This window comes from Delphinus delphis, chromosome 14 (genome assembly GCF_949987515.2).
Source record: "Delphinus delphis chromosome 14, mDelDel1.2, whole genome shotgun sequence".
In the NCBI taxonomy this organism is placed as follows: Eukaryota; Metazoa; Chordata; class Mammalia; order Artiodactyla; family Delphinidae; genus Delphinus; species Delphinus delphis.
In genome coordinates, this window is record NC_082696.1 from 2,489,741 (window position 1) to 2,633,088 (window position 143,348).

General features: G+C 47.0%; 2 protein-coding genes and 1 pseudogene across 6 annotated transcripts; 2 read left to right on the plus strand and 1 right to left on the minus strand.

The window, feature by feature from the left end:
* Positions 1 to 13,135: 13,135 nt before the first annotated feature.
* On the plus strand, positions 13,136 to 14,200 carry LOC132437203 (methionine adenosyltransferase 2 subunit beta-like; annotated as a pseudogene).
* A 3,963-nt stretch (positions 14,201 to 18,163) lies between these two features.
* On the minus strand, positions 18,164 to 46,832 carry CEP43 (centrosomal protein 43). Of its 4 annotated transcripts, XR_009521887.1 has the most exons (14): positions 46,700 to 46,832; positions 45,935 to 45,988; positions 43,702 to 43,756; positions 43,138 to 43,226; positions 42,548 to 42,685; positions 40,141 to 40,221; positions 29,700 to 29,926; positions 27,580 to 27,692; positions 26,106 to 26,174; positions 24,674 to 24,713; positions 23,678 to 23,774; positions 21,363 to 22,113; positions 20,784 to 20,854; positions 19,740 to 20,067 (listed from the first exon to the last, which is right to left on the minus strand). XR_009521887.1 is itself a non-coding variant. In XM_060029650.1 (13 exons), the coding sequence occupies exons 1-13, from the start codon at positions 46,799 to 46,801 to the stop codon at positions 22,039 to 22,041; spliced, it is 1,200 nt and encodes a 399-aa protein (XP_059885633.1). In that variant the 5' UTR covers positions 46,802 to 46,832; the 3' UTR covers positions 19,740 to 22,038. The 4 variants fall into 4 exon arrangements, 2 of the variants coding, with proteins under 2 accessions (XP_059885633.1, XP_059885632.1); XR_009521886.1 differs by lacking the exon at positions 19,740 to 20,067 and adding an exon at positions 18,164 to 19,702 and having other exon boundaries at positions 20,784 to 22,113; XM_060029650.1 differs by adding an exon at positions 37,664 to 37,723 and having other exon boundaries at positions 19,740 to 22,113.
* Positions 46,833 to 75,267: 28,435 nt separating this feature from the next.
* Positions 75,268 to 98,063, plus strand: RNASET2 (ribonuclease T2). 2 transcript variants are annotated; one of them, XM_060029651.1, is made up of 10 exons: positions 75,268 to 75,404; positions 75,567 to 75,734; positions 78,674 to 78,734; positions 81,897 to 81,952; positions 83,246 to 83,303; positions 86,695 to 86,768; positions 90,885 to 90,998; positions 94,605 to 94,647; positions 96,040 to 96,111; positions 96,897 to 98,063. In XM_060029651.1, the coding sequence occupies exons 2-10, from the start codon at positions 75,658 to 75,660 to the stop codon at positions 97,086 to 97,088; spliced, it is 747 nt and encodes a 248-aa protein (XP_059885634.1). In that variant the 5' UTR covers positions 75,268 to 75,404; positions 75,567 to 75,657; the 3' UTR covers positions 97,089 to 98,063. The 2 variants fall into 2 exon arrangements, with proteins under 2 accessions (XP_059885634.1, XP_059885635.1); XM_060029652.2 differs by lacking the exon at positions 75,268 to 75,404 and adding an exon at positions 76,100 to 76,199 and having other exon boundaries at positions 75,583 to 75,734.
* The last annotated feature ends 45,285 nt before the right edge of the window (positions 98,064 to 143,348 follow it).

Here is a 143,348-nt window from a genome sequence, read left to right on the forward strand (position 1 = left end):
TATCTCAGCTTGTTTGTCTGAAAAAGTTTAATTTTTGCCTTCAGTTTTGAAAAATATTTTGACTGGATTAATAGATTGTTTTTTCCTTTGGGTACTTTAAAGGTGCCACCACACTATTACCTTCTAGTGTGCTGAACATCTGACCAAGAAATCTATTGTAATTGTTTTTCTTCTTTTTGTAATGTTCCCCACCCCCATCCCCACCCCCGGATGCATTCCATATTTTCTCCATGTCTTTGGTTTTTAACAGTTTAGTTATGATATGTTTAGGCAGGTTTTTGTGCTTTTTGAGTTTAGGAGTCTACTTATTTATTTTTGTATTTCTACTGTCAGGGTTCTCTGAACGTCATGGATCTGGAGTTTGTTATCTTGCACTATTTTTCGAAAATTCTTAGCCACTATCTCTTTAAATGTTTCTTCTGCTCTATTCTTTCCCTTTTATTTATTATGCGGGGGCTCCAACTGAATGTGTTAGATTATTTGATATTGTCCCAGAGCTCTTGCTGGCCCTGTTATAGTTTTTTTCTTCAGTCTTTTCTTCTTTTCGTGTATCACTTTTTACAATTTCTGTGGACCTATCTGCAAGTTCATTCACCTTTCCTCAGCTGAGACTAGTCTGCTGGTAAGCCTGCCGAAAGAATTCTTTGTTTTATATCATTTCTTTTTCATTTGTAGCATTCCTATTTGTCTCTCATAGTTTCTGTCTCTCTGTTGAAATTTCCCATCTGTTCATGCACACTATATATCTTTTTCTCTAGATAACTTAACATATTTATCTTGGTTATTTTATTTTTATTTATTTATTGGCTGCCCTGTGCAGCTTGTGGGATCTTAGTTCCCTGACAAGGGATCGAATCTGGGCCCACGGCAGTGACAGCTGAGTCCTAACTCCCAGGCTAACCAGGGAATTCCCTATCCTGGTTATTTTAAAGTCCCTATCTTAGACTTCCGACATCTGGGTCATCGCTAGTTCTGGCTCTGTTGGTTGCTTTATCTGTTGGCAATGATTTGCTTGGTTTGGTTTTGCTTTGCTTGTTAAAGTATCAACTTTGGATTGACTGCTGAAAACCATGCATAAAGAAACAGTAGAGACCAAAGTAAGTAGTTTTTATGCTCATAACAGATCATTGTATGTGTGGTTCCAGGGGTGAAGAGGTTGTCTATCTAGTCAGGAGTCGGGCTGGATTTGAGATTTTTGGGTCTTTAATCATTACTTCCAGTGCACTACAGGCTGCCTTCCCTTACAGTGGGTAACGTGCTGGTGGGTTTCTCTCAGTGTCCCTGCTCCATCCCCCCCCCTCAGCCATTCCTGGGTCCCTGTGCCAGACCGAGGTTCTGTCTCCTGCCCCTGCCCCTCCTGCAGAAATAGACGGCTACTGTTTATGATTCGTGCTCAGCTCCTGGTGGTAGGAGGAGGGATTTTCTGTTGTCCTGAGCCTTAGGTAAGCCCTATGAATCTGGGCCTTGACATAAGGCAGGGGTCCCCAACCCCGGGGCCACCAACTGGTACCGGTCCGTGGCCTGTTAGGAACCAGGTCGCACAGCAGGAGGTGAGTGGCGGGTGAGCGAGCGAAGCTTCATCCGTATTTACGGCCGCTCGCCATTGCTCGCGTTACCGCCTGAGCTCCGCCTCCTGTCAGATCAGTGGCATTAGATTCTCATAGGGGCACAACTCGTACTGTGAACTGCGCACGCGAGAGATCTAGGCTGCGTGCTCCTTATGAGAATCTAACGCCTGATGACCTGGGGTGAAGCTGAGACGCTGATGCTAGCGCTGGGGAGCGGCTGCAAATACAGATTATCATTAGCAGCGAGTCTGACTGCACAGAGGCCATCATAAATCAATTGCTTGCAGACTCACATCAAATCTTATCAGTGAGTGGCAAGTGAAAACAAGCTCAGGGCTCCCGCTGATTCTGCATTCTGGTGAATTCTATAATTATTTCATTACATATGACAATGTGATAATAATAGAAATAAAGTGCATAATAAACAATGCGCTTGAATCATCCCCAAAGCACCCCCCACCCCCACTCTGTGGAAAAACTGTCTTCCACGAAACTGATCCCTGGTGCCAAAATGGCTGGGGACCACTGACATAAGGTTTTCAAAGCATTCCTGCCCCTCCTTCCCATGGAAGCTCCACTCTGCCTGTATTTGTGGTTGGTCTTGGGGGGGAGAAAGTTTCCTGTCCCACCCCTAGCAGCAGCAGATCATTGTCTGTCCTTGGACAAGAGATTTAACAGCTCTTCTCTCAGTAGCTCAAGGCTTTTGCTTCCTGGCAGAAAAGGGTAATGGGAAAAGGACAGAGTTTTATGTCTGTTTCCCAGGACCCTGAAGTCCTCGTGGGAAACTGTGCCACTGAGTGGACTCTCTCCAGGGCCCTGCCCCGAGCACTCCTGTGATCACCTGGAGAGGCTGAAGAAAAGAGCCTGCAAGCAAGTATGAACGTCCCTGTGTCCCAGGCCCCGCTGTTTGAACCTGATCTTCCAGCCCATCTCTGGCCTTTAAGGATCCTTTGCGATCAGCTGCTCTCTCTGCCACGGTTCAGACAGCCAGCTCTCCCTCCTTCCCGTGCCGAGCCTCGGATCCTTCATGCATCCCATCTCTCTTCTACGGGGCTCTCCCTCTCTTCGGAATTCGGCCCACATAGCTGTCCTGCACCTGAAGCTCTCTGAAGGGCTTAAGAAATGCTGTGATTTGACAGATGACCTGGAGTCGCCTTGTTGTTAGGATGGGAACAAATCTCTCCTGAGGCTTCCTTCGTCGTAAAAGGAGGTGGACGTCCAACATCCGGCATTTAATACTAAACACCTGAGTGATTCCAGGGGCTGCAACAAACAAATTCAGCCCCTTCACGGAAGAAGCTCACGTTTTAACGTGTGTCCAATTGCCCGCCTCCTGGGGTCTCGGTAGAATCCAGAAGGGCCCTGAGCAGGCTGAGGAGACGATGCACCAGGGTCAAAGCTTAGCGGGGTTGGGAGGCACCTGGAGTCACCTGGCGAGGGTGACCAGAGGCTGCAACCCAGGACGGGCAGAAGGTGAAACCAGGGGCTAGCTCTCCGGAGCAGGGCCAGATACACGAGCAGCAGCAATGAAAGCTATGAATCAAAGAAAGGAGGTGCGGTCCATATACACAATGGAATACTACTCAGCCATAAAAAAGATTGAAATCCTGCCAGTTGCAGGAACATGGATGGACTTGGAGGGTATTATGCTAAATGAAGTAAGTCAGAGAAAGACAAATATTGTATGATATCACTTACATGTGGAATCTAAAAAATACAACAAACTTGTGAATATAACAAAAAAAAAGCAGACTCACCAATATAGAGAACAAACTAATGCTCACCAGTGGGGAGAGGGAAGGGCGGAGGGGCAAAATAGGGAGAGGGGAGTAAGAGGTACAAACTGTTATGTATAAAATAAGCTACAAGGGTGTATTGTACACCATGGAGAATACAGTCAGTATTTTATAAATGGAGTAAATAACCTTTAAACACTGTGAATCGTTATACTGTACACCTGTAACATATAATATTACAACTACACTTCAGTTAAAAAACTAGATTAATGCATAAGATGAAAGGAACAACACAAAACAAGGACAGCCCACAAGCAGATAGTTAAAGGACTGGCCACGTCCTAAGATGGAAGCCCCTCTTACGCGTGCTGCTTCAGGAGGGTACGCTGTCCTCGGCTGGCTGACTTAGAGTGCTGCAAGTGCTGATATGCGGTCAAGACAGAGCCAGGGTGGCCGGAGAGGACGGGGCCCATGGACCCGTCTAAGCAGCAGAGGCAAGAACGTTCTCACGTGGTTGTCCTCCGGTCATCTGTTACGGGCTGAGCTGTGTGTCATCTCTCTGTTCCATGAGGAGTCCCGAGTGTGGTCATTAGAGATCAAAGTGTGGAAGAAAACAGAAGACATGTCTCCTCCTACCAGAAGTTTAAAATTCAGGCCTTGTGAAGCAGCCTTCTTTGATTAGCTGTGCAACAGCCCGTTCTTAGATGAGAACCCAGAAAACCATCATTTCTAATTCTGAGAGTCTCGTGCTTCTCAAATTTAAGGAGCACATAAATCCCCTGAAATCTCGTGAACGCACGGACACTGGGACCACAGCCCTGGGGTGGGCCCGAGAGTCTGCATTTCTAACAAGCCCTGGGAGACACAGTGCTGATACAGTGCAGGGCCCACTCACTGGGCAGCAAGTTTCCAGAACACAGACCGGGTGCTGATCTAGGATCCACCGAGCGCTCTTGGAAGGTCTGCAGCCCTCCCAGCTCTCCCACCACTAGATAAACCCTGGGAGGGGCAAGAATGTGTAACTAGAAACTCTGCAAGTTGACTAAAGGATGTCTCAACTTGAGGACCTGAAACTGAGGCTTTTGTGAAGGGCCTCGCTGTAGCAACCGGGACTTCCCCAGGTTTCCAGGACAGAGCTAACACACAGCAAAAGCGCTGATGGAGTTCCATCAAAGCAACTGTCAAGCACCCACTCTGAGCCAGGCACTAAGCATTTTTAGGTATGTTGCTGCCCCCCGTGTTCATTATTTACTTACTTTTCCACATTAATACACTCTACAAATGGGACAAAATACAAGCCTATTGTTTGTCAATTTCAGTTTGTCTGCACAGCTCTAATCCTTCCCCTAACCCCTGGAATCGACCCTCCCAGCAGAAGGACGTACCCTTGTCAATCCATTACTCACAATCCCCGAGTGTTTCTGCTGTGTGTCCTTCTATATTAAGTGACATCTCAATCAGTGGACACAGTTTATGCTAAAGCCAACCAGACATCTGCTGCTATCGGTGAGATCTTCTAAAATTACCACTTACTTGAAGATGTGTACACTGGGCACACATCTTAAGAAAGACCAGTTCCCAACGTAACACAGAACTCGTGGGGCCTTATTTAATAACAGATCTGTTGGCGTGAAAGTTGTCACCAAAAAAAAAGTTCCTGCTGACACTTGAAGTGGGAATATGGTCCGTATGAACCCGCTGTCTTTTCCTTAGAGGTTCTGTTATCAGCCTCTCAGTGGCAAAAATTATTGAACACTTAATTTCTATTAGGAGCAATGATATTCAGCTTTTCACTTTAGATAAAATCACAGTTCCAGGCTCCAAGTCTCTAGGTCCCAAATCCATCTTTATCCGATCATTAGTTCCTCGAAAAAGCTATTCCTAAAAATCACTGTAAATTCAGCCGTGAAATGGTGGGTCTTGTTTGGAATTTTCCTCTGGGAATCAAAGAGGACCACGTACCCTGCCATCCCCCAGTGCAGCGCTGCCAGAAATGCAGAGTCCTTCCACGGGCGAGGTGGAATTGGTGTGCTCAAATGCCCTGCTTCTGTATACATGTCCGTACACATGCACAGGGCAGATTCCAGCTCCCCACCTAGTTGGTTTCCTTCGTGAACGAGACTGGAGGAGATCCCTCGCACTTTCAGGCAAGCCCCTTAAGTAGCCACGTCCTCTCTCCTCTCGTGGTGCTCCAAACGGGGGAGCCCTGTCAGCTTGCCTCCCCAAGTGATGGCAGTGTGGGCCAGGCACGGGAGGGACACGGATCTGGGCGAGACATGAGGCTGCCACCGTAGCAGAATCTAGCCTACCCTGAGTGACCTGGTTGGTTTATCTTAAGTGACAAGTTTGGAAAACTCAAAAGGTAAACTAAGATCTCCCTAAAGAGAAATGATCTAAAATTTTCTTAACTTCTTAGAACACTTCTTCAAGAGGCGTACTTCAGTGGCTCTAAAGCAGGGTTATTTTAGTCCTTTCTGGCCCTTTGAAGAGAGTGGGCTCCACCTCCTAGAGGGTATTAGAAAAGCTGCACTCAATTCTGGGTGCCATGCCTGGGTCCCTACCTCTGCACCCCGCAGTGTGCTAATAAGCACTTTGCATGGGTAATCTGCTGTTTCCTCCACACACCTACGAGGAGGAAACATTACAGCTGAGAGCAGAGAGGAAACGTGCCCACAGTCACATGGCCAGGAAGTAATGAAACCAGGATCGGACCCCAGGACTCCGTTATGTTCTTAGTAAATGGAGTACTTACAACATACTGACTTATCTCTATACCCTCACCCTACATACAGAAGACATACCATCTGGAGAGGCTGACTTTATACTGGTGGCCCCACAGATCTTTGTTAAAATCCACACATATTGCTTAGGAATAATAAGTCTTCGAAAACAGAGGTGAGGGGGAGACGATGAATTGAGAACCCACTGTGTGCTGGGTGCTGCTTCCTTGCTTAGTATTCACAACCTTTATGCCAATGAGGTGCTATCTCCATTTTACAGATGCACAAACTGAGGCTTGGAGGGAGATTAAATAACTTGGCCCTAATACATGTACTGCATATCAGAATTAGATTTCAGTCCAAAATCTGTCCTTTATGTGTCCCATGCTCTCCCCACACGTGATGGTACAAGGTGTTTCAGAAGTGGATTACAAGAAAGCCAAGTTTTTCTGGAGGTTGCTAGAAAGATCCGGCGCCTGGCCAGCTGCATCATGAGGAATAAGGCCACGGGACACACCAGGGAGGAGAAACGCTGTAAAGGGAGCCGAAGAAAGCTCGTCTGCTTCGTCTTTCCATCCCACGGCCAGGCCCACGCCAGAGCAGAGCTGCCTTGTCTCCCTCTCCGATCTGACTGAAATCAGAGTACTTTTAAGGGGAGTACTCAAATCGGGTACTCTTAAGGAGAAATCAGAAATTTAACTGGTTTTTTTTTTTTTTTAACTGGTTTTTTTATAAACTGATGAAGTTTTATTTTGGACAGAAAAAGGCAATTTAACTGATGGCCAGTTTTCCCACTAATTCTATTCTCCCCTTCTTTCTGGACACAAGGCACTCAGCTGGGGAACAAACTTTCAAAAACTGGAGAACCAAACCTGATTTCTACCATGGTTACTTTTAACTACGAATCAAGTAATGTTAACTAAACTAAACTAACTAAACTAACTAAAACTAAACTTAAAACTAAACTTAAAATATGTAAAATAGCCTATTAATATTTTTATACTTTTTGCATGATGAAGTATATTGGGTTATATAAATATGTTTTTGTATGTTGGATCTGTTGTGTTTGAGAAAATCTATTATTAAAATTAGTTTTACCTGAAAAAATAAAAGAAGCATTATTATAGTAGCTACTTTGACGTCTTAGTCTGAACATTACGATTATTAATTAATGGATTTGCATTTTAAACATTTTCTATGTTAAAGTTTCCAAATCTTTTATTTAAAGGTAAAATTTAATTAACGAGAGCACTCCACCTATGAGTCATCTTACTAAGCAGGGCTTTACCGCATACAAGTATGGTGAATAAAGGCTGATGGACAAGGATACCTACAGTACGGTTGCTATTATGTAACAGAACACGCACTTAGCATATAAATTATTTCTAAAACCACAGAGGCCAAACCACAGTGGAAAATTCAGCTACTCTGGAGAGAAATAGCAAGATTATCTTCCGCAAAGTTTCCTATTCAGGCATGCATTCTAAGGTGGCCTATATTTCTAATGCTTCTTAAAGCCCACACGACGAGTTAGTCGCTATGAAAAAAATATGTATTTTTGGAGAGTTTGCCTCTCTGGCCCTGTATTCAATCTCACAGACAGGCTTTAAATATTGGGAGATATTTAAAATATTTCACAGCACTACAGATCTCACTCCTTTTTCAACATGCAGAGATAGACCTCAGAGAATCCTGGAGTTTTTTATCAACTCGTTTTTTGAGAATTACTTAAGGAGTAGACATCACCTATAAAAATAGCCTGATATATATATATATACCTCCCTCCCTGCCTTTCGGATTCTAGCAACCTCAGAACTGGACAAGGGAAAATCTGCTGGATTTTATATCTTGAAGCAAGTAATTTAGTAGATGATTTTGTCCACACCGCAGCAGGTTGAGAATATTTCTTCCCAGGAAGTTTCTGCGGCTAATTGATCCCGAAAAGTCAATCACTGATAGAAGTGATAAGACAACTGTGTATGGTGGGTCACTACTGTATCAGCTGATGGCCCAGTCTCCTAAGAGGAAGACAAAGACAGCTTCACATTCCTTCCCTGCAGGAATCATCGATCCCCACCCCCCACCCCCACCACCACCACCACCCCGCCCCCCGTGGTCACTCTCCTTCCTGGGGTCCAGCCCTTGCGCTTTCCTGCCCCCTCCTCCCGCCCCCCTCCTCCCGACCCATTTCTCTTTTTCACTTTCTCCCTTGTCTGTCTCCTGTGCTCTCCCTCTCCATCCTTACTTGACCATAATGAATCAACCAATATTTATTTCTTTGTTCTTATAAAGTTGGCCATTTTATAGCCTTACAGCGTTATAAACTTACAGAGTGTTTAAACACTCTATGGCCAAGTTTTTAGAGTCTTCTGTTTTCTCAGTAAAAACTTTTAAAGGTCCTCTGCTCTTTCTTAGGAGACCCATTGCCAAATGTCTGCAGAAGCCCGTGGTAATTATTCTTTTCTTTTTCAAAGAAATGGAAATAGCTGCAGATCAACTGCACCTCCTTCTCTAGTGCTAAGACTTCAGAGCGCATACTGGGTAAATGACCTAGTTTGACTCGCTCCTACTACTAGGCGTATCACGACGGATGATGTTATTTAATACCTGAACATGACACAGTTTTAGGTGGGTGGTTTTTTTTGGGGGGTGGGTGGTTTTTTTGGGGGGGAGGGTTGCTTTTAATACATTAATTTTAGTAATTACTCTCAGTAACTTTGAGCAAGACTCACTAGACAACAGTATGCACACCATGTTTTCTTAGAATATGCTGGCTGCTCGCGGAGAAGTCCCATCTGCTTTCTTTACAAAACTTGCTTTCTTCTGCGGCGGTTACACCTTCTGGGCAGCATGCTGACGCAGCAACAGAGGCACGCAGCCCAGCAGCTTCCCCCAGGGCAGCTGTTAAAGGGAAATTCTTCTTTGCAAATATGAGAACTTGATTATATGTCATGGGCAGATAAGTGGCTTTCCATTCCCCCTCCTCGGCCCCTGAGGCACCCTGAGAGGCCTGGGCTCCTACAGCCCTGTGTGAAAACACGGAACCAAGGGTCCAGCACCCTCAGCTGACTCGTGAGAGGCAAAGTCCACAGGAGGGGCCGAGCTGAGAGGTCCAGAACCCAGTTAGTTTGACTACAGCCCAGGATTCCTTCTTTCAAACAGACCACTTCCAATTTCCAATGAGCATTCGTTCCTCATTATGTTTGTTTGCTAATTCCACCTAAAGTATATATCCTACTGGGCAAAAATTGACCAGTTCTTTTTCCTGTTTGGTTTCCAGTTCTTTTTCTCTAATGATTAGAGAAATGCAAATCAAAACTACAGTGAGGTATCACCTCACACCCGTTAGAATGGGCATCATCAGAAAATCTACAAACAACAAATGCTGGAGAGGGTGTGGAGAAAAGGGAAACCCCTTGCACTGCTGGTGGGAATGTGAATTGGTACAGCCACTATGGAGAACAGTAAGGAGTTTCCTTAAAAAACTACAAATAGAACTACCATATGACCCAGCAATCCCACTACTGGGCAGATACCCTGAGGAAACCATAATTCAAAAAGAGTCATGTACCAAAATGTTCATTGCAGCTCTATTTACAATAGCCAGGACATGGAAGCAACCTAAATGCCCATCGACAGACAAATGGATAAAGAAGATGTGACACATATATACAACGGAATATTACTCAGCCATAAAAAGGAAATTGGGTCATTGTAGAGACGTGGATGGATCTAGAGACTGTCATACAGAGTGAAGTTAAGTCAGAAAGAGAAAAACAAATATTGTATATTAACACATGTATGTGGAACCTAGAAAAATGGTACAGATGAACTGGTCTGCAGGGCAGAAATAGAGACACAGATGTAGAAAACAAACGTATGGACACCAAGAGGGGAAAGTGGCGGGGAGGTGGTGGTGGTGGGATGAATTGGGAGCTTGGGATTGACATGTATACACTCATATGTATAAAATGGATAACTAATGAGAACCTGCTGTATAAAAAATAAATAAAATTCAAAACTTCAAAAATAAAATAAAATCATATCCACCTTCATCACACACACACAAATGAGTGTTGGTGAGCATGTGGGGAAACTGGAAGCTTCACAGACTTCTGGCAGGGATGTAAAATGATGCAGCTGCTGGGGAATGCAGTTCAGCAGTTCCTCGAAATACTAAACGTGGGGTTATTGTACGACTCAGAAATTCCACTTCTAGGTATGTACTCAAGAGAAAACGTTCTCCCAGAAACTTGTATGTGAATATGGTGCGAATATTCTTAGTAGTAGTATTCATAACAGCAAAAAGTGGAGACAACTCAAATGTCCATCCGCTTACGAACTGACATATCAAATATGGCATATCCATAGAGTATTACTCGGCAATGAAAAGAAATAAAGTAGCGATAGATGCCGCGACACGGATGAACCCTGAAAACATTATGCTGAGTGAAAGCAGGCAGTCACGAAGGAACACATATTATAACATATTGTATAATTCTATTTATAAAAGAGGCAACTCTCGAGAGTCAGGAAGTGGTTGTCTTGGGGGAAGGTCGGAGGGGTGGGGACAAGGGAGAATGACTGCCAATGGGTATGCGGTTCTTTTTGGTGGTGATGAAAATATTTTAAAACTGACTGTGGTGACGGTGGCACAACTCTGTGAATAGACTAAAAACTGTTGAACTGTACACTTGACATGGGTGAACTGCATGGTGTGTACATATCTCAATAAAGCTGTTCAAATTACTGGAAAGCGAGAGGAGCTGCATTACGGCATGTTCCGGCCTGCAATGCACACCCTGACCATTTTCTGGCCCCGAAGTTTGTCTCAGCTATTCCAGCTTGTTCTTTGGTGAGTTACAACCAGCAACTGGGCGTGGGACTGTAGGCTGCAGAGAAAATATTTCTATATTTCTGCATGGTTAGGGCTTACGGAACAAATTTTACTGGGACCTTGGACAAAGGGCAGGTCTTCACTGAATAGAGATTCACCTTTCTCATGATCTGTGCTTACATTTCAAAAGGGTTTGAAGCCCTGGAGCCATGGAGATATTCCAGCAATCTCTCCTCCTGGAGACACTGAATTACATTCCAAAGAGTAGGAACCCAGGAGCCGCCCCCTTTCTCCCTGAGGAGGACTTACTTATACTGGGAGAATCAAGTTGCTTTCCCTCTCTCAGGAGGAGAGAGGAACAATGTGCCTATAAGCCTGCAGATTCTTATTTCCGGGTTTCTCACCTACAGTACAGACCCCCGAAAGGGGTAAGGTGACAGCAATCTGGCCCTCACCACCTCACCACAGAAGGGGAAACACTAGAGCAAAGGAAACAAATCTGGTTATCGCTCTTAGGGATAATCAGTCCCTACCCAGGAAACCCCAGCTCGACTTTCAGGACAACACAAATAACCATGGGCGTGGAAAAATTACCAAGGTATGTCCACTCCGGCCCTCGCCACCATCAGAATCAGGTCTAGGCCACTGTACAGATTTCAACCAAAACTTCAATGCAAATCAGTACCCGATGTGTCTGCAGCGAGCAGCCCCACTCCTCAGACTCCACAACTCGCTCTCTGAACTACGTCCTGGTTCTGCTGGTGGATAGAAGCCCTGCTCATCCTGTCAGAAAATGCTGAGGTCCCACCTCTACAACTTACACAGTCTTACCGCTAAAAGAGGAATAAGTAATTCCCCCTGAGCTGTTGGGAGCATCTGTCACTGACCTAAAGGGACGGCGGTGACTGAAACAAAGTTCCTGCCTGGTGAACGCCCATCCTCCTGGGAGAGCGCTCCACCAACTGCAAAGGTTGTCTTCAGCTGTTTTTGCCTATTACTATGAATGGTGGTTATTAGTAACAGTTGCCAATGCAAATCGTTTTAAGAGGCAAGTAAAAACAAATGAGAATACATCTATCATTCCTTACATTTCTCTGGCATGTACTAAACAGTCTTGCTGGCTGAGAAACTTTCAGGGAGGGGTCTTTATAAAGGTCAAATTTAATACAGTCTGATTTCTGATGAAGGAGTAAAGGCAGTTCGGTGGAGAAGGGATAGTTTTTTCTCCACTGGTGCTCGAACAACTGAGCATCCAAGACGTATAGGGTTGGCCAAGAAGTTTGTTCGGGTTTTTCCATATGACGTTACCGAAAAAATAAAATTAAAAAATAAAAATCCTGCTGCGGTACCACCAGGCTGTTTCTTTACCCATCTTCCTAGGCTCCTGGCTGGTTTGACGCCTGATTCTCCATCCTGTATCTCTCCAAGAAACTGCATTTCTGTCTAAGTTAGGGATAGACTGAGACTGTTGTCTGCAACCAGGAAGCTTGCCATTGAACCAGAGGGTACACAACAAGCAGCTGACGGCAGCAGACTGCCGAGTGCCTCTGTGACGCTGAAACCCCTGGAGCAGGCGTGATGCCCGGGAGACGACCAGATGTGTCCCTCTGGACGGGTAGCCAGCAGGCCGCATGCCCGCTGCGTGAAGGCTTGTGAGAACGGGGAGAAGACGGGTGCCAACGGCACTGCGGACTCTCCCACCAGAGGTTCTCAGGATTCGAGTTTCATGAACAAACTTTCAATATTTCTCATTTGATCTACAGAATCTGCTCAAATTTCAGATGCCTACATATTTTCAGTGACCAACGCTCCTTGATAACAGACTTAAACTGTTTTTCCGTCTCCACTGTTTTCCGTTGGCTAGACTCCTAGCCTACTGACTAGGGCAGGGCCTCGCTTAGCAGCCCGTAACATCTGGGATTACCTTCTGCTAGAGGAGGGATACGAAATGGCCTATACAAAGCTAGCTATAAACATACACACTCTGAAGAGACACAAGAGCCCAGCAAACTATAAATTTTAAAAGTCTGACAGATCGGCCGGCCCGGACCTAGGGGAGGAGAGCCGAGGGCGCTGGAGTGAAAACGAGTCTGCGGCGACGCCAACACGGCGGCGGCGGGCGGGAGACGGAGCTCTGTAACCACCTTGTCCCCGTGAACTGCCCTTTGGTGGAGGAGGAAGTTAGCAGCCCCAACTGGCGGGTTCCGATTACTGGTGCCACCAGGCTTCTTGGCAGAGCTAAGAATTTAGCAGAATTTCAGCAGAATAATCGGCATGCCGTCGGCTGTGGTTTTAGAAGAGCAAGACCAAAATCTGAGCAGCTTAATCTCTTGGAGTCTGAAGCAGTTCATCACATCACTTATGACTTTCAGCCCCGTGTCCTAGTGCATTGTGCAGCAGAGAGAGGCCAGATGTTGTCGAAAATCAGCCGGATGCTGCTTCGCAACCTGACGTCGATGCTTCCGGGAACTCGGTGAAGAACGCAGCTGCGGTCGGAGCATTTCTAATCTACATCAGCTCCGATGATGCTTTTGCTGGAACAAGCCCACCTTAGAGAGAGGAAGACGTACCAAGTCCCCTGAATCTTTATGGCAGAACGAAACCAGAAGGAGAAAGGGCCATCCTGGAGAACAACCTAGGAGCTGCTGTTCTGAGAATTCCTGTCCTGTACGGAGAAGTCAAAAAGCTTGAGGAAAGTGCCGTGACCGTTATGTTTGATAAAGCGCAGTTCAGCAACAAGTCTGCGAACAGCGACCACCGGCAGCAGCGGTTCCCCACACACGTCAAAGATGTGGCACTGTGTGCGTCAGTTATCACAGAAGAGGATGCTGGATCCATCAGTTAACGGAACCTTTCACTGGTCCGGCAATGAACAGATGACTAAGTATGAAATGGCACGTGCAACTGCACACGCCTTCAAGCTCCCCAGCAGCCACTTGAGACTGAAAACTGACAGTCCTGTCTTAGGAGCACAACGACGTCTGAGAAACGCTCAGCCTGACTCCTCCAAATTGGAGGCCTTAGGCATTGGCCAGTGAACACCATTTCGAATTGGAATCAAAGAATCACTCTGGGGCTTCCCCGGTGGCGCAGTGGTTGGGAGTCCACCTGCCGATGCGGGGGACGCGGGTTCGTGCCCTGGTCCGGGAAGATCCCACATGCCGCAGAGCGGCTGGGCCCGTGAGCCATGGCCGCTGAGCCTGCGCGTCCAGAGCCTGTGCTCCGCGGCGGGAGAGGCCGCAGCGGTGAGAGGCCCGCGTACCGCAAAAAAAAAAAAAAAAAAAATCACTCTGGCCTTTCCTCATTGACAAGAGATGGAGACAAACGGTCTTTCATTAGCATTGTGTGTTGTTGTTGTTTAAATGAGATGTGGCACTTTTTAAAGAAAAAAGGAAGCCGTTCTGTACCAGTGCTCTTAATTGTGACTCATGATCTTTCAGGTGAATGATGCTCTTGCACTGGTGAAACTAAGGAAACCAAGGACAATAATGCCTTGTTTGAAGTCATGAGTTTTCTGTTTATCATTTTGTTCTGGCTTAACTTGCTGTTTGAATATAGTAAATTATGATTCTCAAATATTTGAGAGCCAGGATGAAACATGTCTGCTGTAGACTTTTTTTTTGGATGAAATGCATTGTTCATTCCTATAAATAACCTCTACATTTTCAGGACTTTTGCATCTGTTGGTCCTTTTCTGTTTTAAAGTGTGTTAAATAGTATAAAACTCATTGGTGTTCATTATTTGCTTTGCTTGAGCTCAGATCAAAATGTTTGAAGAAACTTTATTTTTGCAATTGAAGTGCAGTTTTTCCGCTTGAGATGTTTCAACTTGTCATGTATACTGGAACTCCTGCAGCTTGATGCTTCCTGCTTCTGGAGCGGTGAGTGGTGAGCCTTTGAGAGAACATGTGTATGTATTTTTTTAATATATATGAAACTGTCCTTTTCACTCCATGTCACCAAGTGATATTTCGTATGTGTGGTTATACTAATAGTAAGGAGCCTTGTAAGTCTTTTGACCATTCATGAACAATAATAAATAGGTACTGCTGGCATGATAAAAATATAAAGAATAAATAAATCTGACAAATACCACAAACATCGCAAAATACAGGAAAGTAAGTATTTTCCTTAACTGCTGGATTTTGTAATACGTTTTTCCTACATTGCTTTGACGGCACACTTGCTGATATCACCTCTTCATATCAGAATGACTTAAAAACATCTTCCTATGGACATAAAAAAATAATTTTACTCTAGGATGACTGATCAAAATGGTTTTTCAATTACATATTTTAAGAGTTTCATCGATGGATGAGTTCAATTACAATTCATTTTGGAAACGTCATGCATGTAAGTTTTAGAACTGTCAAATTTTGGAAAACTTTTTCGAGTTCTTTTTTCACATGGGTTTGGAATTTATAGCGTTTCAATTTTTTTTCAGTGACTAGTAACATTTTAGTAACATACATGCTCTCTTTTAATTATGTCCATTCACCAGTTTTTATTAACGTTCTTGTCATACAGCATATCATAGTGTTAATATGGTCTGCATCAATATATTGTGTCAAATCAGTAGTAAATCTAAATGTTTTTACAGTGTATTTATATGATGCACTCCTCTTCATTCATTGGGTTATCGAATAATACAAGAGCCTAGTGATTACTTCTATTCAAAATCTAACTCATGAATTACTACGTTTGGTACGACCTGAGAAAGTATCCTGTTACAATTAGCTTTTAACTCGGGATAACTTCTGATGTTCCATCATCTTCATCACACAGACCCCCAGCAGCAAGACTGAACAAAGATGCTCACCCTGTACATTCAAGCTTGAACCTCACCCTTAACAGCTCAGCCTGTAGTGCACTAAGAAGTTACTTTTTAATCCCATAATTCTCTTGTGAAAGGAACTACAACACATTTTGGGGTGTTAAAATCACAGTTGATGTAAACCTTTATGGCATACTGTGCCTTTTCAAACAGGCTGGGTGTTTTCATCCCATCACCACACCAGGTCTCCTTTCAGTGGTGTGCAGTCACAGCTAGAAACCCCCGTTGGGACACCACTGACGGGGACACAAGGAAAACCCAGACCATGAACACGTTACACTGCGGGTAGCTCGAGGTGGGGGGAAGAAGGCTTGGTGGGAAGTGGCATCTGAATCAGGCCTCGGGAGAGGAATAGAAATTCATCTGCCATTACCCAAGGCACTCTCTCTTCTCCTCCCTCCACATCCAAGTTAAACTACGTCCCGTGACTCTTACCTTCTTAGTAAAAAAAACCATTAATATTTACTGAGTATTATTTGCCAAGAACACTGCTCAACACTCTGCATACGTTACTTATGTTACACAACAACCGCCCCGTTCGGTCAGGCAGTATTCACTCCCCCTTGTACTGAGCAAACTGAGAACATTGATAATAAATAACTTGCCCGACAGCACTCAGCCAGGAAGTTAGGTGTCCAGGATCCTGATCTGTGCAGTGGTTGCAACATGTACACCCAACCCCTCTGCTACTCAACCCCCTGCACCTCTGCTGCCCCACACTTCCTTGCTGGTGACACCCTTCCTCCTCAGAAGGGCCCTTGGCTCATTCCCCGTGAGTCCGGCAACCCTGGGCAGAACCCATCAGCCCACCAGTTTCCAGGGAACCGAAGTCCAAAGATCATCTCGGGCATCATCTTTCTGGTGGTCCTGCTGTAACCTTCTCACAGGGCCCGTGAGCAGCACGCGGCGGCACAGATGTGGTATTTCCCAAGTCCCCGTTGCCGACTGTGCACAGAGCGTGCGCGCACCGGCACAGCACCTGGCACCCAGCACCTTAAACGTTTGTAAACATCGGCTGGAATTCTGGTATACTTCCCCCACAACGGGATGTGCAGGGAGTCAAAGGGACAGATGACAAGTACCTGGCACACGAAGGAGACAAAACACTTGCTTCCTCTAACCTGGGCCTTGAAAGAGGAGAAAGGGTAAGCGTAGCCCAGGTGTGTGCAATGGGGAAGAGGGGTCAGGGAAGGTGGCACCCCAGCCAAACAGCCAACGCACCTGGGGCTGCAGGAGCGCCTGCCATCGAGACCCAACACCAGACTAAGGATGGTGGGCGCAGCACAGCATTCTGTATACCAAAATTTCAACAGAAGATCAGATAAAAAATCACACATCACATGGACTGAGACAGAAAGGGGAGAGAAATGCTAAATGCCTGAAGTAAAAATGCTAAATGCCTGAAGTAAAAATGCCTGAAGTAAAAAGGGAACTCATTCATCAAAAATTTCCATTTTGGAAGAGCTACCATTCAGTTTTACAAACTATAAATGATTTAAAAGAGAGTTTAAGGTCCATATCCAATAGTCTAGTGATTTATAAAACATGCCCAAATTGGCTTTTAGCAACTAGAAGGGTTTGAAAATTAAACATTTACGGGAAAAATAATTTCATTATCAAACCGTAAGATTTCATAAATTGCCAAAACAACAAACTCACGTGAAAATATCCAAAATGACCCCTGTATATAAGGCATGGCCCAGACACCTCTATCCTGCTGCTCCCCTGTCCCTATTCCTCTCCATCCACCCTGAGATGCAGGCCCGGGAACCCCCTGCCCTCTCTTCTCCTTCCTGGTTCCGGGGAAGCAGGCCCGGCTTTACCCAGAGTTACCATTCTGCAGAGGCAAAGCCCTGGTAAAGGCCCAGTGTGCTCCAGAAGGTGGGGAGGGGTCCACAAGTCCCCTCCCACTGCCGGTAGCAGCACAGACTGCCCCGCGGAGACGTGACGTGAGCCTGATGCCACGTGAGAGGCCAGACCCATCTTACCTTGCTTTGCGATCCATTTCCGACAAGGCAGGAAGGTTGCTTTTTTTTTTTTTTCCATCAGGGTAGAAATTCTATGCTCAAAATTCATTTTCCCTCCTAACTCTGTAGTTATTGCTCTCTTACTTGTAGCAGCCGGTCAGGCAATTTCATTCTCATTCCTTTAAAATGATCACTAAGCAGGATCCACCCAGCTGTGGGCCTGGCTTTCACTCATCCAGACACTCAGGTGTCTCTGAACCTGTGCACGTTTCTGCCAATGTTTCCTGCCTCAGTTTTAACCCTGTGGATGGACACGTAGCTGCTGCAGTCCTTAGTCAATCCTCTGTCCGCATCTCCTGACCATTCTGTTTCCACCTTGGTCTTTTTGCTACACGTGCAGGGAGTTCTTTACCTTTGAGGTTACTAATTTTTTTTTTTTTTTTTTTTTTTTTTGCATTATCCCATCATTCAATCCGTCCACCGAATGACTTGGCGCAACAATTTTTTAATCAAAAATCATTTTGGGGGCTTCCCTGGTGGCACAGTGGTTAAGAATCCGCCTGCCAATGCAGGCAGGGGACACAGGTTCGAGCCCTGGTACGGGAAGATCCCACATGCCGCGGAGCAACTAAGCCCATGTGCCACAACTACTGAGCCTGCACTCTAGAACCCGTGAGGCACGACTACTGAGCCTGCGTGCTGCAACTACTGAAGCCCACACGCCTAGAGCCCGTGCTCCGCAACAAGGGAAGCCACTGCAATGAGAAGCCCGCGCACCACAGCAAAGAGTAGCCCCCGCTCACCACAGCAAAGAGTAGCCCCCACTCACCACAACTAGAGAAAGCCCGTGCGCAGCAACAAAGACCCAACGCAGCCAAAGATAATTAATTTTAAAAGATCATTTTGACTGCACCTTTTTCATAGCGGCCTTTTGTAGGTACAAACGTTCTCAAATCTCAAGTAGTTCAATTAGGTTTTTACTTTAAAATTACTTTGTTCTCTGAATCGTTTCCCCCAAGAAAAGCCATTCTGCTGGTTCATCTCAGCCTTTGTCACATGCTGTTCACTTTCCTCCTCCATCCAGCGTGGATGACCCAGGAGAGTGGCTGCCCTCATTTCCTCTGCACTTGTTTCCACCAAATACGCCCCTTCGTACAATGGGGGCTGGCAGTGTAGACCATGTCAGGAGGGCGGCGTGGGTTAGCGTGCAAGGGCAGAGACCAGGTGGGGTCCCAGGCAGCCCGAGGCCAAGTCCAGGAGGGTCTGCACCTGGGCCGTGGGGCGTGCTCTTCCCCAGGTGAGCGCTGCCCTCCAGCACATCCAACGGGGCCGTCAGTGCACAACCTCGAACCCCGCTGCTGCCCTGTGCCAGTGTCCACACTGAGCCGCAGACAGGAGGCCTGCCCACGTCCGTCAGGAGCAATGCTCTGACCAGCCTGGGGGGGGCGGGGCAGCCAGGCCCGCTGTCCCTGAGCCACTCCTCAGACTTGAAGCGGGGGCCTCCCTGGGTTCAGGGTAAGGATGGCTGTCCCCCTGAAAGCGTACCGTGTCGTCCTCGGGCGGCAGCTGCCCAGCCCCAGCCTGTGCTTCCCAGACCCCTGGATCTGTGCATGTGGTCGCCTTGGATCCTCCCCGGGCACGTACTGGGGCTGACTTCCACTCCAGGCACCAGGGATACACACTGCTTACAAAGTCCCTGCTCCAACGGAGCTTACGGATGATAACCCAGCGCATCTCAGACAGCAATGAGAGATGAAGAAAATACACAGGGCAAACGTGACAGTGACGGGAGGGAAAACGGGCACCCCCTTCCAGCTGGAGCTTCTCTGAGAACGAGACGGAAACAAGCCAGCCCGGCAGGATTCTGCGGGAAGGACGATCCACACAAGGAGAGGCAGATACACCCCAGACAGGACCCACCTTGGCAGCTCGCAGGTGCTGTGTGGCGCTGGAGCGAGGAAAGAGGGGCGAGGGGCAGAGGCAGGCGGCGGCCATCGGGGCAGGACCAAGGTCAGCACAACTGGGGCCTGGTTACTGTCACTATGAAATACAAAGGGCGTGAGCTTTCACTCACTTTAGTCGTCATCAATAAAACGAGACTTTTATTGACATCTGACACACAAAGAAACATTTGAAAAACTCCACCGTACAATACAGGTTTTACCATAAAAATGTTATTTCCTGGGTTAATGTTTCAATATGTACTTCTCAACAAAAAGGAAATGCTAATCACACTCAAAACCGTCTATCTAATCAAGGGACACATGTGGAAAGAGAGCTTTTTCACAGCTGAAGTTTAAGCTATTAAAACTATCGGATCAGATGTATGTACTGCTGATGACAAAGCGAGTCTCATAGTTGGCATTTTCTCCCCATCCTCCCAGATACCATAAAAAGATCAGATTCTGTGGGTAACAGAAAAATGACAGATTTCAGATGCTACTATTCAAAAGTTTTCTGCAAAATTAAAGCGCCACACCCCGATGATCATTCCATTGAAACAATTTCAAATCATTGCACAGAAACCTAGCTCCTATCAAATATCAAAAATAAATCACACATTTGACACAGATTCCAGAGGGCCAGAACAGAACCACAATCTTTATAGAAAATGACTTTTTACAGAGATGACATCCAAGGAAATACATTTTACAGTGAGCACACTGGGGGACTTTTAGCAACAGACTACATCTTCACGCAGCGCTATTTCCTCACGTGAAACAAAAAGCCTGACCGAGACTGAGATCACGGCCCACAGACTGAGGGCAGCTTGGCGGAGCGGCTCCCAGGCTGCCCTGGCCCACATTCTGTCCTGCTTCCTCTTGGTGTTCATGGCTCAGCTTCACTTAAATGGTATAAAATCAGATTCTAATGTCACATAACCTTGATCCATACATGATCACTTCCCTTTACATTTCGGAGCCTAGTAAATATTTCTGAAGTGTTTAGACTAGTATGCAATGAAAAACTAACATTATACAAACCACAAAGTCTGTTCACTTCTTGAGATCAGTGAATTAGGTCTAATTCGCTCCTTTTATTAATAAAGGTGACAATAAAAAGCTTTAATTTAACTGAAATTAAAAAGTACAAAATTTAACACAGTCACAGCTTTACTTACATCCACATGAACACGCATGCATCACTTCCAACTGTGCTTGTTGATACTTCAGGATCAGTAATGTCTGCAACCTACATAAACAGCAGCACAATGGGTAGAATGTAAACGAGACTGCCTGAAATGCTGTCATTGGCTCAACTTTTAAGGGTTACAATGAAACTATGTACAGTGTATAAAGCTTGTCAAACTGGATATGGTCTTAGGCCATTACTACTGTTACAGTCCAATTTGGATTTTAATATAACCAACTTATAGATCTGAAATAAAAGCACTGCTTAATGGTTTCAGATGCACTTTGGTATTTAATATGTTTCAAGGCATCTTTACAAATAATAAATTATGACTATGACAAGGAGAACCTGTGAATAAAGCTGCTTACATGGACATAGCGCGGCGACTGCAAGTGCTGTCAGAGACAATTCCATGAATCAAAAGTCATAACCACATCTGGATTTTAATCTTTAGAACAAGCAAAACTAAGTAGCACACACGAGTAGTTTAATATAACCTTAATGGTCTAACAAACCTTCCAAATGGAAGGAAATATAAAATAAAGTCAACCTATCAAATGTAACTTACAGTGATGGGCTTCAGGACTGCAGAAATCCCAGGCCACCTGCCAACTACCTGCAGAACCACCTGCTGCCGAAGTGCCTGACCCCAGGCGGCTGCCCCACAGGTGCGCACGCGGAGCTCTGGGAACCTACGGCTTTACTGGCGCCTTCGTTATGCGCTTAATACTGGCATTTCACAGACTCGCTCCTTGTAGTGAATTTGAGCGTAATCAACTTCCATAGAGAAGCACGTAGCTAAACCACATTAAAAATATTGAATCTTCCACGCATGGTCTCAAATAGGAGTATTTTGTTTAGTATAATGAAAAGTTAATTTTTTTTTTTTTTTTTTGCGGTACGCGGGCCTCTCACTGTTGTGGCCTCTCCCGTTGCAGAGCACAGGCTCCGGAAGCGCAGGTGCAGCAGCCATGGCTCACGGGCCCAGCCGCTCCGCGGCACGTGGGATCTTCCCGGACCGGGGCACGAACCCGTGTCCCCTGCATCGGCAGGTGGACTCCCAACCACTGCGCCACAAGGGAAGCCCAACAGTTAATTTTTTTTAATATCTGTAATCTTTTTGGAACACAGGCACCAACAGGGAGCAGACATTCCAGCAAAGAGAGATTGTCCAGGATAAAAAAAAAGAACTGATCGGAGTCCTTTGTCCCTTTGCCGATTAGAATACTTCCTTCTTTCATCGCCTAGGCAACATCTTCCAGATAATCCGCCACGTCACTGAGCTGGGACACAGTCAGGTCCTGTGTCAGGTCATCAAGCTTCGTTGTTCAAAAGAAAGAAAAGAACTAGTGTCAGGATGCAAGCAGAGTCTTAAATAATGTTTAACGTCTACGCTGTAGCTTAAGCGCCGTCTTATGCTCTACAAACTGCTGCACAGGCAGAAGTCCTCGCCCTCACTTTCTTCTTCCTTTTCTGAGATTTTTTTGAAAGCTGAGCTAACAGTTGAACTCTACATGAACAAGAAGACTGGCTGTTAAAATAACCCATCTGTAGCTCTTTTCATAACTTTAAAGCAACATTTTCAGGCCTCTTTAGGATGACATAAGGTAAAAAGAGAAAGACAAATTATTACAAACTTATACCGTCTCAAGAATTAGAGAAGGCACATTATATATTATCACTTAACCTTCAGAACAAGCCTGTGAGGGAGGCATTGACACCTCCTCTCACGAATAAAGAAACTAAGGATCAAAGGTTGCAGCTCGCCTGAGAAAGCACATGCATGAAAGAACAGGAACGCGGGCCCAGATTCACTATAAAACGCTGCTTCTCTCCAAGGCCTTCTCCCTGCATGACAGTCCCTGACAGTCACAAGCACTTGGAGAGTCTCTCCTCATTCTGGAAAGCAAGGTTCACCTCCAGGCTGTAGCGACCTACAACCTCAAAGGCAGACTCACCCCCAGTTCACCGTGGGCACTGATATCTGATCCTGAGATGCTGCCTTACATCGCAGATCTATCATACACCTAAGTATCTGCTCTCTGCCCAAGAAAAGGTCAAATGTGATCTCCAAAACGCACTCCTAATTTTACACCCTGACTCCCCGTTTCTGCTGTCTTGTCTCCCTGCCTGCTCACAACAGTCCACACCCCAGTCTCTGCTTCAGCTCCTGCATTCACAGGGATCTTATATACACACAAACCTTTGATACTGACGTCTCTTAAAAGGACCTCCTACCTACAGTGTCTACACCCTGAGGTGGTCGATTCTGACTCTCATCCTGACCCACCATGGCCCAGTTACACCCACAGCAATTGAAGCCCCAGTAATAACACGCCAGCATTTCACAAGCACTCAGTTAACAAAGCAGGCGACAACTGAAAACAATTTTACACATTCATTACAGACATTCTTTTTAGATTTGGACCAGGAAACTCCGTCATAAACTTTACGGAACTTTCAACTGCTTTTCTCCTAGTTAGTATAATTTTTATTTTATTGGCGTATAATTGCTTCACAACGTTGTGTTAGTTTCTGCCTCACAGCAAAGTGAATCAGCCCTACGCGTACACACACCCCTCCCCCTTAGACCTCCCTCCCCACCGCCCATCCCACCCAGCTAGGCCATCGCAGAGCACCGAGCTGAGCTCCCTGTGCTACACAGCAGGTTCCCACTAGCTATCTAGTTTACACGTGCCGGTGTATTTACGTCAAACCTAATCTCCCAGTTCATCCCGCCCTCCCCCCTTCCCCTCCTGTGTCCTGTTCTCTAAGTCTGCCCTTCTGTTCCTGCCCTGCAAGAAGTATACAGTTTCGAAGCTTTACGGCAGCTCAAGGCAACAGGCACAGACAGCACTCCACGGGAGAAGCACAGCATCATACTTGATCACTGGTATTGACGTCATCTATTTCCACAGAGAGGTCTTCCTCGATCTCTTCACCAATACTTAGCTCACTTTTTTCTGAGCGATGGCTGGTACTAATTTCAGGGGGGAAAAAAAAGAAAAATAAGAACTTTGAATATAAACATTTAGAGAGAGTAACTAGCATTCTTCAATCTTTCATGTAATTATTTTAATTCTTTAAATAAAATAGAATAAACTATTACACATCATTAATTCCACACATCTCATCTCGCTTGAGCCTTAAAATAACTCAGCAAGGGCACAGGAATAGTCCAGTCCATTTACCAGATGAGAACACTAAGCTTCATACTAGTGACTATGGTCACAATGGCATGAAAGAAGCAAACCCAGATTTTAAAAATTTCATCTCTCAAAACACTGTATGTTAGGAAGTAAACACAAATTCTAAATTGGGGGAAAAAAGCTATCAGTTACATAAAATTCTCAAACTCTGATTTAAAATTTCTAATCATATCTACAACATATGTTACTTCCAAATTAATTATTAGCCAAGTCATAGGTTATATTTTCTTTACATATATAAAAAAATTACCTAAAACAAAATATTAAGAAATGTCCCGTGAATCAGAACAACCATTTGAGGGGGCAATTTCTTTAAGCCGAATGCAGACAATTCCCCCCACTGAGATCAGAAAGGGGAGAACGAAAGCACTGGCAACCCAGTGGCCCAACTGCTTCTGCTGGCTTCTGAGTCGATCCTTCAATGTTACTTCCTTTTCTAATTCTTATCAAGTTCCCTGCACATAATACAGATGTTCTTATTCTAATGTAAAATCAAAAACACGCTTCAAAGTCCAATGTATAATTCCGGATTAACTATCTTTCATTCACCTTCAATCAATATGAACAAGAGAATCAAAGACTAAAATAAGCACCAACGTAATCCTGTCATACTTTCCTGTTCAGGAACTGTTTACAATTTACGTATTTCTTGTCCAACCATTTTTCTTACCTATTAAAATCATCAGCATAGTCATCTTCCTCTCCAGTCCCTGGTAAGTTTAAGAAAAGATATATATGTTATATTTATATAAACACACCTCACAATTTATCTACAATTAGACACACATTTCCTTCAAAAACTACACTGCTGAATTATATGGCATCATTAAAAAGAACAGCTGGGCTGTAGTTTGGATTTGGGGGAAACTAACCACCCACTCCCCCACCTTCCTCCGGCTTCTGTAGCCAATTCAAGGACAAAATAGTCACTGAAGAGTGGGCTGGAGCCTAACATTAGCCTCTGACTTCCTGGTCACACATACAAGCCTGTCCTGCAGGCCAAATCTGCCCACAACCTGTTTTTCTACAGCCTGCAAGTTAGGAATGGCTTTTACATTTTCCAATGATTGTAAAAATACAAAGAACACTCAGAGACTACGTGTGGCCCACAAAGCCTAAAATACCCATTCTGCCCTTTACAGAAAGAGTTTGCCGACTCGTGCTTTACACATGTGAAGCACCTGTCTGTGAACATGAGTGCCTTTGACTAATATTTTTGTCTCCCAAACTAAACTGTGCTCTAAAGCCTTATTCCAGAAGCGTCAAGGTTCTGAAGGCGGTACGGTGCCCACAAGTGGCCCAGGGCACTCGGAGGCTTCTCCTGCTGCAGGAGTACTGCTCCCGCTGCTGCTCCAGGCCACAGGACAGGGCACAACACCCCAGAGTTCCTGTTACACGTCCATCCCCATCAGACTGACTCCCTGGGGCCCGGACCACGTTCCGCCAGCCCCAGGGAAGCGCCTCTGCCTCGGGACGCACTATGCTCGCGGTCCGAACAGCAGGCTCTCCCCTCTGCCTGCCCCAGCAGGTCTCGCAGAGCAGTCACTTCCTGGGAGAGGCTCCCCCATCGCCAAGGCTACGCTAAGTCAAACTACTCCCCGCTTCCGTAAGGTTGCGGCCTGACTCTTCTAACACTCAAAGTACCCGTAAGGCACCTGTTTAACACCCATCTTCCTGCTAGGTTTAAACCCCACGAGGACAGAATCCGCTGTGGTTACTACTCCCTCCACCCCCGGCCGACACAGTAACCCTGGATACATAAAAACCGTTCAACCATCTGTGCATGAGGTGCTCACGGTAGGCTGACTGACACTTCATTTAAGATTTTATTCTAAAAAATAATCGCCTTAGGGCCTCCCTGGTGGCGCAGTGGTTGAGGGTCCGCCTGCCGATGCAGGGGACACGGGTTCGTGCCCCAGTCCGGGAGGATCCCACGTGCGGCGGAGCGGCTGGGCCCGTGAGCCATGGCCGCTGAGCCTGCGCGTCCGGAGCCTGCGCTCCGCAACGGGAGAGGCCACAACAGTGAGAGGCCCGTGTACCGCAAAAAATAATAATAATAATCGCCTTAAAGCAGTCCATACTGCAACTGGAAATCTACTGACCTAAACCAAGTGATCCGATTTTATCATTGACCAATTTAAGATCTTTCAGAATTGTGTTTCCCCTTTTACCTGTGAACAGGAAAAAACAGTCACATTAAATTGACTTTTAGAATATAATAGTCTCTAAACCATGTCAACTTTTTTTTGCAGTACAGGGTTTGTTGATACATCATAACCAAAAACTAAGAAGAAAATTACAAACTGTGATTAATTGCACTGCATTATGCATTATTATGCATTACACAATAGAGTGCGCTTACACTATGTATCACACAGCCCTTTTTTAACCACACTATTACATATCCTTTTTGTAGCCATACTACTTTTTATTGGAACCTGACCATCAAAATCATTTTCTACCCAACTATCAGATATCAGCCTTCTATAAGAAGCCCTACTGGGTATGAATTCATGGACTACAGTTAATTATTCTCATCAGTTTTATTTTTCCTTTGAACTTCTAAATTTTGCTTCAATTTAATCGCTATTTCATTTACCAAACTTATCTCCTCATTGGTTTTTATTTCTTCAGTGCCCAGTTCTCAAGGCCCTCTCTAAATCATTATTTCCTAGTCAGTATTAAGAGTGACATGATCATGACACTCTGGATTCCTTCACTGAAGGTGACAATACCATGGGAAAGGAGAAGAAGAGGGAAACTGGGCCGAATTAACAGACTCATGGCTAGTTTACTTTATGTGCCCCGAGAAATCCTACTACAGTGGTATCACATAACACAAAATGGTTAGTAAGTACTACAAGATTATGCAAAACCCCACAGCAATTTCCTAATAAAGATCTACTCAAAGAGGCACATTTATACTCTAAACACTCTGCCAATTAAATCCTATATTTACTATGATATAGTGTACAAAGCTCATCTGCATGATTACATGTTTAAGGCTTTGCTTTTGAAATCCTTGGTCTTGTCACCATCTGTGTGCAGTAGGAGAGCCATTCCACGTCTAGCTAACAATCCCTACCTCTGCTGCGTATAAAAAATACATCTGATCCAAATCCCTAAAGGGAGAATAGCATTTTAACATTCTTACGATGATTACTGTGCTATCTACGGAGTCTATGAAACAAAGTTTTAAAAATTAATTGTAAGTAAATCCTACATAAGTCAATTTAAATGTCCAAAAAAGAGATGGCTTAAAAATTATAATGTCTATTTATTATAGAAGACGGTTAAAAAGTCAATTTCCTAAAAACATTTCCATGGCATAGGCAAAGCAGAATACAAAACAATATAGAGAATATGACCATGCTCAAAAGAAATTTTAAAAATAAAATATTAACAGAAAATATCACTGAGTAGTAAAATTATGGGCTATATTTATGATTTGACATATATTTTCCTGAAAAAATAAACAATGATCATACACTACTTAATTAATTAGAGAAAAAAATATCATCAGCATTCAAAGTCCACGTCTTCAGTCAGCAAACCTAGGGACTTCCAGACACTCACTTTCAGAGTCTTTCAATGAGGGAGCTCCAGTAAGGGAGCTGAGTCCACTTTTTAAGGGGGGGGCGTCCGAGAGCGATGCAAGGCTTCCTACTTGCTTACTAGGTTCACTTCTCCTAGCAAGAAACAAGTGTACAGTTAAATGGGATTCTTACATTCTGCCATTTAAACACAAGCAGCTTGAATATATCTTGTAGGCAACACAGGAGCTGGGCAATGAAGAACGTACATTTCACAGATTCAAAATCATGAAGTACACCCGGCAAGGCAAAACAGACTAAGAATCACTGCAGGTTCGCGCAGGAAGGTCCCCCTCTCTAGAACTGCGTGTGATGTCTCACAAATTAAACCGCTCCGCTTCATGGGCTTCACTGTCGGGGATTTTATCCGAAGTCCCTTCCGTGGCCCAGAGATGCAGGCAAGGGACAGCGCAGAAGCTGACGAGCACAGCATGACAGCCCAGACGTGCCCCGGAGAGCGGGCCGCAAATGACGCCACCAGCTGACCTCAGCACACAGTCCTGACCGCCAGCCTGCAGCGGACGCGGGGCAGTGCCCAGCAGCCCGCAGGCTCGCCCTCCGGCCCGGCGCCCTCTCACCTCCACCGGCGCCGGCACGGAGGTGCAGCATTCCAGGAATTCCCCTCTCCCGCTCTTACTTCGTTCATCTTTCCTCTTTAAAACCGGATCATTCTCATCAACACACGTATGTGCTACTGTTCTTCGCCGTTTAACATTTCTAGCCCCATGCCCGCTCTCCAGCCACCGCGCATCCCTCTGCACCCTGTACAGGAAAACTCATCAGAAAATCATTCTGCCACATACAGTCCTCTCGCCTCAGGCTTTCCTGAACCCACGCTAACCCTTTAACGCTGCCCCAGGGCCGCCCGCGAGGGGCATCGGGGCTAAGTGCAGAGGGCGACTTTCAGCAGAACTTAACTCGGCTGCTCACTTGGGGCCTCCTCCTCCAAGGACGCCTCTCCCTCCGGTTCTCTGGGTCCCCTTCCCGCTGCAGTGCCCCTTCCTTGGTGACCTCTTCCAGACTGATGACTCCCTAACTGTCACCTCTAGCCCAGACCTCTCCCTGAATGCCCACACCCACACCCGAAAACAGGCTTCACCTTTCCACTGACAACCTTCTCGAACTCGCTGGTCGAGTGAGCTCTGGACCGCCACGCGGCTCACCTGCGCGATCCAGCCTCGCTCCCCCTGCTCTTCACCTCGATCAGTTGGAAAAACTCCTAGTTACTCAGCCTGGGAAGAACCCTGGAGCTGCCCTTGATATTGCTTTTCCTCTCGCACACTTACCAGCAAATCCTTTTGGATCCAAACTCAAAATACATCCCGTACCGCCTATTGCTCACCACTTCCGCCATCACCCCTCACCTGGAAAACCCTAAGAGCTTCCCGCCTGGAGACCCAGCACCCAGGGGGCCCTGTCACTGCGCACGTCGGAGCAGTCACGCTGCTGCTCACAGCCCGGGGCTTCCGGGCCCCTCGGGTTCAAGCCAAGCCCTGCGGTGGCCCCGGCCCCTGGCCCGACTCCACCTCCTGCGAGCTCCTCTGCTGCAGGTCCTCGGACCCGCCGCACCACTCACCTCTGCCTGTGCAGGGCTCCGGCAGCCCAGCTCAACGCCTGGCCTGCTCTCCCCTCCATAAGCTCGCCCTTGAGGTGAGGCCTTCTCCAACAGCTACTGAGAACCGGCCGCCCTCCACAGCCACACTCCCGCCCTCCGCCGTTCCGTTCTCTCAGTTCCTGTAACACGGGCTGCATCTACACGACACAGCACCTGGGGACTCTTAACTTATTGCTGCTGCCGTCCAGAGTATGAGCTCCCGGAAGCAGAGATTTTGCCTGTTTCATCACTGTTGCACCTGTACCTGAAACGGTACCTGGCATACAGCAGGCACTCAGTACAAACCTACCTGCTGAAATCATTAACATCTAGGTCCTTCAAAACTTGGAATTGTTTGACAACATAAAAGTCTTTAATGACACAAAATCAGACTTACAAATTCACTAATTACAGAACCATTGGTAGCTCATTATTTCTTAAACATAAAACGTTTAGAAATTCTATTTTTAAGCCGCTAGTCTGATAATATAAAAGCACAAGTTACTCACCAACCATAGGTTTTTTCTGGTTTAGGAATGGGATCATCAAAGAAAGAATCTCCTTCCATATCATCTTCATCTGGACAAGGACCAGCTTTGTCTTTGACATCTAGACTTTTGTTGCTTAACAAGGATCCAATTTTTGTTTCATGGGCCAGTAAGTGAAGACTACTTTTGCTCTTTGGTTCTGATGATGAGATACTGGTATCACTCTGACTAGCATCATTGCTGGCCTTCTAGAAAAAGAGAGGGAAAGAGAAAAGGTCTCCTTGGCGAAATAAAACTTTAATAAGACATCTTAAATAATAAAAAAAGTCACGTGAACATACGCAATTCTGGGTATGCACGCGCATACACACGTGGGGTCTTGCAACTGCATGAGGTGCAGTGGGACCCCCCGGACCTACCAGTTCATCCCCAGGCTTCAGAGCATAACTAACTTTTGAAGGGGAAAACGTCAAACATGTTTGTACCATTCCTCTCCTCCCTCCCTAAATGGAAATACCTTTACCCAGCCCATTTATACACAAACTTTCCCATTTCCTCTTACAAATATATCACTGCTTCATAAATTACCTTAATATGTTTTCAACTCGCAAATAAAAAGCATTACTAATAAAGGATATAAGGAAGATTAGTTCATTATCATTAGTTCATCACATAAATGAACCAAGCATTAAAACAAAGTGGTCGTCAACAAAACTAGCAGTTTTCCATCCAGTGCCAGATACAGCGGACATCAAGGTGAAAGATGCCGCCTTTACGTTCACGTTTCCAAAGGAAAGTTTTGCTAGTTTTATCACTGGTCTTTAGACTTTCAGAGTAACTCCCCATTCCACACCTCCCTTCAACGTCCATGGATGCATGTATTGATGTATATGTTTCTATATATCTGAAACCAACATACAAAATTCTCAAGCATTTTTACTCCTGTCCTACTGATCTGGTGATGTTAGCAGAAAATATACTGCACACTGTATTTTCTTGTTTTCAGGTAGCCCTAACCCTCACAACCTAATTTTATTCTATCCTTGGTCAGATTTCTTTTTGTCTTTAGACACTTCTATGTCAACAACATAAAAATAACAACAAAACCAAAATATCATGATAGTAATAATAAAAGTAGCTAACATTTATGGAAAGTCTTCAAATGCTTCCCATGTGTTACCTCATTTTAATCCTCAAAATAACCTTATGGTGTGTGGGGCAGGTTCTGTTTTCTCTGCAGAAATGGAAAAGGAGATGTAGAGACACTGCAGTCACTTGTCAAGCCGGGGAGTAAAGGCGTCTGATATCAAAGTCTGATTCCAGAGGTTAGCTCTAAAGGCTTATGCTCTGCTATTAGGTTGAGTCATATGAAACTGTAGTTTTTATGGGTTAAAAATGACAGTTTCCCAAGATTCAGCCTTCACACTACAGAGAGCAGTGCTGCGTCAGATGCCACAGTGTGTGAGATGAGCATCTCCTGAAACACGGAGTGTGTGATGTAGTCCACACTTGACTACTAACTATGTAATTTTAAGGAATTTAATGTTCTCAGGCATGAATTTCCTCAAGAATTGAACCACAGTAGTCTTTTCCAAGTCCAATTATTACCAGGAGGTAAGGAAAAAGGGACGGGCAGCTGGGGAAAAGTGGTAATAACGCCGGTTAGAAATTACTCAAGGAGACACTAAGGATGACTGCACTTTCAATCTGTGTATAGACAGAAGGTACTATGCAGTAAGATATACACTTACAGTTTTACACTAATTAGAGGCCATGATTAGTTGACAGAAGGTAAGATATATGCTGTACAATTTTTAGGGCCTTGTATAGAGCTATACATTCCATATGTTATTAATACAGATACATCAATGGTTGTAAAAAGAGATGTCTGGAGAAATAAATACCAAGTTATCACCCTTTTAGACAACATAGGATATTTTCAAAGAAGCAGACACATTTTCAAACTTCCCAACAACTTTCTTGGAGTCTTCCTATTATTATCAATCATAGAGAAGCACCACCCACCTATGTATTTCTTAAGTCCATTCATGCCCGTTATAATTTCTCATTTATAAATATTTTAAAAATTGACTTGTATCTTTTCAAAGGATATGCATTTGGAAATAAATACCCTGCATTCTTGTGCTGTTTAAACACATTTATGATTACAGATACTGAGACAGTGCAAGACTGTCTCCTTCAAAGCATCCGTGAGAAAATTGAAAAGGACACCTGACGTGAAACGGACAGATACAAATGTAAAGCGCATTACAGGAAACAATCATTATTCCAACAAAGCCTTTCCTCCCCATGAATTCACAGCAACATAATTTAAGTCCATATAATGAACTATCTGAACTTAATAACCAATACAGATCCATGATTATTTTTGACAGGTTTTAGTCTTGCTATGAAACAAAAGACTAGTTTTAGGAAGACAAGTTTCATGGAGTAGCACATTATGATGTTCAACACAATACGTATTTTTTAAAATAATAATTTGTTTTAAAATTATAGTTCTATTTATCTGTGGAGTAAAATTAAACTTTAAAAACATGCAATCTGCTTTGGAAGCGCTGTCAAAATCAATTTCTAAATCACGTAGGAATGTGTCATCACTTCGTAACTATGGCTCATTTTTTATCAAAAAGACGATTACCTAACCGGGTTAGTAATGAATTCACTAAACTTAATTCCAAATATTTTTTACTATTAAAAAAAAATGCACACTAAGAGGAGAAGCATTTATCAAAACATTCTGTAGACTGAAACAAAAGTACTACAAAACTTTAAGAGCAATTTTCCATGGAGGAAGTCCAAAGTTTTTGAGCAACAACAGATCAACTCACGATGCATATACCCTGGGATCTATTTATTTTTTTATTTTTTAGATTTTTAAATGGTAAGTTTAATAATGGAGATACACATGGGAGACACCAAATACAAACTTAAAAAAAAGGAAGCTTTAAAATGTCTTCTTGGAGGTAAAGATGTCTAAGCTGAGTTTTAAAAATAAACAGAACTTTGAAGACAGGAGTTAAGGACAGGGTATTCTAGGCAGTGGATTAGCTAGAGTAAAGGCACAAAACTGAGAAACAACGGATACGCACCAAGAAACACAAAGAGCTCAGAATCGCTAAAGTGTGAAGTTAAAGCGAGGCTCAGCAGAATAAAGCAAGACAGGTCCCAGATCACAGAGAGAGTTCACGGAGGAGCCATGTTTGCAGATTAGAAAGATCCCGTGACTACGTAAAAAACAAACTTGAAGAGCCAAAACCCTTAAAAGAGGAGAGCAGTTAGGAGGCTGTTTGAGTAAAACTCCAAAAAAAAAGGTACAAGGGATTTAAGGGATTTGTAGAAGCAGCTGGATGCTGTGTGTAAATCCCAACTCTTCTATGTAACTTTACACAAGGCCCTGATCTCCCTATGCTTCCATTTCTTTACCTGTAAAGCTGGCATAATAATGCTGACAGGAATGACACAGTATCATTCCATTTTGCCTATGAGGAAACTGACAGCTAGAATAAGGGTTAATTAGACGGGACAGTTCAGACAAGTACATACAAGTTAAGTTAGCAGGACGTGGTAATGGATTTAATATGGGAACTGCGAGCGGAGTGAGATTTCAGAATGGCTCCCTGTTTCAATTTTGGAGACTATCAACTGATATTGAGAACACAGGAAGAAGAACTGGTCTAGTGAAAATATGGTCTATTTCTTATAACTGAAATTGAAATAGACTGGGATCTGTTTAAAAAACTTTTATCATGGCTTAAGACAAGTCTCATACACAAACTTCAGTTACTTAAGTCTCTATCACCTAGATGTGGACAAATTAAGACTCAGGATAAATCTAAACAGCTAAGATTAAGAATTGTTTAAAATAAAGAAATGCAAGCAAAAAAAAAAAATTCCTATGACAATGCCTTAGAATTCATTCCCTGGACAACCTCAGAAGCCTTGGAGGTTATTATGGGTTAAACTGCATCCCCCCAAAAGGTAAGTTGAAGTCCTAACACCCAGTACTTCAGAATGTGCAGTCATTTACAAGTAGGGTCACTACAGATGTAACCAGTTAAGGGGAGGGCACAGTGGAGGCGGGCAGGCCCCTAACTCAATACGCCTGGTGTCCCAACAAGAGAGGACAGGCACACACAGGGAGAAAGCCCGGTCAACATGATGGCAGAGACTGGAGCGATGTGTCTACAAGCCAAGGAGCACCGAGGACTGCTGCGAGCTGCGAGAAGCCGGGAGGGAGGCCGGCAACAGAGTCCCAGCCTCAGAAGGAGGCAATCCCGCAGACACCTTGATCTCAGACTTCCAGCCTCCAGAGCCGTGAGACAGTAAACTTCCGCTGTTTCGAGCTACCAACTTTGTGGTGCTTTGTTACAGCTGCCCGAGGAACTAAGAGGTAATTATAATAAAACATAACAAAGTCTTGTCTTTCCAGATCAGGAGGCCTACTGCACAGCACTACAGCAGTCACTTAAGCCCTTGGATGGACCCCAGGGTTAATAAGCTTTATGGTAAATTACAGCCAAACTGTAAGGAAGTTCTAGTGCATGTTTAATTTTCTACTAGTATACTTACACATTCAAGATTTCAATCATTTCTAGATTAACAGCAAATCAGCATCATAAAGAAGTTTCACAGAGAAATAACTACCAATTTTCCAGTAGCCAAAAACTGAATTATCAGTAGAATGTCTTAAAAACCTGGAAGAAATAATTTTGTTTTTCTAAACTAAAGGCTTAATCTGTACTGTTCATAACAGAGGAACAGCAAAGCCAAAGAAACATCCCCGTTTTGCAAAAGTATTCAAAAATACTTGTGCAATTCTAATTCTCTTCCCCGCCCACACTTCAGCCTGCAGCTCCCCTCCCCGACTCCGTCAAAGACAGTTTGTGACCCATGACTTACTAATGAATTCTTTACAAAAGTAGTTTTACTACCATTGTATATGTGTGTAAAACACACATATATTTAAAGGTTTAATTTACTTATCTAGAAAGTAAACACTGTGGAATTTGAAAACCACAAAACAGACATACAAGCCCCTCTTTCTAAAAACTCAGTTTTTCTGTACATCCCGTATAAACAATCTGTAATTCCCACAGATGCACATGAGAACCAATGTCTGGCTGTGAAATCGGCCTGAAGATTACCCTCTGTCCAGCGGCTCTGCTCTCTTACCCTGTGCAGCCAGCTCGCAGGTTCAGCGGACAAGAAGTCTGGGATCTGAAGCAGAAGGCCAGGCACAATTATGGGTTATGGGCCAAGTGCTGGCATCTTGTTCACCCACGTGCATCCCTTCATTGAGGGGGTGGTGGGTGTGGGGGGGTGTGTGTGCGCGCGCGTGTGTGTACCGAGTAATACTGTTTTGTTCATCTAGAAAACCCTAAGGTGAGACTATACTTTCGGGGATCATTTCTACAGCTCGAAAACCCGAAGGCAGCCGCAAAAGATGCGGAAACACACGCTCCCAAACGTACACAACACGTGATCCCCATCAATGCCCTAAATCAACATAAAGCTGGGCTTATCCCAGAATTTTGAAAACAAGGAACAAATTTAGAAATGTCATTTATTAAGAACTTGAAGCAAAAAAACACCTCAACACAAATCAGTTTTAAAACACCTAAAAATCGATTATGAAAAGAAAGGATAACCTTCCATGCTACATTTAATGTGATGATTAAAACAGCTTCATGTTAAAAACAAACGAAAACATCAAATACCTTATTTAGTTTTTTCAACTGAATGGTAAAAACCTTAGTGGAGCCTACCAAAAGTCTGTTGTAATAAATAAAATGCATTTATTTTTTTCAGACAACTAGCACCATGCTTGGTACAACAAAACGGTTCGCACCAAAATAGATTATTACGGATGATACCCTGGAAGTGTTAATGCACATTTAAAATGTTTAACTCATTAAAGAAATGCCCTCCCATCTAATATTTATGCATCTTGTATTCTAACTCTTCTAGCATCCTTTATTGTCCTACAACAATAACAAAAAGAAACGTAACTTTTATTTTTACTCAAATTAAATTAGTTCAAAACCCTTAGATTTTGCTTTGCATATTAACGGGCTTACAATACTAAGTACAAACCAGTTAAACATGTAACTGATTTTTTAAAGTTTATTTCTGATATGAATATAGCTTCTCTGAAAACAGCCAGAAGTCTCTGAATGAGCAGTTAATACTTGTGCCTCCCCGCAGGCAAAAGAAACAGTAAGACACAGACACTTCCTACTGGGCGCCCTGGGCTACCACTCCCAGCTCTGCCCACCCGAAGGTGCCACTACCTACCCTGTGAACGGCTCCCCCTGGAGCCTGGCTGTGGACAACCCCCATGACCAGATGCAGCTCAGGATTTGGATTATTAAGATGTTAAGAAAGTTAGGATACTAAGGGTACTGGGACCCTGCTGCATGCACAGGGCAAAAGGTGAAGGCAGAGGGAGGGAGAGCTAACGGCTCCTCTGCTGGGCTGGAAACAGGCAACGCTGGGTACAACACGGACTTCTTATAGACGCAATTTGGAAACAAGAACAGGGAAATAGAATGGAAAAGGTTTCCAAGTTGCTGAGGAAGTGTTTTGGGCTCAGGAATATAATCGTGAAATAAAAGGGGCCTGACGTGCAGCCTGCAGCTCCAGAATAAGGCCTGTGCAGCCTCTTCAGTCACCCGCAGAGCACGTGAGAGGGAGGCGCCGAGGGGGGACGATGTCTGCGCCCTCGCCCCTGCGTCCAGCACACAAAGCGAAATGTGTCTCCTAGTGGCTTTGGTTCTACGTATCAACTTCTTTCAAACGTTTTAACTTCTTTAAAACTCATGACACCAACAAGATTTTTAAAATTTAATATTACGAAATATACTTTAAAATAGTACAAGAAACTGACTTAAAACATCTATAAAAAAGCATGCTAGTTTATATGCTTAATTATTTTTCTTAAGGTCTGTCTCACGTCTCCAGTTTGACCATAAACTGCTTAAGTGAGGACCCATGTTAAATCTGTCTTGCCCCCAGCACTTAACAAAGACTTTCACTATGTAAATGTTCAAACATACTCGAATACATTTAAAAACATCTTCGCATGTAGTAGTGCATAAAGAATAGTGTGAACAAATATAGTAACAGGAACTTACCATTGAAACCACTAGAACTAAAGCCAGCTAACACAGCAAATACAATTGTTCAAAAGCCTTTAATTTTGGAAGCCCTCAACTTAGTGAAAAAATCTACACATAAACCTACAGGCTCAACAAGGACTAGTGATATTCTCACACAGTTGAACGTTAAATAACTTGATCTTATTCGAAATAAGTGTAAGAACTATACAGATAATTAATGCTTCTGAGAACTCCAATACTTAAATTTTATAAGCAGCTCATCTACTAGCTTAGTCGAATTCTCAGATCTTTTGGGAAGGAGAAAAAGCAGCCAAGGCGGTGACACAGCGGCGCCCCCGTGAGTCTGCTGTGGGGCAGCGCTCAGAAAGGCTAACACGTGCAGGGGCTGACGAGCTGCTCAACACAAACAGAAGTGTCTTGAAAGAAACCAGGGCTGGTCTTTACTCATCGACTGGAACTTATCCAAAAAGTAGTCTGATGTTCTAGTTACCTCAGATAAAAATCTTAACGTTAAGAATACATAGGTGACCATCCATTCAAGAGGAAAGTAAGTATCTTCAACTTGTTTTTGTTGCCAAAAAAACAAGGAATTCTCAAAGCAAAACCGAGAGCAGGGTTTTAAAATACAGCACTATGATTTTCACCTGGATAAAAACTGAAAGTCAGACTACTTTTTCTTTTACGTCACCATGACTTTGGCATGTTCTGATCACAGATAAAAGAAAGTGACATTTCGAAGGAAAACGTAACCCTAGGCCAGTGGGAACTCAGCGCCCGAGGAGGCCCGCGTGAGGCCAGCGGTCGGCCCAGCCCAGGCCGCTCTCCTCCTCGGCCACCCCGCGTTACCTTGGCACCAGACTTCCGCCTGCTTGGCTTCTTCTTACCTTGTCCTTTATACCTTGGTATCTGAGCATGAGAATAAAATGACATTTTACCACAAAGTATAAATCTTTAAAAATAAACTAATTCATACCAAACCAATACAGATTCCTATTAGAAAATTTCTTAAAAATGGAAAATCTAACTAATATGCTTCATTTTGAAATCCACTGTTTTAGTCTTTTCTTCACACTCTTCCTAAAGTGGTTCAGCTCACGTTTAATTTCTCCCTCCGACAGTCCCAGGGTTCAACGTAGGGACCAGAGCCCCTGCTCAGCTCCTGTGGGTGGGGACTCAGTCCTGTCGCGCTCCGTCCAGCAGCGCGCTAAGAAAGCCAGCCGCACGCCTCAGCAGCTTCCTCTGGGGCCGCCCTGGCCTCACCTCTCCTTCCCCGGGAGGACACAAAGCGCGCTTCTAAGGGCCTGGCTGGACCCCTGCTTGGCCCCAACTTCCCGGAACTCTTAGTGCTCTCCAGACCGATGAGGTGCCCTGTAGGCCCTTCGTAGAGCCCCCAAACCACTCAAAGACCTCAGAGAGAGAAGAAAGCGGGCAAGAAAAGGGTGGGGCAAGGGCTGGAATCCCAAATCCAGACCCTGTAGGACGACAGGGGAATTGCGGTCTAACTGCCAAAAGAATGCCTTGTCTTAAAACAGACCCCATCCAGCCCCACTAGAGACGGGCCACGGTGTCCGGAAGTGCTCACTGCGCCCGCGGGCCGATGATGCGACTGACAGCCCAGGCAAGGCTGAAAACCATCGGAAGGTGGCAGAAGCAGGGACCACCTGGAGACACCTTAAAAATTACCATCACTTCTCTGTATTTAGAGCAACATTTCCTGACTTAAAACTTAAGATTCTCTTGATAATTCTCATGATAGAGCTTAAAACTCTTTTTATGTAGAGAGCATACGGATATGTAAAACAGGCATTAACATTTTATCTTGAAGACACACAATATGTGGAAAATTAGTACTGCCAATATGCTTTAGAAAATAATATGCTAAAAAGAGAACTTCCAAATAACTCAATACTATAGGTGTTAATACGTGTTTTGGAATATGGTTAATTTTAATCCCTCTAAAGCCAGATATTTTCACAGAAAGCAAACCTTTCTTTTTACTAAGGCTCTTATATCTGGCACTTAATTTGAAGTGAATTTTAGATTCACTCACGACCTCGTTCTCCCTGTACAGCAGGTTCCAGCCTCCAATGAGCATCACGGGAAAATGCTTCCAAGACCAACCGACCCTATTAGGAAAGGCTAACTAGGCCTCGGGAAAAAGAACAGCTACCAGCAGCGTGAGAGCCTCGTTCCCAAGGCACAGCATTCCTCTGATTTCTAAATCTAAAAAATAAAAAGGAGCAACAAAATCAAAGAACCAGCAATAAACAGCAACAGGAACCATTCACTGGTGTCTACGCCCAGGCATCTGGAAAAGCAAGGAACCTAGCAGCACAATTGCTGCCCTCCAGACGTTCACCTAATTTAAAAAGACACAACTTGTATCTACGAATAACACAGCACCAGGAGCCACCTTGGGGATGTACTCCACGGCACCTCTCCAAACAGAAGTCAGAGGAAGTCACACAACACAATCAGACCCAAGCCCGCCCTGGGGTAAGATGGGCTGGTTCATCCACCGTGCTGTGCTCAGCCAGGCACAGGAAGATGCCTTTCCAGACCACCACCTTTCTATCCATTCCTACTATTACAGAGAGCCTTGATTTTAAATTCAAAGGTTCCACACAATTGTTTTCTCCGTTAATCCAAACCCCTGAAATCAGAAGGCCTTAACTTTAACAGCTCATACAAATATAACCAGAGTGCATAGACTTTTTATAAATCCTTAAAATATCTCATTAGTATAAAAAAATCATGGTCATTTACAATTCCAAATCTGGGCCCCTGTCTACAGTATTCAACATAACAATTCTATATGTTGGAGCCTGGTATTCTCAAATTACAGCAATTTATAAATGAAAAGTAAATTTCCTTGTTAATTGAAGGACAAAACGCTCAAAGCACCAAATGAATCCAAACATCCTACAATTCTGTTATTTAACAGCATATTTCTTTCTACGATACAATATTCAAAACAATATCAAAGCAAAAGAATTTTCAAAAATTAAAAAAATTTTTTTAATAAATTCAGTATTTTAAAAATGGAAAGTGTATACTGAGATCAAAATCTCACGTGGCTCAACATATAAATTGTCGACAAAAAATTTAAGAGCATATTTACGTGGCATTTTTAAAAACCTATTGTCTTGCAATAATGGTCCCAAAGGAGCTTATTAAAGTTTTAGAAGACTCTCTAAATAAATAAATAAATAAATATTAAAATATATACTTCATCAAAGACAAGAAAGCACTTTAACAACAACAAAACTTGTAACAAGAGTAGAGACAGAAAGCAGAGCCCCGTGGAGCCTTAGCCCACTCACCTTACTGGGAGGGGTGTGTGCACTTGCTTTTCCTTCTGGTGACTTTGGTGGAGAATGTACATCAGATAGATCTAGTGCACCCTGAAATATTTCACAGTTTAAAATTAAAACATTTAAAAATAAAGCATGAACATACCAATTATACCTCAACAGAATATCAGCATTTAAAACCACTATACAATATTGGCACTTTTATTTCTTCCTATTAATATAAATATCCTCATTAGATTTTCTTCAAATTTTACCAAAACACAAAGCAAACAGATTTGTGATTCTAATTACCTGCTGAGTATTTCACCCAAACACCTTGAACAGGCTATACTCAGGCCACATTTAAACATGCCCCCAAGCTTCCTTTCCAGAGTTATTTAACCTTCTCACTTTGCTTTCCCAACTCGCCACACTAACACTGTCCTGTGATTCTCAAAGATCTACTCTTTCTACCTTCCCTTGACTTGCTTCCTTACTTCACTGTCTCAAAAAAAATCAACTAGCAACTCTCATAAAAACAGGAGTACATTCCAAAAGCGGCTCCTGGTGCTGCGTTATTCATAGATATAAGCGACTCCCATAAAAACAGGTAACTGAGTGGGGGGGGTGGGATGAACTGGGAGATTAGGATTGACATGTACACACTAATATGTATAAAATGGATAACTAATATGAACCTGCTGTCTAAAAGAAATAATAATAAAATTAAATTTTTTAAAAAAAACAGGTAACTATTACAACTATGCGGGATGAGGCACTAAATTACAGGGGCTGCCAAGAGGGAGTGAGTAAAAACAAGAGAAAACGTCCCCGAAGTCAGAGTCAAGAGAACATGGATGGTGGGGCTTCCCTGGTGGTGCAGTGGTTAAGAATCTACCTGCCAATGCAGGGGACACGGGTTCGAGCCCCAGTCCAGGAAGATCCCACATGCTGTGGAGCAACTAAGCCCGTGAGCCACAACTACTGAGCCTGCGCTCTAGAGCCCGCAAGCCACAACTACTGAGCCCGCAAGCCACAACTACTGAAGCCCGTGTGCCTAGAGCCCGTGCTCCGCAACAAAAGAAGCCTCCACAATGAGCAGCCCGCGAACCGCAACAAAGAATATCCCCCACTCGCTGCAAGTAGAGAAAGCCTGCACGCAGCAAAGAAGACCCAACACAGCCAAAAAATAAAATAAATATACTAAAAAAAAAAAAAAAAGAGAGACCGTGGGTGGTAACATTGCACAGCTAGGTATGGGGGAGGATGTACCATTTCAGGTGCAGAATAGATGAGAAAAGGGGGAAGGCAAGAAAGCAAAAGCCATTTCACAGGTAAGCTCCACCTGGCCTACGCACAAGGTTGCACATTTCAAAAAAAGGCGTAAGGCTAGAAAGCCAGGTTCGTGCCACATCATGCAGGATCTTCAAGTTGAGGAACCTGGAGACTATTCAGTTGCCATTACATAGTCACTGTAACGTTTAAAGAGGGAAGAAATAGAGGAAGAGTTGAATTAATTCAGCAATCATGAATAGAAAAGACTGAAAAGATGTGGGCATAGCAACCTGGTTTTTAAGGGGGGGCTAAAATGCACTTCTGGTACAAGCTTCACTGAGTTCAGTGGGCTAATCCACACCTAGTGTTCTTCTCCAGCATCACAAGTCCAAAGCCCATTACCTTCCACATTCCTACAGACCAACCTGACCTAAAAGCACACATTCAACCAGGTATCTGGAACAGTCACGATGTTGTCTACATCCATGAAACAGTATCTTTATGTAACACTAATGTTTGTAAAGGAAGTCAGACCATTAATCTCATTAGCACGATTTCTAAAAAGAAAGGATAAGAAAGACAATGGCTAATCAAAAAAACGAAGTATGAAAATGTTTAGAAACTGCAAAATCAATAGCTTAGAGTTTTAAGCCTAGTTTAAAAAAGCCTTTAAGTTCAAAAAATTGTTAACTAGTCTATAATTCAGCCCTTCTACGTTTAAAAATAGTAGTAAAAGTAACAACCAACAATTGAGTGTTCTCAGCATTTCACATGCACTAACTCACGCGTGGACTAACTCACGCTTGTAAGCCCCACGACGCCTGCAACGAAGGCTACCATCCTATCCACAAAGGAGGACCAAGGCCGGAGGCTAGTTAGTGGAGGAGCTGGGACTGGCTCCACACAGCCCAGCCCCTGAACTCCCTGATCTGAGCATCACTCCCCAGGACAGGTGCGGCAGCAGCCTCAGAGCTACCGCATCTCCAATTATCATCAAAATGTGCATTTATACAACCTCTGAGTATGTCTTCTTTTGTTTTGAAGGAATAACCTCTTTTTATTTAAATCCGACTCATTACGTATGCACTAATCTGCGTGGCCGCACTAGACAGGCAATGACTGGAAAACAGAAACAGGTAACAAAGGGCAGGACTGTACTTACTTCCCCACTGGTTGGCCCTTTTTCTTTCTGTTGACAGCGTCTGATCACTTCTAATAATAAGGGTCCACCCACCGTACCTTCTGCTTCAATAATTCCTAAATCTCGGGCTAAATTCTCTCGACCTTCGAGACCTTGAAACTGGGAAAGAAATAAGATATAAAGAAGTATAAATGCACCAAAATATAGAAAAGTTATTTTCAGAGATTAAAGAAAAATATTTTCAGAACTTAAAGACATCTCTAAACTCAAAGAGGCCATTTTTCTAAGGAATGAAACATCCATTTTTAAGAATTATATATTTCTTTTACCAAGTCTCTGCATTCAAAGTCTCCATTACCAGGTATAGGCTTAGAGCAGAACAAGTTAACTCTATAACAACACTTCTGTCAAGTTATGTGAAGCAGGGACACTGATGCCAGCTATCTGACAGCTCAGATGGCTTTTGAGAAAAAGATAATCAACTATAAAATATAATCTTTATGCAAGATTAAACTAAGTAAGTTGTCAAATTTTGTTAACTTTCAGCTTGTAATGAACCCATCTGTATCAAAGGCAGTTTCAGAGACAGACGTAAAAAGCATCATTCTTACTGTGCTAGTTTCAGGTTGAAAAACAGCCAAGGTAAAATCAAGATTGAAAAACTGAAGAAATTCGGCAACGAGACTAGCCACCAGCCGGCCTGCAAAGAGCAAAAGAGAAGGTGGGAGAGGGTCTTTAGGAGCCCGAGGCCTCCTCACTGACACGGAAGTAAGATAACTACAGTAAAGGGAGAAAAGAAGTTTCTCAATGTTTCAAAGTGCAAATTTCTTCTCTTGAATAATACAATGAAGTGATGAACATCTCAGTTCCGCCATTTCTGCATTAGGACCATTGGTCTGGAACTATCAGTAACACAATGTGACATTTCATAAATGGATGAGTGTTTTGCTTTTCACAGGAAAATCAGCTTTTTACAATAAAATTGGCTGTAACCAACAATTTCCCATGACCACTGATATTTAATGGCAACTCAGTTGTACAATAATATACAATTTAAAATGAGCACCTAGAAGAATCAGATACTTCAAAAACTCATCTGAAATTCCTCATTTCTCCCAAATGGAGTCAAGATTTGAAAATTCAGAGACAGACAAAATAAACAACAAACATCTTACCATCTTTCGTATTTAAAAACTTTTTCAGGCTCTCATTGACTAAAGGAGTTTTGTTCTGTTAAAAAATGAAATATTTTAAGTGTTATACATTTATCCCCAAACGACTACAAAATGTAGACTAAAGTTTAATTTTTTGGCAAAGATATTAAGTTAAATACTGTCACCCACAAAATGATGGCTAAACCCATTCTATAACTACTGATTACTACAGGAACTACTTTTTGCTAAGGTAAGGACTGAGACAGGTAAGGACTGAGATACACTCAATTAGGAGATTCTTCTTGACAGCAACAAAAGAAATTACTTAGGTGTAGTAGTGATGGATTTAAGATGTTAATGAATTAGAGGGTGCCTGGAGCACAAGGAAAGGTATAAGACAGACACAGTCTTTCAAAACTGAGGAAAAAAGTTGCAGAGGTATTAAAAAGCAGAACGTGAGTCAAGGGAATCAGCTTTCTCCTCGAGAGAGACGTAAACATGTTTCCATGCTCAACAGAAGAGCCAGCAGAAAGGGAGAGGCCAAAGATTAACAGCGTATAGAAGAGGCACTGACCTAACACCTAGAAGGTAAAACCCAGAGAAAGTGATTATTCTTGGACAAGATAGAGTCGCCTCTACTAAAGCAGGAAGGAACGAGAAACAGATGAACACAGATGCAGGGGAGCTTTTTCTGAGATGAGTGACAGATTGTGGGGGAGGACACAAAAAATTAGGATCTGATGCTTCTATTATTTAGTGAAGGGAGAGACAAGACCGTCTGTCAACAGTGAAGGAATCAGGTGATGTAAGAGGCTAACGTGAAGGCGAAGTGGGAGCTGCTGAGCAGAGACGAGAATCAGAGTCAGCAGCTCACGGGCTCAGAGGCTGGAACCGCCAACCAGGAACATGAGCAGTCCAGCGCGGGGACCGCTCGAGCGCAGACGGACACAAACGGGGAGGGGCGTTAATCGGCTCAACTAAATGACCCTTAAGATTTTTCCCCAAATCAAGTATGGTTGGAAGGCAAGGTAGTGAGGATTTTTTTTTTTTTTTTTTTTGCGGTACGCGGGCCTCTCACTGTTGTGGCCTCTCCCGTTGCGGAGCACAGGCTCCGGACGCGCAGGCTCAGCGGCCATGGCTCACGGGCCCAGCCGCTCCGCGGCATGTGGTATCTTCCAGGACCAGGGCACGAACCGGTGTCCCCTGCATCGGCAGGCGGACTCTCAACCACTGTGCCACCAGGGAGGCCCGAGGTAGTGAGGATTTTTGAGATATGGACCATGGGGTCCAGACCAGCTAAGAACAAGAGGCACCTAAGAGAAGACATGTCTGGAAAAACACAGAAGTGAAGACCTTCATGAAGGGACAGAGGAGCAAGGCATCTAGGTCTAAAGTGAGAAGGAGAAGAGGCTGATTTGTCACAGAGGAAGCTGAAGGCCTTGATTATGGAGTAACGCTTGCTGACGGCAGGTTCCAGGATATTTACTCAAGATGGTGGCAGGACGTGCCGTAGAGAGAAAAAACTAAATACACTTATACAGAGAGAAGTGACAGGACCTTTGACATAAGAAAGACTACATGATTTTAAAATAACTGAGTGGGGCTTCCCTGGTGGCGCAGTGGTTGAGAGTCCGCCTGCCGATGCAGGGGACGCGGGTTCGTGCCCCGGTTCGGGAAGATCCCACATGCCGCGGAGCGGCTGGGCCCATGAGCCATGGCCGCTAAGCCTACGCGTCCGGAGCCTGTGCTCCGCAACGGGAGAGGCCACAACAGTGAGAGGCCCGCATACCGCAAACATACATACATACACACATACATACATAAATAAATGAAATAAAATAACTGAGTGACCGGATAACTTGGAGAAAAGCTGCATACGATATTCCTCCCACCTGGTGGGGATTCACAGTGCATATTAGCATATTAAAGGTTCTAAGGGGTCCCGCAGTAAACCCACTTACTGTGAAACCGTTTCTTCAGGTGTTCTGGATTTCCCCTAGGGAAAGAGATCTATGAGATTTACTATTGGCCTCAGAGTTGTGGTGCCTTATCTTTCTTTAGATTACTCCAAACCTCTAAAATATACATGAAAAGAGAATAATCTTGACCCTCTCCCAACAGTAAAGAAGTTTAATCCTTAGTTCAAAATTGTCCCTGGCTACACACTCCTCTAAACACTGTTTCAGAGTGGCTTTTAAGTAATTACAAATTAAACATAAACGAATACAGTCATTAAACTTTGTAGATTTCGTACCTCTACTTTTTCTTGCTCCTCTAGCGCTAAAAACACAGCTGCTCGGAGTTCAGCCTTGAAAAAAAGCGGGGGGCAGGGGTAAAGGAACAAAAGTGATCTCAGGACATTTTCAGGACAAGAAGCTCACCAGCTGAAATTTCAAAAGGCAAAGGGAAAACTAGCAAGATGATAACGCTCAGCAGGCAGGTGCAAAGAGAGACCAGAAGGCGTCCCGAGAGGTCCTGACGAAGGGGCGCAGCTCTCTGTGCCCCGTGCCCACCGTCTGTCCCCCTGGCACTGTCAGCACCCATCACTCTGGCTGCGATCCTGATTTCCGGTCCTTCATGACGCCCATCGGTCGCGTCAAGGTTGCAAAGTACACTCCGAGAAGCAGCCCGCCACCCGCTCGTCACCGCCAGCGGGAGGGGCTCGCTGCCCAGCAGCAGAGGCCAGGGGCGGGGGAGACCCAGGGGCGGGGGAGACCCAGGGGCGGGGAGCAACTCGACCACCGGGCCTGGAACGGGACCAGAGTGGGTAGCGGGCGACTCGACCACCGGACGCCGGTCGGCCTCCTCCGACGAAGGCTGGCCGGGCCCCCCCACACCCGCTCGCCGCCGCGCGGCCCGGAAGCTCCCCGGGAGAGACCCTCGACCCGAGCGCGGACCGCCCCGAGGTGGCCCGCGAGCTCGGACCTCAGCCCAGGCGGCCCGCCGGATGCGTCCCTTGCCCCTTTGTGACGCCCGCGGCCGGCCTCCCCTCCGCCGGCCCCCCGGCCTCCCGCCCAACCTTGATGCGGTTCAGGACCCCGCTGTTCTCCAGCGTCTGCACCAGCAGGTCCCGCAGCTCCGTGTCCTCCTCCGCCACCACCGCGGCCGCCGTCGCCGCCATCTTGCTTCTCCAAGACAACCGCCCAAGCCGCGCCAACTGCCGACGGTTGCCGCAGCCCGCACGGCGCGCGGCAACGCGGGTCAGCCCACGCTCCCGGCGCCGGCGCGCAGCCAGCCGTCACGTCGGGGCGGGGCCTCGAGCGGGGGCGGGGCCTCGGGCGTCTCCGGAGGCGGGGGCTTTGGGGGCGGTGGGCGAAGCGGAGGAGGTTCGGGTGGCGGGTAAAAGCCAAAGCTGACGCCAAGTCATCTCAGTGCTGACAGCTGGAGGCTGACCCGGGTGCAGAAAAGGTTCAGCTGAAAGGCATATGCGAGCTGCCTACAGACCTGCTGTACCCCTAATATCGTGAATGCTGCTGAGTGTTTTCAGTCAATTATGGGCAAAGTTTGAAAGATGTAATCATACTTGCAGAGGCGAATGCAAATTCTTGACAGTATAAAAGTAGAACTCAGACTTATAACGTTGGTGGGGGGGGGGTGAGAGAGTAAATATACTAATTTCCTCATCTCCCTTTGCAGGGAGCCAATAGGGAATATGTAAGTTTCTAAATAATGACTTAGGTAAATAAAGTCACAAAATCTTCCACCATTAGAACTAAAAGTAATGTAAGTTTTAAAATTAGGAGCTGAAAGAGAAGATAAAATTTTATCCTTTGAAAATATGCTATTTATGGTTGATGGGTCAGGATGTTATTATTTAGAGTTATAATGAAAAGAACTAGAAGAATTAAAAACAACCTTAACTGTAGCTGAGTCTAGGGTATGGTACCAGGTGGTGCGTAGGGGAACAGGGAGGACTCAGACCTTTCAGTATTTTCCCCTTGTGTTTGTAACCACTGATATGAGTAACCTCCACAGCAACAAAACAAATGCAAATGGACCGTAGTCTAGTTACAAAGCATAACTGTGAAACATCCTTACACAGAATACAGGAGTTAAAGAGAATGAGGCAGAATATATATAAATATATAGAGAGAGAGAGAGAGCGAGAGAGAGAGCGAGCGAGAGAGAGAGGGAGGGAGGGAGGGAGAGAGATGATTAGGAATTATGACGTGAAATTGGTACATTAAAAGACAGTAAGTGGGGCCTCCCTGGTGGCGCAGTGGTTGAGAGTCCGCCTGCCGGTGCAGCGGACACGGGTTCGTGCCCCGGTCCGGGAGGATCCTACATGCCGCGGGAGCGGCTGGGCCCGTGAGCCATGGCCGCTGAGCCTGCGCGTGCGGAGCCTGTGCTCCGCAAGGGGAGAGGCCACAACAGTGAGAGGCCCGCGTACCGCAAAAAAAAAAAAAAAAAAAAAAAGACGGTAAGCAAAGGATCCAAATTAGGGAAGTAGAAAAATTACTTGTGTGTTTGTAACATGTCTGTGAAAAGAAGCTGTCTGCCTGCAGGCAATGAGTGGGTAAGGAGCGCTAGCCCCTCGCCCCTGGGGTCAGGTGGCACATCTAAGTTGTGTCCACTAGCTTCCAGTGTTTCGGGTTTGAGCTCTAGTTAAACAGAAACGTGCTTGAAAACACAGCCTTTATTAGTTCCTTCCCTGCCTGGTCCCCTTTCCCTACTTCCCCACTGGTGCTTCCTGGCATCCTGTCCCAAATAAACTGCACCCAAAGCCTTATCTTAGGCTCTGCTTCTGGGGCACTCAAAGCAAGACAGTCGCCCCAGATCGGGTCATGTGAAGCAGACCTGGGAAGGGGGTTCTAGAATCGGGGTACTCACCAGCCGAATGGCCACGAGGACCCACCCTCGGTAGTAAGCGGGGTGGCCATACCCCCCGGGGTGGTGTCACAGCTCTGCAGTTGTGACTAAGCGGGAGGGGATGCACGTGGGGCGGGGGGCTCTGACTTGTGCGATCTCTCCAGCATTTGTGGAAATGGGGGCAATGGTAAATTTTAAAGACTGTGGAGTCAGGTTTTTTTTATTAATGATAGAAAAATGCTGAAGGAAGAATATGACAGCCAACTATCAACCCGAGGCATGTTCCCATGATATCACATTGGTAGCTTGAAACCCACTATGGTAGGAAACACTAAGGAAACGGACAAATACTGTAAATGAGGGCTTTAAAAAGAGAAGAAACAGAGAGCCAGGTGTTAAATGTTTACTAGCACATCTGCCTTCGCTGGGTTTCCTGGGCCTGAGGACTGGTACCGTTTGTTACTTCTCAAGGCCTCTTGGCCTTTCTCAGCCTCGGTTTCCTCAGCTGTCAAGTATTAACCTACCTCATAGAGTTTTGTAATTTAAAATAACATAAATGTGGATCTGATTTGTTGCTGATGGGGGTGAGGGGAGATGGACACGGGCAGAGGGAACTTGTGGGCAGTGAGTAGGCCACGGTGCACTTGATCTTTATTTGGCTTTTTCTAGGTCTGCAACTAGAGTTCCTCTTTCAGCTAAGCTACGGTTCTCCATCTCGATTCTTTTAGCAGCTTTGTAAGATAACTTTCGAAGTCACTAGGGTATTATTTCAATTACTACTCTATCATAAAAGTTAGTGTAACTCCTCACTCCCAGGGAGTCCTTTATACAACGGGGGAATTTGCCTTAAAACGCATGCGTTTTTCCTGTCATAAAGTCAACAAAGTAGCAGCTCTGTGCAAAAGCGTTCACTTCCTTGAGCACTTTAAGGCCGAAGACGTCACTATTTATCCTTTGTAAACATGGGATTTTTAATACTACTGCTTAAAGTTTATTTTACTAACTGAAGGAAACATACCATTCAATTTTTAAAATGTCCCAAATAAGCCTTAAATTAAGGAAGAAGAAATGGGAAATGCATTATTGTTTGAGTTGGGAGGTAAGAGAGCTATTCATTTATTAATTTCCATATCTCACCCAAACTGATGGATTAAAAGTTTAAAAAAATACTTACAATGAAATGACAGAAAAGATCCCCTTAGATGTGGTACCAGTTTATGTGCTCACATTCCGCTTGTTCTTATATTTTCTAATTTAGCCTCCGTGTTTTTTTTAAGAGAAACAGCACACAGTTGATGATTTGACATTATTGAACTCACCTCCTTATGGGAGTTATTCAGTGTATCACTCTGTCACAGCTTTGTGGAGAAATAATTCATACGTCGTACATTCGTCCATTTAAAGTGTACAAGTCAATGATTTTCATACATCTGCAAAGTTGTGCAACATCACTGCATTCTAATTTTCATCCATGTTGTGGCATTGACTCTGTACTTCATTTCGTATTACTATTAATAAGGGGTAATATTGCATTGTATGGTTATAACATTTTATTTATCTACTCATCAGTCAGTGGACATTTGGATTGCTTCCTAGTTTGGGCTATTATGAAAAACACTGCTGTGAACACTCACGTACAACTTTTTGTGTGAACATATATTTTTCAATGTATTTCTGATTGACACCTAAAAATAGACAATTTGCTTTAAAAAAAAAAAAGAAGAAGAAGGGCCTGGACTCATGCTGCAATGCTGCGGAAGTGAGGGTACAGAGAAGATGGACTGAAGAGATGTGACTATGTTACAGAAACAAACTCTTTTACTAGATTCTGATAATAAGTTCAGGAGGCTGGAGCAGGGGAAATGCCTTCTGACTTCCTACTTGCATATTCTCGGCATAGAAAGTCCCTGTTTCTTTAATATCAAGAAATTGAAAATGCATATTGACTCATGGGGCTATAGTCCCTCCATCTGCACTCAGGAGTATTAATGCTTTCTCTCTTGAGGTCAGCCGTCCTGTGCTTGAGAGGTCAGGATGGTTTAGACAGAGGTGAAGAATGAACAAAGTGCTTCATGACCTATGAGTTCTCATAAATGCTTCATAGATTGTGCGAACGACACTAACACGCTGGAAAAGAGAAGTCTGCACTTCCCCTGTTGGCATATTCATCATACATTTCTGAAATTACTTAGTTCATTATTTCAACGAAGATTTTTTGATAACGGGTTTTGTGTCGTGGTTAAAAGTATGGAGTTTTGGGGCTTCCCTAGTGGCGCAGTGGTTGAGAGTCCGCCTGCCGATGCAGGGGACAAGGGTTCGTGCCCCGGTCCGGGAAGATCCCACATGCAGCAGAGCCCGTGAGCCATGGCCGCTGAGCCTGCGCGTCCGGAGCCTGTGCTCCGCAACGGGAAAGGCCACGACAGTGAGAGACCTGCGTACCGCAAAAAAAAAGAAAAAAGTATGGACTTTTGAGCCATGTTGCTTGAGTTCAGATCCTCTTACTGGTTGTGTTGACTGTAGCAAGTTCCTTAATCTCTCTGTGCCTTGGTTTCCGATTTGTAAACGGGGTAAAATTCTCCGTGTGTGGGAATATGTATAGTTAGAAAGATTGCTAGATAGTATTGAATGTCTAAAACAGAGAGCACGATAAGAATATTAACTATTATGAGTTGGTTTTATAGACAGCCTCATCGCATTTTTTCCATGATACTCTGAGCTAATTTTTGTGTTTTCTAAGCTCTGTTTTATGGATGAGACAACTAATGCTCAGAGAAGTTAGGCAGCTTACCCACAGTCACACAGCAGCTAAGATGAACCATCCAAGTCTACTTGGTTCTCAAAATAGTTTATGGAAATACTCCTCCCAATGTTTAGATAATGTAACTTGATTAAATCAAATGGAATTAAAGAAATAGAAAAAAATGATTGGTTGAAGACATGGACTGCAGGCGATAGGAAAGGGGAGTCTACCTTCTCAAAGATGCATTCAGAGCCACCGGGGGCAGCGTGCACCAGGACAACTGGCAAGGATCACCTTTCTCACTAATTTTCATTAACTGCTCTAAGATATGATAGCTAATGCTGTCAGATAATAGATTCACCACTTAGCTAATGCCTTTAAATTAGATGTTCTTCAATGCCAAGGACAATATGAAAGTGGTTTTCTTCTACTGCACGACTTCTCTCAGGTTTTATTTATTTATTTAGCTTTACAATGTTTAGCCCTCTTTATGAATTTAATTATCTTGTTGCTAAGTACACGTCTAAGCATAAGTGGCTGGTACAAGAAGCCATCTCTATGGTACCATATCAGTGTATGGTACATTCAAACCTTGGAAATGTACGTTCTCTGTGTTTTAGAAGCTGTGTACTACTCATTCTTGAAGAATTGAGATTTTAAAAAATCACTTTGAGTTGTCGTTCCTATTTTGATCCATTGTTTTAACCCATTAGTTAAATACCCTTGACGCTGAAGTTCAGAATTTGACCAGTATGTTAGAGCTAGGATAAATTAATTAAAACCATTAACTTAATTAAATCAAACAGAATTTAATACTATTATAAGTCCAAGATAGATGTGAATTCATTCTCTAAAACATGGGTGATATAGAAAATTAGGCTCCTTTAATTGGTGAATCTAAAAAATAAACAAGAAGAATAAAATATACACAACACACAAAGATCAGGATATGTCCATTGAAAGAAACCCCAGCTACTTCAAATGTCTCATATATACGTGTATATACATATACCATCTCTTCTTTTTTTGTTGTTTTTGTTTTTGTTTTTTTGCGGTACGCGGGCCTCTCACTGCTGGGGCCCCTCCCGTTGCGGAGCACAGGCTCCAGACGCGCAGACTCAGCGGCCATGGCTCACGGGCCCAGCCGCTCGGCGGCATGTGGGATCTTCCCGGACCGGGGCACGAACCCGTGTCCCCTGCATCGGCAGGAGGACTCTCAACCACTGCGCCACCAGGGAAGCCCTATCATAAGACATTTTAAAGAAAATTTTGAATCTTTAAGAAAGGCCGCTTCAAGGTGCTATGAGAGCCTTAGACTAGAGAGCCACATCCTGTGCGACTTCCGCGAGTCAGTCATGTTTCCAGGGCTTCAGAGCCTACAGCATATTAGAGTTGGAGCTTTTTGTTTCTGTTTTTTTTTTTTTAATTTAAAACGTACAGAAAGTGACAAGAATAGTACAAAGAACTATTTACCCAGATTTACCAAAGGTCACCATTTTGTTGTATTACTGTACTATTGTCTATCCCCTGTGAATGTGTATCTACGTATGATCGATTAATTGATCTATCTTGACCTGTTTGAGAGCAAGCAGCAGACATTGGGTCCCTTTACCCTCAAATACTTCCCTGTGGACTCCCTGAGAAAAAGAAGGTCGCCCTACACAGTAGAGTGACCAAAATCAGGAAATTGAATGTTGTCACAATCCAACTGTCACGTGGCATGCTGGTGCACTGGGGGTGAGGCAGGGGGAGTCCTAATTCCTAACACTTGCCACTTCCAGGGGAAATGGCTCGCCATGGCTGACTTCGAGTTACCGACAATTTAACACCCAGTTTGCAAGATTCCTCAATATTTAACCGTAAGCTCTGGGCCACCTGGGCCCACTACCACTGGTATCTAATCTGCCATTCATAGTCAAACTTTGTTCCCATTTGTTTGTTCCCATAGCAGACGTTGTTCCCATTTCAGGATTCAGTCCACAGTCACCACTGGTCAAGTCCCCTTAGTCTCCTGTAAGCTGGAGTGGCATCAGCCTTTCTTGTCTGTCATGACATCACCGTTTTTGAAGAGTACAGGTTAGGTCTTTTGTAGAATGTCCTTTAATTAGGGTCCATATGTCCTCCCACACTGAACCGGGAGGACGTAAGTGTGCAACCAGTGGGATGCGAGGGAAATGGTGACGTCTGGCTTCGGAGGCTGGGTTCCAGAGAAGGGCGCTCTCTCCTATGTTGCTCTCTGGGATCACTGGCTCTAGGGAAGCCAGAAAGTCACACCTCCCACATAGGTGGGAACGATAATCTGATATTTTAAAATAAATTAAGGTGGAAATTATTAAAGGGAAACCTCACTAAAAGAGTGGGGTGGCCAGAAGGGGGAGCTCTCATGCACGTACCACTCAAGGTCAATACAGACGCCAACAAAAAGAGGTGCACCTTGCATCTCCCCCAGGAATGGATGCTACTTCACTATCTCCCGCAATGGGGAGAAAGATTTTTTTTCTCCTTGTCTGGAAACAGCTCAGCCAATGAACAGCCACTATACTTTAAAGTAATTTCCTCCAAGGGAATTTTGTTTGTTACAGCCTCCAACGTCCCCTTGTCCTCTAGAAAAGAGTTTTCTCTCATTTGCTTTACTGGGCTTGCATGTGGTTCACCATAGTTGCCGGTCCCAAATAGCAATTCTTTGCTGCTCCTGAATAAACCTGTTTTGCTGGTAAAATAACTGGCTGTTTTATTGTTTTAGGTTTATAGCAGACATAAAGAATGACATAAGATATGGAAAAGCAACATATGTCAGATTTAGAAAAACTCAGAAAGGAAGTGACAAACTCAGGAAAGAATTTAAATTTGTATGTGTTAAAAATAACGCATGCGGGCTTCCCTGGTGGCACAGTGGTTAAGAATCCGCCTGCCAGTGCAGGGGACACGGGTTCCAGCCCTGGTCCGGGAAGATCCCACATGCCGCGGAGCAACTAAGCCCGTGTGCCACAACTACTGAAGTCCATGCGCCACAACTACCGAAGCCCGCACATCGCAATGAAGAATAGCCCCCACTCACCGCAACTAGAGAAAGCCCTCGCGCAGCAATGAAGACCCAACACAGCCAAAAAATAAAATAAAATAAATAAATTTATAAAAAATAATAACACGAGAGCAAATTAACCAAACTGATAATGCATTAAGAGAAATAAGTGAACAAAATTAGGAAGATACAAAAGATATGTAAGGTGGCCAGAATAATGGGTACCCAAAGATATCCGCATACTAATCCCCAGAACTTGTGTATATGTTTTCTTATCTAGCAAAGCAGACATTGCAGGTGTGATTAAATTAACGCTCTCAACACATTACCCTGGATCATCCGGATGAGTTTAATCTAATCACACAGGTCCTTAAAAGCGGAGAATTTTTCCTGGCTGTGGAGATGCAAACACAGCAGAAGTGAGAAGTGAACGGAAGTCCTGGGAGGACAGGTGTACAGAAGGGTTAGGAAGAAACCTATTTCTACTGGAGCGGAGGATGATGCCAGAGAGACTAAAACAATAACTCCCCGATGTGCTGATATGCTTGGCCATTTGGAAATAGCAATTAGTTTCGTTTTGTTTTTTAACATAATTCTTTTGGCGAGCCTAAGAAGAGAAATGATAGAAGACACCTAAATTTTTAACCCTAGGAAAAGCAAACACTGTAAAAGAAAGAAATAAGAAATAGAATCATGGTATACAACTTGTCTCGCAGGAAAAAGTACTTATAGTTTCATAAAGGGTAAATTAATGTTGTTTTAATCCTTACTGCATGGCAGGAAAGGGGAAATTTTGGGAAGATGATGAGAGAAGCCATTAAGTCTTTATCTTCCATTATTGGATGACCACCAAGAATGTCTTAAACAGAGTGAAGTAAGTCAGAAAGAGAAAGACAAATACCGTATGCTAACACATATATATGGAATTAAAAAAAATGTCATGAAGAACCTAGGGATGAGACAGGAATAAAGACACAGACCTACTAGAGAATGGACTTGAGGACACAGGAAGGGGGAAGGGTAAGCTGTGACAAAGTGAGAGAGTGGCATTGACATATATACACTACCAAACGTAAGGTAGCTAGCTAGTGGGAAGCAGCCGCATAGCACAGGGAGATCAGCTTGGTGGTTTGTGACCACCTAGAGGGGTGGGATAGGGAAGGTGGGAGGCAGGGAGACGCAAGAGGGAAGAGATATGGGAACATATGTATATGTATAACTGATTCACTTTGTTATAAAACAGAAACTAACACACCATTGTAAAGCAATTATACTCCAATAAAAATAAATAAATAAATAAAAACTTCACTTAAAAGTAAAAAAATAAATAAATAAAGTGATACAGGGAGAGATGTAAGTACAAACACAGAATGAGGGAAATGAGTATCTGTGGAAACAGCAAAAGGAGTTGAAAAAGGCTGCTTCTGGGAACAGTAAGATATGACTGGAAACTATTCACGAATCAGTTGGGACATAATTTAAAATAACTTTGAAAGGATAATAAAATGAATGTTTTAATTAGAAACAAAGTATGCTCCACTTTAAGATTTTCATTTTACTTTAAGAATATTTCTTCATTAAGTGAAACTATTATGACACATGTTATAACATTAAAATGTTATACTTTTTTCATTTACTAACTTCTTGTGTTTAGTATATATTTTATAGGAAATTTCACGTGGCAGACACTGGCCTCCAAATGTTACTTAAAAAAACAAAGTATTATTCGGACTGATAATCAGTCATTTCGTGCAGCTTGAAAGATTTTAATTTGGAGGTTTGATTGAGCGTTTTTCTATATACTTCTATTCTGCTTTGAGTGAGAATTCTATGCCTGCTTTTCAGTATTGTGCCCAGTATTCTAGAACAGCTAAGACTTGTGAATTTAATTAGATTGACAAGAAACCAGATGAAGATGAAGTTTTATATTTCTAGATTTTAATTTTTTAAATTATATCTCTGTTTACGAAAGTAGCATGTGGTCATTATAAAACCTTGGAAAATAAATAAAAGAAATTTTTTCAGAGTTTTTCTCTAGGCTTTTTCTCAATACATATATATTACGTATACACATATGTGTTTACATCTATATTTAAAACATCATTATTTAAGACAAAACATTCTTAATGAGAGAACTTCTAGAATGTCATTTACATTCGGCCAACCCCGTTATAAAGGGACATAAGGTTACAAAGGAAAAAATTAGTTTGCCCAAACCTGAGTTTTATATTTAGGGCTTCTGATACCAGAACAAGGGCTACACCTAGATCCAGATGGATTTCATGGGGTCCTAAGTTTCCCCAAACCCAAAACTAATCGCCAACTGTGAGGTTTTCTTGGGATAATTGGTTATCGCAAAACTGGATTCCAAATTTCTCTCTTAGAGCCAAACCTCTATATGTTTCACTCAACAGTAACACTGCACACCCAGTTTTATGGGAATAACTGGATGACATGGCTTTCAAGGCCATGTCAAGAAAGTTTGATGAACCCACCTTCCCTTGGGCATCTCAGTTATCGCGTTCCTTTTTGTACGTGAAAAGGAAGGGAATGCCCTGTGGTTACTCACCCCAAAACATGGGGACCACCATTGACCCATAGGTTATTATCCCTCAAAACTAGACCCTCTGGCACAGAGCTACCCCCTTGCCTCAGAGCCATTATTGCCTTTGCCCTTTTGGTTAAGGCCACCGACAAAATCCTGGTGGATTCTCTGTAACCATTTTTACCCCAGGCAGCGGAAGCCCTCCTGAATTCCCACCACACTCAACATTTCTCAGCCAGCCACCTCACCTCTTAAGAAGCCCTTCTGTTAACTGCCCCCCACATACCTCTTTTACACTGTAATAACCTTACCCTGGCTACTTCTCTGCCCTCCAACAATGACAAAGTCCCTCATGACCATTTAACACTGATGGACCACATCCTGATTCCTTGTGATGGGCCACAGGCAATTCCATGGTTCACAGAGTGTTCTTACGTAAAAGATGACAGAAGAAGACATTGTGCTGGGTGTGCTATTACAACCGCTTTTGATGCCGTCTGAGGACAACAAGAACCTATGGCTTCTTCAGCCCAACAGGCTGAATTTTATACTCCCGTGCTTTAGCCAAGGACAAAACTTCCAATACTTATACTCTTAGTAGGTGTACATTTGGAGTAGCTGATGATATTGGAATCTTGTGGAAGCAACGTGGCTTCCTTACTTCCAGTGGAAGTAAAATTTAAAATGTTCCCTATGTTCAGGAATTATTAAATGCAATGCTTTAACCTGCCACTTCAGATATTAAGATTCCAGGGCATTCTAAACTTGACCCTCTAGGGATCAAGTTAATATTTGAATAATTATTAACTTATTAATAATATATTAGGAATGCCGCCCTTAAAAGGACCTACAGAAGCCAAACCTCTGTCATGGTCCAAAGGGAAATTTCCCCAAATAATAACTTAGAAAAATTACCTAGAGAAGGCCAACAACTGGCTTCAGAAAAGGAAAAACAAGATTGGAAATTCAACAACTGTTGATTTGATAGAAAGAGAAACTCTGGTTGGGACCAAATAAGCCAGTCCTACTGGAGACTCTGAAGTTCCCACTCTCCACTGCTGTACATGCATCAAAACATTGTTCTGGCAAAACGATAGCTATTATGAATCAATATTGGTGGGGAAACTTTTTTTTTTTTTTTTTGGCTGTGTTGGGTCTTCGTTGCTGCGCATGGGCTACCCTCCGTTGCGGTGCGCGGGCTTCTCATTGCGGTGGCTTCTCTTGTTGCGGAGCACGGGCTCTAGGCATGCGGGCTCAGTAGTCGGGGCACACGGGCTTAGTTGCTCTATGGCATGTGGGATCTTCCCGGACCAGGGCTCGAACCCGTGTCCCCTGCATTGGCAGGCAGATTCTTAACCACTGCGCCACCAGGGAAGTCCCTGGTGGGGAAACATTTTAAAAGGCCGCAAAACTGCCTACCTCACTTGTCCCACTTGTCCAAAGTACAACCCAGGGAAGACAACTCACACTGCCCTGGACATTTAAAACTGCCCAATAGATCATTCAAGTTCTGGCAAGTGGACTTCATACAACTCCCTTTATCTCTTGGATAGAAATATGTTTAGTCATGGTCTGTATGTTTTCACACTGGACTAAAGTCTTCCCTTGCAGACAGGCTACTGCCTCTTCGGTGGCTAAAGTCCTTTCAGAAAAGATTGTCCTCTCAAACTGTACAGTGATGGAGGAACCCACCCCTTGGCCAGGTGCTTGGATAGGTCTGTGCTGTCCAGCTGCTTTTACAATGCTGCCACTGTGCTAACCACCTTCAATCCTCTGGTTTCATAGAACGTGCTAAGGGAATTCCTAAGACTCAGTTGGCAAAACACCTTGGCCAAAAGTTTGCCACTGGTCCTTCTAAATCTCAGATGCATGTTTTTTGGAATTCACAACCTCTCACCGTTTGAGAAAGTCCCAGGGACTCAACGCACTTGGCTCCTCCTTCTTTTGACCCACAGCTGATAAAAGGAGAGATACTCCAACACTGTAAAGGCCTACTTGCTTCTATTTCAAAATAGCCATGTTTTGGTAAAGCAGTCTTCACAGTGTGCCCTCAGGAGACAAAGACTTTAAGCATCACACCTTGCAACCTGGAGCTTTGGTCTCTTGGAAAAGTCACCTCCAGAAGAACTCTCTTCCATCTCACTGGAAAGGTCCCTATCGGGTGCTGCTAACCCACCCTTGTGCCACCAAACTCCGAAGAAGAGACTCCTGGGTTCTCATGGTGCACCTAAAAACAGCACTGAACCCTGACTGGACCTGCATGTCATCTGGTGACCTGAAAGTAAAGATTTCCCAGAATTGAGGAGATAGCTTTCCCAAGATATCTAGACCGGGCCGGTTGGAAGTTTGTCTCCAAACCTTTGAAGATGACATAGTGCTTTAGATGATCTCCAGTGTCTACGATCCTGATAACATATAGAATTTTTTTTTTTTCCTGCAGTACGTGGGCCTCTCACTGTTGCGGCCTCTCCCGTTGCGGAGCACAGGCTCCAGACGCGCAGGCTCAGCGGCCATGGCTCACGGGCCCAGCCGCTCCACGGCATGTGGGATCTTCCCGGACCGGGGCACGAACCCGTGTCCCCTGCATCAGCAGGCGGGCTCTCAACCACTGAGCACCAGGGAAGCCCACATATAGACTTTGACAAAAAGTGTCTGAGAGTTCTCCCTCCCTCCTGGTCCTCCTTGCTACTCAAATGTGACCTCAATAGGTTTCCCATCTGTGCACTTTCCCTCCGACGTAGGACACTACACGCTGAAAAGTCCTTCCTGGCATTGAGGGACAAAAATCCACTGAAATATAAAACCTGACTCTTGATCAGTGATGCTTTCAGAGAAAGATCTTGATCAAAAGGGGAAATGTGAAAAATTAATACACAGAAACCTCAGTTAACCAGGGTTGGGAGACCAGAAGGAGGAGCTCTCACTCCCTGCGATGGTTGATGGCAGAGCCCAACAGGAAGAGAAAGAGGCATCTTCTTCCCGCAAGGACTCAGCCAATGAAAAGCCATGAACTCTTTGTTTACTGTAGCCCCCGCCCCCCAACTTCCTTTTCCCTCTATAAAAGCATTCATCATCCCTTGCTGTGCAGGGATTGCATGTGGCTCACACCATGGTTGCAGACCCTGAACTGCAAGTCTCTGCTGGTCCCGAATAAACCCATCTTTGCTGGAGAAATATCTGGCAGCCTGTTTGTTTTAGGTCGACAGCCCCGTTCAACCTAATTTCTCCTCACTCTCTGTATGAATTCTGCTCTCAGCCACATTGAGCCATTATTCACGTGCCCTGATCACAGCATGATCTTTCGGTATTCTTCATTCTCTCCACCCAGAACATGCTTCCTTGTGTTGTCTACCTGAAAAGTCCTCATTCTCTAAGATTTGGCTCAAATGCTGTCTACTCTGAAGAAACTTCTATGGCTCATAGGCAACTTGGCCATTTCTTTTTCTGCATCCACATAGCACTTAATCTACACTTTTATTATAACATTTACTACATTTCTACAACTATTTGTTACTCATCAATAATTTACAAATGTTTGTCTCTTAAGTAGATCATGGACCCTTTTAGGAAAGAGAGCATTTTCTTTTCGTATTTATTTCCCCATAATGGATGCCTGGCAGAGTGGGAAATAAATTTGTTGAGTGAATAGGTAAGTGAAATGACTTCAGCGTCATAATGTTTAGAAAAGGTATTTTTCAATCAACGCACACACATGGTACCTGTACATATATGTATGTGCATGTGCATATGTGCATGTATGTATATCTCACAGGCAGAGTTTTGTGAGAAAAACCGGGTAACAAATAGAAAATCTGTGCATTTTTCACTCTTAGTCATTTTTATAGCTTTCATTTCTGTTTCCATTCCAGTTTGCTGAGGCATCTGAGTGGCTTTCAGGACAGTTGCCTTGACCTTGAGCTTTCTGCACCTATGATTAATATCCATTTTATGTCATTTAAGTAATTCAAAGCTGAATTTCTGAGCTCGTAATTAGGATTTTAAAAGCTTCTATAAGGCTGTTCTTTCCAAGAGAATTACTTCTTAGATTTAGAAGCAGATATGGACAGACGCATTTAGATGCTGTCAAAAGATATTTGTGTGTGTGTGTGTGTGTGTGCATAACCTCTCATGAAGACTGACATTACTTCCAAACTAAATTACATGACTGTAGCTTCTCAAAATTTAACCAAAAAGAATGTGATAAAAACATAGAAGGATAGATGCTTTCTGTCTAGTGATTAACTTCTATAGTTAATTTCACTGGATAAAATTAAAATACTCTAAATCAAGATTGTATTTATTCATAAGTCAGTTATGGGAGAACATTCTTGTGGAAACGATTGAGCCTTTTCACCATCAATTTAATGTTTAAAAATTTGGTCAATTGCTGTTTTTCAGACTCTTGTCCATTTAAATCTTACACAGCCCATTGCTCCATACAATAAATGTTCAACATATGAGGCTGATTCACTCTATATTGCTTCACGTGCTATTCTTGTTTTAAATATGAGAAAGTTACTGGAAACAGTTGGAAATTCATAAAATATTTTCAACATTTCTAACAGTTTTAGTTTCTTCTGGTCCAAAATTCGAGCCGTCATCCTTTTGCAGAGACATAAGAAGTAACTCTCACATAGAGCTAGAATATAGATGTGATTAAGGCTGAAAGCTTTAGCAGGTGGACGCTGCCTTTTTGCGAGGAGGCTTTAGAGAAAGAGCAAAGAAGCAAATCATGCACATATTGCAACACAGTAGGACTCCTGGGGAACTTCAGATCACCCGGATCAGCCTTCAGGGTTTGTGAGAAATAAGAAGGACTCTCAGTAAAACCCCGAGGCATTATTGTCCAGGCAAATTCTTTTTCTTTCCAACTGAACACAAAAAGGCATTGCCTAGGTTCATCAACTGGGGTACTAAAGAATGCACTGCATAATCAATTACCGGAAAGAACTTGCTTCCATTGGGAATGGATGTTAGTAACATAGGAGGGTTAGAAATAACAGGGTGTCAGGGATCATAATGTAGTTTATTGTTCAGAGGTCCTGGACAAGCCTTCACCCTTGGCCCTTAGGCTTTTCTCATTGGTAAAATGGGAGTGTTTCAGGAGCTAGTACAAGGGGCGATGAGACCTTGAGCCATGTAATCTTCTATTGCAGGCTGTACGCTTTGAAGGGCTTCTTTACTTATAGGGCATTGATTAATTCTGGGGAGAGATTTTTGAGGGGTCTGTTAGAACCTCAGTGGGAGATGTGCTGTTAATTTTGCCACTTGGAGATTTTGCCCATAAGGTGGTGGTAGCTGATTTGATAGGGACAGGTGATCAGTGCTTTCAGCATCAGCTCTAGTACAATGAGAGACAGAGGAAATACAAGACGTCAAAGGGTCATTTAATTCACTTGGTGTGTTACTTGATGACTACTCCCAAATTCTAGAATTATTTCCACCTTTTGGGAGAAAGAAACTGTGGCATGATACTTCTCTAAGGAGTCTCAGCCTGATAAATGTCTGGAGAGGACGAACTAAGGAGAAAAGGCTGGGTATTTCTCAAAGGGCCTAAACAAAAGGGAATAGATTCAGAGACAGGAACCTTTTTTTTTTTTTTAATTTTTATTTATTTATTTATTTTTATTTTGGCTGTGTTGGGTCTTCGTTTCTGTGTGAGGGCTTTCTCTAGTTGCTGCGGGCGGGGGCCACTCTTCATCGCGGTGCGTGGGCCTCTCACTATCGTGGCCTCTCCCGTTGCGGAGCACAGGCTCCAGACGCGCAGGCTCAGTAGTTGTGGCTCACGGGCCTGGTTGCTCCGCGGCATGTGGGATCTTCCCAGACAAGGGCTCGAACCCGCGTCCCCTGCGTTGGCAGGCAGATTCTCAACCACTGCGACACCAGGGAAGCCCAGAGACAGGAACCTTTTGAGGTTCATTAGAGATCCCCACTATTTGAACTGTGTTAGTACTCCAAGGCAGGGACTGTTTTCCATCCATAGTAGTGGGGCTGAGCACTGAGCACGTGACTCCAGCATCAGTTAGGACTGGAAAAGGCTCATCCCCATCTGGAGAGATGTTCAGGCCAATTAAGAGGGAGGGTTGGGAAGAGCCCCTGTAGTTCCTCGGACCCCGTCACCGGGAACCGGGTGGACCCTGGAGAGGCTGCTTGGAGAGCGGAAGGCCCCTGACATGCTCAAATTTGTAACCCTCTCCGTTCCAATGTCCTGGCTCTTTGCAACAGGAGCAGGAGCTAGGAGGGTCTGGGGTTTGTTCAGGAGCCTTCATTTGCTGGAGGTGAAGGTGAAGAATTTTCGTGGTCTTCCTTGGAGGTGAGTGATCTAGAGTGTGGGAGAGCTGACTTGGCAGGGTGACCAAATCTGGAGTGGACACAGCCTCCCGTTCCAGCCTGGCCCTTATTACTAGAAAGATCCCAGTTCAGCTTATTAATAAACAGAACTAGAAGCTACCCAGGTGGAGTCAACATCTGAAGAAAGACCAGAATTTTCTTTAAAAACATTCTGAAGTCAATTTTAATAACCATGAACAGTTCATCAGATTTTTGTGTGAAGCTTGAATTTTGTTCCAGGCAACAGGCTTTGGAGAAGCCCTGGGAATTGCTTGAACCTGATCATATAATAAGTTAGAGGGCTGGTCTCCCAGTTGTGATTCTAGACACCTTTTGGGACTTTCCAAATTAGCAGTTTTCATTGAATCTGGGCCTGACCCTCGCTGATAAGCATCTGAACTGGCTGCTACGAGTCAGAGAAACCATGTTGATAAGTTTGACTGACTATATTAAACTCCTCGGCAAATCTGTGAAGATCTTCAGTCACTTTGAGAAAATCCTTGGCTACAGTTTGCAGTTCAGCTTTAGTCCAGGGAATATGAAAAATGAAGGGTTTAGTCCCTGGATTCTCAGAAGGCTTAATTTTAAAGGGACGGGTTCTGACAAGTTCAGAGGAAGAGGGAGTGAGAAAAGAGAAAGTTTGGTGGGAAAATTTGTGTGACCGGATGGAGGTTATAGCGAGGCATAGGTGGTTTAGAAGGAAAGGAGGAAGGTGGCCCTGGAGTCAGAGCCCGAGACAAAGAAGCAAAGGAGAGGAACCTGAGGCTTCCGGAACTATTTTGTCTTTTCCTTTGCTCACTTCAGTTAATCCAGCCCGAGACCCATTTTCATCTGCAAGAACCAATGAGAGACAAGCTGGTTGTTTAGATTTCAGTATTTAGGAGACATTTTTCAAGAGTGCATGAAGTTAGTCTGTCACTTCAAGGAAAACCGCTGACAGTATTTGTTGCCAAGGATAAAATTAAAGTTTTCAAGTGAAAATTTTGGATAGCTGCTGTGAGTCCTTGAAAGCTTCCTAATATTTAAAGAGTTTTCTGATGAAATCAGTGTGATATTAATGATTCTCTGAGACTGTGTAATGAACCACGTCAACACTGGGAAAATCTGCACGTAACCCAGTGAACCACTACTTTCCAAATGACCAGCTCACGACATCACAAAGTCTACATGGTGTCGGAGTTTCCCATTGCTGCTGCAACAAACCACCGCAAACTTAGCGCCTCACACAACACAGCTCTGTGATCTTGCAGTTCTGCGGTTCTGCCGTCTGACACAGGTCTCCCTGTGCTCCTTTCTGGAGGCCCCAGGGGAGAATCTGCTTCCTTGTCTTTGAAGCCAGCAATGGTGGGTTGAGTCCTTCTCCTGTTACATCTCTGTCACTCTCTTCTGTCCGTCTGTCTCCCTCTCAGTGTCCCTCACAAGCACATCAGCAAATGTCTCTTTTGCCACATCTCCCAGGTTCAGGGAAGTAGGACGGGGGTGTCTTTCGGGGCCATTATTCTGCCTACACGTGTGGATAAATGATGCCCTTCAATGTTCCAGAAAGAGCAATGGATTCCAAGGTAACAGAGTGCAAAAAGTTCACTGATAGAGCGTCAGATTCCACATTGCAGCTGAGCTTTTATCACTTTAGATTATCTGTCCAGTTTCTAAAAGGCTATTAAAATACTCCTCCCCTTTCCAACTACATACCTGCGTGGGCCTGGATTTTCTTTATCCAAGCAACCTCTTGCAGCAGACTAAAAACAGAAGCAAGTATAAGAATCCAATTTTCTTCCATTAAGCCAGACGTTAAGGACATTTGCAAAAATGTAGAAACAATGCCACTCTTCTCACTCAGTTGGTTTTGTTTTGGAACATATGTTAATTTTTATTAAAAATATGTTATCTATGTTAATCCGTGGTGGGCTTTTGCCATTATTTTAAAATTAAGTAATAAACTTTTGGACGTTCCTCAGTTTTAATTTCAAATAAGGTAAATATTGTTAATATAACACATATTACAGAAGTTCTTTGGAGCCCTCAATAATTTTTAAGGGTATAAGGGATTCTGAGACCAAAAAGCTTGAGAACTGCTGTTGCAGAGAATAAAGCATCCTTGGGGGCCTGTGAGGTGATGTTCCAGGATGACGTTCAAAGGACCTGGAAGCATCTTTTTGCGTTATCGCCAAGATTTTAGGTAACATTTCTTACACATTTTCTAGAACTATTGGGGTACAGGAGGAAGAGAAATCTGAAGGCTTACACTGGCTCTGCCGTTGGCTCACCCACCGAGGAGCTGTGTCTTCGTCAGGTGCTGGGTTTCTCAAGGCCTCACTTTCCTCCTTTTGGAAAAGGGACGTAAATTCCGGCTCTGTCCACCGTCAGGGTTGTTAGAAAACGAAGTAAGATAATGGAAGTAAAATGCTTTCTAATCCAGAAAGACTATAGAAATGTGAGTTGGGTTTGGTGGGGGTTTGGTTTGCTTGCTTTGTTTTGTTTTTTAGCACATATGGGGCATATCTTCCGACAAAGTGCGTTTGGCTGAATGGGACGAAAGCAATAAACTAGCTTATTAATAACTATTAAGCGCCTGCCCTGTCACAGCACAGCGGAGACATGCAAGGAATGAAAGACACAGCTCTGTCCCGAGGAGTTTATAATATTGTGGAAGAGAGGGATAAATCAATACACAAGAGTATATTTTCAAAGGCTTTAGCCTACAAGAGAAATTAGAATTCAGGAGCTGGGGAAATTAGGTGAAGGAGGTCAGCTTTCAGGAAAAGGATGAAACCTGAGTTGTGTTTTGAGGAATGGAGAGGGTTTGAAGGGCAGGAGGAGACAGAGCTCCCAGTAGAGATGTGAAAATGAAACGCTAGCACTGCAGGAGGGAGACGACTGGGAAAAAGCAGGATTTCTGGCGTTCTGAGCCCACGTACCACGGCTGCCTTTACGTTTGGGGCACTGCCAGGCTCTAATCCTACTGCTGGTCTAGCAGGAAGCAGCCTCTACTCTCTTCCTGGGACCCCCTTTTATCTCGTCTTCCCGTGCGGCGTTTGCTGTTGTATTAACAGACCTGGAAGGAGAGTTAACAGCAATGATGTGTCAAATGACCCCGTACTTCTTAAGGTCATGATGAAAGGCAATTGAGGATGACATTTTGCTTACTTTAAGCTAGTTAAGACAGGTTATGAGTCGGCATCTTAATCTGGTCCAGGTAAACTACTCTGTGGTTTAATCAGTTTCCCAGGCCAAAATCAGCCCCAAGGGAAAGGTAAATTACTTCAATGACTAGCTCTATTTTGAGGAAGCAAGATAGCATGTAGACTAATAGAGTCCCCTTTTTAATCTGTGGCCAAATAAATGCTGGAAAGACATTAAAGGGAGACACAAAGATACATCAAAATAAGAAAATAGCAAAGCTCTTTCATCCTGAATTTGATTCATAAATGTCAGAATGAACTCATGGTCTATTTTCTTTAAAAAACAAACAAACAAAAACCAAAGGACAAACGGAAGTTATTTCCTAGCTCTGTCCACTGGAAAGCACTAGGACCAGTGACTAACACAGTAGCAATGAGCACCAGGACTGTGGTCTCCAAATACAAACGTCCACTGAACAGAGCCAGGGTGCCTTCTAACAAAATAAGGCAGGAATAGCAATATGGATATCACTGATGTGAAATCTGAAGCAAGTGCATTATGATACAAAAGGGACTTTTTTTAATGATAAAAGGGAAATTGTATAACGAGAACCTGAGGCTATAGCACCAAATAACCTAAAAGCAAAACACACAGAAAGGTAAGACTGTGGCACGGCTGCTCCACAGGCGGTGAGGTGGGTTCTCTGCTTGTCTCTTTGTGACATCACGTGTGCTTGTCTCTGTGTGATGTCACATGTGCTTGTCTCTGTGTGAGTCGCCTGTGTTTGTCTCTGTGTGACATCACGTGTGCTTGTCTCTGTGTGATGTCACGTGTGCTTGTCTCTGTGTGATGTCACGTGTGCTTGTCTCTGTGTGACGTTAGTATTGATCGCGGCTGCTGACAACCTCGGACTGACCCATCCATTGTAAATTTCCCTCTCAGCTTTCCTCTACTGCTCTAGCTTCCATTGATGATCATACCCCGGGATTTGTTATTTTATGTGGGGTTGCAAAATGGTAATATTGTAATACTATTATTTCATCTTTTATCTGGAATTCCATACAGAACTCTTCCTCCTCAATTATTTGATTAATCTGAGTTGTGCTTCCTATGCAGGACAGGAATAAATACACAGACATAGAGAATGGACTTGAGGGCACAGGGAGGGGGAAGGGTAAACTGGGATGAAGTGAGAGAGTGGCATGGACATATATACACTACCAAATGTAAAATAGCTAGCTAGTGGGAAGCAGCCGCACAGCACAGGGAGATCAGCTCAGTGCTTTGTGACCACCTAGAGGGGTGGGATAGGGAGGGAGGGAGGGAGACGCAAGAGGGAGGAGATGTGGGGATATATGTATACATATAGCTGATTCACTTTGTTATACAGCAGAAACTAACACACCATTGTAAAGCAGTTATACTCCAATAAAGATGTTAAAAAAATTAAATTTATAAAAAATTATAAAAAATAAATAAATGAGTTATTCTTACTTTTTATTTACAAATTTTCAGAATAACGAGTTGCTTCTGTTGCCACTCAATCCCCAAGGGTGACCAAGAGGATTTGGGAGGGGAGGGGTGTCATTATGCATTCATGGATTTTAACAGATTTAATGTATTTCAACCCATTGTAGTCATTATTCTTTGCGATGCCCCCAAATCATCCCCTCAGGCCCGCCTGTGAGTTCTCTGGACAGGGCCCCAGCAGCTCCCTTGCTTTCCGATGCAACAGTGTGTTCCAGACTCGTGTCCAACCTTTCCTTCTACAGATCTGGCGGCAGCCATTTCTCAGGGAGCCCTGGTTCCTTTTGGAGACCACAGTCCTGGTGTTCCTTGGTACTGAGCTGGTCCTTGGTACCAGGACTTTTCAGTGGATAGAGCTAGGTAGTAAAGCTTTTTGTTTCTCAGCTGTTTTTTTCTCTTTTCTTTTTAAAGAAAATATATCATGAGTTCACTGACATTTACAATTCAAATTTAGCATGACACAACTTTTAATTTTCATGCATTTCTTTATTTCTTTAATCTCCCTTTTTGCACTTTCTCTCAGACTTAAAACATCCCTAGTGGCATTAATATCATGATTTATTTGCTGTGTTTATTTTATTTATTTAGTTTCACAGTAACAATACTCCCGTGCTTAGTAACAAAATGGAAACCTAAAACAGTGTAAGTTTCCTCTGCCTGAGGATATGTGCCCCTAGGAAGTACTGGGAAGTAAAATCACTGTGTTTAAAAAATACTTGAAATACCTCTTCCTGTGTGGTCAAGCAACCTACCCAATACCGACAGACACTTCTTTCACTTTGCTTTTAGTTTTGAGGGGTGGCCTTTTAAGAATTTTTATGTAAAACATTTATTCTACACTGTTCTGAAGTTAAATCTACCAGGCAATTACAGTCAAAGAATTCCGGCTTCCGTCCTGTCCCTTGGTTAGTTTCCTCCACTGGTCACCAGTTGTTCCAGTTACTGAGGCTACAGCACAAAAGGCCCCAAACCTAGTGCCGTGCACCGCCGTCCATCACACTCGCTCATTGGGGCCGCAGCTCAGACGCCCCCGCAGGGTGACTTGACTCTGCTTGCTGATGCGGGGTCTCAGCTGGAAGAGTCAGGTTGGGTGCTGGGGTCACCTGGGGCAGTGCTGCTGGCTCCGGTCCTTCCTAGGTGGCCGTCCCACGTGCCTCTCTGCCTGAGTCTGCACTTCAGCGCCTGGCAGGCTTGCTCCGGGGAGCATCCCAGGAGAGAGAGCCCAGGGAGGCTGTAAGACCTCAGAAGCCACACAGCGTCCCCTCCGCTACGTTCTCCCAGGCGAAGGGTCAGCAATCCCACCCAGGGTCACTGAAGCAGGGGCCTCCGTAACTCCACGGAGCAGGACAAGGTTCTGGAAGAGTCTCTGGGCTGGCAAGAACGCCGTGGCCACTTCGGAAAATGACACGACACTGGGATGCGGTTCGGTTTGTCCGTCCGTTTTAAATGCTTGAAGATGGGAGAAGAATGGGGACAGTTCTGCAAAGGCATTCCACGAGGCAGCGGATCCGGGTGGGGACTTGGAAGGATGGACAGTGCTGGTGGCGACGAGGACAGGGGCCCCAAGAAGGGGGAAGCGGACGCGAGCAGGAAGCCAGAGCTGCGCTGCAAGGCCAGCAGGAGGCCCACGCTTCTCATTCCTTTCAGGGAAGGAGGAATCCCATTTGAATGAGCTGGGATTTTTTTTCTTTGAAATTGACTTGTCAGTGCCTGTACATAAGGGCTAATTATTTGGGACTTATATTCACAGCAAGCACAAGCTTGCACGAGCTTTTTCTGCACGGCAGCCTCCTATATAACGCCTCTGGGCTCCCACTACCCATCTCACTCAGAGGAGGTCTTTGTAGGAAGGCAGGGCCGGTGCACTGAATGCAGGGTGCCAGGCCCTCTCCCGGGCATGCATGGGCACAGCTGGAAACCTCAGCTGCACCTGTTCAAGGTCACACAGTAGCTTTAAGGCCACTCGATGGCTGACTTCAGAGCCCTTTCCAGTATGTTTGAGCATTAGTTATATGTATTTATATCGGCTACTAAACACTATTGATCAAGACTAAATATTAATAGAATATCCACTACATTAACTGTTAATGAATATTCAACTATTATTTGTAAGGCAGAAGTGCTTATCTAAGGGAAAACAGCTCAGTCGTGTCGTAAAATCTCAGAAGTCTAAGTCTGCTTAATTTTTGGTCTTCTTCCAGTTTTATTGAGATATAATTGACACACAGCGCTGAATACAGTTGAGGCGTACAGAATAATGATTTGACTTTTGTACATCCTGAAATGATGACCGCTGTAAGTCTGGTGACCATCCATCATCCACATAGACACAAAATTAAAGAAATAGAAAAAAGATTCTTTTTCTTGTGATGAGAACTCTTAGGACTACTCTCTCAACAACTTTCATATATAACCTGCAGCAGTGGTCATTACCTTTATCATCCTGTACATGACATCCCCAGTACTTACTTATCTTATAACTGGAAGTTTGTCCCTTTTGACAGCCTTCCTCTAAACCCCCCCTCCCTCCTCCTCTGCTTATTTTTTTTTTAAGATAAGTAATTTTTTTTTTTTTTTTTTTTTTTTTGCGGTACGCGGGCCTCTCACTGTTGTGGCCTCTCCCGTTGCGGAGCGACGCGCAGGCTCAGCGGCCATGGCTCACGGGCCCAGCCGCTCCGCGGTATGTGGGATCTTCCCGGACCGGGGCACGAACCCGTGTCCTCTGCATCGGCAGGCGGACTCTCAACCACTGCACCACCAGGGAAGCCCAAGATAAGTAATTTTTTAAAAATCCAAGTAAACAGTCTCTTCTAATATCCAAGTAGGAACGTGTGTGGGATGTGTGCACAGGTGCATACGTGTGTGTCAGTGAGCTCAATTTTTTCTTTCTTTTTTCAGGAAGTGATACATTCTTTTATTTCACATTTAGAATATTATGCTGTTTGGCTTGTTGTAGTCTTATTCTCGCTTCCAAAATGTTTCTTCCCTATAGTTCCAACTATTAAAGTGACTCTTCAAGAAAAACGACACCATGAAAATCACTTGGCTGATTTTTTCTGTTCCTTTCTTGTTCCTGTTTTGTCATAACCACAGCTCAGAGTAAAGCAGCTCCGCAGAACAGCTCTCTCGGCAGCCGGGCTGGCACGGCAAGGCCACACGTATTGGTCCTATGAGAGTCGGAGAAAGGTCAGAGGGAAAACACCCAGAAAGTGTCCCAAATTTCTCAATATATAAATAATTTAGAATGCAAAAGAGTTTTTAAGGAAAGAGTCCCCAAAGTGTGACAAAGCTACCTAAAGCTTCAGAACCTAAAAAGATGCCACAGAGACTGGAGACATTCTCTCCTGTTATGGCTTTTAACACACAAGGTCTAAAACCAACGCCCACCGGCACCAGGCTCAGGGCTAAGGCAGAAACGCCGAGACCCCCAGGAGCCCCTTGCGGTCCTTCCCTCCCAGGTGAGGGTCCACAGGCTCTGTCATAAGAAACAAAGCAGCACTGGGCTCCTAATACGTGCCAGGCGCAGTGGGCTCGCACTAAGCCACTAACGACACTTTTTTGACCATCATGACAGGTCGTCAGAGCGCGTTGCTTTCCTATTTTACAAATGAGGAAGTCGAGGCTTCTTGAAGCCAGTTAGCTTACCAAGGTCACACAGGTCATAAGTGAAGAGTCTGAACTCACCCCCAGACAGGCCCGTTCCCAACCGCTGGAGACACCTGACCCAGAGCCCCCGTTCACCTGAGCCTCCCCTGGCCTGGACGGGGCGGCAAGACTGGACGACGCCAGTGAAGGTGAGCGGGACCCCAGCTGGCAAGCCCCTCCCGTGGCTCCTGCGGGTCATGCGGCCCCCAGCGCCGGGCTCTCTTCCCTGAGAGCCAATGCAGACATCAGCGCGGAGTGCACTGTTGGAAAACTTTGCTCTGACGTTCAGCACAGGTGCCTGCTCTGCAGCTGAGCGCTCAGTGTTTATCAGTTCGCATCTGACAAGTCCCCCACCAGCGGGTGCTGCGCGCCCACCCGGGGCTTTTCAGCCAAATCTGTGCTGCTCCGTGGTTCCTGTTACTCCGCCCACTGGGCATCTCTTGCGGGGGGGGGGGGGGGGGGGAAGCAGGAGCACACCCCCGGCCAGCACAGATGAGCAACCTGCGCCCACCTCCCACCCTCCGCTTGCCCACTTGGCTTTCCAAGGCCTTCTTTCCGCCTCCTCATTGACGGTGGACCATGTTACTCTTCCCAGCTATTGGCTGACGTTCCCCGTACGCTCTCAACATTTGCTCTGTGACTACAATGCCCTCCCCTGTGGGAGGTGTACACTTCCTTCCTCGTTGTCACCACATTTGGCCATGTGACATGTTCTGGCCAAAAGAATTTGAATAGAAGACCAGATGTCAGATGCTGAGGGATCGGAGCCCGGGTGTGGTTCTGCCACCGCTGGGCCGTTGGAAAGGCAGGTACCAGCTCCAGCTGTTCCTTCGGCCTGGGTCCCAGAGTGAAAAGAACCTGACCCACCGCCAGCATGGAACACGGGCAAAGATTGACCTTTGTTGGTGTAGTTGGTGAAGCCCTGAGATTTGGGAGGTGTTTGCTGTCGCAGTATAACCTGCAGAGTTTCCTGAGTTGGGAACAGGAAAGCAAAGGGAGTTAAACCAATAAGAAGTTGTGTAATAAAGGTTCCTGAGAGTCTGAGGCATCAGCACTTGTTTAAGGCCGATCTGGTCATTGAAATGGCTGTTGCCATCTCGTCCCCTGCCTCCTGTGGACATGCTTCTTCACAAGCTAACTCTATCTCTTAAACAGCATGATGTCCCTGTGACAGCTCGCCAGCTTCCAGAGCCCCAGTTTGGCCTGGACCCCAGCTGCCCTTCCCACCTTCTTTTTTTTTACATTTTTTTTGTATTGAAGTCTAGTTGATTGACAAGGTTGCGTCAATTTCTGCTGTACAGCAGTGACTCAGCCAAACATATACATACATTCTTTTTTTATATTCTTTCCCATTATGCTTTATCATAGGATATGGAATACAGTTCCCTGTGCTATACCTTCTTTCTTGTATGTTTACTGGACTCTCCCTCTGCTCTGTTTAGGATCTAGCTAGGTGGACAGTATTGAACAAGATGACATCCCAGGTCCAGATCCAGGTTTGGGGGTTGAAAACTTGTACAATTTGGAGGTCCCTCACTGAGAACCGGAACAAAAACCCATGAATACAAAATGAGGGACAGGGCCTTGGAGGCCCATGCCAGTGAGGGGCCTGAGCTGAACCCTCATCAGCTTCACGATCAATGCACCTCGGGGGGTGGGGTGAGGAAGGGGTGGAGAGGATGAACACAGAGATAACAGGAAACTCAAAGGCGATGAAGAGAGCCTTGCTGAAAATAAACAAGGTGATGCAGTGGGAAGTAGCCAGTGGTGACGATGCTGAATTTTACTTGAGCCTGTGATCCTGAACCACAGCGAAGGTTAAAAAGTCCCCCTGCCCTTTGTGTTCCAGAAAACAGCTCACTGCAAGGACTCAGATACGACTGCAAGATGCCCCTGTTTACCTGGGACAAGGCCAGACACGGACCCTCCGAATTCCCATTCCTCAACGCACTTCAGTCCCCAGTGGTCATTCGGAACATGACGCTCAGTAACCAACCTTCCGTTCAGCTTCTCTCCTTCCTCCAGGCCTAGACCTTTGGCCCAGCCTCACCCAGAGCCAGCAGGAGCCCCTCCTGAGCACACGCAGGCCAGCAGGAGCCCCTCCTGACGTCCTCTCCTAGGAAGCCACCCTCCCAGCCCATCTCCCACCCCCGGTTCTTTCTAGCTGTGTTTACCCCTCTCTGTAAAGAAAGCCCTTTTCGCCTAACCCTTGAGAAGCTCGCAGACCTTCAAGTCAGAGCTTTCTGCTGTCGCTAGAGTCCCCTCGCCCTGCAGTATCCTCGAGAATAAAATCTTTTCTAAGTCAGGTTCTGTTTTTATTTGGCTGTGGTTAGGAAAGACCTCCCCATGGAGGAGTGATTTACACAGATGGACAATGGTTCAAGGGAGAACTAGGTTTATGGGAGGTGATTTTGTTTTAAGAAATGGATATTTTTAGCCTGAAAGAAAAGAGAGGGAAGAGGACAGAATTGTGGGGTGTGCCTAGGTTGTTTAGAGGAAGTGGTTAAAGGAGCCTGAAAGAGGCAAGCAGTTGGAGAAACGGGGAAGGCAAGAAAGGCACAACGCTGCATAAGACCACGGAGGAGCTCATGCATTCCTTCCACAGGCGCTATTTTACTGAGCACCTACTACTTGCCATCCATCGTGCCAGGCAGTGGGGACTCGGTGGTGAGTAAACTAGATATGAGTGTTGACTTGCAGTCTACAGGGAAAGACAGAAGTGAAAGGAATAATCACACACATATTTCATTTCAAACAGTGGTGTGTACTATGTGGGTGAGTAACAAGGCAGAGGGCACATTGCCCGTGCACTTGGACAGTCCTGGATGGCAGAGGAACCTGAGGAAGGCATATTTTACTCAAAAGGTAAATATGAATGGGCATTAACTAGGGTAGCATGTGGGGATGGGGATGGTGTGAGGGGAGCATCTTAGCAGAGACAGTGGCTGAGGAATGACAAGGCCAGCGTTTGTGGCGTGGAGTCCACTACCGCCTGCTCTCCCCCGCCCATGGAACTGAGCATCGCTTTGACGGATCTGCACTTCCCTGGCTCTTAGACCCAGGACATTCCCTGTGTGGTTGGAGGAGGGAGCCGGCACAGGCTTGATTTGCCGTTGCCCGTTGCTCCTGGGGGCAGGCTCAGCCCCGACGGTCCTGCAGCTCTAAGTCTGTGAAGTGCTGCACACAGCGGGGCCCATGTGAATGGAGCAGAGACCAAGGGAATCGCGTGGGGTCACGGCAGGGGGGCCCTCTGCAGTCTTGGAGCTGGTCAGACATGATTGCCCGGGGATCGACGGCTGCCCCTAACACCCCTGTGGTGGGGAGGACATGGCACACGCGCCTCTCTGCCTGCTGGGTCCCGAGGGTCGCACCTCCTTGAAGACAGCATGGCCCCAAGGGAGCAGCCTCCTCCCCGCACTTTTCTGCGGCCCCAAGCCGCTGTCTCCACACACTGTCCCACTCCTCGACGGGCTGGCCACTTGGCCCTGACCGCACCGGCTCCCGGGCAGCTCAACGCCGGGAGGAGGGGCCGCGGCACCGAGGACATCAGAGAAGGTGGCTTTAAAGTCGACTTCACGGGTCCGGGCCAAAGGCGGTCGGGAACTAGACCGAAGGGGAAGCCGCGTCAAAGAGGCGAAGGGGCAGAAGGACTGACCTGGGCCGGGGGCTTGTCCTCTCGATGGGGGCGCGTCCTCCACAAGGGGCGCGTCCACCACAAGGGGCGTGTCCTCCAGAAGGGGCGTGGCGTCGGGGCCTCACGTGGCGTGTTCGCCAGCCGGGCGCGCGTCCGTCGCACAGGGGCGTGGCGTTGGGGCGCCCTGGGCGAGTCCGAGGCTGTGGGCTGGGCCCGGGCTGGGGGCGTGACGTCAGGCGCCCGGGGCGGAAACAAGCAGGGCTCGGCTTGGGCCGCGGGGTCCGGGCGAGGGTCTCGGCGAGGGTCGCGGTGCGCGCGGGCTGGGACTGCTGTGCGCCTGGAGGTCCCGGTGAGGTGGCGGGGCCCCTGGGGCTCCCGGTGGTCGGCGGGCGGGGTTCCGGCGCCTCTCGGGGGCCCGCCGCGTCCTCGGCCGTGGGCTGGGGTTGGCCGCGCTGTTCGGTGGCCGCCGGCCCGGTGCACGGTCGGCTTAAGGAAATCTGCCCCTTTTTAGGGAAGCGCAGGGCCTGGCGCTGGACAAGGCCTCGCGCCCTTGGAAGGCCGCGCCTTGGTACCCCTGCGGGGTCCTCCGCCGGGTTCGGCCGATGAAGCCCGGGGCCCGCCTGGGCGCCCTGTGCCTGGCGCTGTGCTGCCTGGGCGGCGCGCGCGGGCTCTGGAGGAGGTGAGCTGCGGAGGGGCGCGGGGGGGCGGGAGGGCCTGCAGGGGGACACGGGTGCCCGGAGCCACCGAGCGTCTCCCGGAGGCCTGGCGCGCACGCTTTCCGTCCAGGGTCCGGTATCCTGGTGAGGTGGTCGTGGTTCCTCTTTCCAGGTTTCTTTCTCTCGCCCTTCCTCCGCTCCCTCTCGTTCCCTCTTTCCATCCTTTCTGTTGCAGCTGGCAGTGTAAGGGGTAAACAGGCTGTCTGGGAGAGGAGTCTCATTTTACTAATGTAGTGGAGACCGAGATTTGAGAACCAGATTTTAATTTTCTTCTGTTTTATTTGGGTAATGCTTCAGTTAACAGAAGGATTTCATACTTACTTCGCAGGCCTGGGAAAAGGTCAGTTTTCTTTTTTTAAAAAATTGGCGTATAGCTGCTTTACAACGTTGCGTTGGTTTCTGCTGTACGACGACGAAGTGAATCAGCTGTACGTATACACACATCCCCGCCCTCTTGGGCCTCCCTCCCACCCCACCCCCCATCCCACCCATCTAGGTCAGCGCAGAACGTTGAGTAGAGTTCCCTGTGCTCTACAGCAGGTTCTCATTAGTTATCTGTTTTATACATAGTAGTGTATATATGTTAATGCCAGTCCCCCAATTCATCCCACCCTCTTCTTTCCCCCCTTGGTGTCCATACGTTTGTTCTTTGCATCTGTGTCTCTATTTCTCCTTTGCAAATAGCTTCATCTGTACCATTTTTCTAGATTCCACATATATGCATTAATATACAGTATTTGTTTTTCTCTTTCTGACTTACTTCACTCTGTATGAGTCTCTAGATCCATCCACATCTCTACAAATGACCCAACTGCGTTCCTTTTTATGGCTGAGTAATATTCCATTGTATATATGTACCACATCTTCTTTATCCATTTGTTTGTTGATGGACATTTAGGTTGCTTCCATGTCCTGGCTATTGTAAATAATGCTGCAGTGAACATCGGGGTGTGTGTGTCTTTTTGAATTAATGGTTTTCTCAGGGTATATGCCCAGTAGTGGGATTGCTGGATCATATGGTAGTTCTACTTTTAGTTTTTTAAGGGCAGTTAATACTGTTCTCCATAGTGGCTGTGTGGAGAAAAGGGAACCCTCTTGCACTGTTGGTGGGAGTGTACATTGTTTTTCTTTTTTAGTGGACCGCCGTTGCTGTTTTATCACTTTAAAAAGTACCATTAAATTTCAGTTTTCCCAGGAAGTGTTTTTTCTGAAAAAGAGCTCCATTAATTAACTAATTGTTGCTGTCAAGTTTTGCTGTCAAGTTAAGAGTGTATCATCGGAGACGTAGTGTGGTGCACGGGTTGAGTATGAACTGCTGGCTCATATCCAGCTGTAGGACCTTGGAGCTCTCCATCAAGGTCGTTCATCCTAAAGCCGAGAGAGTAACAGCAGCTGCCTCCTAGCCTTGGTGCCGGGAGACATCAGTTAAAGTACAGAATGTGCTTAGAACCATGCCTGCCCGATAGTAATCAGTACATGTCAGCGAAGACGTTAGGCTGTGGTACGTGTAGCATGTGGTCACCTCCAGCAGATTCTCGCGATTCATGCCACAGGTACAATTGGCGAGAACGTGCGGGTGATTCAGACCCTGAGGGCCTCACGGGTCAGCGGGTGTTTTCCCAGGTCCTCTTTCTCTGCTTAGTGGGCCTTTCTCTTTACAGCACAGTCAGCATCTCCGCTGCCTTGGGAGGATGTTTCTCTCTGGGTCGTAGGTGGTTATTGTGTGACAGACGTTGTGAGTCTTGGTAGTTTTATTGTAAACTGCATCCTGCTGGTCTAGTTTTCCCGGCCTCTGCCTGACCTTCCGGCCTCAGTTTCCACCTCTGTGAAATAAGGTTTTCGTACCCAGAAAAACAAGAAAACAAAAAAACCCTCTTCTAATGCTTCTCCCAGCTCTAATGCTCATGCTGCAGTTCTCTTCTCTCTTGTACTGAGCACTTGCTCATTAGTTCAGACTGAAAAAAGTTTCGAAATATCGTGAATTCTCTACTTATTCAGCAGTACTCAACTATTTACAAAACTAATGTGTAGCAACTTAATACTGTTTTGCTGTTGAGTCTTTGCTTCTAAAAATGCATTTATCCTGAATTACGTGTCTGCTCGAGTTGTATCCCCTGTTGCTGCTGCTGTTTTCCGTCTGTACAGCGAGTTTTTTCACAAGCCGGCCTTTCTGCCTCTGTCTCTGTGTGTGCTAAGCCTTGCACACCTGGCGGGAGGGAGGGTCCCCGTGTGAATGCTACTCCACGACCCCTCATAAGTCTCAGGGAGGGACGGGTGGGTTTCACGGGGACGTGGGAAGGAGCCCCTAGGATCAGACGTCACCCATCCTGCAGAGAACGAGTAAAGCTTCCCGGTGGGTGGGGTGGTGACAGCAGCCTCGCGTGCCACCCTAGTGCTGTTCTGTGGCCGTGAGCTACGAAAACCATTCTGTTTTCAGGCTTCTGGGCCTCACAAATGCTGCCGAGGGGTAAGGGGTCTGTGTCTGCACCGCGTGAACACCTGAGGGGAAGGGCGCCTTCTGGTTCATTCCCTCCCTGCCGCTCTCTGCTCCCCTTCAGCGGGGGCCCCCCCGGCTGCCTGATCCAGCATCTCCACCCTCTCCCCACCTGGCAGGCCTGCCGTCCTCCTTAGTCACAGCCCTTGGCCCTCGGCGCCGTGCGTCCCGCGCGTCCTCAGTCGGCACAGCCGTCGTCCCCCTCGCTGGCAGGTGGCAGGTGCGCTGCGGGACGGTAGGGACCCGGTCCCTCAGCCGTGTCAGGGCCGCGTGCGCAGCCGCAGCGCCGGGCCTGTGGCAGGCGCCCCGTGTTCCCCGAATGAACGCTGGAGTGAGTGGATGGATGAATTGACCTTTCTGTACCTTTTTAAAAAGCTCCTGAAAAATACGTCCCTTGTCTTTTAACAGTGACAGCCATGAGTGGCATAAACTAATTATGGTTCACCACTGGCCTGCGACAGTGTGCAAGGTGAGTTCTGCCTTGACCGGCCCCTCTGACCAGTGACTCCCCGTCCCCCCCCCCAGGTGAAGAGGAGGTTGCCCAGCAGGTTTTCTCACCGAGCGCCTCTTGCTGACCGAACCTCCCGGCCTGTCCTGCCTCACGAGGCGACGCCTTCCTGGCCGGAGACCATCCCTCGGGGAGGGCCTTGCATAAGGTTCTGGGGGCGGTGACACAGGCCCAGAGATGGCGGGGGCTGGCTCAGGCATCACGAATGTATCCTCCCAATTCTGGGGGTCAGAAGTCTGAAACCAAGGTGCGGCAGAGGCCCCTTCTGGAAGTTTCGAGGGAGAAGTGCTCCAGGTCTCTTCCTGGCTTGTGGCGGTGCCGGCGCTCCTTGGCTTATAGGCACAGCCTCTGCCCCGCCTCCGCGCCGTGGTCTCCATCCGTGTGTCTGTTTCTTTTTTTATTTTTCCATGCCTTTTTTTTTAAATTAATTAATTAATTTATTTATGGCTGTGTTGGGTCTTCGTTTCTGTGCGAGGGCTTTCTCTAGTTGTGGCAAGCGGGGGCCACTCACTATCGCGGCCTCTCTTGTTGTGGAGCACGGGCTCCAGACACACAGGCTCAGTAGTTGTGGCTCACGGGCCTAGTAGCTCCGTGGCATGTGGGATCTTCCCAGACCAGGGCCCGAACCTGTGTCCCCTGCGTTGGCAGGCAGATTCTCAACCACTGCGCCACCAGGGAAGCCCCTGTGTGTCTGTTTCTTATAGGAACCCCAGGGATTTCACTGAGGGCCTACCCTCTTCCAGTCTGACCTCCTCTTAACTTGATGACACCTGCAGAGACCCTGTTCCAGATAAAGTCACCTTCAGAAGGGCCTGGGATTAGGACTTCAGCATGCCCTCCGGGGACAGGCCTTGACCTGTCCCCTCCGTCCACTATCGCAAATCTCGTTAAAATGTCTCCGCCGGAGCCTTGCCGGCCTCCTTTGCTCCGCTCGGCACAGATGGCGCCTTCCCTCCTTCAGGGTGGCCTCCGTCTGGCCCTGCCTCGCCTGGTGCCCTTGTCCTTGTGGAGCGTGTTGCAGAGGCTCTGTCCCGAGAGCAGCCAGCTGGCGCCCCTCCTGCTGCCTGCGGGCCGTGCCCACCCCCCGTCCATCTTGGGGGCAGTTGTCGCGCCGATCCTGGTATTGGTGCCACGACTCTAAAGTCGTTTCATCATATTGCTCAGCTGGCCCTAATTTTTTTGACAGTGTTTCTGAAATTTTGACTTGAAAATTCTCAATTTTGAGGCCTTTTCTTAAGTGCTGGGAGGCGGAGACGTGTAAATGGCAAAGCCTCACCACCTTAGCGTTAGCTACCACCCGCCCATCACCCGGCCGCCACATCTTTCTTGTGGTGAGAACATTGAGGTCTGCTCTCTTTGTAGCATTCAAGTGCGTGAAACAGCATTATTCGCTGTGATCACCATGCTGTTCGTTAGATCCCCAGGCTTGTTCACCTTGTAACTGGAGGTTTTCTCTCTCCGTTTCCCCAGCCCCGCCCCTGGCAGCCACCACGCTGCCCCTGGAAACTCATTTCTGACAGGGGATCTCTTACTGTATTAGACTGCTCTGGTTTTAGTTTCCCAAACTTTACAACTTCCTGTGTCTTTCTCCCTCTGGTGCTGGTTCTTTGCTCCAGGGTGGGGAGGACAGTTGGCGGTGGGCAGAATGGAGTTGCCTGTAAGCTGTTTTCAGTTTTGTTGGGAATCTGGCTCTCACTCCTACGTAGTGAGGACGCATGGGAGCCGTGGGTTCCTTCAGGAAGGACCTGTGTGGAGCTCCTACCCTGGGTAACGCTGGGAGATTTGCCTTCAGGGCCTGGGACGAAACTTGTGGGTGTTCCCGGGTGCTGACTAAATATGCACGGAAGTGCGTTCCTGCCTCGAGGCTTCAGAAATGAGATGAAAAAATCAATTACTAGCAAAATACCATTCTTAGGGGATTCATTTCGATCCAGGGCGGCCATGACAAGGGTCCTGCTATCCCAGTCAAGTGTCATCCCGGGGACAGGGCCGTCTCTGGGCTCCTGCCCCTGTGAGCCATGTACGCGTCACAGGTGCAGGGACAGGTCTGTCCTCAGTGCTTAGCACGGCCCCTCACGAATGCTTGCTGACGCGGGAAAGGAAGCGGCACCTTGACCTCAGTTCGCCCCATAGAGGCTCATCTGAGACGCTGGGTGTAGAGCTGAGGTGGAAGATCCCCGCTGGGGCCTGTCTGCCCGTCCCCAGCCTCGCACTGTGGGAAAGGGCCCGCCTGCTTTGCGTGTGGTTTCCTAGGGGATGAGATGAAGTCCACGACCTCTCGCTCTGATCCCACACTTTGTCCTCCTGCTCTCTGCCCCCTTGTTCTGTAGCCTCACATCAGACATTTCAGGCACCTAAACCAGGCCTGCCCTCATTTCCAGACCGGCCGTAAAACACAGCAGCCTCGCTACATCAAAAGGTGATTCAAACAGGAGGGCCTTGCGCGTCGGCAGGACTCCTCAGCACTCCTCACCAGGCCCGGCATGCACTATTCATTTGCTTATTCACAGCGGGGCTACTGGGCCTGGCTTCTGACCCACTGCCTGATAGCTGAGGTGATTATTGTTTTGGAAAAGCCCCATTTTAGCTAAACAATTTGGAGGTCCCTAAAACGTGTTACACTGAGATTTTTATCTCTAGAGTTTATCTTTAATGTTAAGGATATGCTCCTATTCTCACCTTGGCATTTTTCTTGGCTCCAAATTTTCAATACTTATTGTTCCACTGTTGTATTTGGGCCTGGTGCCTGAACAAACTTGAGTTCAGCAGGATACCGTCAGCCTCTTGTTCTCATTTTTGATTGTATGACAAGAAAATTATTCATGGGTAAATATGAGTGTATCCATCAGATTGACTTAATTTTCAAGCACATAAAAAGAACAAAAGTAGCTATTAAATTCTGTTTTCCAAATCGTTGGTTCACTCATTTCCAATGAAATATCCAGCCGCCCCCCCCCCCCCGCCGTGGTATTCTCATGAATACTGCTTATGGCAAATTACCACGGAACTTATTTCGTGTTAGTCGTGTATTGGATCTCAGTGATATTTGTCAGAAGAAAGGAAGGTTGTTAAGTGTATTTAACAAACAACAAACCAGTTGTCTTCTCTGTCTTTTCTCCATAGGAAGTTAAGGACCACTGCAAAGACCCCCCAGATTACTGGACCATCCACGGATTATGGCAAGTACTTCATGCGTTTAAAACTTCAGCGGCCTCGGAAGCTGGCTGACCTGGAGATCTAGCTTGAGTCTGATCCTGATGTGTATACTTGTGATTTCTGTTAGGAGTTTACTCAATAGACCAGATCCTTATTGAAGAACATCTCTAGTCTTTCTAACATAACGCTACTTCTGTCGTACTTGAGTTCTGTTTTGATAGAACAGTAACAGTCTAGTTTAAATATGCATTTGAGGATTCTCGGTACATTTTAGATCACTGAATCTTAATTTTCTTATTTCCTTTTGGGGCCAATAAGTAAATGCATAACAATAAATGAATAAATGTGTGTCTATTACATATATATATGATGTGTGTGTATAGTATACGTACTTCACAGACACCCAAATTTATTTTTCTGGATTTGCCTGCATTTTGTTTAGTTTATTTTTTTGTTGGATGTGCGTATACTTGTGACGTTAAACTACGTGTGCTAATTTGCCCAAAGGGATCGGCCTGGTCCCCCTTCTCCCCGAGAGGAGGGACGTCCTGGCTTGTGCTGGGCTGCTCGTCCCTCAGGGACAGGGGTCAGCAGGAAGCAAATTAAACCGGGGCCTGAGGACCTGGCCTCATCCCATCTTTGGGTTTCTGGGATTTTGCTCACGTCCTCGGCTGTCCTTGAGCTGGGGGACGGCACCCAGCGCTGTGGGAGCTGGGCTGGTCTCGGGTGCTGGGCTGGCCTGCCGACCCTGGAGAAAGCAGGTTTGGTCCCTCATGATGTCAGCTGCAGGTGGAGGCTGAGAGTTGACACGTCCAGAATTAGACACATGAGGACAGCGTCACATGCGCAGGTCGGGAGGGTACACGTGCTCGGTGCTGAAAGAAACATACCAGGCACTTCTGAGCACGATACATGTGTTGTCCCATTAATCCTCGTCGCCTTTAAGGAGACGGGAACTCATGCTCTTCTCACACTGTGGCTGATGAGGGGACATTTGCAGGCTCAGAGCCCAGCCAGAAATCCCCGCCGGGCCGGCTCCGGGGCGCCCCCTACCGGCTTGTTTACTGTGCTTCCTCTGCTAGGAAGTCGGCCGGTTTGCATTGTGCCTGGGTGTTTTGAACGACTTTCCACTTTGAAAGAAACTCCAATAGTGACTGCTTGTGCCCGAGCATGACTCACGTGGCAGAAGGAATTCCCAGTTAGAAGTCACCTCCCTTTCGTTCTCTACAGACCTTAACGCAGGTGTTTTCTCATGCCGTTTGGAACCAGCCCAACCAAGACTAATTTCTCTTTATTTGTTCAATTGTAATTTCAAGGCCTGATAAAAGTGAAGGATGTAACCGATCCTGGCATTTTAATCCAGAAGAGATCAAGGTATTAACTTTTTTTTACTTTCTATTTTATATTGGAGTATAGTTGATGAACTATGTTGTGTTAGTTTCAGGTGTACAGCAAAGTGATTCGGTTATACATACACATGGGTCTACTCTTCTTCAAATTCTTTTCACATTTAGGTTGTTACGTAATATTGAGCAGAGTTCCGTGTGCTACGGTTACCCGTTTTAAATAGAGCAGCATGTACGTGTCAATCCCACTCTCCCAATAGATCCATTCCTCCTCTAAGTGTGCCCTCGAAGTCATGCTTTAAGATGTATTCACCAGCATTTACTGATATCTGAAATAGTCCCACAAGTTAAATACGATTTGCATTTAGTTAAATCCTCCTCTGCCCTGGGCCCGAAGGGCCGCAGTGACTGTGTGAGGTGACCCTGGCCCCAGCCCGCGGCCCGTCATCCCTGCTCCGGGACTCCCGGCCGCTCGGCTTGTGCTCAGGCGTGTGTGCGCGGCCCTGGCTTGCAGAGGCACTGTGGCCCCCAGGCTGTCCTTGCTGGCTGCGGGCAGGATGGGTTTCTCAGTGGGACCCGTGAGCAGCGAGGGAGCGGTGGGCCTTTCTAGGACAAAGGCTCGTGGTACAGAGGGACTCCTGGCACCGGGAGAGTTGGTAGCAGACGCTCCTTCCGCACGTGCGCACACACCCACACGCGCACACGTGCACACGCGTGTGTTCGCCTCTGCACAGGGTGCTGACAGCCCCTCGTGTGACTAGTCAGCTGTCGAGGTAACTATACCTGGATTCACAGGGCAGGGCCTGTGCGGCTACTGAGGCCTCCCTGAAAACATGGGGTAGAATTACGGACCCTTTCCAGGACTGTGTGGCCCCCAGGAGGACAAGGTAACGAGTTCCAAACCCATCACAGGTTGTAGTCCAAATGGAATTGTTTCCTCCTCTTTCCTTCTCATGAGGACCTTCAGTGCTGTGAGCCTGGAGGCCTGAGAGGCCGGAGCCCCAAAGCCTGGTGAGGTCTCTTTCCTCAGACATACTTTTCTCTTCCCGGACTGACTTCGACTCCCGCTAATGTTCCTGGTTAGAGTCTTGTGATCCTGCAGCGGCATGCAGGTTAATTTACTCGCAACAATGTTCTGCGCGCCTGCAGTGTATCGGGCGCCGGGCCAGGGGCCGGGGACACAGGGAGCAGAGCAGGACGAGGTTTCTGGCCACCTTGCCTGCAGCCGGGAGCCAGCACACACATCACAGAGTGACAAGCGGAGTGCCTGGGGGGAGAGCACTTAGAGCTTAGGACGGTGGACCTGGGCCAGGCTCCCCTGAGGAGGTGATAGAGGGCTGGAATCCGACTTAACCAGGAAATGGGAGAGGAAGGCTGGGGCAGGAGCATGTGCAAAGGCCCCGGGGTAGGACAGAGCTTTTGAGAAACTGGGGGGAAGCCAGTGTGGCTGGGGGGTGAGCCGTGGGCCAGGGCAGTGTTGAGGGCCAGGTCCTACAGAGCCTGTGTACTGGTTAAGGGTCGTTTGTCTGTGTGAAGACCCAGAGGGAAGTCGTTGGAAGCATTCAAGCTGGAGAGTGAAGGAAGCCAGTGTGGCTTTTCTGTGGTTGCCCCGGCTGCCTGCCTGTTAAGTGAGGAGGCTCTGCAGGGTCCCTGCCAGAGGCCAGGAGCCTGGAATAGACGGAGGCTGTGGGGATGGAGGGGGAGGAAGCACAGGCAGAACTGACTCCAGGTGGGGGCTTGTCTAACTAGGGGGGTGTCAGCCTCCTTCCCCGGCCCAGGGGACCGCGCCTTGGCGCATGGGATCGAGGGTCAGCTGTGGACACACTGAGTTTGAAGTGCCCTGGAAGCATCCAGGTAGGGTCAGTGTGTCAGGAGAGAGGTCTGAGCTGGAGATGAACTTCTGCATCAGCGCAGTCGGTAAGGCGTACGCGTGAGTGCGGATGGGGTAGTGTGGAGCTGGCAGGGACCAGCCTCCAGTAGCCCCGACGTTTAGAGCAGGAGGGACGAGGGCCACGCAGAGAAGCAGCCAGAGGGGAGCTTCGCGAAGGAGTGTAGCCAGGGTTCCTGAAGGGAAGGCGGGGGGCCCTTTGGATGGAGGGCTTGCGGGCCCAGGCCAGGAGGTGACGGGCAGCAACCCTTCGTTCAGAACAGTGCCGCTCTACTTGCTTTGTAGCAGAGCGTCCAATCTAGCATCTGTCCCAAACAAAAGCAGCCTAGTTTGGGCAATAAATTATATCGTCGCCCTGCTCCCCCGAGGGCTATGGGGGCAGGCGGAGGGTAGGTGGGAATGGAGACAGTCGGGGAGGGCAGCATCCGGGGAGATGTCCGGCCGTGCGGGGTCGGGGGCAGTGTGTGAAATCGGTTCATAGCTGCTGGGTTGATGGGAAGGACCCATCATGGCGGGAGTGGTGGCAGGACTGAGAAGGTGAGGTCATCCTGGGCCTGGTTACACACCTTTTTTTAATGGAACCTTTTCTGGCCTTGTGGGTGTGTGGGAATTGGAAAGTAAACTTGAACGCTGTTCAGTTTAGGGTGACTGACCAGTGTAGGGCTAAGACTGCCCAGCCCAGACAAGCTCTTCTCTAGGGAGAGCGAGAACTTGTATTTTGTGTTCGATTTCATTAGTAGACACTATTTTTTTAGAGCAGTTTTAGAAACCTAAAACGGAAAATTTAAGTGGACAGGACAGAGTTCCCATACACTTCCCCCCATGCCCCTACCCTGTACAGCGTTCCCCAGTCCAAACGTCTGCGTTAGTGAGGTACACGTGTTACAAGTGATGAGCCAGTGTTAATACTTTATTACCGACTAAAGTTTATAGTTTATGTTAGGTTCGCTCTTCGTGTTGTGTGGTTTTTATGGGTTTGGACAAATGTGTAATGACATGTATCCACCATTATGATATCACACACAGTAGTTTCACTGCCCTAAAAATCCCCTGTGCTCAGCCTGTTCATCCCTCCCCAGCCTCAACCCCTGGCAGCCCCTGACTTTCACTGTCGCCATTGTTTTGCCTTTCCTAGAAGGTCATGTAGTTGGAATCATACGGCAGGTAGCCTTTTCAGGTTGGCTTCTCTACCTCAGTGATGCGTGCTAAGGTTCCCCCATGTGTTGTCATGGCTTGATAGCTGATTTTTTAGTGCCGAATAATATTCCATTATCTGGATGGACGCAATTTGTTTATCCATTCACCTGTCAGAGCTTGTATTTTCAAATACACTTTCATGATTACCCAGATTTCACGTTTAGATGTGTCTTAAGAAACACTTCATGCCAAATAAGCCCAGACTCACCTGACTCACCTGTCATTAATCCGCAGAGCTCAGTTCTGTTTATGTATTAGCTTCTCAGGTTTGCCTCTGGGTTTTGAGTTGTTAGGCCCTACCTCGATTTATTCTCATTGCTGTCACTCTGCACAGGACCTCTTGTCAGACATGAGGATGTACTGGCCCGATCTGCTGCATTCGTCTCCTAACCGCAGCCTCCATTTGTGGTGAGTCTGAGTTCTGGGGGCCGTCACGAGCCTGAGGCACGGGTGAGAGCTTCGGGGCTGTTCTGGATGCAACTACGGGAGCACAGGTAACGTAGAACCTGTCTCCCAAGGCTCAGAAGCGGGAGTGGCCTTGCATCTGCTGTGCCATTTGTGGAGCTGGTCTTCAACGGATAAAAAAATGAGGGCAGGTAGAATTTACTTTGTAAACTTGCTTTTTAATCTGTTAGATCATTCATGACTTCGTTTTAAAAACTTCCTCTACTGAGGCTTAATATAGCCAAATACTTGCATATCTAAGATGCCAGCGCTCCAAATCAGACAGGAGAGAGTGTTCCTCAGAGCAATGGTGCTGTTGTCCTGAAATTGATGAGAAAAAAGAAGACGTCCTCACAAGACAATGACCTCTCTCTTGTGACTCAGGGCAGAGAGAAGGTGAGGTCTTCGCGGAGGCTGAGCCCTGTGCGTCCCAGTGTCCTCAGTTCAGTGGGAGCTGAGCCGAGGAGAAACGTGCTCTGTTTAATTCAACAGACCTTTTTAAATGGTTGCTTTTGGAGAAGAGAAGGTTGACATTCCTTTTATTTACATTGCGTTAACCAGAGATAATTCTTCATTTTCTCCCTCACTGCAGGGCGGCAATTTATAATTCACATGACAATGAGTCAGATTTTGTCCCAAGTGATTAATTTAACTTTGAAATATTTTTGTGTAGACTCTTCAGGAAGAGTTAAATCTGGAGAAAAGCTTTTTGAAACAAAATGGAGTGACAGTGACGTCTGGCCCCCTGGTTCACTGGTGTTCGGTTTGAGTTCACTTGAGGGTGCGTGGCAAGGAGAGGTGTTTTAGGACGCGCGGGTCTGGGTCTGGAGGCTGCCGTGCCCCCTGCATGGGAAGAGAGAAGCCCCCTTGAAAGTTCGGGAGACGAGTGGTCCAGGTCTCCAGTGCTGGCTCTGTGCGGCCTGTGTTCTAGAAAGCGGTTTCAAAGTAGATTATGGCCTTGATGAGTTGAATGTGAAAAACAATAGAAAAAATTTCAGATAGCACTTCACAGTATACTTCAGAGCAGAGTCTTTGGTGACTAAGTGAGCAAAAGAGAATAGTTCCAGTTGTTAGGATGTTCCGTGATAGAGTCAATCAGATTTTTGTCAAGTGACTTAAAAATCCATCACTAAACGTACACAAAGATGGCCTCCCGTGAGCTGAGTCCTTCAAGATTTGGTCCAATGGTGTGGGCAGGATACACATTCAACTTTGTGTTCTAATAAGGGCAAAATGATTTACCTCTTCAGGATAAATTACACACTTAAAAACTGTTGTTCTAAATGGAAGAGGTAATATTGCACTCGGGTGAATATTTATGCCTTTGGATGTGGACTCGGCCCCCGTGGCCCTGCCAGTACCGGCTCCCTGGCTATTGCACTTGGGCAGCTGTGGCCAGGTCGCCTTGGCGCGCAGGCGATAAAGCGTCCATGGAGGCACCCCGGCCTGTCCTGTCCTTAAGGGGCAGAGGCTCACGTCCGAAAACGGCGCTCTTCAATCTCAATTAAGACTCGTATGCGAAGGAGAGGGTCTTGGTATCTCTTGGTGCTCAAGGTAGTTCCCTAAGATTAAATCTATTAACACTATCAGCCATCCTGAGAAATACCATGTGCGCGGCCCTCTGCAAAGGAGGATTTTTGTTGGTTTTTTGATTCTTGTAAGAAAAAGAGCGAGAGTTTGGTCATTCCTGGCTGGCGATGCAGCCTCACTGTGGATGGTGTCCCTGGGCCTCAGCAGGAATCGTTGCCTCTCATCCCCGAGACAGGCCAGGCCAGGCCGTGGCGGAGGGTGACGTGACATCACTCAAGTGCCCGCTGGGGGTGAGAGGGCCACACCATAGTCGCGTCTGATTGGTGACAGACAATTTCGTGTTAAATGGAGAGTGTCCGATTCCAAAAGATGTGTGATTCGATGTTTTGAACGATAGTAATATCAGGACTTTAGCATCCTCTTATCTCTAACGTCTGTTGAGTTAAACTTGCTCCAGGGAGACTTCCCTGGTGGCGCAGTGGTTAAGAATCTGCCTGCTAATGCAGGGGACATGGGTTCGAGCCGTGGTGCGGGAAGATCCCACATGCTGTGGAGCACCTAAGCCCATGAGCCACAACTACTGAGCCTCCACTCTTGAGCCCACGAGCCACAACTACTGAGCTTGTGGGCCACAACTACTAAGCCCGTGTGCCTAGAGCCCGTGCTCTGCAACAGGAGAAGCCACCGCAGTGAGAAGCCTGCGCACCGCAGCAAAGAGTAGCCCCCGCTCGCCACAACTAGAGAAAGCCCACGCGCAGCAACAGACCCAACACAGCCAAAAATAAATAAACTAAAATTAATTAATTTAAAAAAACTTGCTCTAAGGACTTCCCTGGTGGTGCAGTGGTTAAGAATCCGTCTGCCAATGCAGGGGACACACGTTCTGTCCCTGGTCTGGGAAGATCCCACATGCCGCGGAGCAACTAAGCCCATGTGCCACAACTACTGAGCCTGTGCTCTAGAGCCCACGAGCCACAACTGCTGAGCCCGTGAGCCACAACTACTGAAGCCCGTGTGCCTAGAGCCCGTGCTCCACAGCAAGAGAAGCCACTGCAATGAGAAGCCCGCGCACAGCAGCGAAAACCCAACGCAGCCAAAAATAAATAAATAAAATTTAAAAACAACTTGCTCCAAGAATAACAGCAGTGGACATCTTGACTGTTATTGCAGGCTAGGAATGTTTGGGCGTGTGTGACGTGCTCTGTGGGCTTCAACCCCTCACTTCTTCAACAGCCCCTGCAGGGCGTTCTAGAATTGCTGCCCCTGTCCTACAGAAAGTGAGGCACCCATAATTCAGTTACATGTGCAGCTAGCTGGAAGGAGTCTCCTTTTTCTACTTCATAGAATTTAGAAAGTGATCAAATACATCACCCTGGAAGCTATTGTAGATGAAGAAAGTTAATTACTTATCTACTTCTATTTTTCCTCATGGCTTTCTTAGGTCTGAGAGACTTGTAACTTACAGCCATTGCAGTCGCGTAGGATCGGCACTCCGGGCGATGCTACCAAGGAATTAGCGCACATGTAGATTGTATTTCTGGGAGACTGCATGTGGGCGCCTTTTGAATGCTTGCATGAACATTTTTTGTGAACTCCTCATGAATTAATCACTGATAAAGCTGAGGAAAGCTGATGCCCGTTTTGTTTTTCCCTGCTAACCATGGTTACCATCTGAATTGACAAATTGTCAGTCATTCTAAAGTGGGTATAAATTACGTTCAGCAATTGATTGGATGGCAGCGCAAGGCAGTGGGAAGGGCCCTGAGCCTGGGGTCGGGTGCAGGTCAGGGGCTACCTGGCCGGGTGGCAGGTAAGCCAGGTTCCTAGCCAGCCCCTCTGAGCCTCGGTTTCCCCGTTTCTAAACCAGCAGTAATGTTTTCACTTTGCAGAGTTGTGAGAATCAAATGAAGACTGGGAAGACATTTTGTAGCACTTTAATCGTTGATAAGATGTGAGGAGTTACGATCAATAGCAGTGCTTTTCTTGAATACAGGCTGCTTGTTTGCAGACACTGGGCTGGGCTGTTGCTTCAGAACAGGTGTCTATGTAGACGGACGTCTGCGCCGTAAGCAGGTGCGGAACTGGCCCCAGGCAGTGTTGGTGATCAGTGAACCTGCCTTTTCTGTGCCAGTGGCTGTTCAGCCGCTCCTGTGAAATCCCCTGGCTGGCAAGCCGTGGCTTTCCGGGAGGACGCCCAGTGCCGTGTGATTCTGTGGGTGCCTGAACCATGGTGTTCTCTTTTTTCTCAGCTTGGGTTTGTTGTTGATTGTCGAAGCGAACTGGAGCAGCTGAGCAGAGGAACGCCTGGAGAGCAGTGATGAGTGCTCGTGGAGCTTGTGCTGGGTTCAGGGGTCTCGGTCCTGAGCGGGGGTGGGGGGCTTGGAGTAGCTGCCGGTGTTGAGGTGAGGAACTTCACCCCTCCCGCTTTGTGAAAGCAGCAGCGTGCCTGCCCGGGAATGCCCTGCACAGAGAGGAGCCCGTTCAGACGGTTTACTGGGAGGTAGTTTCATTACTTTTTAACCAGAGATTTTTTTAAAAACATCCTTCCAGGAAGCATGAGTGGGAGAAGCACGGGACCTGCGCCGCCCAGCTGGAAGCCCTCAATTCCCAGAAGAAATACTTCGGCAAAAGCCTGGATCTGTCTAAGGAGCTTGCCCTGAACAGGTGGGTGACTTGGTCCTGTAGCCTCGCCTTCCTCGCCCCGCTCTCCCAAGTCACCCCAATCCCGGAGCAGCGTCCCTGCCTCCGCTGCCGGGGACCCGGGGAAGCGTCCAGTGGGGTCGGCCCTGAGAAACAGCCACTCCTCCCCTGAGCCTTTCCAGATGCCTGGGGGCCCCGGCCACTCAGAGCGGGCTGAGAGCCTCGGGGGGCTCATCAGATGTACTTGAACCTGAGGCGGGCAAGACCGACGGGGGCACGCCTCTTAGCTGTGGATCCTGATAGAAGCGTGTTGCATTATCAAGACCCGCACGCCCGGAATCCTTAGGTCTTTGCTCTGGTGCCCTGCGACAAGCAGGAGGGGGTTCGGGGTGAGGTCCTTGAACCCCTAGCGACGATCAGGCCCCGGGTGAGCTCTGGGGACTCGGAAACCCAGCGAGGGCCCTGCTGAGAGCCAGGCTCGACCCGGGGAGCTGGGGCAGGCCGGCCCGCCATATAGGCAGCGTTTCTTCCTCTCCTTCATCTCGGCGCTCAGAACAAACCGGGAACTAGTGTAAAAGCCATGGTGGGGAGGTGACACAGCTCACTTGGGCCGAGCAGAGCGTGCCCAAGTCCTGTGGAGAACCTTTGCGTCTCCTTGAGACGAGGACACCCCCATCGGTTCCTTGCACCTGCCCCGACGTCCCAGCGTTGGGGGCTCCACGGGACGTGTCCCCGTCCCACACCCCGCCCCACTCACTGTGATCAGAGCGGAGTGACGGCTGGGATCTGGATGGGAAGGCTCTCAGGCCGAGGCGGGAGGGGAGCGCCCTTGGGGAGACGGGGAACCACAAGGCACACCCGAAGTCAGGCGCTCAGCGCCCCGGCTCCTGATGGGGGCCAGTCGTGCAGTCGTGTAGCTCCTCCCTCCTTGGGTCTGCTCGCTGCTGTGAGGTGCTGGGGGCCGCCCGCGGAGCCCGAGGTCGCCTCCAGCTCTGGATCTGCAGGGCTGAGTGCCCGCGCTAAGGATGTGATGGAAATGGCAGCCTCGTACACGTCCTGGGTGTCCTGCAGGGGCTTCGTGCTGGAAGCAGAAGAGCAGGCCCTGTGAACACATTTCCCCACTGCAGAGGTCCCGGGGAGAGGCAGCCCAGGGCGTGTCGGGCAGCGCCCAGCGCACGAGAGCCACGGGTGCTTCCCACCCACCAGCCCATGAGGGAAGGAAGGTGCCCTCTGTTTCCCACTACGGACCTCACGGTCCCAATTCATGAGCAGCGTGAGTCCCACTGCACAACAAAATGAATCAGCCCTACACATGCAGGTATCCCCTCCCTTTGGGACTTCCCTCCCATTTAGGTCACCACAGTGCATCGGGTGAGTTCCCTGTGCTATACAGCGTGTTCCCATCAGTTTCTATTTTATAGAGTATCAGTAGTGTATATGTGTCAATCCCAGTCTCCCACTTCCTCCCACCCCACCCCTTTCCCCTTGGTGTCCATACAGTTTTGTTCTCTACATCTGTGTCTCTATTTCTGCTTTGCAACTAAGACCACCTATACCATTTTTCTAGATTCCACATATATATGCGTTATTACACGACATTTGTTTTTCTCTTTCTGACTGACTTCACTCTGTATGACACTCTCTAGGTCCATCCATGTCTCTACAAATGACCTAGTTTCATTCCTTTTTGCAGCCCAGGTTTTATTGAATCAAACAGGAAAAGGGGAATAAACCGACATGCTGACAGTTTTAAAGTCAAATATCTGAATAATTCGTCCCTTCATCCAGCAGCTATTTATTAAGGACCTCCTGCTTAACGCTTTTTGAATGCCGGTGGCTTTACCTTTATACACACGGGTGCAAAGCTGCTGAATTCTGGAATCACTGGAGTGTGTTCACAGGGGCCCACGGAAAGGCACTCCTGGGAATACAATGTCTGTTAAAAACTATGTAGAGGGCTTCCCTGGTGGTGCAGTTGTTGAGAGTCCGCCTGCCGATGCAGGGGACACGGGTTCGTGCCCCGGTCTGGGAAGGTCCCACATGCCGCGGAGCGGCTGGGCCCGTGAGCCATGGCCGCTGAGCCTGCGCGTCCGGAGCCTGTGCTCCGCAGCGGGAGAGGCCACAACAGTGGGAGGCCTGCGTTCCGCCAAAAAAAAAAAAAAAAACTATATAGAACAACCACAGAGAAATCCTATTCTTTCCCAGTTCGTCCAAGGAAAACCTAAACTCTTAGTACTCATAAAATTAAAATTGAGTCAAAACTTAAACATCCCTTCTATTTTTCTCTAATTATAAACCATTACTACAGATTGTATTTTTCTCAAACGTAAGCCTGTCACATTATCATAAAGTAGCAGTTTTAAATTCAATTTATAATATAGAGGTAGCAAACCTGGAAAAATGTGAAATATCTTGAACCGAAGCTCTCAGATTACCCACAGATATGGACCAGGGGATTAACGCCAAACTAATCAACTCGGTAGGAAGAATTGTACTCTCTCCTGGTCTAGATTCCAGGTCTCCCCCAGTATTTCTCTCTCTCTTTGCCGTATTTCCTGGATGCCTTAACCCAGGAGGGTTCTAGAGCAGTGTTACCCCAAAGAAATAGAACTCAAGCCACATACGTGGTTTTAAATTTTCTAGTAGCCCGATTAAAAAGAGCAAAAAGAAACATTGGTTTTATAGTGTATTTCGTTTAACCCAATATATCCCAAATATCACTGCAACTGGTGATAAATACTTAAAAATCATTGAGAAGTTTTGCATTTGGGGAGCATAAAGTGTTTGAAATCTGGCATTTATCCTACAGTGACAGCACAAGGACGGGCAGTGGGTGTGTGTCTTCAAGGACCTCTTCCCGCTTGTTCTAGGACCACACGGCAAAAATCCATAGGTCACCGATGTGCAGTCTCTAGAGAAACTGTCTTGTTAATGCTTTTGCCAGAAACCATGACTGACGGAGGCAGGGCCCGGCTGGAGTCCTGTTTCCCTCAGGCAGACCCCTGTCTGACGATGTCAGCGCCTGGGGTCCCTGCATCTTCTCCACGTGGTCACAGCTGGGATGATCCAGAGCCGTGATGGGGGAGACAGAGCATTTTTGGAATTACTTAACCTGAGAATATTTTTACACCGTACTCTATCATTTAGTAAGTTAACCATATCATACTATGATTAGCATTCACTAGAGCTGGTTAAAACCACGTGCTTTAGGAAGTGATTTCAGGCTGTAGGGGGGATTGAACCTATTTTAAAGATCTGACCAAATGCAAGGTTGTTAGGATAAGGCTAGAATCCCAAATCAATTGCTAAGTATCGTTTAGGACAGGCGTGGCAGATGCGTGGTTATGCGATAGCAGCTCCAGTTGGTCGCAGCCATCCGGACCGCTGCCGAGAGGTTCCGGGGCTGGAAGGGGGGCCCAGATCAGACACGCGTGCGCCCAGGGTAAGGGGAGGTCCAGGCGGCCTGAGCACCATTTATGTGCTGCCCTTGTCAACAGATTTGTTGCCCCAGGTAATAGAAAGTACACACTTTCCTTTAAGTGTCTTCATTTTTACTGTGAAATATGGTAAGAACAAGAAAGGAAAATGGACCTTCATTATAGTTATTTTTTTTTTTACTTTAAATTTTAGCACGCTCCAAAAATTGGGGATAACACCGTCTACTTACTACCAGGTAAGTCTTGCTTTCAGCTTAATCAAATGTGTATCCGCTAACTGGGGACACCTGGCCACGTTCAAGTGTCCCATCAGCCTGTGAGCTACACTCAGGTTTTAAAGCGACCCAAACCAGACCCTTTGACCTGACTATTATGTTTCTAAATAGGTTTTATTTAAATCTTGTTTTCCTCTGTGTTTTGAGTGTAAACTAAAGGCTACTTAAACCGATGATTTTGAAGCAGATTGATGATTTCATGGTGAGAAGTGTGTTCCGGGTTCTGAAGAGGCAGGTAGAATATGTAGTTGGAAACCACCGTTTTATAATAGTTTGAGGAAGAAAGTGAAAATTTGTTTTTATGATGTAACTATGCTTTGTTGCGTGAGAAAACTAGAAGTTTAAGCATGGCAGAGCCTGTTGGCTGGTGGCCTCTACAGAAGGTCATTGTTTCCACCCAGGGTGACCCTCTGTGAGCACAGCTGTGTTTGTGCTCAGCCGGGCCACCCCTGGCATCGGTGGCCGCCAGACCGCAGGCGTGAAGCCTCTGCTCTGTGGCCCTTTGCAGATATAAAAAAGCCTGAAGCTGTGGCTATAAAAAAGCCCGATATAACATATATAAAAGCCTGACAGTCACTGATTTTCGCAATTCTGAGTTCGGTGCCATGGCTGGATGCTGAACCATCGTTCTGGTCTCGTGACAGTCGGTGGAGCTAAGTCTGCGCTTGAGTCTCGCTCTTTGTATCTGCTGTTTTCGTCCCTCCCTGGAGAGTAGGGACCAGAGGGAACAGTGCCCTTCAGGAGTGTCAGCTGCCCTTTGTCCATCCTGCCAGGAGGCCGTGAGGCCGTGTGCTTGCCGGCCCCTTGGTTTCATCTGGACTCCCGTTTAAGTACATAAAGGGAATTTTTTACATCCTTGCTCAGAACTTGACATTCAGAGAACTGATTTCGATTCTAGCAAAAGCAACAGTGACAGCACATGTTTTCTGAGCTCCTCTGTACTGGAGACATGAGGTTTGGTGTCTGAAGTAGCGTGATGCACGGCACAGGCAGGGTCCTGACCTCTGATCTCCTAGCAGGAGAGTTTGTGCTTTCAAAGGCACGCGGCCTCTAGGCCCTGGATCAGGACAGCAAGGAGAACGGAGACCCTTGTAGAGCAGCTTGTGTGGATTCCAGTCTGGAGCGGGGAGCCCAGGGGGGCAGCCTCGTCTCCTTCGGGGATGGCGGGGTGGGGCAGTTCATTCACCAGCATCTTCCAGTTCTATCTGTGAGCCAGGGGAGCTCAGGGATGACGCTGTTGTCGGTTGTTTGCGTTCGTGAGAGTAGAAACCAGTGTCACTCGTTCTGAGTAAAACGGAACTGTTCATTTTCTCTGTTGAAGTTTCATTTCTAATGCACTTTATCTAATTTCAGATTTCAGATATTAAAGATGCCCTTGTCAGTGTGTACGGAGTCGTGCCCAAAGTCCAGTGTCTTCCAAGACAGGTCAGACGTGTGCTGTTCTGTCATCCTTTCTGTTCCCATCAAGAAGACAGTTCAGCTTTTCTGAGAGCTTTGTCCTCCCCGTGAAGTTCCCGGGACAGAGTGGTATATGTGTGGGTGTGCAAACGGGCCTGTGCTGTGTGTGCGTGGGCGCGCGCGCGCGCGTGCGCACTTTGAAATAATAAACTGTCTGTTGACACCGTGCTAGGATGGGGCTCGTTTCCTGGCAGCTTCCCCCTAACAAGGCTCCCGTCCTGGAGGGGTGGTGCAGTAGGGGCGAGACAGTGTGGGTATATTTTGCAGGTAAACATTTCTCAGTGTTCGCATTGTTAGTCTTAGATGTTTCAGTTGTAGTTACCTGTCCAACTCACAGATGGATTGTACTTTCTTTTGTCAGCTGATAAAGTCTTGAATTCCTTTAGCGATAGGGTGCTGTTTACCTACTTATCAACAAAAAGCTGTGTCTTCTCCTGGGACAGTGATGCAGATGCGGTGCGTCCGGCTGTGTCTGCAGGCATCGTTACTGATGTGTAAATTTCTAAGATGAAAGTGGGGTCCCTGCCCTCACGCCGCCAGCCTGGCGCAGGGGAGTGGCTGGATGGTGACCCCAGGTGCTGCCTTGGGCCCCAGCCCCACTTCCCTGCTGGAGCTAGGCCTGCTCCTGGAACATGGATCCTGGGTCCAGAGCCACCGCTTTTGTTTTTCTTCAAGTTCTAAAACTCGCTGATCATAGAACCGTCATGATGATCCAACCTGAATTCTAAGACGTCTTTTGTTCCTCATTGCAGGGCGACGAGGAGGTGCAGCTCCTTGCGCAGATTGAGGTGTGCTTCTCCAAGGACCTGCAGCTGCAAAACTGCATGGAACCCGGGGAGCCGGCGCCCCGAGGGCCGGAAGCGAGGCCGCCGGCGAGCCTGGGGCTGGAGATCTGCAAGGACGGCGTCCTCTTTTACCCCGCACTCAACAAGACCAATCACTGATGCCCACATTTTGTAAATAGTCTTTATTTTGAAAAGCAAGAGGAATTGACAAACCACTGTTTTTTAGAAAGCAGCTCCGAAGTGAAATCTGCTGTTTACAACCTCTTTACCTAAGCCTGTTCTGTTTGTCTTGCTTTGCACTCCGTGTCTGGGAGTTGATTTTCATGGTACATGTAAAGATGGGGTGAACTTCGGGTACGTTGAAAGGGAGGAAAGTTCCCCGCCTCTTGGCTGCTTTGTGACTGCAGTAAAGCTTATGGTTTTCTTTTTCTCTCCTTTATCAATCTCTGTGACAGCCTTGGAAGATAAATCTGGGCAGATGGTACTGATTCAGGAGAACTCTCTCCTGTGTCCCTCTCAGTGAGCTGCCTTCTCGCTCTGAATACTCCTGGGGGGCCGTTGGGACCATCCCTCGAGCAGGAGCCCAGGCCGCCTCGCAGGGGGTGCACAGGAGGGCGTCTCCACTTCCGACCTCAGGGCTGCCGGCTCCTGTTCCGTGGTCACCCACCAGCGTCTCCCTCGGTGACCTGGCATGGGTGGGCATGGGCGTGTCCTCTGAGGGTGAGATGCTCTGTGGAGGGGGGGAGGGGGGGAGGCGGGGTGCTGCAGGCTTCTCTCTTCTCGCCAGAGGAAATCTGGGTGCATGACCGAGTGCCAGCCAGCACCCCCAGTCAGTGGGTACTCCTCCCTGCAGACCAGAAATGCTGTAGGTCAGTCTGTATCTGCTTTCGTTTCCTTCTGTCGGAAGGCAGCATCAAGCCTTAGAGCGCTGGGGCTGACGTGGCCCCAGGGGCGGGCTGCATCCTTGGGTAGTGATGCCGGTGACAGGGCTTGTCTCGGAGATGATGCGAGTTCCAGGCTCAGGTGGGCTGCTGCATGCATGGTCCTTACCTGCTGAATGGCATTTCACCTGTAAAGTGAGGATACCTAAAGTGGTCTGTGAAGTGGACTTCCTGTGCTTTATTAAAACTACCTTTTAACATTATTTCTCCCCAGTCTCTGTCCTTTTTTAAAATGCTTTTAGCTGTGTGGGCTAAACTGTGACGCCCAACACTGTCTTAATCAGGTTGACATTGCCCTGTTTCTTTTACTTAACAAATTAGAACTTACTATGTGCCAGGCGTTATGTTAAGCACTTAAAAATGTTATTTAATCCTAAGAACAACCATATTTTCAAAATAATCCTATCTTTAAAAAATAACCTTGGGGGCTTCCCTGGTAGCGCAGTGGTTGAGAGAGAGCCCGCCTGCTGATGCAGGGGATACGGGTTCGTGTCCCGGTCCGGGAGGATCCCACATGCCGCGGAGCGGCTGGGCCCGTGAGCCCCGGCCGCTGAACCTGTTGCTCCGCAACAAGAGAAGCCACCACAATGAGAAGCCCGCGCACCGCAACAGAGTAGCCGCTGCTCGCTGCAACTAGAGAAAGCTCGTGCGCAGCAACGAAGACCCAATGCAGCCAAAAATAAATAAACAATAATTTTTAAAAAAATTAACCTATTAAATTGAATCACTATGAAAGGTGACACTTAGGAATAAAGCCTGCTTCTTCATGTTGTATAATTATTATTAGCTAACAAGCAAGTGGGATTGATTCTAATAGCATAAAGGTTTTTTTTGAACAGTGAATTTCTCATCAGAGGAAATCCTAATTTTATTTCCATTCCGGTGAGTCTCCAAGGCTTTTTGTGTCTTCCTAGGGCTGCCATAGCAAATTGCCACAAACGGGCCATCTTGAAACAACAGAAATGGCTTCTCTCACATTTCTGGAAGCCAGACATCTGGGGACCAAGTGTCAGCCTCGCACTGAAGGCCCCAGGGGAGGATCCTTCCCCATCTCTTGTGGCTTCTGGCAACCCTCGGTTTATAGACATATTGTTCCAATCCATCTGTGTTTTCACATGGCTTCTGTGTGTGTGTGTGTGTGTCTGTCTGTCTCTGCATCTAAATCTCCCTCCTCTTTCTCTTAGAAGGACACAGTCATATGGACTAAGGTCCACCCTAACAAACTCATTCTAACTTGACTATATCTGCAGAGACCCTATTTCCAAATAAGTTCACATTCACAGGGGATTCGAATGCAGACATCTTTTGGGGACACATTCACCCACAACACCTGCAAACAAGCAGGACCCGTCGGGCTGTGCACCTTTGTACCCTTTCGAGCAGACCTTGCTCAGTGCCTTGTCTAGTTTCTCCACTGACCTATTAGCCTCATAAGAAAATGAAGAAGGAAATCTTTGAAGAAGCAACACAGGTAGAACCCCTGCAATTGAGTGGCTTGACTTGGTCAGGGCTGAAGGGGTTTCTTAGACAAGTTTAGGGTTATTCTTTGTCACTTTTGCCTTTGTCATAATGCACGAGGACTAAGATGAGACAGCAGCACCTCACATGTGTCTGTTCTCACAATGTGTACGTTCAAGATGGGAGTAGCTTAGTTACAGCCAGGTGGGCCCTCGGGTGAGCTCTATATGCATGAACTTCTGGAGGCAAAGGAGGCAGCAAACAGCCCAACCCCGGGGGCAGAAGGTGAAGGGGGGCGGGATGGTTGAGAAGGGCTGTGAAGGTGGGTTCCATGGGGCCGGTTGGCTGGGATGTGTCTCAGCGATCATTCTGGTTCAATCTCTCCTGGTACCCAGTGGGTCCTTTCAAATATGTAGGTTCATGTCTTTTATCTCTAGAATGTTTTCAAGGGTTATAGTTTTAAATGTTAGTTCTGTAATGTTTTAATTTTCTTCTTCGAGGACACCAACTGTAACAGGGAAGGACCAAATCTGACTACATGTTTGATCTGTTTCTTTTACTTCAACCTTTGCTTTCAGCCGCTTTTGTTCACTAAAAGGATACTGTCTACACATAATGGCCTGCCTCAGGGAACACTGACCCTCTGCCTGAAGGTTAAATCAAAGTGCCTTTGTTCAGGGAAACATCCGGACCCTGTCCACCTGGGGATGGCTGCAATAAAGAAGAAATTAACACATTCTCTCCCCAAGGCTGGCCATTCCACGGGATATTTGCAAAACTTATCGCCTTTATACTTTACTTCCCCATCTCCTCCCCTTCTCTGTGCTATAAAAGAAACTGGCATCCAAACCCTGATAAGATGGTTATTTTGAGACTTATTCTGCCATCTTCTTGGTCTGCAGGCCTCCCGAATAAGGTCGTATTCCTTGCTTCAACACCTCATCTCCGATTCACTGGCCTGTTGTGCAGCGGGCGAGCAGAGCGAGCTTGGACTCGGTGACACAATTACACTGTAAAGAGCCTTAATATAAAGATTATCACTAGAGTGAAAACACAAACCTTCCTAAGCACCAGAATAAATGAACAAAGTAAAAAGGCACACCACACAGGGAAACAGTAAATGAAACATAATGCACACCGTAATTGCAACGTGATATAACTCAGAATTGAGACCAAACATAGCCATGTAAATACATGTGAGTGGACTTCACTTGTGGGTTTAAAAAGAAGAGATTTTTCAAATTGGCTCAAAAGCAAAACCTAACTCTATGGTGTATGAAAGAAATACACCTGAAACTCAATGATTCTTTTTTTTTTTTTTTTTTTTTTTTGCCGTATGTGGGCCTCTCACTGCTGTGGCCTCTCCCGTTGCGTTGCGGAGCACAGGCTCCAGACGCGCAGGCTCAGCGGCCATGGCTCACGGGCCCAGCCGCTCCGCGGCATGTGGGATCTTCCCGGACCGGGGCACGAACCCGCGTCCCCTGCATCGGCAGGCGGACTCTCAACCACTGCACCACCAGGGAAGCCCTGGGTGCGCTTTTTAATAGGCTACTCTTTTTAAAAATTATTATTATACAGTCTGAGCATTTCTTGAGGGTAGACTGGGACTTCAGCAGGATGGTGTAACAGTGTGGGGGGGTGATCTGAGGAGGGAAACGCAGCACAGTGTAAAATGTCGACGGTCATGTGATTTCAGAGCTGTTTTGTGGACCACATGGGATAAATATAAGAGCAGGCTTAGCAGTTCGTAACATGCTCATGGCCCAGTAAATGCTTATGACTTTTAATCAACATTTCTGTGTGGCCTAGAGCATAGTAGCAGGTAGTGATGACATGTCTGATAACTTGGATCAAATCCAGTAAGCACCAGGCCGTAGGCGACAGGGGAGGTAGAAGTCGGTGTTCCGAGCCTGAAACCCAGGGAAGGAGCCAGGGTCATCAGGGAAGGCCTCACTGAATATAATTTTGCACAAGAACCTGAAGGAAGTGAGGCAGCCAACCATGGAGGAAGAATCTTCCAGGTGATGGAAACAGGAAGTGCAAAGGCCCGGGGGCAGCACATACCTGGTGTGTTTGAGAAAAGCAGGGAGGCCGCTGCGACTGTCCCACTGGGCTGTGAGCAGGCAGCAGTGGGGTAGGGCCTCAAAGGTCATCTCAGCCTTTAAAGGCAGGGAGTTATTTCTGTGCCCGTGGAGTCACCGAAGAGTCTGGAGGGGCATTAGCTCAACACCAATGTTGTCTAGTCATTGTGTGAATAAATGAATGAACTAATGAAGGAAGAGATGCATGTGGCAGACACGTCTGTGAAGCATGTTAGCTTACATCGTGCCCAGAGGAGGAGGGCTCACAAATTGTCTAATTGTCTGTTTTATCTTTCTGTGGTGTTTTGTGAACTTTCAATCAGGAATAAAAAGAATTTAATCCAGGGCCTAAGGCAACTGAAATTGTACTGTGTTTTTTTTCAAAATTCAGCTCTATTGGCTCTATTCATCACTGCAGAGGGCTGAAAAACCCTTAGGGGAAGATAAGAAAGCTGCTTTTCCTCACAAGATCTGGCTCAGGAAATGAAATGAGCAGGACACAATCCCCGGTTTTAAATCAGTATTTGTGCTTCTGTAAGAAGATAAATCTATTGCATCATTTATGGGATGGTCTCAGTTTCCCATAGACGGGAGGAGGGCAGTGACTAGGATTTGCTTGTCCTGAGCAAAACCTTTGACAGATAGTGAGAAATGCTGCAAGTTTACATAACTTTTGGGATGGGAATTCCATTTTTCTGAGTGACTATAGTGAGTCTTGCATTGGCTATAGTTAGAAAGGACAGGTTTAGCATCCCAGGCTCGGATGAGGTGAGGTTATTAGGAAGCTGGAGATGTCAGGGTGAGGACCTGTAAAATCCTGCAGTGACTCTGCACAGGTTTGCTTTGAACGTTTCAACCTGTGCAGCTGTCATACATTCACGGGCCCTTTTTTTCTGGAGGAGAATTATGCAATAACTTTTCCTATTCCTTTTTGATGTTGAACAGCCCACAGAGTAACACAGGCCAATTTTTACCAGCAAAGACATTGACCCAGCTTGCACAGCTGGAGTGACCCGATCCCCACCTGTGCTGCCCTCTTGGTTACTGGGGTACCTTCGGGCCCCACCACGAGATGTGAGCTCTTCCTGCTGCCTCGGTGTCCTGACAGCTGCTTGGACATGGTAGGTACTTAGTAAATGTTTACCCAGAATTGGGGAGAGACAGTCAGCAATGGATCAAAGATGACCATGTTCATCAGTGGCCACTTAGCGGCTGAAAATAGAAAATTCAGCCAATCACCAACATGTTCCCCCTATTCAGGTGTATGGTACCCCATTCATCAGAGACTTGAATGTCACCTGAATTGTTTTTCTGTTTTAGAGCAGACTAGAAACAGCCACAGCAAGAAATATTTGAGTGGCCCCATCCAGGGCGCTAGGTGTCTCCCTCCCGGGTAGGCAGCTCTATTTAAATCCATGAATATCATTTTTTTTTTTAACAAATTTATTATTTATTTATTTATTTTTGGCTGAGTTGGGTCTTCGTTGCTGCGTGCGGGCTTTCTCTGGTTGTGGTGAGCGGGGGCTACTCTTCCTCGTGGTGTGCAGGCTTCTCATTGCGGTGGCTTCTCTTATTGCGGAGCATGGGCTCTAGGCACGTGGGCTCAGTAGTTATGGCGTGTGGGCTCAGTAGTTGTGGTGCCCGGGCTTAGTTGCTCTGCAGCGTGTGGGATCTTCCCGGACCAGGGCTCGAACCCATGTCCCCTGCATTGGTAGGCAGATTCTTAACCACTGCGCTGCTAGGGTAGCCCCATGAATATAATTCAATGTTGCTATAACTGAGGGTCTAATCTATGGCAACACCTAGAAACCCAGTGGTTTTGGCGATGGGGGGGACAGTGGGGTGCCACTTACTGCTGGTGAAAGACCTGAGGTGTAGAATATTACCCGGCAGGCAGCAACGAAGGAGGATTTACTAGAATTAGGAGAATCTTCCCTTTTAAGTGTGTTAGTGATCCATGATCACATTTATAGGTATTTCTTTCACGTTCATATATCACCATCATAAATATAAACATATGCCTTCATGGAAACATGATATGCACGTATGCTTATCAGTTAGGACACTTACACTTATAAATAACCAAAAAATGGAAGCTTTCTTTAAAATGATGGGAATTAATTGGTTCAAGTAATTGAAAACGCTACCTTCAGGTACAGTTTGATCAGGGGCCCAGCTCCATTACTGCACAGTTGGCTGGGCTCTGTCCTCCTCCACATGGTGGCTTTTCCCTGAGCCTGGTTTCCATGTGGGACAAAACCGCAGCAGCTGTGCCAGGCCTCCAGCCCACCTGGCAGCAGGTTCCAGGTCATTTCCTTTGTAAAGCAAAACAACTCTCTCCTGAACCGAGTCTCCCTGAACTCCTTTTTCTCTTTCATTTCTTCTGTAGAAGACATAGAAGGACAAGTGGTCCCCTTCTTACAGGCACTATTCAGAGCTGGGGGATTCCAGCAGAGAAACCACATTTTATGTTCCGTGCTTAATTGTAATACCTAATAAGCGCCTAAAGTCACATACGAGCTATTTTACATGAATGTTCTTATTTGATTCTTGTAACAACCCTGCAGGGTGTAATCCTTGCCATTTTAACTAAGAACAGAGGGAAAAAAATGTAAATCAACTTGCTAAGCACACAGTGACGGTTACTGGCATGAAAAATGCATTGGAACTTTTAGAAATGCCAGCCGAGCACACTCCCGGTCCCAGGGCAGATTGCCCATCAAGTTTGTGAAGGGCGGAAATGGGTGACCAGCCTCTGCTCCCAGGCCAGGCTACTCCCTCGCCAGCCCTCCGGTCCTGTTCCCAGGCTGGCGCTGGGGGCACAGGCTCAGCCGGACAACCCGGGCCGATTGCTGGGGCCAGCCTGAAACAGCCTGGCAGAGGTTTGCCTGGCAAAGATGGGTTTCCTGGGCTTCCCTGGTGGCGCAGTGGTTGGGAGTCTGCCTGCCAGTGCGGGTGACGCGGGTTCGAGCCCTGGTCCGGGAGGATCCCGTGTGCCGGGGAGCAGCTGAGCCCGAGCGCCACGGCTGTTGGGCCTGCCTCTGGAGCCCGCGAGACACAACTACTGAAGCCTGTGCACCTGGAGCCTGTGCTCCGCTGCAGGTGAGGCCACCGCAATGAGAGACCCGGGCACCGCAAGGAGGAGTGGCCCCCGCTCACCACAACTAGAGAAAGCCTGTGCGCAGCAACAAAAACACAACGCAGCCAAAAATAAATAAATTAAAAAAAAAAAAAGGGTTTCCTGGGATCAGCAGAGAATCGCAATGCAGGGTCGAGGGCGCGAGCCCGTGCGAGTCCCCGAGGGGCAGCGGGCGGAGAGCGTTCGGGAGGAAGAGGAAGTGGTGGGAGGGCCGCAGTCACGGTGCGCATGGTCATTGGCCGAGTTCTTCTCTTCCCGTCGGGCTCCGCCAAGGTCACAGGGCACAAGGCTCCCCCCTCTGGCCGCCCAGCTCTATTTGGTCGGAGTTTCTGTTGAGTTTCTACAGGGGCGTCTCCAACTTTCTTTAACTGTGGGTAGAGGCCCGAGGTGTGGCCTTGCGTGTGTCCCCCTCTCCTTTGGGCCCTGCTGCGCGCAGAGAAGTTCCTGGACTTGGTGGAGGCTGCCCTGGGGCCCGGGGGTCCGCTGGCCGGGGCAGGGCCGTCCAGGTCCCCAGAGGTCGGGGCTCAGCAGAACAACCCTGCTGGGGTTCTGCGGACACAGACCCCCGGACACCTCCTCAAATGGCTCTGTGGACGTCTGGGCAGGGGCGCTCTGGCCACCTGTGTCCCCGGCGGCTCCGATGATGCAGTGACACCGGGGTCGCGTCCTGTCCGGAGACAGCAGGCTGCCCTCGGCCCCGCTGCTGGCGGGAGTGCTTTACATCCGGGGCGGCTGGTTTTGTGGTGACGCCTTTTCCCCAAGTTCTTCGCTGGAGCAGAGGATAGCGCTGACTCGGGCCTGCGACGTCTGCTCCACATGTGTCGCCTGCAGCCAGCACAGCCTCGAGGGCGCTGAGTCTCAGGAGGACTGGGTGGCCTGGGTGCCTCCTTTTTTGTGGGAAGCACGATGACAGGTTCACTGACACCTTGGGTTCCGGGGACAAGAGCCCTGAAGACGATCTGAGCCTTTTTGGAAGGAAAGCGTTTTCCAGACTGTGTCCTGTCGGCCTCACACCCCAGTCCCGGGTCTCTCACCTCTGAGTTGTACCCAGTGTGGCCAGCTTTGAGGAAGGGCAGCACGACCATGTCTGTCGATCAGAAAGTTCGAATGGTAACTTCCCAAGGTTGTGACGGCAGGCAGATGGCAGGTGAGTGTGGCTTGTTATGATAAAATTAGTTGTTGGTTCCTCTTCGCTCGGCTTTGCTGTTGGCATCGCTGTCACTTCCTGGTTTGCAGAAGCGTCTGGGTGAGCAGCCCACGATCCGTGAGCTCTCCTCTGCCTTCCTCCCTGGCTGCTGGGATTCACCAGGGACTTTCTGTGGTCGACAGTGTCTCTAGGAAAGAGTCTGCCAGCCTTGTAAATTCCACAGACGGGTCACTCATTCCGCTGAGCTCAGGACGGGTCTGCCCTTGTGTTGTCTTTAACGCTATGGGGGGCCGCTATGCTATCCGTCACACTTGGTAACGCAGGGGAACAGGGACATGGAGGTTTGAATATGTCGCCGCACTCGGGCCGTAGCCATGAAGTTCAGGCAGTTTACCCTGTATTAAAACAATGAAACTATATCATGAAAAGACAGCCTAGGAGAATTGAAAATTTATTTTGCTTTCCTTTTGGGCTTTGTGGTCAATGTCTTGATCCTCTGTGATGGTTCATTTATTGTGTCAGCTGGGCCGGGCCACAAGGCCTAGATATGTGGTCAGACATTTTTCTGGATATTTCTGCGAGGGTGTTTTTAGATGAGATTAACTTTTAAAGGGGTGGCCTTGGAGTAAAGCAGATGGTGCCCCCACTGCGGGTGGCCCTCAGCCAACTAGCTGAAGGCCTGGATAGAGCAAAGCCTGATTTCCCTGAGCAACAGGGGACTCCGCAGCAGACTTCAGACTTGGACTGCCGGTTTGGGGCTGGCCAGCTTCCATCATCATGGGAGCCAGCCCTTAAACTAAAATCTCTCTCTCTTTCTCTACACACACACGCACGCACGCACGCACGCATGCACGCGCCCGCTGGTTCTGTGTCTCTGGAGAGCCCTGGCTAATATATACACTTCGGGTTACGCGTTGCCTGTTTGACACGTGCAAGGCCCCCGCCAGCTGAGCTCCCGGGTCTCCCTCTGAGCTGGTTGTTTGCCGATGTTCTCCTTTGTGGGGCAGATGAAGAGGTCATCTCACGCTTTCCTGCCGGGCGTCCTGCAGGGTCCCCGCCTCCCAGAAAGAATGAGCGTGTGCAGATACAGACTGGGATGCTTCATGCTTCGTGTCAGCTTGACTGGGCTAAGGGTGCCCAGACTCCTGGTCATGTCTGTGAGGGGTTTCCGGAAGAGAAGAGCTTGTGATTCAGTGGCGTGAGGTGGGCCCGGATGAAACAAACAGGTTAAGAAGGGCGAATTCTTCTCCCGCTGAAGCTGGGATGGCCACCTTTTCCTGCCCTTGGGCGTGGGAGCCCCCGGTTCTCAGGCCTTCGACCTCAGCCTGAATCACACCATGGGCTTTCCTGGGTCTCCAGCTTTCTCATGGTCGACTGTGGGACTTCCGGTGTCCCTAACTGCATGAGGCGCTTCCTACAATAAATCCCCTCCTACGTGTATCTCTAGCCTATAAACCTGCAGGTTTCCCTGGGGACCCTAATACACAGATGTTACTACCAACATGAACAGAATAGGTGGAAACAGGCAAAACGTGGAACCGAAGTATGTGGTGACCAGTGGCCCTCCCTCCCGATCCTGCCCCTTAGTCACTCAGGGACACGTGGCCACCTGACACCATATCTCTTCCTCTTTTTAACGAGTTTTAAGTATTCAGGAAAGTTGCAAGAATGGTGCAAAGAACGTTTGCCCCCTGAAGGCTTTGAGAGTGAGTTGCTGCCACGACACACATCATCCCCAAATGTTTACTGTGCGTTTTCTACAAGGAAGGACATTCTCTTCCACACTCACAACCCAGCCGCCTGGATCCAGACAGCGGCCCTGATGCCCCACTGCTGCCCAATCCACAGACCTCACGCCACCTCCACTGATTGTCCCGACATCACCTTTGGAGCAAAGCATCACCCAGGACCCCCTCCCACACTTAGTGGCCACCGTCCGCTTCAGTCTGGGCCGTTCCCCGGGACTAAGGTGCCTCTCATGGTCTTGGCACCTGGGAACTCACAGGCAGGTATTTGGTAGGCTGTCCCCCGCGTGGCTTCGTCTGACGTTTCCTCGGGTCACGCGTCTTTGTCACGCCTACCGAGTCTCCGCGGGCCCCGCTCAGCGGGCGCCTGGTTCCTACGTGACCCGTCAGGCGGGTGCCTGTCAGCACCCCCGCAGGTGCCAAGTTCCTTCTTTGTAATTAAAAACTGCTTTGTGTGTGGACAGATTTGGAGTTACGTTAATATCCCGTTTCTTATCATCCTTTCAGTTTAGTAATTGAAGTCACTGTGGACTCAAGGCTCCTGTGTTCCTCCTTGAGTAGCAATCCATTACTTCTGTTATTTGTTCTAATGTGCAGACAGCCCCCAGTTTGGCTGGCGGGAGCCTGTGGGCTGGCCCTGTTCCCTCCACACGTCTTTGTTATCAGCTGAGCATTTCCTGACTTTCTGGTACAACAGTGTGTCTCAAGGTCGTGTCGTACTTTCCAGCGCTGGAACCAGCCTTCTCTCCAAAGAAAAAATACCTTTCTACCGTTAACATCTACACATATTTCTGTATTGATCCACGTCTATGGCAAACCATGAGTTCACACCAACACCTCCAATTCCAGTCGAATGCTGGAGAGCTTACGGAGGAGAGGTAGTGAGGGAAGAAGCAGGAGGACCAGGCCTGGGGCAGAAGGAGGCTGGGGCAGGGCAGAGCTGGACCCGGCACTTGAGTGAACGGTTGTCCACTGCAGGGGTTCAGAACCATTCATGGAGCTTGTGGAGTCGAAGGAGGGCGTGTGGCTGTGGCTGGGATGGGTGTCAGGGGCCGCAGCACATTCTGTTGGGAATGACTGAGAGGCTGTGCGAAAGGTCCCTCCGGAAACCCCAGACCGAGAGTCACCAGGATTCCTAGTAGCTTCCTGGACAAAAATTATTTTACCAGAGTGTCCCATCTGTCCTAAGGAAAAGAACGCATGAACTCTGGAGGGAGGAAATGTACATTGGATCCGCGTGGAGCTGTGTTTTACATTTCTGTGATGGGTGGTTTGTGGGCTCATTATTTATGGTGATGGACGTTTTCCTAGGGAGGGTCTGTCACCCTGTCCTCTGCAACTCCTGTGCTTCCCACCCAGTGTCGTCTTCACTTGTTAATTCACTTATTCAACAGCAGTTCACAGAGTGCCTGCTGGGGTGAGGGGTGGTGAGCCCCAGGCTGTGGACACATGTGAGCAGGGGAAATGCGGCCCCTCCCTCTTCCTGCCCATCAGAGAAGATGACACTTAAATGCTCCCATGTGAGGTGTGAGGTCAGGGTCGGGAGGCCCTCAGGGGACGTCCCACGTCACAGAGATCTTGCCCAAGTCCCCAAGTATCTCTCTTCTATCTGCTTCCACATTCTGTTTGGTTCCTGCCCTGTGTCTGTGGTTTCCAGAACAGAAAAAAATTCAATCTCTCTCCAAACCTCCGCAAAGACCTTCAGGAGTTTAAGACCACTGGGTGTCCTTGCCCTTCTGCTGTGGACGTTACGTAATGTGTTCTTGCAAGTGTCCAGAGCCGAGTGCTGTCAGCCGTTGCACCTCCATGGAAACCCAGCTCAGCCTTGGGGCCCCTCCCACCACAGCCAAGGCTGGAGCAGAGGGAGGAGGTGGGCCAGGACGAGGAAACACAGAGCCACAGGCTGGACTTCTTAATCTCGGTGCTGGGAATTGTGACCTGAATTTCAAAGCCCACATCTATCGAGTTGGGCTGAGGCTACAATTGCGGTATTTTGCTCCCCAGACAGTCACTGCACCGAATGGCCCTGCACCCTTCTACTGGGTCACGGTCCTGCACGTGCTGTCACTTGCTCGGAGCCACGTGACTGGGTAGACCAGAAGGCCCAGCTGACCCTGAGCTTTACTTCTCCAGCTGGGACTTGCTGGGCAAGTGTTTAGTGACTCTAACATCCTTTTAACATTATAACCCTCAAGGAGTAAGGGAGAGACCAGAAGTGACACACCTTTTCATCCTTAAATTACATCCCAGCTGAGATGCTCACCTGGGATTTACCCGGCATCCTCTTGCCCCCGGCACCGTACCAGCCGAGCTGCTGGTGTCCATCTCACCGTGTCGGGAGCTGACCAGGGCACTGTCAGCTGGGAGCCATGTCTCGTGGGTGCTTTTTTCCCCGCCGGCTCCTGCGGTCTGCATCTTTTTCTTCTGTGTGGCCTGGCGGCCAGCCGGCCCCTGCTGTCAGCCTTCTGAGCTAAGATCTCCGCTCTGGTTCCTCAGGGACTGACAGCAGGAACCCAAAAGGTCCCTCCAGCAGCAAATCACGGAGGCGTGGGCAGAGCTTTGATTTCACTGTTTCCTCCTGCTGCTACTCACCGGGTGCTCTGAGCGGCTCTCGGGAGGGAGTGGGGCAGGTGTACTCGTGCTCATCCTAAAGGATGTGAAAAACAGCTCCTAGAGGTCATGGCACTCCAGTGTGGGCCCCGGGCCAGCAGCATCGGCACCTCTGGTTAGAAATGCAGAGTCTCGGGCCCTGCCTAGCCCTGCGGGTCAGAGTCTGCATCTTCACAGGGTCCCAGGTGATGACGGTGCTTGGTGAAGGGTGAGAAGCATGGTTTCAGGCTACACACCAGCCAGGGGCCTGGAGCTGGGAGGTCTCGTGGCCTGCGTGACCCTGCCCCGTCCTTCCCACGGGAAGACGAGAAGCTTCCTCTCTGCGCCACGCTGCTTCCAGCCAGGCAGATGTAGGACTGGGCTCTAGATCTAGGGCATGGACCCATGTATATTCACAACCACTGAGACAGCAACCAGAAGGCTGAGTCAAGCCAGGAACACAGACAGGGTCGGGGGCTGGGGGCAGTGAGAACAGCAACAAAACCCATAGGCAGGGGCCTCGGATCATGAGGGTCCAGGAGGGATGCAGAGCCCTGGGTCTGCCTCCCAGCTGCCTACGGTACCTACTGGCTTCCTGACTCACTTTCCTCGCTGTGAAATGGGACGCGTTAGGGAGTGACAGGTATAAAGGGCTTAGACTGACTCTGGCACGAGCTGAGGTTTCGCAGTTATCACCCTGGTCCGGGAGGCGGCCCACCCTCCTGCGGGTGGAGGTCCCATCCTCACCCACGCCCCCAGCCTCCTGTCCTCCTGTTCCACGTTGCTGAGGATTCAGCATTCCCGCTACGTGGCTGCGTTCCAGCTTGGATGTGACTGCCCATCCCCTGTGGTGGAAAAAGAGTTGCTGGTTAAACGGCAGTCGGACACCTTTGCATGAAAGGGTGTCACTCCACCACCATTTCCAGTCTCCCACAGCCCTTGTGAAGCCAGTGGGTGACATGACCTGTGGCCTCATTTCCAAGGCCAGGGTGATAATGACCTAACATCACTGGCCTTGCGTCTCACCGAGAGAAAGTTCAGATGGGCAGAGCTCTGTGAACCTGCTGGAGGAACAGTCCATGCAGCCTGACTCGGGCTGGCCCAGAACCGCCTCTACCCCCAGGATGGCACTGTGATGCCGGGGAGGTGAACAGAGATCGCAGGGCACCAGCCATCCACACCAGTGTGCAAACCAGACTTGTTGATTTGCAGAGACCCCTGCTCCCACCCCTTGCCTGGCGTGTTCTGTACCACTTGGGCGATCTAGCTGCTGTAATAACATACCCAACGTTTCAGCGGCTCCCCACCCTGCAAATTTAGTTCTCACTCCTGGAATGTCCAGCACCCATGTTTTACTTGTTGGGCAGATTCCACACGGTGACTCGGGGTCCAGGCTCCTGGTGTGGTGGTTCCGTGGGTCCCCTTTCTCCTTATTGGTGGGCTTCATCTTTGTTTATGCCATGAACCCCGTGTGGTGGTCTCGTGAATGGGCTTTTTCTCAGAATAGTGTTTTTAAATACATTTTCAAAAGCACATAGGATAGCAAAGTATGTAATATGAAAACGTGCTTTCTGTTAATACAAAATCATTCATCCTGGTGCAGCTGCGTTTTTTGCCTGCGTTCATAACTGAAGGAGACGCTGAAGATCGGGTAGAGATTAGAAATACAAATGTCATTTTCTCCTGGCGCTCGAGTTCACAGACACCCTTGAATTCTGACCCAGGTTCAGACCTCCGGGCACGAGTCAGGGAAGAAGAGGCAGCGAAAGCACAGCCACTTCTTATGCCGGTGCTGGAAGGACACCGTCCCTCTCACACCCACCGGCCAGAGCCAGCGACAGGGCCACGTCCAGCAAGTGGGTGTGGTAAATGCTGTCTGTCTGACAGTCAGTCTCTCGTTTCAGTGTCTCGTGTCTGTCGTGTCCCGAAACACGGACGTTTAGTGAGGGATCCAGCATATGCTCTCTAAATGCTGGGAGGGAAAATTAAATTGGGGGGCCTGCTCAAGTCTGTCCGTAAACCCACCAAAAGCTGTTTCCAGTGAGTGATACCAGGCAGAGGTCCCCTCAGTTCTGCATGGGGTTCAGCCTTCAGGTGGCACCAGCCAGAGGTGCTGCGGAGTGAAAAAGCCTGCACGTCGTCTCCACCCAGGAAAGACAGACCAAGAGATGGTCCTTGTATCCCTGTTCTGAGAGCCCATGAAACACAGACCGAGGGCCCCGGGGAAGAGAAGGAACGATCGTGGGCCTTTTCAGAACGGCAGCCCCTCTGCACTCCCTCTACCACAATCTGTCCCTTCTCCCTCTGCACAGGGAGTGAGGCCGGCGCGCACCTTCCAATATTCAGGAGTCACAGGAGAAGAATCAGGTTGGTCCTCGGGGCATCAGGCCACCTTCCGCCCCTGTCACCTGCTCGATAAACCCTGTGAGACGTTCCGCTCTGCCTGCAAGGGGAGAGGCTCTTGTCAAAGCGAAGGGGATGCAGAGATGCTGCAGAAACCTGCCCGGGGCTGGGGCTCTAGCTGTTACTCCCTGGTCACTGCCTGCCGAGATGGCAGGCCTGGCAGTTAGCACAGGATAGAGGTGGAGCTAGAGTGACAGGTCTTGCTTGTCTTAATTCCCGAGGCCTGTCATAACAAACGACCACAAACGGGTGGCTGAAAATAACGGACGTTTCTTCTCTCCCAGTCCTGGAGGCCAGAAGTCGAAAACCAAGGTGTGGGCAGAGCCGTGCTCTTTCTGAGACCGTAGGGAGGATGCTTCCTCGCCTCTCCAGGCTGCTGGTTGTGTCTCACTCCAGTCTCTGCCTCTGTCTTCACGTGGCCTCTCCCCTGTGTGTCTGTGTCCAAATTTCTCTCTTCTTGTAAGGTCACCAGTCATTGGATTAGGGCTCACCCTATTCCAATATGACCTCGTCTTATTACATCTGCAAAGACCCTGTTTCCACTTCTGGCTATGAAATGTGTGGGTGCCCCCCCTCCCAGCACCAAGAGATTCTGCAACACCAGCTGGGTGGCCTACAATTCAATTCAGTTCTGACACCGTCTACCAGGAGAGAGCACAGACTCCACAGGTGAAGGGCGCAGTCCCTCAAGGCTGCCCTCACGCACCACTTCAGATCCCAGACATGCGTCCGGGCTGTCACCTGTGCTTCTGTACATCAGAGGTTTCCACAGGCTCCTCCTTGAGTTCCACTGATTTGCCTGCTCGGCTCTCAGAACTCAGGAAGGCGGTTTTCTTACTATTACGGAGTATTGGCTCATTATAAAGAATTATTCTGTCGCAGGGCCCAGCAGGTGAGAATTAGAGGAACACAAAACTGTAGCCAGCACTCAACTGACGAATCACGGTTAACTGCACACAGTGAGCGCACAACACAGGTTAGTGAGAGTAGGGAAAGGGGGAGAAGAGCCACTCCAAGGAGAAGTCGGGGACGAGGCATCTCAGGACGAGCAGTGGCTCCGGTCTGGCAAGGGTCCCATGACAAGCCTGAGGGGTACGTCCCCTCCTCTCCCCCAGGGCCTCCCGTGGAACCTGGACCAGCTCTCGGTGACTGGGGTCGGGTCCTGCAGCCAGGAGCCTCCAGGTCACTGGGCTCAGTGGTCTCCTTTTAAGGAGTGTTACCCCAGGGGAGGGGTCTTGGCTCTACCAGTGGTCTGTCTGTCCCGGTGACGTCCGTTGCCCATCAGACTTCTTGTCTAGGGTAATTTTTCTTAGAATCACTCTAAGACACTCACATCCTACAGCGGCTTTGTCAGAATAGCTAATGTGGAAATTCACGTTGGCCGCTGTGACTCCATTTTGAACTAAACATGTCTTAAACTCTCTAAGTTTCACACAAGATGAGTAGGAATTCTTAACAACGAAGAACGAAGAGCGTTTTTGCTCACCACCCACTTCTACAAGGATGGAGTCGCACCCTGTGGCAGGCTCTGACCCATGTGCCCTCTGAGACGGAGTTAAGAGGGTAACAGGATGCTCTGTGCTGTGGACGAGCAGCCCCTTAGACAGGTGCATGTCTGTCTCAGGAGGAACTCAATGAGCCCAGGTTCTTGTAGCTTCCCAAACACAGAAAAGCACTAAAATCACTAACTTGAGATGTCTCTTCTTTGTGACTAGCAGTAGTCCTTTACCAAGATGTGTGTACTTGATGTCACACATTCCCCAGACAAAAAGCACCTATAAACTGGCTTCCCCCCTCCTCTTCAGAGCAGCTGCTCAGAGCTACTGGGAGGCCGTCTCCAGGGCTGAAGTCCTCAGTAAGGTCCCCGAATAAAACTGAGACTCACAACTCCTATGTTGTGTGTTTTTCTTTAAGTTGACAGAATCAAAACACAAAAAGTCTCATCATCATAAGACTATTAAAGGCTACAAATGAGTAGCTGGTTGAGGAGGCATACAGGGTAGGGCCAGGGGCTCCCGAGCACAGGCGCTGCTGTGCCCACGGCGTGTGCCTGCGCCACCCTCCGGCACGAGGACGTGTTCTTGTTCATCAACCTGGAGGCTGCCTGAACCCCGTATCCCATTTTGTTCTTAAGGAGGTTTCAGTACGTAGGCCTGACATTAAATCCTTGGCTGTTGGTGATTAATTCAGCCTCCAGGCCCCTCCCCTCCCTGGAGAGTGGGGGTGGAGCTGAGAGTGCCAACCCTCTAATCACATGGCTGGTTCCCCTGCCAATCAGCGCCCACCCCTATCTAGGCTTTGCAAAAGTCACCTCATTAATGGGAACTCAGAGGTTTGTTACGAATAACAAAAAAACCCATTTCACCTTTATCATTCTGAAGCTATTTCAGGAAGCAAGGCCTCCGAAAACCAAATATTATGACAAAAGATGCCCCTCATGCTCTGATCACTTAGGAAATTATAAGGTGTTGGGAGCTAGGAGCCTAGAACTGTGGACAAAGACCAGGATCTATATTTATTATACGACAACATTATACCTCCCTCCTCCATCTTCAAATCCTGCCCTGGCCCATCAGGCATTCGCACTGCAGCTCCCTGATTTGTGTTTGCCTCCCTCTGGGACTTTTAAAGACTCGTGATTACACGGGGCCCACCTGGGTAATTCAGGGTACTTGCCCTGTTTAAGATGAGTTGGTTAGCAACCTGAATTCCCTTTGCCAAGGGAAGCCGAATAAGCTGGGCTAGGCACAGTTTCCGGGGATTAGCCCTTGGGTGTCTTTAGGGGGCATTTTCTGTCTGCCCGGCCACATCTGCGTAGCAATCGTGAGATTTACCGTCTTGTTCATATCAGTCGTTGCTTCCTTTTTATTGCTGAGCAGTATTTCACTGTATCAGAACAGTTTATTTCTCCATTCTGTTGATGGACAGTGGGGATTTTCCCCATTTTTGGCTACTACGAATAAAAGCCATTTTGATTATTGTTGTTCAGACCTTTTGATGGGCATATATGTTGCTTCTCTTGGGTAATTACCTAGTATTGGAACTGCTGGGTCAGAGAATAGGTATCTGTTTAATTTTTGAGAACTGCAAGCCTTTTCCCAAAGTGGTTATGTCATTTTATACTCGCGCCAACAATGTGTAAGAGTTCCGGTTGCACCACGTTCTTGCGAACATTTGGTGGCACTGCTGTTTTTATTCTTTATTTTATATATATATATATTTTTTAACATCTTTATTGGAGTATAATTGCTTTACAGTGTTATGTTAGTTTCGGCTGTATAACAAAGTGAATCCGCTATATGCATACATATATCCCGTATCCCCGCCCTCTTGCGTCTCCCTCCCACCCTCCCTATCCCACCCTTCTAGGTGGTCACAAAGCACCAAGCTGATCTCCTTGTGCTGTGCAGCTGCTTCCCACTAGCTAGCTATTTTACATTTGGTAGTGTATATATGTCCGTGCCTCTCTCTCACTTAGTCCCAGCTTACCCTTCCCCCTCCCCGTGTCCTCAAGTCCATTCTCTACATCTGTGTCTTTATTCCTGTCCTGCCCCTAGGTCCTTCAGAACCACTTGTTTTTAGATTCCGTATATATGTGTTAGCATACGGTATTTGTTTTTCTCTTTCTGACTTACTTCACTCTGTATGACAGACAGAGTCTGTCATACAGAGTCCACCTCACTACAAATAACTCAATTTCGTTTCTTTTTATGGCTGAGTAATATTCCATTGTATATATGTGCCACATCTTCTTTATCCATTCATCTGTCAATGGGCATTTAGGTTGCTTCCATGTCATGGCTACTGTAAATAGTGGTGCAGTGAACACTGTGGTACATGACTCTTTTTGAATTATGGTTTTCTCAGGGTATATGCCCTGGGATTGCTGGGTCATATGGTAGTTCTATTTTTAGTTTTTCAACGAACCTCCATACTGTTTTCCATAGTGGCTGTATCAATGGACATTACCACCAGCAGTGCAAGAGTGTTCACTTTTCTCCACACCCTCTCCAGCATTTATTGTTTGTAAATTTTTTGATGATGGCCATTCTGACTGGTGTGAGGTGATACCTCATTGTGGTTTTGATTTGCATTTCTCTAATGATTAGTGATATTGAACATCCTTTCATGTGTTTGTTGGCAATCTGTATATCTTCTTTGGAGAAATATCTGTTTAGGTCTTCTGCCCATTTTTGGATTGGGTTGTTTGTTTTTTTCATATTGAGCTACATGAGCTGCTTGTATATTTTGGAGATTAATCCTTTGTCAGTTGCTTGGTTTGCAAATATTTTCTCCCATTCTGAGGGTTGTCTTTTCACCTTGTTTGTGGTTTCCTTTGCTGTGCAAAATCTTTTAAGTTTCATTAGGTCCCGTTTGTTTATTTTTGTTTTTATTTCCATTTCTCTAGGAGGTGGGTCAAAAAGGATCTTGCTGTGATGTATGTCGAGTGTTCTGCCTATGTTTTTCTCTAAGAGTTTTATAGTGTCTGGCCGTACATTTAGGTCTTTAATCCATTTTGAGTTTGTTTTTGTGTATGATGTTAGGGAGTGTTCTAATTTCATTCTTTTACATGTAGCTGTCCAGTTTTCCCAGCACCACTTATTGAAGAGGCTGTCTTTTCTCCATTGTATATTCTTGCCTCCTTTATCAAAAATAAGGTGACCATATGTGTGTGGGTTTATCTCTGGGCTTTCTATGCTGTTCCATTGATCTATATTTCTGTTTTTGTGCCAGTACCATACTGTCTTGATTACTGAAGCTTTGTAGTATAGTCTGAAGTCTGGGAGCCTGATTCCTTCAGCTCTGTTTTTCTTTCTCAATATTGTTTTGGCTATTTGGGGTCTTTTGTGTTTCCATACAGATTGGCACTGCCCTTTTTAACTGTAGGAATTCTAGTAGGTTGGTGGTAGTACCTCGTGTGGTTTTAATTTGCGTTCCTCTGGTGACAAATCATGTTAAGCTATTTTTCATGTGCATATTGGCTATGTCTGTATCTTCTTTTGAGAAGTGTCTAATCAAATCTCATGTCCATTTCAGGGGATTGTTTGTGTTTTTATTATTGTGGTGTAGAAGTTCTTTACATGTCGTGCACACCAGTTCTTAGTCAGATATAGGTTTTGTAATTTTTTGAAGTTGTAGCTTGCCTAATTATTTCCTTGATGATACAGTTTTTGTTTTGTTTTCTGTTTTTGTTTTTTTGACAGTGCCATACAGCACGTGGGATCTTAATTCCCTGACCAGGGATTGATTCCGCGCCCCCTGCATTGGAAGCGCAGGATCTTAACCACTGGACCGCCAGGGAAGTCCCTCCTTGACGATATGTTTTGATGAGAAGTTTTTATTTGAATAAAATCTAATTTTTTCTCTCATGGTACTTCCCTCTGTGATCTATCTAAGAAATATTTGACTATTCTTAAGTCACAAAGGTTTCTTCTTACATTTTCTTCTGAAAGTTCTGTGGCTTCAACTGTGATCAAATGCAAATCCCTTTTTGTGTAGAGTGTGAGGGGTCAAGATTCCTTTTCTTACCACATGTTTATACAGTCATTCCTTTCCTCATTATTGTTTTGGCGTTTTTATTGAAAATCACGTGACTACATGAATGGGGGTCTGTTATTAGGGTCTCCATTATACTCCATCTGTTTGTCAGTACTTCTGCTGCATCATACTGTATCCTACTGGCTTCATTCCTGTAGCTTTTGACAAATCCTGAAGTCAGGTAGTTCAAGTTCTCCAACTTGGTTTTCCTCTTAAGGGATTTCTTTAGATATTCTAGGTTCTTTGAATTTCCATGTAAACTTTAGAATCCGCTTGCCAATTTTTATTTTAAAAATCTGCTGAGATTTTGATTGTGTCATTGGGTTGAATGTATAGATCAGTTTGAGAAGAGTTGACATCTTAACAGTACTGAGTGTTCCAATCAATGACTATGATGTATCTCTCCATTCCTTAGAATTTCTTTAATAGCTCTTAAAAATATTCTGTAGTTTTCAGTGTAGAGATCTTGTGCATCTTTTGTTGAATTTATTCTTAAATATTTTATTTTTTGATGGTATTTTAAATGTACTTGTTTTAAATTTAATTTTCCATTTATTTGATATTAATACATTAAAATATGAATTTTGTTTTTTAACCTGATTACCTAGCACTATTTTTTTTTTATTTTGGATAATAATTTTTTTTAACATCTTTATTGGGGTATAATTGCTTTACAATGGTGTGTTAGTTTCTGCTTTATAACAAAGTGAATCAGTTATACCTATACATATGTTCCCATATCTCTTCCCTCTTGCATCTCCCTCCCTCCCACCATCCCTATCCCACCCCTCCAGGCAGTCACAAAGCACCGAGCCCATATCCCTGTGCCATGCGGCTGCTTCCCACTAGCTATCTACCTTACGTTTGTTAGTGTATATATGTCCATGACTCTCTCTTGCCCTGTCACAGCTCACCCTTCCCCCTCCCCATATCCTCAAGTCCGTTCTCCAGTAGGTCTGTGTCTTTATTCCTGTCTTACCCCTAGGTTCTTCATGACATTTTTTTTTCTTAAATTCCATATATATGTGTTAGCATACGGTATTTGTCTTTTTCTTTCTGACTTACTTCACTCTGTATGACAGACTCTAGTTCTATCCACCTCATTACAAATAGCTCAATTTCGTTTCTTTTTGTGGCTGAGTAATATTCCATTGTATATATGTGCCACATCTTCTTTATCCATTCATCCGATGATGGGCACTTAGGTTGTTTCCATCTCCTAGCACTATTTTATATTCACTTATTAGTTATAGTAATTATTTCATAGATTCTTTAGGATTTTCTATATATAGAGCATTTTATTAATAATATCCTTTTCTGTGAGATATATCTATTTATCTATCTATCTATCTATCTATCTATATATATATACACATACATACATACATATATATATTCTTTTTCAGGTTCTTTTCCCTTATAGGTTATTACAAAATATTGAGTATAGTTCCCTGTGCTATATAATAGGTCCTTGTTGGGTGTCTGTTTTATACACAGCAGTGTGTATATGTTAATCCCAAACTCCTAATTTATCACTCCCCCCCTTCCTCTTTGGTAACCATAAGTGTGTTTTCTATGCCTGTGGGTCTATTTCTGTTTTGTAAATAAGTTCTTTTGTATCATTTTTTCAGATTCTACATATAAGTGACATCGTGTGATGTTGTTCTCTGGCTTCCTTCACTCAGTATGAGAATCTCTAGGTCCATCCATGCTGCTGCAAGTGGCATCATCTCATTCTTTTTAAAGGCTGAGTATATATATGTCCCCCACATTCATTGGTTTTATTTTATTTTGTTTATTATTTTTGGCTGTGCCATGTGGCTTGTGGGATCTTAGCTCCCCGACCAGGGATCGAACCCATTCACCTTGCAGTGAAAGCATGGAGTCCTAACCACTGGACCACCAGGGGATTCCCTTCATTGGTTTTTTTTTTTTTTTTGGCCATGTTGGGTCTTTGTTGTTGCGCGCGTGGGCTTTCTTTAGTGCGGTGAGCGGGGGCCACCCTTCGTTGCGGTGCGCGGGCTTCTCATTGCGGTGGCTTCTCTTGTTGCAGAGCATGGGCTCTAGGCGAGCAGGCTCAGTAGTTGTGTCTCGCGGGCTCTAGAGTGCAGGCTCAGTAGTTGTGGCGCACCGGCTTAGCTTCTCCGTGGCATGTCGGATCTTCCCAGACCAGGGTTCGAGCCCGTGTCCCCTGCATTGGCAGGCGGATTCTTAACCTCTGCCCCACCAGGGAAGTCCCCCCTTCATTGGTTTTAAAACCAGAAATTCTAGGTGCTGTTATCTTCCCAAATCTGTTTCCTTAATTCAGGGGGACCACCAGACTCTGTTTAGACTCTTATTTCCTGCTCTGTCGCCTGGACACTCTTCTCAGGCAGTAATGTGGGGCAGTCCTAGGCTTCACCTTATCTGTTTCTCTTCTTTCAAGCAAGTGGTCCGTGGGATCTGTGTCCTGAGCTGAAATTGAATATGTCCAGTGTCCAGTCAAAATGCTCAGCCCAGCAAAGGAGCAGAATATGATCCACATCCATTGTTTCACATATTTTGAAAAATATATTTGCCTCATATCTTTTCGTTTCAGCTCGGAGGGCAGATCCAGACCCTGTTACTTCATCCTGGCTGAAAACAGAAATTCCTGTAGGTTTTGATCAGTTTTAGCTGAACCGTACTGTGACGATGCCCAAAAAATCATCAGACAAGAAACTCACCATGTGTTATTTCTTAATTCCAAATTTTGTTTCCCTCCCAAAACCTGCTTTAGTTTATTCTCAGAGCCTTCGGGTAGTTGTTTTAATATTTTGTATACAGTCAGTGATTGTTACTTTCAGGAGGTTGGTTTGTTGAGTGATGAAAACAAAGTTTATCTTTTCTGAAAAAAAAAGAGCGTTTTACTTAATCCTTAAACACTATCCCTATCAATACTGTCAACCAATGTGAAAAATACCCTGGTGCTGTGGTTCTTTTTCGCCTGGACCCAGTGTCAGTCCAACCTGTAAACTCCCCTGATAAACCCATGCTAACTTCCTCCCCTACCATCTGGTCTATTTTCTGACCTGTGCTGGTCCTTGGACCACTTGACACGCAGCTCCAGCTGGAATGAGGTTTGATCATTCTGTGATGGAAGCAGTGTTAAAGTTATAATAATAATTCACTTTATTAATTCATTGAGCAAATTCCAAGGCATTCTGTAGGTGTTAGAGATAAAGCTGTAGAATTAAGGTCTCAAATCATTTGATTCCAGGTCAGAAGACTGAACAGGTGGGCATAAAGCATCAGGGTGTGAAAGTAAGTGCAACACACTTAGGTAATTGTTATAAAGGTCCTAACGAAATCCAGTGCGGATTTAAGAGAAGGATTGTGCAAAGCAGCCTGGGAACAGGGTCACTGCATACAGCTGTGTAGGCACAGGACAATGCTAGTGGCACCATTGACATTACAGCTCCCCTCCCGCCATGAGTTGTGCACAGTGGTTCACAGTGGCCTTGGAAGAATACAGGAAAGCCTCAAGGAGAAGGAAAGAAAGCCTCAAGGAGAAGCAAATTCTGAGGGAAGACTTGAAGTATGAATAATCAGTCACCAACAGTGATAGAACACATTAATATCTGTATAGTTGATCGTGATAGACAAAAGCCCTCCACACTTCCACAGGCATTAACATACTTGATCCCCTAACAACCTGGTGAAGTTAATAGAGGTGACAGGTTCCCGTCCTCCATGCCCAGCTGGGGCTCCCATTCAGGAGGTGGTGGCCGGCACATGGAGGAGGGAAGACCAGCCACCGAGAGCACCGCTCTCCCAACCCAGCAGGACTCACTGTCTCCACTTATTCCAGACGCTTCACTGAGCACTTAGCTCCCTCACCATCTGACCCATGGACAGCTTTCAGGGGGCAGCCCTTCCTTCCTGGGTTCTGGGTTTGCACCACTCTGTAACGTAAGTGGGAGATGCTCCTGCCTGTCTTGGAGCCGGGAAGCTCACTGATCATCCTGGGTGTGTTATGGACCAGGATTCTTGGCCTCTTTAGCTGATAAGAGAAATTGATAAGAAGCCAGACAGGAAATCCACGTGAGGCTCTATTGGGGCCCCTGCTGCAGCAGGGCAGAGTGAGGACAAGTAACAGCTTCGCTTGCTCGCTTGCTCCAAGGTGTGGGGAGGGTCAAGCTGGTTCCTTATTTGGGGTGGGGTGGGGGGGTCATTAGGTGGTCTGCCCACCCCTTAGGTGGTGGTGTGTGCAGGGGGCATGCGCAGTGCCCTGCTTCTGCTCCCAACACCCTGTTTTTGCTCCTGGCTCTTCAGAAGTGGCAGTTGGGTTTTTGGTGTTTTTGTATCTTTTTGTCCATAATTTTCCCCAGCTGCACATGCACAGTTATTTTTAGTCCCTTATAGTTTCTTTGTATTTTGTTGCTGGAGGAGACGTGTGTCCAGGTGCAAGCCCTGCAGCAAAGGCACCCAGGTCCCAGGTCCCAGCCTGTCTCTGGTGTGAGCTGTGGTGTCCAGCAGGTGCGGCTGCCATCGCTGGTGTTTGTAAGGCCGACATTCTTGTTGCTGTGGCGGAATTGAAGCCCAGAGAAGGGAAGCCATCAGCCGGGTCAGGAGATGAGTAAATACAAAGCCGGGGCATGGACTTGGGTCCTGGGCTTGGACTCTGGGGTCTTTTGAGCCCAGGCTGTGTTCTTCCCACAGTGCATTTAACACCTTCTCCTTATTCACGCTCAGGTCATGAATCATCTGCTGAGTCATCTGCTCAGGGGCTCACTCGCCACCTTCCCCCACCTTCCGGATTCTGTATTTTTTGTGGGGACTGTTCTGCACCGCTCTGCTCTCGCCCTGAATCTAGCTTTTCTGCTTTGTTTTGTTTTGTTTTGAATCCACTTGAAAGTTTTCCTCAAGGCTACACGGTGATGTACGTCCCTGTCCTTGGGAAGAGCACTCTGGACACACTTGTACATTTCACCGGCTCACCTTGAGCGGCCTGTCTGGGGTCCTGTGTCTAAACGTACAGTTGCATCCTGGTTTCTCGGAACATTTAGATCAGATGGTAACCGTTAGATCACCACCAAGAATGTAAGCAAAAAGAAGTCTATAATTTACCCAATTACTGATTTTTTAATTTTTGAAACTAATTTTTGGACAGATGGTTCGTTAAAATGTAGTAGAAAACATCAGAAGTGTTACAGACATGTAATGAAATATACGGATAATGCTTCAATTTCATGTCCCCGCAAATAGGAGAAAGGCAGAAACTTTTGTTTCTAAGCCAAAAAGGAGAGGGAAGATTTCATAAATATGTTCATATTAACAACGATGTGGATTTGTCCATCTATTTCAAATGTAATTACATGAATTATGCAAAGGTGGTCGAGACAGAGCTTTTCTGTCCACTTTGGGATTTTAAGTATAGTCTTTAAATTTTTTTACATTTTTGGTCACACTGCGCGGCACGCAGGATCTTAGTTCCTCGACCAGGGATCGAACCGGCACCCTCTGCAGTGGAAAGGCAGAGTCTTAACCACTGGACCACCAGGGAAGTCCTTAGTCTTTAAATTTTATGTAGACAAATCTGGTAGTCTATTCCTTGGTGATTTATTCCATTTTTATGTTTAAAAAGTTATTCCCCAACCAAGTCACATAAATATTCACCTATATTTTCTTTTTGTTGTTATGATTTCATGTTTTATAATAATGATTTTAATTATCCCTAATTTTGTGTATTTGGGAAGTGAGATTTAAACTACTTTTTTTTTCCAAATGGTCAGTTTCCCCGCAACGGTCTCAGATAATCTGTCGCTTGGTAATTGGTACTCAGGATTTCTTCTGTCATACTTTAAGTCCCTGTATATTTTCTGCAGCTGCTAACTGAACTGCTCTCACCCACGGTTTATGTGTATGTTTTTGTCCCATTACCACTTTGCTTTAATTAACGTGCCTTGAGAGTGTATGTTGTGTCTGATACAGCAGGGGTTGTTCTTGTTACTGTTCTTTTGTTTAAACTCTTATCTATTTTACTAAATAATAAACCACAATTGGATTTTTTACTGTAGTCACAATACAATTACAATCAGTTTTTGTAGACTATACACATGCACATTCTTCAGCTTTTCTAGTCAGGAACATGGCATAAGGCTTAATTTATTCATGTCAGTAAGTCAATCCGTTTAATGCTCCCATATCTACTTTCATGAAAGTCGGCCAGGACGGAAAGTGTGTCTGAGCTGTAGAAATCTTTCAGGACACTTCTAACATCACCCAGAGAAGCAAAGCTCGTGTCGCCTATTGTAAGACGAACCTCGCATTAAAAGCTATTTTATTGTAGCGTATAACAAGAGGCATGAAAACGTTCATAGCCATGTACCTTGCAAGGCCACATTTGGGGATTTTCTGAAGCACAGCACAAAAGCTCTGTGCACAGAGGTGTTCACTGGAGCAGAAACAGTCCTCTGTGGGGAGCGATTCCACAAATTCAAGTATGTCAAAATAATGGGATGTTACTAGATATTTCCAGTGATTTTGAGGATGTAATGGCGCTGGAAGCATTTTTAGTATGCTGTGTTTTGAAAGATGCCTGCAGGATGGTGCGTCACTTGTAAGCGTTTCTTCCTTACGTTTCCTACTTCTTCCCCTTTCGCTCCCTCTCCACCATCCAGACCGCCTCCCTGATTTTTCTCACACTTGCACATGCCGAGGTCATGGCGCCCTCAGGCCTCTGCACCTGCTGGCTCTGCTGGGATGGTCCCCCCACCGCCAGACGGCGCCTGACCGCTCCCTCGCCATCTCCAAGTCTTTGCACAGACTCTCTTCCCGTGCGGACCTCCTGGACTGTTCCATCTGGAATTTCAGCCCCTGCCTGGCTCCCCATCCACCTGCCAGTCGTCATGTGTCAGATACAGAGTGCTTAGCTATTGGTTTCTCGTCGCTCTCCTCCAGCTAAAATGTGACCTGGACAGGGAATTTTGTCTGTTTTGTTCAGGTCCTATACCCAGGCCAGATGGAAAGGCACCTGGGCACATAAACAAGCGCTGTAAGCAAAGTTGAAGTGATAGAGGGCCTGGGACCATCGTGTTATTGATTTTCTCTTATTTTAGCTACATCAGCTTGTCAGTGAGGATGGAGAAAGCTGGCTTGGCTCCTGCTAGAAGCAGCTTTGCACACCCATCCGTATTCACTACTGAGGATCTAATAGATAAGAAAAAAACTGGGAGGAGGGACAGGGGCTGACCCGAAGGGGCTACAGCCGACCAGTTTCTTGAGGGTGGTCTCAGAACAGCTGGAAGGGTGCTGCTTCCCAGGGTGAGAGTTAGGTGGGAAGGGTGTCGCCATTTCAGCAGCGGAGGAGCATATGCCCTCCCCGCGCCCCTCCCCTCCCTCACTCTGGATTGGGCTGGAAAGGCTCCCAGGTTTCAAGCAGGTGTGAGGACCCTTACCTATGAGAGTGGCCCCTGCTCAGGACACTTCCTGCCCCCCAGGGTCTGATGACTTTTGAGCCGGTCAGGGAGGGAGAAGGCAGATGCAGAGAGAGGCTCAGGGAGCGTGGCCTGCGTATCACGCTGGCCAGACTCAAGCCGACATCTCAGCCTCCTGCCCTTCTCAGAGGAAGGCATGGTTGACAGCTGGGCATCGCCTCTCACACCCCCGTCCCCCAGGCTGGTCGACCAGATCACCAGTGACACACGATCTAGACGTCCTGAAAAGCTATTCTCCCTCTCTTCCGGCTTTCCAAAAAGTTGTTTAGAAACTATTTCTTCAGAGACAGTAAAGATTTATATGGATGAGGGATCGGCATGTGACAATGCAGAGAAAATTCCATAAGCTCCAATCAGAAAACATCTATTTTTACCGAAGAAAAAAAAAGTCTAGCTGAGCCTTCTCAGCTGACAGAAATGCCACCTAAAAAGGCTGCGGTGATCAGCTGTGCGGAAGAACACGAGACCAAAGGCTGTTTTCAAAGAAAATCAAGCCAGATAACAAAAAAGCTGGCTGAGAGAAACAAATCAGAAGGCTATTTGGCTTGTTTTAAATAACCCAGACTTCAGTATTTTTATGTGAAAGGAATCCAGGATATGAAAACACGTAATGAAATCGCTGGCAGAAAGTGTGAATGTTCTGGTCCCACGGTTCGGGCTCCAGGTGGGTCCAGCAGGTCCCCAGAGAGGTGGGACATGGATTTGAATAAGCACTTTGATTTTAGCTACACTGTGGATGCGACGTGCTGGGGATCAAATATAAAAGCTGGAAAGAACAGCACAAAGTAATCTTCTTTCATTATCAAGGGTGTTCAAGCTTGCCCAGCTCCACACCTGATTTTGTCATTCAAAAGCCCAGAAGTCTGACAGCTGTGAGATCACATCCAAGGCAAGGCTGACCCCCTGTCCATCGCAGGGAGAACCTAACGCGTGTTAGAAGACCCAGCCTGTAAACACAGTTGTGCAGAAACCGTTGCATTTCTTTTCTATAAATCGAATGAATTTTGAGATTAAATCCCAGACCCCTGGGGGACCTCCGGAGGTCTCCCCCTAGTTATACGATGGCTGTATAGCACTGGGGTCCTCTCTGGTCACCTACTGCCCCTTCTCCCTGTTCCCTCCAGGTCCAGCTGCTTCCCTAGGCATCTGTGTTCATCCACGGGGAACCTGTGTGGCTGCGAGCTTGGGGTGGTTGGGAGAGGAAGGGGTGTGCTGTGGGCAAACGGAGGCCCCTGAAGCCATGGATCCTTGACGCAAACTCCTGCTAAGGCCCAGAGGGCCTCCCTCACTGGCTGGATGTCCCAGCTCAACCCAGGAGCTCTATCTGCCATCACCTTGAAGGATCGGTTTCCTGGGGACTTCAGGGGGAAGACCCGGAATTGGCCTAACCGAAGACTTCTTATCCTTGCAAGAAATGCATCCTGCTTCATTCCCTACATTAATTTGAGAATTCAAGGTTAGGTTGAACTGTTCTCAAGAAATACCTAGCAATACTAAAGGGACACTTCCATTAAAAAAAACCAATGTCCTGCTATGAAGATTCCTTTCCCAGTGTTTTCATTAATGCACTCAGTATTCATCTTAAAGAATTTGCATTTAAAACTGGGGGAAAAAATCATCACTCTTCTACCCCTATAACTTTGGCAAAATCAATGATCAACGCATGCATCCTGGGAGATAGAGCTTGCTGGGTCCCATCCATTGTTTTTATGTCCTACCCCTGCCACTCCTAACAACCAGCGCCTCAAATATCCCTTCGTCCAGCAAAGACTTGTCCAAAGACAAAATGTAGACCCAGTGCTGTGCTTGTCTGCTAAGTGAGAGTCCTGCCCTCAGGGAGGGGCCCACAGCAGAGTCACAGCCCACATTGTTTTGCTTGCAAGAGTGAAGAACCCGACAAAAGGGGTAGAGAGTGCTTGGTAATTCTGGAACTTCATTTTTTCCAGGAAGTGCATGGGTTACATGTGCACAAACACACACACTATTTTGCTGACACCTTAAAAAAATCCCCTTAGCAACTAATCAGTTATCATTTATTAAGTGCTGCCACATACTCAGCACTGCACTGGGTGCTTTGGTGAACGCAGAATAACTTGTCCTCTAGCATTTATTGGCATCTTGGCTTACGTTAATAAACATAAGCCCTGTTCCTGAAGGAGGGACAGAACTACCCCCACCAGCCTGCAGGTGAGACGGAGGCTCTTGGGCCCACACACGGGACACCTCCAGTCTTGACCAGGGGAGGACTGTCACTGCACCATGTTCTCACAGACCCCCTGACATCCCAGCCTGAAAGGGCACCTCTCTGGTTCGGAGGAATTTTAATGCGCCCTTTGAGACCCGTCAGGGTGAGAGTGAGTACGGTGTTAGGTGTGTTGGTGGTGGTGGTCCTTTGGTCTTATTAGCTTATTATCCTAAGGGTATCTTTCCATGCTTTTGCTCTGCAGAATTCTTTTCAGATCTCAAATGCCGATGCAGAAATAGCCATGGCCATTGTTTTTACTGGTCTAGTCATCCCTTAAGCTAAATGCTTCAAAGAAAACCTTTCTTCTTGTAAGACCTTGTGTCAAGGTTAGCTTGTTCACTCTGTTCTTACATTTTCCTAACAAGATAAGCAAGCGTGAATCTTTAAAAAAAAAATCAGATGTAGACAAAGTTAAGAGCATGAAGAAAAACTAGTCCACACAAGCAGAGGAGCCAGAGCTGGGGCTCCCGGCACCTAGAATTTGGGTGTGTTCTTGCAGTTGGAGAAGTGCATCTCACATTGGAAATGCTCCTGCCCTTGGGTTCCTCTCTTAAGGAGCCTAATTCAGTTGTGGTTTCAAATGGCCCATCTCATTTCCATTTTCTCCAATAAAACAGAATTCTGTACCACTACAGTCATTATTCTGTAATCGTGACTATTATCATGTACTTCAAATACTTTCACCAGGAGTAGATACTTGATTCCATAGATTATTCGGAAGATTCCTGTGTTTCTAGTGGTTGTTTATATTCTAAGAGAGTAACTGTCATGGTTCTAAGAATTTACCAAGTACCATTTGTGCATATGCTTAATTTTCTTATGTCAGTACAAATTATGACTGGTTCCAATTCCTTCCAAGGTCTAGTATAGAGTCTGGGGCAGAACGGTCTTCAAAGTTTTACTATTTATGGTCTTTAGTTATTTTTATTGTTTCTCGCCTTCTTGCATTCTTAACGTGATAACTGATGGTCATTTCTTTCTTAGTAAAGAGACTCAACTATTATTAAAACATAAGTAAAACTAGAAATAGAGCTATTATATGACCCAGCAATCCCACTCTTGGGCATATAACCAGAGAAAACTGTAATTTGAAAATATACATGCACCCCAATGTTCATCGCAGCACTATTTACAATAGCCAGGACATGGAAGCAACCTAAGTGTCCATCAACAGATGAAAGGATAAAGAAGATGTGGCACATATATACAATGGAATATTACTCGGCCATAAAGAGGAATGAAATTGAGTTATTTGTAGTGAGGTGGATGGACCTAGAGATGGTCATACTGAGTGAAGTAAGTAGACAGAGAAAGACAAATATATGATATTGCTTATATGTGGAATCTAAAAAAAGGGGGTACAAATGAACTTCTTTATATAACAGAAGTAGAGTCACAGATGTAGAAAATAAACTTATGGTCACCAGGGGATAAAAGCGGAGGGGGGAAGATAAATTGGGAGATTGGGATTGACATATACACACTACTATATATAAAACAGATAACTAAGAAGAACCTGCTGTATAGCAGAGGGAACTCTGCTCAGTACTCTGTAATGACCTATATGGGAAAAGAATCTGAAAAAAAAAAAAAAAGAGTGGATATATGTATTTGCATAACTGAGTCACTTTGCTGTCCGAATCATCGGTCTGGGCTGGTTACTGATACTCTTCACTTCTCCTCAAGTCCAGACACTGTGTCTACGGTTTCCACAGACTTCACACTGTCTTTTTAAAGAGGTATTTTATATATTCAGCTTATAGATATCAACATTAATATTTTTGTTTTCAAAAGGAACCTGAGTTGTTTCAACAGGGAGCGGTTTTTTAAAAAATCTAGACATATATTTATTTTCCTTTAACATTCTTATTTTATTTATTTATTTTTTTGCGGTACGCGGGCCTCTCACTGCTGTGACTTCTCCCGTTGCGGAGCACAGGCTCCAGACGCGCAGGCTCAGCGGCCATGGCTCACAGGCCCAGGCACTTCGCGGCATGTGGGATCTTCCCAGACCGGGGCACGAACCCGCGTCCCCTGCATCGGCAGGCGGACTCTCAACCACTGCGCCACCAGGGAAGCCCAGCATTCTTTCTTGAAGGCCATGGTTTCTCACGTGAATGCCAGCAGAAATGCCTGGTATTTGCAAGGCCAGCATCTTTCAGACGAGGACTGGCTTAGGGGAAACGGCAAAGGTCCCACATCTTTCATATGATGTTTTGTTCCTGTGGCGTTAGCTGATGTGCTGTATGATTAGCCTATGAAAGTGGAAATAAATTTTGGAACAAACATATGTGGCTCAAAGCTAAATTAAATAAATCCCTGAAAATTACTTAATTGACAATTACTGCAGAGTATACCGAACTAGAAAAGAGGACAAGCCCGGCAAGTTAGTAAGACTCCCAACCGGGAGGCTGCACATCACCAGGTGGTATTTTTTTTTTTAACATCTTTATTGGGGTATAATTGCTTTACGGTGGTGTGTTAGTTTCTGCTTTATAACAAAGTGAATCAGCTATACATATACATATGTTCCCATATCTCTTCCCTCTTGCATCTCCCTCCCTCCCACCCCTCCAGGCGGTCACAAAGCACCGAGCTGATATCCCTGTGCTATGCGGCTGCTTCCCACTAGCTATCTACCTTACGTTTGGTAGTGTATATATAGTATTTTTACAAGATGGTGCTAATTTCTGGGAAGCGTTACATGTGGGCGAAGGAGTGAGTTGAAGAGGTCAGTGTAGCTATTTCATCATTTTTACTGTCTTCTGTATTTGCCTGTGCATGTTCTTTCTTATGAACGACATTCATGCGGCTGGAGCCCAGGGCTGTGTTTCTACCCGGAGGCGAGGTGCCTTCACGGCACAGAAGACCTGGGGCCCAGCTGAGGCGAGCAGAGCTCCCGCGGCCGGGGTCACACTGACTTTCCCCAGCAGAGACGAGGCGTTAGCTGGGAAGCCTGCAAACAAGGCTTCTTCTTTAGAATGTTCTCCTAGCATATAATTTACTTTTCATAATAAAGAGATGCTGTTTACTCTGTGCTCAGCCGTTTTTTCCTCCTCGTGCATAATTTCTTCTGGAAAGAAGCCGCGGCTCTGGTTCAGCGTCACGACTCTGTAGTGTTGGAAATGGGGCTTTGGATTCCAGTGAGCGTTTGTGTCTTTCTGGACCAAACCGCAGGATGTTAGTGTATAAAGTGGCTTCTGGAAGCCTCTTTGGAGGCTTAGGCTTCTTGGAAGCTTAACTGTCGCCAGCTGAAATGTTGTCCCCTGTGCCCTGGCTCGTCCCTGAAGAAGGAAGGCGTGAACCGGGGTCTCCATGAACCAATCTGACTGGACCTTTGGGTCCTGCTCACTGTGGGACTCCTGATTCATTGTTATAGCCTCCCCTGGTCCCCTGGGGGGGTGTTAGCTTGGCTGCCATAACAGAGGACCACCAACCGAGGGGCTTAAACAATAGAAATTTCTCTCTCTCAGGTGTGGAGGCTGGGAGTCTGAGATCAGGTGCTGGCAGCCGGGCTCCCTCTGAAGGCCGCTGGGAGGGTCTGCCCCAGGCCGCTCTCCGGCTCTGCCAGCTCCCTGGCTGTGGCAGCAGAAGGAAGTCTTCACAGGGCCTCCCCCTGTGCCGGTCTGTGTCCACATTTCCCCCTTTTGTAAGGACGTCGGTCGTAATGGATTAAGGTTCACCCTACGCCGGTGTGATCTCATCTTTGCTAACTACAGCTACACAGACTTTATTTCCACATAAGGTCACACTCTCAGGTAGTGGGGTTAGGACTTCAGCGTGTGAATTTTGTGGCAGAGGGAGCTGCGGAAAATACAATTCAGCCTGTAACAATGGATACCATGCCTTTCTGTTAAAATGAAAATTAATTTCGTTTTGAGGTTTTTGGAGCAATTTGTGAAACCTGGAGAGTGAAATACCAAGGCTGGTGATCACTTCACTAGAAATGAGTAATTCTCTTCACTTTACCAAATCCTTTGGTCACAGCAACCTGCAAAATGGAGCAGCCCTGGGTAAACCGTTGGGTCATTTAGCGCGGACGTCAAGCCCGCCTTATCATCTCAAGTACTGGGTAACTCGAAATCAGCCGGGGTCCCTTCCTTTAGGTCAGGAGACACATTTACACACACATTTCCTGCCGTGTTGTTTGTGAGAGAGACCCCATCATGCAGACGAGAAGGTGAACTGCAGAGAAGTTGGGTCTTGGTGGTAAAGTGGGGCCGCTATCAGATTTTCTGATTCCTACTTCTGTTCCGGGAAGAGTCCTTTGGCTGTGGAAATCCACAGGGCGAATGGGCTCTCTCCCTCCGCCGCCCCCCCCATCTCCCTCCTGCCCGTCTTTCTCAGAAAAGAGACCCCTTTTAAGATTCAAGGCGTAGTGAGTACAGGAGGTGCTGGGAGTTTTTCATTAGTTCAGGAGAGAGAGGATTTTTGTTGGGGGCTGGCTTCTGTGAGTTTGATGTCAATTCGCACATCTCGTTTCACAGTGACTGTGACCAGGGGCCCTGAGGCACTCCCACTGCTTTTAGTCTGCAGGCTTTGCTTCGTGAAAGACTCATTTCTGCAAGGATGCTTCAACTACTGTTTCTTCTTGGAAATTGATGCTTGTGTGGGGTTCTTGGGAATCAGCTTCTTTAGGTGTTGTTGAAAAAGTTGTTCAAGTTTTCTTGGGATTTAGGACTTAATTTCTTTGCCCTTTATTTGCACCTTTATCCTTTTAGTTATTTGGGTGTCATCATTATTTCCCTTCTGAGAAATAGTCCTCCTCTCATTGTTCCCGTTTCCTAATTCGAGCTTTACAAATGGGGCTAATCTTTTACTGGACAGATACATCTTTTTGAAAGTTGTCTTTTTTACTTTATTTTATGTTTTGGTTTCCTAGGTAGTCTGTTCTTCTTTCCTCTCCATCCGGGACGCTAGGTACCCTGTCTGGGCAGGTGGCACCCATGGAGGCAGACGTGGGAGGAGACTTCACTGAGGTGGTTGTTTGCTTTTGAGTAACAATCTTTGGTGTTTGAAAGGCAGCCGTGCAGAGTGCAGTGGGCAGGGACACGTGATCCCAGGCTCCTGGGTACAGAATCCAGTCCCGCCCCCTTGACTGATCACTTCACTCCTCCAAGGAGCCTCTGCTTCACCTGCGAAACCGCTGAACAGACTTCAGTCTCTTTATTAGTGTCACATTTGCATAGTTTAAAAAGAGATGACATGCTAAACGATGCACTGTGTTTTCAGCAACTTCTAAGATATACCTTTAATATGAGCTCTTTTGTGTCTGCAGACAGCTCGTCTGATCTGTACGATTCCAGCCCATCAGCCCAGGGATGCAGGCGGCTGGTCCATCACAGGAGGTCCCGTCCAGCGTTCCTTTCCCCCTTGCTCCTCCCCCAGATGAAAGGACCAGTGTTTCCCTTCAGTCTGCCCATCTCAGAGTACTTGTGGAAAATTCCAGAAAGTGTAGGCTTTATGAACTCCCAGTAAGGAGCCCCATTTTACTTTTCTCCCCACTGCCCTTCAAGATCTCCCTGTGCTCAGTCCTTCAGATGGAAAAGTCTTGACATCTCGTCAGCACTACTTTTTACATCAGTGATTTCCCTCCCTTTATTACACAAAACCATTTCAGTTTATCTGTTATTAATCTGTGACCTTTTACTTTATGCCCCAAATTACCTTACTTTGGTGAACACATTGGAACCCTTCGCTCTGATCTGTCAATCAGTGAATGCAACCTTTGAAAACAAACAATATTGGTATTATTTTTATTTTAATGGAATTAATTTTTAAGATCCTTACTGGTCCCATTTTATAGAAAGATAAAGTGACTTTTGTAAATCAACACTAAGAACGGAAACTTTACTGTTAATTCGGACTATATTTTATCCTCTGAAACATGAAGTATCTGGGATTTGAACGAGTTTGTTGTTTTTTGCTTTGATAGTGAATTGGATTTCTTAGGGATTTTATTTAAAAATAAAAACACAGAGATTACTGATAAGTTTTGGAAGAAGTAAGCCATTTTCTTAGATATTTTTCCCAGAGATAAAGGAATTTTCCATAGAAATGAATACACTTCTTCCAGAAGCAGCATTAAATTGTATTAGACTTTAACACCATTTCCCAAAAGAGGGAATCAAAAACAGATTAGCCTCAGAAATGTGGGGAGATGAATGTATTTCCATGTGCACATGTCTTTTGTTCTAAGACAGAAACGGTGTGAGAAAATAGACAAAAGAGACCAAGAAAAAAAAAAAAGAAATAAAGGAGGGAAATGTTCCCTAGAAAATTGCACTCCTGGTTTCCCTCCTGCAGAAAACTGGGGTCATAGATCCTCAGCTGAGTCAGCCGGGACTTCACTTCCGGTTCTGCCACTGCGGGAGTGTGTGTCTCTCTCTGAGCCTCCGGGTTTTCTCACCTGTGAAATGGGACGGTAAAATCCACATCAGATGGAAAATTAAATGAGAAACTGTGCGTGGTGCACGCGGCATCTTTCCTGGAACTTAGCAAACGGCTGATAGTGCGTTGTTTGGATGAACGTTCCTCCCTGCCCAATCCCTGTCCGGACTTCAACAGATCCCATCGTTTGGGAGTTTAAGCAGCCCACCCTCTTTTCATCCTGTCTCCCGAGAACAGCACAGCTGCTACATTGCCGAGGTGCTGCGGCCACACTTCTGCCCCAGGGCGGCTTTGGCTGGAGCAGGACAAGCCGAAGGCCTCAGGGAGAGGCAGCAGGGCGCCGGGACCCTGGGCTCACTTCCAGCCCTCCTGGGCCCTCCTTTCCTTTTCCCCGAGGGTGTCGTCCTAACGCTTGGGGGGCGGGCGGGGGGACCCTCTAGGGGAGAGGCTGCTGCTCCAGCTGCCCCGTCAGCGGCAATTCCACGATGCAGGGAGTTTCTGAAATATTGATGCAGGAAAAGCAGCTCCCCGGCACCTGGCCTCTTGCCTTGGCCCCCAGTGCTCCACGGGGCTCAGAGGAGTCCTTGGCAAAGGGAGGGGTGTGTGTGTGCGTGAGTGCACGCGCGTGTGCGCTGGGAGGGATCAGGGCAGAACCTGCTGCAGGCCCCCTCCTCTCCTCCCCTCTTCCCCAGCCCTCGGTTGCTATGAGGTTTCTATGGCAGCGGCATCCTCAGACCCAACTTTCACCCATCATTTAGAGCCAATTAAGGTAAAATAGTGGGGGAAGGGGGGAGGGAGTGGCAATGTAAGGGGGAGGGGGCGAAGCAGGCAATCCAATCCGAGGCTGCGAGGGGAGCGCTCACTCCGCCAAAGTCGCAGCACGGAGTCTGAAGCTGCAGCTCGGTCTCCTGCTTCCCCCGCCCAGCCCGAGCGAGCGGGACGCAGCCGCAGCCCCTGGCGCAGCCCCAGGGCCGGCGTGGGGCGGGGGAGGACGCGCCAGCCGAGCAGCCGTGTTGAAGCCGCACGACCCCCTTCGCACACCAGCACCCCAGGGCCCCGCCGGCGCCCGCGGTCGTCCCGGCTTGACTTCGCCCTCAGCAGCCCCCTTCCTGCCAGAAGCGCCGGCCTCTGCCGCGGGCTCTGACGTCCTGTCTGGCCATCTCTGTGCTGTTTGGGGCCTCTGGTTATCATCTTTCTCACTCTCAGTACTTGATCAGAGGGAAAGTTTTCAAAGATGCCGATTGCACAGTTGCTGGAGCTATGGAAAAAGATAGAGGTGGAACCTATGGAAATAGAGGTGAGTAAGGGCGAGAAAAGAGTGTCCTTTTCCACAGTATCCTGAAAAACCCTGGCTCTGCGGCCGGCGGACGGTCTGTTACCGTAATGAATTCATGTTTATTGAGTGGCTATTACGTGACCGAGTCTGGGATTTTTAACGAGCATAGATGTGTACGTGTGTACACACATATGAACAGTACATATCTGTGTGTACACGCACCCACACAAGGCGTCGTGTGTGGTGTAACAATATGAATGAAAATGAGTGAATTGAAGAAAAAAAAATGGTTGCTCTTAGGCCAAACTTCAGGGTGTTCTTAGAGTCTGTGTTTGCCTTAAAGGAGTCACGTGCTTCCAAACTAATCTGCATCAGTGTGATTTCCTTCAACAAGTGGCTTTAAATGCTAAGACCTCCCCAGCTGCTGCAGTGCAGGATAAAACCAGAAGGGAGAACCAGTGATGAATTCTTGTTTAAGAAACAAGGCATAAAGATTATGCAGCCTTAATAGGGTGTATGTTTGAATAAAGGGGAGCGATTGAAGATGAAAAGATAATGAAATGAATGTGTCAGGGCTGGCTGGCCTGTGGGGAGCACGTCTGACACCGCTTAACTATATTCTCCCCCAGGGACATGGAGCTCTCCTTGCATGGATTTTGATTTGTTTAATTTGAATCAGAAACAATCAACGTATATTTTTCCTAGAAGAGAAAGTTCCCCGAAGTTATTAAACCTATTAAATTGGTATGCCTGTGCTGTGTTCATAGCAACTCAAATCGCATTTATAAATGGCAGATTTTAATAACTGACTACCTCTTTGCAAAGTCCAACCTTTAACTTTTGCCTTATCTCCTGTATGCGGCATTATAAGTTCAATTCTTACTATTCTAAATGTTACTTATTTTTATATATACGTACTGTATACTGAGACAGTCACAGAATTTTAAAGAGGAGGATTCTGTTTTAGAAGAGAAGTTAATATTTTATATTTAATACTCTTTCGGAAGCCCGACTAACTTATTCATGCTTGGAGCGTATACTTGGGTCACAGGGGACTGTCTGGCGTAGCACAGGTACTAAGCCTGGTGTTTAGATGGAGATCGTCTGGTGTAGCACAGACGTTAAGCCTAGTGTTCAGATGGAGCAACACGGACGCTTTGCTGGTGAGAAGCACCTCAGTGGAAGGAGATGACAGCACGGCTCTGCGGGGCTATTGATGCCTCTGCACACGATGTTATTCTTGGTGGCGGCGGGAGTGCCTGAGAAAGAGCCTCCGCTTACAAAGGTTGCCAAATCACGTTTATTTTTTTCTTTTGAGAAAGATTGGGTTTTTAAAAGTTGAATTAGTGATGAGCCAGAAGTCCCACTCTTACTTCCTGCTGCTTCTCGAGCCCCTCCTGGTTATCTGAACTGCTGCTGGTGGTAGAGGCCCAGCTGTCAGCCCCTCAGCAGCCAGGCCCTGTGAAGGAAGCCCTTCTGTAGGGGGGGAGGATTTGGCCCTGGGCTTAGAGAAAAGGACGGGGGCGAGGAATGAAGGAGGCTTGGAGAGTGTCTCCTGGGATCTGGACTCTACATCGCGGCCGCTGACCCAAGCTCTGAGGGCAGCGTGCGCTTTAAACCCTTCCAGAATGATTGAAAGTGGACCAGCAATAAATATACTCACGTCATTAAAAAATGATATCATGATCCTAGAAAGACCTTGCAAATCGGAAGAATCTGAAGCAGAGCTGGCTGAGAGACTGCACGGCCTTGCCACCCCATCGAGAGGGCAAATTTATAAGTTTTTGAGGTTGACGTGTATGTGCAAAAACAAATAATAAAAATGCTATAAATTAAATGGTCCTGAGGCAAAAGAAAATTTCTTCAGGCTTCCTGGGTAAATGTTTTAGGATAGTAGATCCTATGTAGTGGGTTAAGATAGAGCATTTAATCCCTGTTTATTTGGAACCCAGAAATGAGAGCTCTTTCCACAGAAAGATTAAACCTGAACTATTAACCCTGAGATATTTCAAGTTCTCAGGAAAATATGAAATCTCTCTATTTCGGAGCTCAGAGGCTGATTTTATTTTCCAGTTTTGCCCATGTTTTATGTTGTGTGATGTTAAAATAGCTCACATATCAGGAAATTGGGCAAAACTAGATGGAGTACATTTGGCCTCTGAACTCCAAGTTAAATGTCATAAAATCCTTGCATAAAAAGCATGCGTGCTTTTTATGAGAAAATCTGCTGCGTGATGTTAGTGCTTACAGTATTTGCTTTTACACGCATTTAACATGACCGATCATTGGTTTTCCAGGGGTAGCAATCAACGCTCTTGGATTCTAGGTTTTTCCTGCCTCTATGAGTTGCTTCCCCTTTAATTTCTTTTCTCATCTGCAGTGAGAGGGAACTGAACTAGGTTGGATTTGAGGGTCAGTGGACTGTATCCTTGTGTCCTGTATCCTTGTAAAAATCATTTCTGCTTCAGCACACAGACCAGGGGAAATTCATTTCATTGTCTAGGAAACGCATTTATGGTTTATGAATTGTTTTGAGGTATTTTGGAAGGCGTATTTTACCCACGAATGAGGCATGTTGAGAAGGAAACGTATGCTAATTAAAAACTGGGACCGCCATAAAATCCCGGAAGGAGCTGGCATCAGAAAGAAGCGTGCAGTGCTGTGTGAACGGTGTTTCAGCGCGTTAAACGCACGTCTCCGAAGCAGGACTTTTCAGTCGCTGCCTTCAGCGCGGCCCCAGCGCCCAGGGCGTGCTCTGGGGAGAGGTGAGGACACCGGAAGTGTCCTGAGGAAGGCAGTGCGGGAACCACCCCACAGGGGCCGGCGGCCCATTTTGTTTGTTCCTTCCGAGGAGTGAGCATGATTTCTCCTTCGGGGATGTCATCACGCATTAGAGAAAGGAGAAGCCGCATTTTTAAACGGTGCAGATCCAACAGGACTCCCTGAAGTTCACAGTGTAGCTTGTACAGGGACGATTGTCTCACGGCTCCTGGGCTAGAAATGAAACTAGGAGAGTTGATGACAGCATCCAACTCTGAGTGTCCACTGCTCGCTCAGCAGAGCCAGTGCTAAGTGCTGTGAGGTCTTATTTCCCTGAATTCTGTCCGTGTCTCTAGGCGGTAGATATTCTTATGGTCCTGATATTATATATGGGGAAAGTGAGGTGTGGGGTAAGCAATATTGCCTAAAGTCATTAAGTGGTAAGCAGAGCTCAGACGCAGACCCTCCTGTTCAAGCCTTACCTCGTGCAGAGACACAGCGCTTTACGTTTTTATGAGCCGGAGACTTGACTCTCTCTGATTTAATTCATTCTCTGAGCTTTGGCCTGAGATTCTGAATTTGTTCCACTCAGACAGCTCCCCCGTAACCTGTTTCTGTCCTGACAGCCCGAGTCTTTCAGGGTCATGTAAATCTACACCCCGCCCTCACCTTGCTGGTCAGGGCTTTATGTAAACCACCTGCTTCTCCTTGCAGTTGTGGTATAAGCCACACACATTTGACTGATCTAGTAATTTGTAATCATGGATATAAACACTCACTGCCTTATTTGCCTCCTGTTATATAAAGGATCTGTCTTTGGCATGAAGCATCGTAGGGTTTCAAATAAACTCTGGGGGAAGGGGACCTTGATGCCATTCCCATGTCCTGCTATCCTAATACTGAGTGTCTAGTTGGTCCTTTGCATTCATTACCTGTGTGATGCTACTTACAAGAATGTAGGCATGCTAACAGCATTTAATGTGTATCTTTTGTCATCAGGCCACCGCGGAGGACCTGAACCTCGACTCGGAGCCCACCGTAGCAGACGCTGTGGAAGAAGTAACTTTATATAGTTTATTATCTGGGGGAGGAAGGTGGGGTAGAGGGAGGAAATGGAAGATTGAAATTAATAGCCCCCAAGTGGTTATTTTAGTGAAATATTGTATATATACATACATAGGCACAAACACGCGTGCACACGGATAGGTTGCATGCATATTATAGTCAACAATTTCCCTCAAGAGGGATACTTAGAACATAGGAGGAAAAATTACCAACCAAGGTAAGATTCAGAGCCTTCCAGTGTGAACTTGTCAAAGGGGAAAAGGCAGGTCACTGCCAATTAAGGCAAGTGTGGAGAATAGCCAGTCAGGCATAGAGAAGTGATGAATCATTTTACCTGCCAGAGGTCAGGTAATGTAGCCTCTTAGAATGTTTGGTGACATATGGTCGGAGCCCCGGGCGGAGGTGCGCTCCCTTTGCCAGGAAGCAGCCCCTGCAGCGGTGGCGGAAGGAGAGGCGTGCGCCGGCGGAGGGCCGAGAGGGTCTGGAAAAGGAGTGATAGGCGTTGCCGGGAGGGGGGTGTCCTGCGGTGGACGTGGAAGGTAACAAAGCGCATTGGCATCGCTGACCGCCTGGTCCTCCACTTCCTGCCCGGGCGGCAGGGGCCCGACGGGCTCTCGCCGAGGGGAAGGTCCAGGCGGCATCGGCGTCGTGGGGGAAACGTGACCGACGAGCACTCTCAGATGGCACCTAGGACACCCAAGAGCTACATCCAAAGTAGAATGACGCTGTAGTAAAGGAATCCTGTTTACGCAGATGTATTTCCACCCCTTGTAAAGAAGTTCCCTCAGCAGCTGGAGCCTTGGAAAGTCGACAAGGCAATTAAATGGAGGCCTCAGCTACCGAAGCTGCTCAGCCCTGTGCCACTTGGAACCGTAACAGTTGTAAAGTTGTGCAACTCTGTGGCCTTTTAAAAATGGCTGGTGAGGGAGGTCTGCTGGGCTGGGAGGGGCAGATCTGTGGACACTGCTGGCTTTGCGAATGGTCTGCTGGGATGCTGAAAAAGCGTGTCACTTCCATCCAGATGCGTCCACACTGCACACGTTTTAAGCCCAGTGCCCCTGGATCTTATGATCACATGACATATCATGTGGGTTAAATAAAGAAGAAAAGCGAGAAGCTGCCTCACCCTTAGCTGGCTGCTTTCCTTCTGTGCTTTTTTCACTGATCTGGGAGCGTGGAGCCCAGCTGTGCTCCTGGCTTTGCGGTCATCTTACTGCGTTCACGAAGAGAACATTTGGGGGCTTCCCTGGTGGCGCAGTGGTTGATAATCCGCCTGCTGATGCAGGGGACGTGGGTTCGTGCCCCGGTCCGGGAAGATCCCACATGCCGTGGAGCGGCTGGGCCCGTGAGCCATGGCCGCTGAGCCTGCATGTCCGGAGCCTGTGCTCCGCAACGGGAGAGGCCACAACAGTGAGAGGCCCCCGTACTGCAAAAAAACAAAAAAAACAAAAAGACAAAACAAACAAAAAAAGAGAACATTTGGCTGGTAGGTGTAGCCCTGCTTTTGCCAGTTCCACAGAGGTCAAAGGGTAAATAGACAGGTGAGCCCCTGGCTTATTTGAAGAGATGGATATTCAACTGCATACCTGCCCAGGGGCAGGGGGAAGTAAGGAAGGAATACCCACCCCTGCAGATGAGCGAGGCCCCAGGCCAAGGTCTCCAAGGACCCAAGCCACGCTGCGCCTGCCACTGGGGTGTGTGGGGACTCTGATTTCCAGGGAACCTTCGGCGTATTTCTTGCATACAGACTGCTTAGGTCCTTCAGCTGTCAGCTGCCAGAGGCAGGCTCCGTGGTGCTCACGGTGGTGATCAAACTGGCGACGCGATTGCCTGTGTACCAGGATCCCCTCGACATGCTTAGTAACTAATAGTCTGTTACTTCATGAACTACAGTGATTTCCTGAGACCTCCTGGTCTCAAGTCATCTGATCCCTCACACTTCTGATGGAAAGGTAGCTGTTAATTTACCGCAGGAAGGCAGTCAAATCAGCGGACCCCCTTGAAGTTATTATTATTATTATTATTTTTGCGGTACGCGGGCCTCTCGCTGCTGTGGCCTCTCCCGTTGCGGAGCACAGGCTCCGGACGTGCAGGCTCAGCGGCCATGGCTCACGGGCCCAGCCGCTCCACGGCATGTGGGATCCTCCCGGACCGGGGCACGAACCCATGTCCCCTGCATCGGCAGGTGGGCTCTCAACCACTGCGCCACCAGGGAAGCCCCTTGAAATTATTTTTGACAACAGAACACGAGATAGAGGCAGTGATTACAGTTTCCCCATGTCACCTAGTCCGGATGACAGAATACCAGTATGTCTTTGGCTCTTAATGAATGCAGAGTATCTTAGGAGTATTTTACAGGATGCGGCGCTGATGTGTAGGTGCATTTGTAGCGTTCTGGGAACTGAAAGACGCGGGGTGTCCAGCTGTTGGCGGCTGCTTCCGACAGACAATGCTGAAAACTCTGCTGCAGGTTTCAGCCCAGCAGCAGGTGAACGTCACCCGGGGGTTCTGAGCGGTTGTCTGATTTGTACTGGGGCCAGATTTCCCCTGTACGTCCCCCTTAGCCTTCAGAGTGGCGCTCTGCAATCCATCTATAACCGAAGGATTTGTGGCTCAGACCAGTGAAATCAGATGGCAACTGAACTGGGCGTGAAAGGCGTCACAGCTTTTGCCAGTCTGAACGTGTACGATGACTAAAAAGTCTTGTTTAGGAAAAAATATCATTCACCTCAGCAACGGTGTGTTCATTCATTCAGTCAATCAAGAATATTTATTGGAGGCCTGTGGGTAAAGCCTCGTGCTCGGTGTGGAAGTACGAACAGATGAACGGGAGTGACTGTGAAGCTTCCAGCCTTGTAGCGCCTTTAACTGATACGGCTTCTTGCGTGTGGAACGTTCTTCAGGTACACGTGTGTGTGTGTATTAATACATATATGTATAAGGTATAGGACACACTTGGGATGTTTTATGCATAAGTGTCTCCACGTGTGACTCTTGTCCACTTGTATCTCATACCACAGCTCTGTCCAACCTCTGAAAAAAGAGCTCTGGTGAAGGTCAAGACTAAAGATTGAAAATGAGACAGGAGTCGGTGTCAGAAGCTGCGTGTTCCTGCCACTTATCTTTTCCTCACCTCTGCGGAGGGAAAGGCTTCCTCTCTCGGAGAGTCCGTGTCGTGCAGGGATTTGTGTCGTAAATTCACAGGGGGGCGACTCAGCATGATTTCACTTGACCCGTCAGAGGCCATCACCCTTTATACTCTGGAAAACAAAACAAAACAAAACAAAAAAGCCTCAGCAGATCCCATTAGGAAATATTCCCTCAACTACTTGTTCGAGGGGTTCCTGGAAGGGCCAGGCAGAGAGAACAAGTCTGAGGCACCTGCTCTGTGGGGTTTTGTGGTCCTATTTCCCTGCTCCTTTTGGCAGGTGGTGCGTAGCAAAGCCAGTGGAAATGCTGGGAAATTAGGACACCGAACAGAGTTAAAAGTTTAACACGGAAGTACATGCCTCGGTGGGCTGGGACACGGCGGTGCAGAGTGGGAGCCTCTGGAAGGTTAGTGCCGGGGTGACCGCAGCCTCCCAGCCCTGCTCACGAGAGCCCCCTGGTTGATCTTGAAGGTGGGGGCGGGGTGCTGTGTGGAAGGGGGAGCGCGAGGCCAGGGGAGCGGCGGCCCGTGGCTCCCGGCTGTTTCCATGTTGCAGAGGTGGAGGTGCTGAGCCTCTTGGTGCTGGTCAGCAACAGCTCCTGCATCCTCGCTCCATCCTTCAGCCTTCCGTCTCCAGGTATTTCAGACACATGGGGGATTTTTAGGCGAGTTTCTAATTTCACAGAACAACCTGTGGAAAACATTAGAACTTGTTGCATGTATTTTCTAAAGTGCTTAGATTTCAGGAGTCTGTTTATTAATAAAGACCATTTTCTTCTCTGGTCAACCTTAGAGACCAGATCCAGAGAAGCTGTTTCCAACATTATCGTGGTTTCACCTTATTTCCTCGTGACTCCTGGGGTGTTTCCCTCTCCTCCTAAAATTCTACCCTCGGTTTTCATAGCAGAAATTCTGGCATCTTGAAGACAGAATGGAGTGGGGGTTGGGTGGCAGTCCTGTTGTCAGCCATCGGTTGGCAGGAGAGTGCTGTTGTCACAGAGACCTGCCCCCGAGGGGTGTGGAAGAGGGAGGCAGAT

Bases quoted from the DNA above. Each gene is read 5' to 3' on its own strand.
- CEP43 (XM_060029650.1), bottom strand. From the start codon at position 46,801: ATGGCGGCGACGGCGGCCGCGGTGGTGGCGGAGGAGGACACGGAGCTG. The intron at 42,686-43,137 runs GTAAGAATGATG...TTTCTTTCCCAG, and splicing joins TTCAACCTGAAACTAGCACA to TTTCAAGGTCTCGAAGGTCG. The intron at 23,775-24,673 runs GTAAGAAAAATG...CCCTGAAATTAG, and splicing joins TATGCTGATGATTTTAATAG to TACCAGCCATCGCTCAGAAA.
- RNASET2 (XM_060029651.1), top strand. From the start codon at position 75,658: ATGAAGCCCGGGGCCCGCCTGGGCGCCCTGTGCCTGGCGCTGTGCTGC. The intron at 75,735-78,673 runs GTGAGCTGCGGA...GTCTTTTAACAG, and splicing joins GCGCGCGGGCTCTGGAGGAG to TGACAGCCATGAGTGGCATA. The intron at 83,304-86,694 runs GTATTAACTTTT...CACTCTGCACAG, and splicing joins TTAATCCAGAAGAGATCAAG to GACCTCTTGTCAGACATGAG.